Source organism: Zymoseptoria tritici, chromosome 14, assembly GCF_000219625.1.
Source record: "Zymoseptoria tritici IPO323 chromosome 14, whole genome shotgun sequence".
Taxonomy (NCBI): Eukaryota; Fungi; Ascomycota; class Dothideomycetes; order Mycosphaerellales; family Mycosphaerellaceae; genus Zymoseptoria; species Zymoseptoria tritici.
In genome coordinates this window covers 442,254-584,449 of record NC_018205.1, presented here as the reverse complement: position 1 = coordinate 584,449, position 142,196 = coordinate 442,254, and the positions used below count along the sequence as shown (strand labels likewise).

Here is a 142,196-nt window from a genome sequence, read left to right as displayed (position 1 = left end):
CACTATTTCTGTTAACAAGGAGAACAAGGTCACCTTGTAGATCAAACACGACTCCCTCAGCTGTACATGGTTGGCACGCCATGCTTTTGCCGTGGCTGTAGTTTATGAGAGCACAAAGGAGCGCGCGAGATGCCTACGCATTTAAAAACTGATTCTGCCACGACCCCGCACTCGGGGAGAAAGTGCAGTGATCATAATGGTCCTGTACGACATTGTAACATAAGGGCGTCAAAGCAATACGCATGGCAAGGAGCAGATACTCCACTGTAATAACATGCCAAATGGGAACCGGGCGTTGTCTGCCATCGACCATGTTGGCCTTCGGCCCGGCGGCCAGATAGGAGTAAGCCGCATTTATGCAGCTGACTGCATGTTTCGCTGTCCGTGCATTTACATGGTCCACGGAATCAGGTGAGTAGCAACCCGATGACAGAGAGTGTTCCAACACCAAAAAGAGCCCTGAGGGTTCTCGTCGACATGTGCTCGTGTCCGCTTTCGAGGGAGGGCTTCCTGATCTCAAGGAGTGATCCCGTAGTCCGGCATAAGGCGCATGATGTGTCTTTCCTACAGGCACGACCTCTTCGAGACTGCTTATACTGTACGCTCAGATCGGCGCGGTCCGCAGTCTTCTAGAAGTGTCTACAAAACAGAGTCGGCTCATCAACCACTGCTCTTCTAAAACTGCTCTTGTCTAGATATTGCAGAGTTTGGATAAAACGAGCCACTTTCTCCGACAAGGCGTGCCTCCTGGCGTGCTGCGCCGCGCTGTGCTCTCACAGATCATGACAGTGGTGGCGATTGTAATGAGCGTGGAGCTCCTTGTGCTTGTCCATGTCAAGATCTCCAACTGGGAGTTATGGAAGTTTTACTATACCTTTTTGTGTGGAAATTCTGTTGCATCCCAAGGTGGTGAGCGCAGCATCCATATTCCAAAAAGAAGCTCCATGGAAATGGATCACAGAACACGAAGATTGGCGCTTTCAAGGAAAACGATGTAGAATACATAGAGTATTTGCAATGGGCTAGCGATATTTGCGTTTTGGTACCTTGCCGCTTGAGTGGCAACATATCCAGTACAGGCTTCAGCAGGTGAAGGTGTCAACCAGTGGGATGCGTTATGGTAGCGCTGGCGTCTTCGGCTTCGGCAGTCTGCACTGGTGGAGGGTTCACGTCCGATATGGAGATGAGTTCGATTGCGGGAGCGAGCTTTTGCATTCCCCGCCAATTCTGTGGTGAAGCCGCTTGCAATGCCTAATCGAAATGCCATCCCGAAAACACGACCACAGCAGACTTCGCAACCGGCCGAAGGCGTGAGGTTCTTCACGCAAGAGCAGCGTGACAGGATGCACCCGGTCGTCGGCGACTTCAACGACCAGTCGTACTTTATGGCCACCTGGTACGCGTACTTTTCGTGCGGAAGTGTAGCCCATCGCTGGATCAGCGTATCGCGACATCAAGCATTTTTGTGCCAGTGGATGTAGCACGTCGAAGATCTTCTGCGGACATCTTCCAGCGCTCCATGGGCAGGTCAAGACCGAAAACGGCTCTGTATAGATCTGACTCTTCTTCGAAGACCTGCAGCAACCTTGAGCAGTGTGCATCAAAGTTGAAGACACTCGAGACAACCGGCGGCAGATCCATCATGTTGATGACAGTAAGTAAGGCGTGACTGCACACGGCCGAAGCAGTAGTGGTGTCTCGACCTTCGATGTTCAGAATTCCTGCGACACAGCTATGCCAATGTGGTCGACGTTATACAGTGCTGCGGTCGTAACACTGCAAGTTGGAGGCAGGACAAGTAGATTGGAAATAATCATAGCTTTGAATTAATGTTGGGTAGTCGGCCTCTTCTGCCGCTTCGTAGCAGCATCGAGATTAATAGCGAGCTCGTCAGCAGAGGTATCGGATTCAGAGGACTCTCTCGCCATGGTGGATGAGCCTATGTTTTCGCTTGTCCTGCTGAAGGACCTCGTGTCTGTCGACATTCTCTGCGCAGCTGCATTTGCACTAGCGATCAGGCGATCTCTTTCTTGCTGTGTCCAATCTCGGGCATTGCGATATGCTAAGGCACCATTGCGGAAGGTGTCTGGCGCGTGAGTCATTGCGTATGCTCCCAGCTGCGTCATGTAGTACTGCGGCTCGCCTGCAGGTGCCACAGATGGTCGTGGATGTGTGGCGTACATTTGCAAGGTACCAGTCCCTGGATGGTACGTAGAAGTTACGGTATATGCGTTGCCATCGTATATTAGAGTGGGTTGGCCATAATTTTGAAGCTGGAGCATGCCGCGGGCTCCTATAGCGCCATTATACATAGCTTGATTCTGTGTAACGTCTGGCCTCCCCGATGCACTTTTGCCCTCTAGAAAGAAGTTCGGGGCTGCCGGAAGGCTCGAACGACTAGATAGGACGATATAATTGGCGAGGTCGCGGCGTACGCGGCGATTAATCTGGGCTAGCTTAGCACTATAGTAGATGTCGGGCTTAGGAGTAGACAGGTTAGGATCGAACTTCTTTAGACGGGTAAAAGGTATGTCTGTAGCGGATTCTAACTACTTGTCCTTCGATCCGGCGATTGTAGGGATTATATCTGCTATAGCCTTAGCCTCTGTTTTCGCTTAACGATTATCGCGCTTAAACTGCGAAAAAGCGTTTGCGGAAAATTGGGACGGCGAGAGGGAGCCTCGCGTTTAGCTAAGTGCACGCTAAATAGCCTCGATGTTCTAAGGCTCCCGTTAAGAGTCGTTATTTAGCCCTTCGTATCTATCTAGATACACGCCTTAATTAATTAGCTTCTGCTCGAACTCGCTACTATATAGCGTCGTAGTCCTGGTTTTGCCTGAAGCACTACTCTTCGACGAACGTAACGGTAGACCTCTTTTGCGGCTTTGCGAGCTATATTAACTTATAGTGTAGACCTCTATAGCGGGGCTAGAGTACTACTTCCGGTTAGCATATGCTCGATATGCAACTGTTCTAGGCATAGACTCACCCCTCGGAGTGCACTTAAGTCGGGACTACTACTGCTCGCTAGCTGATGTAGGCGACGATAATCCGATCTTAGCAATCGTTCTCGTGTTCTGCCAGCTCTTAGTTGCTCTATAACCAGTGTAAATACGTCCGGCTTGTACCTCCGATCGAACTCTTTAAGCGCTCGTCGCGTTAGACGCACTTTGGACAGTGTATCCTAGAAGCATGGAGGGTAGTGATGTGCTTTTTTCGTCTTGCGCCTCTTCGCAATAGGACTATAATCGTTCTCGACCTACGCGCTCGGGCACTTACGTTTTCGTTTTCGCTGGAGGGCGGACGTAGGAGAAGGCATAGGCAGGTGGAAAGTGCGCTGGTGCGAAGCGCAGACATATCTGGGCTGCAGAAGAGATGCGATACCAGTCGCTTGCCAATGTCTACGGCTCGTGCCCCGTCGATTGTCGATTCGTCCACGTTGCACAGAAGCCAAAGCCACCAAACCAGCTGCGGCTGCCTGGCAGCTTATGCAGGGTCGGCGGGGCGTCCCGCCAGGCGGCGGCTGGCTGCCCAGCAACCGTTGGTTGACTTCAAATCCCACCCATCTCTTCGAACATATCGAACTGCTTTACGTCGAAGATGCGTGACTTTGTTGCAAAGATCCACAGGAGGAGAGTAGCTTCGAAGTACTCGTTAATCTGTAAGCTTGGCGAGGGCGGCTTCGGGGCTGTCTATCTTAGTATAGATACGGCACTTTCGTACGTAAACAGGGACTACTAACTTTTATAGGACAGGACTTCGAGACTGGACAAGAGGTTGCGCTGAAATTAGAACATCGACTGTAGGAGCCCTCTATGCTTATAGAGGAGGCAGAGAGATATACTGCGTTCTAAGGCCTATCTAGGTTTCTACAAATGTATTAGTACAGTTAGCAAGACGACTATAAGGTTATAGTCTTCGAACTTCTCGGACTAAATCTCGAGGACCTGTTTGCCTTCTACGGCAGAAAGCTTTCGCTTAAGACTATTATTATAATTATAGATCAACTAATCCCTAGACTAGAGGCTCTATATCTAAGCGGTCTTCTCTATCGCGACATAAAACCAGAGAATTGCCTGCTTAGGACTAGCCCGCGTAGCAACATCGTATACATAACAGACTTCGGGCTCTTTCGTAAATACGAGACGAATCCTGACGAGAGTAGAAGAGATTATATTAGCTATGCTCGGCTTGTCGGAACCGCGAGGTATACAAGCATTCGGGCGCACTAGGGTGGCCGTAAGAAATCACCTCTATGTTAAGCGACAGTCTACTAATGTTACACATAGCACAAACCCCCGTAGACGATCTCGAGGCTTTAGGGTACATTATAATCTACTTTCTCTGTAGTTACCTGCCCTAGTAAGGATTAAAAGCATATAACAGGAGTAAGAAGGAGCGACTAATTATAGAGAAGAAGAGAGCCTTACTAATAGAGGAATTATGTATAGGACTGCCCCGAGAGTTTGCGGAGTACTTTAGGTGCATTAGGTTAGTGCAACTAAGGCAGCGGCCGCAATATGCGAAGCTGCGCGCACTCTTCCGCACTCTTGCTTAGCAAAGGGGCATAGAGTTCGACAATGTCTTTAATTAGACAGTGCGCTTGTACTTGCAGGGGAACATACAGTAGATGTGGTCCTCTAGATCGTGCTACGACAGACAAAGCTACGCCCACTCGTGTGGTGTCGCTGATTTTCAACACTTGACTATGTTTGCACGATCCAGATATTTCATTCCAGCTTTGGTCGATAGCGCGGTCGAAGTGACACTCAATACTGCGCGGATTGATCGCTCGCAAGTGTTCAGTGGTTATGAGGTTTCTGATTGGTACAGTCAGGATCCACTCGATGAGCGAAGCGCGGCGGAAATTGCCGCCCCTGATGGCAAAGGCCACAGCCCCTCCTTGACAATCATACGGGAGCAATTCGACACTAAATCATCCATTATAACCTAGTAGTGCTTGACTCGTATGCTTGGGCCAAAGTGCCAGGGTTCGGAGCGTGCAGCTCCACCTTGGCCTGTTTCGTCCCTTGCCATGATGCTGTCGTTCAAAGAGAAAGGATTGGAGCCCCTGCATGACGTCATATCACGTGAATCGAGCACAAAATTGTGGTGCCAGCGGTGCGCTGCGTCGGGCACCGATTGTCAATATGTGAGACAGCTATTCACCACCTTGCGAGCCAAACGTGATATACCCTCCTGTGTGTAGGCGAAGTGCCATCAATCTTCACCCACTTGTGGAGTAAGAGTCCCCTCCGTTGCCCTGGAAGTAAGTCTGGCCACGACCCCTACCGACATTTTGCGTGGACTCTTGCTCATACTAGTCGCAGCTCCCTCGAGATTGATCATTCAAAGTCTTGCTCTCCTTCCTTACGAGAACAACTGTCTAGCGGAAACAAATCATGGCGGTTGGGATGTCAGCCAGCGATAATAGAGCAACTGCTTATCCTCTCAATTCAGGTAGGCGACGAAGCTCTCGCAGGCACGGCGGAAATCAACATCACCCATCGCTTCGCTCCAGACAACACAAAGAGCCGTACAGTGTACTTCAAGGGTGTGTTCCTTTCGATATATCACGAGGAAAGAGACGAGTATAAGACACACAAAGATCACGTGAGCCCTACGGTTACGTACGAGCCATACGAAGTCCCGGCTGGATACACTGTGTACGTAAGAGGTGCATGTGTATACTTTCAAATTTAGGAGGACATGGCAAGCTGGAGCCCATATTTACTGCAAAGATGATACCCGTCATTATACCCGCACCAAAAGGTGAACGAAACGTCTTGCTTGTTGTCCTTCGGAAACAATGTCGTCAAGCAGCCGGTTGTTTCGAGCTCACTTTCATTCCGTTCCCATTTCCACAGTTTGCTGTTCTGCACAGCTGTTCTAAATGGCTCTGGTAAGCCTGACACCGTGCTAGCCGGCGCATTTGTACAAATGTGCTTCATTTCTACATTTGATCAGCAGCGGCCACTGGGAAGAACAAACGATATTGACCTCTGATCTCTGTACCTGGCGGAATCGCTTCACCTATCTATTGATTAGCCCAAGTTGGAGGTCAAGCATAGATGACTTGCCAAGCTGGTAAGATTCGTTGTGGACCAAATCTGTACCAAGTGACGGAGAACTTCGTGGCTGCAGGCCTGGCTGGTTAACTTGATCAAGTAATCTTTCGTGCCTGTGTTCTATGCAAATACGCTTCCTGGGATGCTCTAGAGCGACGACCGTTGACGAGTCGTCAATCGCTGAAAATCAGTCAGCTCTGTAACAGAAAGTCGACATGCTTGAGAAGGCCGCTATACCTCCGACCTCTAACGATTCATGTTCGCTATCGTCTCTGCCATGTCTGTCTGCCTCGAACGCACGTTTGCGAGGCTGGCTTTTCAGATGTACAAGTTCTGGGCCTGTTAGCTGTCAGTACTATGTACTTCAACTTGGCAAGATGCACGAACTGCTTGGATCAGGTATTTTATGCTCGTTGGCTAGTTCTTCGAGAGTGGGCGTCTCGAGCAGACGCCGTATGCTCCTCACGTATTCCAGTAAGCTTATGCGACCATGCTTCCCAAGGTCAATGATTTTCTTCCTCCCAAAGCTTGCAGCACAAAGAAGTGTCACGCTTGGCCCACAGTGGTAGAGGATATCGTAAAGAAACTCCTGATAAGGCCTCGATTGCACGTTTGTCCTAGAGGTAAGAAGAATATCCACTGCATCGTTGGCGTGCTTCATTGCTTTGCTGTCCAAGCGTTCCCTTACATCCAGCTCTCTCGCGGTGTTGTGTAGGCGCTTACAGCACTTGCCGACTTCACCAGGGATGGTTGATAGTCTTTCGGGCTGTCTCTTCATCAATTCACCTTCGATGGATGCGGCGGCTTCGTGTATCTGCCGGAGAAAGCTCTGGAGGTCAACTATCGATGCTCCGTCATAGTCATCGGTCCACCGGAACGCGTGTCCACTCTCGGTGTGAAGAGTAATGTAAGTGGATGCCATGGGAGGGCATTGACGCATGGGAAAAAGCGGCTATGAAGATGGAGAAGGATACAAAAGCAGCAGTAGAAGTTATACTAGAGTGGTAAAAGGAAAGCGCGACCGGAAACCCCAGAGATAAGCAGGAAACCTGGGAATTCCTGGGAACTTGAGGCAAACCTCGGCTAGAGTAAACTAGCGGGGTAGGCATATGCTTGTCACGGCATACTCCGTCCCGCCTTTTCTTTCGTGCGGCACAACAACAAATATCAACAAGGTAATTGGAGACAATTCTTCAAACAAAGATCGTGATGACGGATCATGAGCAGGTCAATGGTCTGCTCTCTGCAGCGAAACATCTAAGGTGGGGTCCGCGAAGTGACAAGATCAGTGGTTGCCCTAACAACCGGTTGTGCTTATTGTCTGCAACACGCTTTGGCAAGGGCCACCCTCTGTCCTCTTTGCTAATCTCCAGTGCTGCGCTCCGCGCATTGTCTCTTCCGACCACATCCTCTATCTATTTCATAATCGATAGTACTGCCACTACGTCGACTGTCACGATTGCCAAGAATTAAATCCATCATGCGCGCGTCGATCCGACGCCATGGCACCGACAGAGCGCAGACTGCAACGCCTGCCCCTGATGGCAGAACATCACCATCCGGAACCGTCCTTTTATCGAAGCCCAGGTCCACGAAAAGGAAAAGAGCTCCGGAGCTAGATAGTGCTATGGAGGAAACAAATATCAGAGTTGTGGTCCGATGTCGAGGGCGCAATGAACGTGAAGTTCGCGAGAACAGCGGAGTCGTTGTCTTGACGGAGGGAGTGAAAGGGACCAAAGTTCAGCTCTCTATGGCAACCGGTGCGCTCAGCAGCAAGACCTATCAATTCGATAAAGTTTTCTCGCCTGCTGCAGACCAAGGCATGGTATTCGAAGAAGTGGTCAAGCCAGTACTGGATGAGGTATGCGACCGCACAATGGTGCGAACCGGACCGGTTGCTAATGTGAGGGTATTAGGTACTCTCCGGTTTCAACTGCACGATTTTTGCGTATGGCCAAACTGGGACAGGCAAGACTTACACCATGACTGGCGACATGACAGAGGTTGTTCCCGCTCCGGAGGCAGCTGGCATTATCCCACGCGTCTTCCATTCTTTGTTTGAGCGGCTTGGGGAAGAAAGTGCAGAAGCGTGCGAATACAGCGTTAAGTGTTCCTTTGTTGAGCTATACAATGAGGAACTGCGCGACTTGCTGGCAACAGATGACAATGTCAAGCTCAAGATCTTCGATGAGGCGAACAGGAACGGCCGAACAACTACGCTAGTTCAAGGGATGGAGGAGAGACACATCAAAAATGCCTCGAAAGGTATACAGTTGCTGAGAGCAGGAAGCCACAAGCGCCAGGTGGCTGCAACACAGTGTAACGATCTTTCTTCGCGGTCGCATACTGTTTTCACTATCACGGTGTACGTGAAGCAGGCTTCCGATACAGGGCATGAATTGGTTTCTGCTGGCAAGCTAAACCTGGTCGATTTGGCAGGCTCAGAGAACATTCAGCGGTCTGGAGCGGAAAACAAACGAGCAGCAGAGGCTGGCTTGATCAACAAGTCCTTGCTAACGCTGGGCCGTGTCATTAATGCACTCGTGGAAAAGAGCAGTCACATTCCCTACCGCGAGTCGAAGCTCACACGACTGTTACAAGACTCACTCGGAGGACGGACCAAGACATGCATCATCGCTACACTATCTCCTGCAAAGAGCAACGTCGACGAGACGATCAGCACGCTCGATTACGCTTTCCGCGCGAAGAACATCCGCAATAAACCACAGGTCAGTCAAGTGGTCAGCAAGAAGATTCTCCTTGCAGAATTCACAACCGAAATCGAAAGGCTCAAGTCTGAGCTCATTGCCACGCGCCAACGTAACGGTGTGCATCTGACACCTGAGACGTACGAACAGATCACAACTGAATCCGAGAGTCGTCGCATTTTAGTCGATGAGCAAAGTGATAAGATTGTGACTATGGAGAGCAATCTCCGTAATAAGGTGCAGGAACTGTTCGTCCTTGGTACGAGTTTCAACAGTTTGAAGAAGGACAACGAGCGAACCAGAGAATCGCTCGCGGATGCCAAGACGGTTCTTGAACAGACGGAGATTGTGCTTGCGCACACCAGACAGAATCTTGGGGAAGAGAGTCAGTTGCGGAAGGCCCACCAGCAAAGCGAGGAACGACTAGCCGGTATTGGAGAGGCATTGATTGAGACGCTCAACACCACAAATGATCACACCAATCGACTGCACTCCAAATTGCGTAGGCGCTCAGACTTGCAATCAATCAATCGGGAAAAGTGGAAAGTGTCGCAGGCCCATATCGCGGAGACTACACTCGGAGTGTGTGGCCAGATCGGGACCTTGCGTGACCAACAGGAGAAATTAATAGGCTCGCTCACGAATCGCGTACGGTGCTTCGTCGAAACGGAACTTCATAAGCTACGAGCGTCTCAAGTTTTCGTGCAAACTGAGGAAGTAGCATTCAAAAACTCCGAGTCTGACATGAACGCGCAGACTTGCAGAGTTAGAGAAGACATGAACCACGTCCTGGATGATATCGGGACCCTGCAGAAAGATGTGAAACAGAGGGTCAGACTAAGTTTGAACGACTTGTCGACAGCAGCGCAGCACATGATCAATGGTCTTGTGGCCGGTTTGGACTCCTTTCGCGATCAGATCGAGCACTCTTACAACTCGTTAGAGCAAGAGTCAATTGGTGTCTTTGACGACCTTGTTAACAAAATGAATGAGCAACAAGCCGAGGTCGACAAATTGCGCCAGCAGGTTGCACTGGCGAATGCAAAATATTTGGATTCCAGGAAAGCATTTCACCAGCAGCTTGAGTATGAATTGGAGAATGAGAAGAAAACCGCTGCCTCTGAGCGTGCGGCGCTGCTGGGCAAAATCACGCAAATTGTCAACGAATCTGTCGCCGCCCAGGAGATACGGATGGACCAGTACGTTGGGAATGCTAACAAGCGTATCAAAGCATCCGAGGACCAGTATCACTGCGCTCAGTCGTGCTATGGAAGTGGGATGGACGCTTGGAACAGAGATGCTCGCATCACCATCGATTCCGCTATCGGAGTAAAGGAAAAGGTCGCAAACAAAATTCGTAGCGACTGGACAACTGCGCAGGCTCAAGTTGGAAAACTTGCCCGAGACACGACCGCTATACGCGCAGAGACTACACGCATTGTGAACGACCAAATGCAGCAAATAGAGCACCAGACAAATGGGCTGGATCAAATCTTGTCGCGGGTTCGGGTGCAGCATAACGAGCGTGAAGTCGCGCAAGCTGCGGCGATCGGCCAGCTAGCAAGCAAGGTCCAGGACAGTTACCTAAGCATTGGGCAGCATCTCGAGAATTCATGTGAGCGGCTCAAAGTACTGGACGATGATGTGCGCGAGGGCGCTGGAGCCCTCTCAGAGACATTACCTGTCCTGGACAAAGGGGGGGACCTCTGTCAAGCGCTCGGTCTCCTTCGCGACCATATCCAGTCATCACAGATCTGCGAGTACATCGTAACCGGTGATACGCCAGAGAGATTGCGGTACAGCTTCCCAGCGGTGCTGCCTCGCACTGAAGCACATACGACGCTACTGAATCGCATGCGCAGTCTGGCTGCCCTTCCTTCAGAGGGTCCCTTCCAGCAAGCCTCATTCATCCAGTCCGGCGAATGAACAGACGAGCGTGACTGCTGTTTTCGCCGACACCGACCTTTTGATCAGAAGTCTCATGTAGAATGTGTCGCAGCGGGACGCAGCATCGGGAAGGCGGAGGGACGATCTGCGTTTCTCTCGCACAGATCGGAAGCAAGTTACTACAAGCCAAAGTGCAAGCACAACGGTCGGGGTCCTGGCGGAGGAATGGGAGACCGCTACGATGAAGTGGACTGGACGCGAGCAACCACTGACAGTAGCAAATAGAAGTATGTAAATCAACGGAAATGCTAGAGTAACGAGTGTTTACAAAGCCAAACCAGAGAACTTTGATATCGCGTTTGACATAGCGAAACTTGCCAGACTGTGGACTTCCATGAGTGCTCGCAACCCCGACTGGAATAATGCCTCCACCGAGAAGTTTCGAAACTTTAAACCTTGCATCAAGGAGTCCCGTATCAACCGCAAGTGCTATTTCAACTTGCCACCACAAGCGCAATCAGTGACACCTGAGAAGTATGGTCCACCACCGCATTTGTCCTAAGTGGAAAGAGGTATTAGAGAGATCCATGTGATAGTCTCAATGAAAGAAGACCTTCTTACACAGTACTTTCCCCCACTGCTGTTTGGCACATGATCGACAGTTGCAGCAGCATTCTTCATCGTGATGGTGGAAGCAGTGTGATCTCCAACCATTTTTTCAAGTTATTTCTGAGCTTTCGGTGTATGGTGTCCGGCAAGGTTGGTCTGGAAGGTGTGAAAGAGGAGAGCAGTTCCCTCAGGTACTGCTCCAGACATCTTATACGCAGCTTACAGTGCGCCAGGCAAGGCTCGCCGTGCATTGTTAGGCACTCATGACCACAATCAAGCTGCTCCTAGCATTGTGGAAGGCATGGAGACCAATCACATTGTGCTCTGCACAGCATCCGGCATGCACGTGTATACGAGCACATCGCGTTGCATTTGATTGCGTTGAAGGGTCAGCTTCGTTACGTAGCCGAGCACCTCCACGAAGCAATCATTGTGGTACAGAACTCGGCCTTTTGAACGACGGTGAGTGGTCAATTAGCGCGGAGCCATTCCTATTACCTCGACGCTATCTCTTTGCACTGTCAACATCGTCACTGACTTCAAGGTCGCCACGATATTCTGACTGATGATGCTGCAACATCATGTTTAGGGTGACGAATAGATAGCAGCAGCTTCGAGGCCAAGTGGAGCACAGCATGATCGGGCCAGCAAGAATGCAAGCTGATATCTGCAGAAGTTGTTGCAATGCAGTCCGACGCATGTAGAGATGATGAATGCAAGGAGTGCAGCCAAGGCGGAAGAGCGAGTCTGTCACTGACTAGGCGATGCGTTTGCTTGTACTACTATACCTCCTGCATGCACGTAGCGGGGTGGAAAGCTGTAAGGTAGCCAAAGGTCTAGAGTACCGCAGTCCTCGTTTCATGGTCGGCGTGGGTCGCACAGCAGGACAAAAAGTCTAGTGGCGCTTGCCCCTGTGAGCTTTATCGGAAGTGCAGAGGAGATCATATCTGTATTGTGGCGTCCGGATGCTTGAGCAGATACTGTCATCCTGCTCCGATGCTCGGCTGCCAAACGAAGCAGACCTTTACCGCGTTCAAATGATGTGGAAGTCTTCCTTGCACATCTCTTTGTGCTAGGCTCTGATGGTTCTGCCTATGGATCGAGCCAATTCTTGTGGGTCGTCTCTTAGCATTTCGAGGTCGCGTGGTCGCAACTCGCCACTGGTTTCTCGCAGTGCGTCGAAATTGAACATCACGGTAGATGTGATAAGATCGGTGAACTTGTGGAATTAACTCGATGCGCCACTGGATGACCATGCCTGCCAGCTTTTGAGAGACTCCTTGAAGCCATCTTGCCCAAGGGCCTCCTCCATTCGAATCCTCCATTCCTGACGGGCTTCTTTGGACCCCCCTGGTATCTCAAAGTCCATGCCTCCAGCCAAAATGAATTTCGTCCGTATCCAGCTCGCTGGAACGAACCCGGCGCACTCCCAATCGATGACACCAATCGACACACCTGTGGGCCCGGTTCGTATTAGGATGTTGTTAGGGCCTAGGTCGCAATGATAGAAAGTCAAGGCGGAGCAGTCCATCCCACGGTCAATTGAGCGCTGCTTCATGATTTCAGGATCGAAGTTCCACTCTTTTCCAGATCTCGTACCCAAAAAGTACTCCGCGAGGTGTGAGCCATCGATTCCAGCAATCCGTGCGCTGGAGCCCATCAGCGCCGCAAGATCCTTACAGAGTTTGGTGACTTTCGCGACACAATCGTCACGAGCTATCACACCCATGCTTGGCCAGGCTCGGTCTAGAGTGATACCCGGTACCTCAGTTATGATGAGGTAGTATCTCCCATCCCATTCCCCATGGTAGATGACGCGAGGCACTTCAATGGGGCACCTCCGTTGCTGGAGTGCCTGCAATGTTATATGCTCACGAGTTATGAGGGGAGTTGCTGGAATCATAACTTTCAGATATGCCGTCCCAACCTTCCACACTGCATGAACATCGCCGGCATGATGAACTAGTGGTACCGTATCTTCATCTCTAGGAGTCTTGAAGCCTGGCTCATGATCATCTGAAAGCTGTATGATGCATTAGCCGTGAAGATACGAATGAGAATCACGCTCAGAATATACCTCGTTGATCTTGAAGAAGTTTCCGCTGCCATCACTCCAACACGGGACATCTGGATCCGTAGCATTGTGGCGCGACAATATCATTCTACCGCCTAGAACCCACGACGTATCATTCAGTTGTTGAAGGGCATCTCTTACTGCCGATCGATCTGCCATGTTCTTGGGAGTGCTATGTGATTGTGAGGAGGAGGAAGAATGTTTCAAAGCCAAAACAAACAGACGAGCAAGTGACCCGACCGAAAGCGTCTTAGCGTGCTGCAGCAACGTATGCACATATTCAAGCGGTCAAAAGGGTCGGGACGCCAAGACTTTTTGATTTAACTCCAACTTCCTCTAACATGCGATTTAATAAATCTTCTACCAACTATAGCACTACAACTACTACTATTACTACACTCGCGAGTGCATTAATCGAAAGAACTCATTAAGAGCTTTAATTCTAGCTATCAAACACCGAAATCCGCTAACGCGTTCCGGCGTAATCGCGGTTACCAGTTTCTCTTAATACGCCTGACGAGACAAGACGAGAATTTAATAGAATTATGTCTTCTCGACCGCTGGATCCCCCCAGACATCGTTTAACTGCTCTTAAACGATAATAGAGGCTCTCGCACCGCAATCTACATACGCATCAAACGATTTAACCTTACTAGCACCGCCCGCCCTTGTGTTAATAGCCGGCTACGTATTATCGAGCTACAACATAGGGACTTTATTCTCGACTGTCTTATAGAACGCTCGTAGTTGTAATATAAGGAGTTGCAAGAGCTGGTTTACGAGCGGTTTACGCTCTGGGTAAATATAAGGACTATTGCTCGCTGCCTTGCAGATAAGGACTTTATATATAAACTGCTTGCACGCAGTGCTGCTTAGCGAGACGACATTGTAAGGGCTATGTTCTAAGTACAGATATAAGAGCTGGAGGCTATTTAGCTAGTATACGTTAATAAGACATATGCTAGTAATAAACTAGCGCTAAGGAGAAGGGGCTGGGCTCTAAAAGGATAGCCGGCGAGGGACATTAAACACCTACACTACTCGGAGCGATTTAGCGTCCTGCCGGCATATACAATAGATAGCTATCTTCCGGAGCTATTAATTAAGCAAGGCAGTGTAAAGACTAAGGACTTCCTGTTGTAGCTGTAGACTACAGTAATGCTACGAATAACTCCATTCCCTAGCCCTCGCTTAGTCCTTATTATGGATAACTGTGCAACACACGAGCGTATAAGGATCTAGCAGATGTGCTATAAGCATAGCGTAAGGCTGCTGTTCCTTCTACCTTATTCACTAGACTACAACCCTATTAAGAAGACGTTTAAGCTGATAAAGCACTAGATACGAAGGCATGCATATCTTATGCCGACCTATGGCGAGGATAACTAGAGCTAGCAGTTTATGGACTTTATAGCTATAGCTTGTAAGCATTAGGACTATCGAGTTGACTATATAGCGTTGTTTAAAGCCTATTATATATTGCAGTAGCCCTCGAAGGCTATATCTTAGCCCCTAACGAGCCGATTCCTATTATCGTAGGCTTAATCGAAAGCCCTTATCTTGCTCTTAGAGCCCTTTGTGCTCGCTTATTTTTCACGAGCCTCCGTCGTCGCGATATTAGTGCTTAAAGAGTCGTTGGTAGTTGTAAGAATTTGCTAAGCATATGAACTTTGAGGCTGAAACCCTAAATCCGTTACCTCCGCGGGGAAGCGGGAGTACCCGCTCTTAGCTAGATTCCACACCGCGCAGCCACGCACACCTTAAATGCTCTAAACACAACACTTATCGCATAGCGCGCGCTCTATGCTGTTAAACAAAAAAACAATTAGCGAATTTAGTTGTGTTGTTATAGTGCAACAATTAATGCAAGTTAGTTATGTCGAAATTCGCGGAATTTAAGGTTCTTAGGGTTCTTAAATCCGGCTCGGATTTCTTACCCCTCGATCTGCGAACATTAGGGATGTACATATCTTTACCGTTACGCGGTCGATTCTCTCCGTTTCTTTTTTGACGGCGCCCGCGCTTATAGATCTCGGTGACAGCGTGCCTCTGTTTGGACGCTTAAGGAGTGCGGCTGCGTAGTCGTAGTAGAAAGTATTGGATCTAGTGCTAAGCAGAATTATACGCTAAAACTTAGGGTCCTCGCACTAGCGCCTTACTAGCGGCGGCGAACTTATTTCGACTTTGCACCTACACCTTGCATTAAAGCTATCGCGTAATTATTATAGTAACTACATAGAGCTGTAGCTTATTATCGTCGGTAAAGTATAAAAAAAGAATAGTGTTAATTGCTAGTATAGTTGTAGAGTTATCGCGTACGCAAGAATCTACAGACTAGTAAGTATAACTTCAGCTTGTGCAAGCTCGAATTCGAAAACTCTAAATAACTATGCGCATCGCCGACGACGATAACATTACAACCTAACAGTTAATCGACATAAAAACTAAATGAGCGCCGAGCGAATAAATTAGGCTACAACACATTGCAATATTAAAGCGATCGGAGTAGTGGTTGTTAAGAGCTAGCTCCGGAGGAAACGCACTAACCCTAACAGAATTCGAACAACGACTCTACTACAAACGCCGCTAACTCTACTACTTCTACTGCCTTGTGTATTTATAGATCTACCTCTAGCATAGCCTCTAACAAGTAGACATACTTTAAGATGTTCTCCTTGCTCTGTAGCTGTCTCCGGATACTAGTCTCTTTTACATTAATAGCTAACACCGAGTCCGGCTCTTCCTTAAGCATAGTAATGTACTAGAAGTTAGCAGCAAGGTAACCGCTAATTGTCTTTAGCCGCTCGGCTATAACCGGCTGCCTCTTACTAAGCTATTAACAGTACTTCTTAACGTTAACTGGATTATCTATAGCCTGTTTTATAGTAGCGGCTAGTAGACTACTACGTTGTGAAGTATCTACGGTAGCTACCGGCAAGGTAGGCTGTTAAGGCTACATTTGCGGCATCTGCATTAGCTAGTAAGGTAGTAGAGCATAATGCGGTTGTTGTTGCTGTATTAGCGGCTCTGTTGCTACCTTCTTCTTGCCCCTTGTAGCGTCCTTATTCTGCTAAAGGACTTGCTCTATAATGTGCGTTAGCATAGTATGCTATGTTGCAGTATTAGCTTTAATGTAGTAGCTCTAGTCTTAAAGGTTCTTCGTAAGGAGGCTATAGTGCATACTACGCTATACGAAGCAGGCTATCTACGCAGTCGTCTTGCTAGAGCCGGTGCTATAGAATCTATCTGTGCACTTGTAGAGGTTAATAAGCTTGCGGAACTAGCTCTTAGTCTGTTTATATAACTCCTTGCTCTTGTCGTTGGCGGACTTGCGGCCCTTTAGCACTAGCGTGTCTTAAGAGTCTAGTTCGACTAGCATAAGGTTGTCGGAGTCTATAGCAGTAGTACTAGCGTTCGTAGACGGTAGAAGGTTGTGCTAACGCTCTGTGATATCTAGCTTAATTAAAGGATAGCCCTTAAGGTATGCAATATAGGGAGTTAGCTGCTCTATATAACTAAGGACTATAGTGTCTTTAGGCTACTCTACGGTGAGGTTAACCTTGTCGCCGTGCTTGCGTGCCGTTAACACGCCATCTCGTCTAACAAGCCGCTTCCTTAGGCCCTGTTTATTCGTGTAGTCTACTACCTTTAACCTCGCTAAGTTCAGCAAGCCTTGCAACTGCATGCGTTTACCGGTGTATACGGCATTAAGCAGGTTGATCTCCTAATTATTAAACATAATGTAGTAGAAAACGAGGATCTTGTATCGCTTAGGGCTATTAGTCCTGCGGCGTTTAGTAGCAGAGCTAGAAGTTGTTACGGCTACCGGTGTTAAGGATTAGTAAGTCGGCTAAGACGACTCGTCCTAAGTCGGCTAATTAGCTGCTTCCTTAGACGGCTCCTAGTCCACGCTATAGTCGTCGGACGGCACTAAAAACACGACGAGGTTAGTCAGCTATATTAATAGATAGATCGTAGAACTTACTATTAATATCAGACGATAGTAGTGGTAGTTTTGGAGCCCTCTTCGGCGCCGGCTTAGTAGCTGGTTTAGGCCCTTTATTAGCGGCGACCTCTGCAGCCCTCGCAACGGCTAGTTTAGTAGCTTTATTAGCTGCTTGGGCCTTCCTCTTGTTAGCATTTACAGTAGTACGAGACGTGCCCTTAGGTGCCGTCTAAGGTGCTGTTTTAGGTGGCATTTAGGCTGCTGTGCCGCCTGTTCGAGGCACTGCTGTATCGCTGCTAATGTAGCTAGGAGGAAGTTCAAAGGTTACTAACTTCGAGGCTCTCGTTCGTTTAGCCGGCGTTGTTGTTACCTCTACTACGCCCTTAGCCGACAACGACAATGCTCTTGCACGTCTTCTTGTAAGCATATAGCTAGTGTTGTTGTCGTTGCCGTTACGCTATATAGCCTCCTTAGTAGGATCCCTATTGCTTAGGGTAATAACCTAAGTCTCTGTTAGCAATGCCGGCTCTAGCTCTAGTATATCCGAGCTTAGTAGTAGTTGTATCTGAAACTGCGAGTATGCGTCTTCCGGAGGGCTTAGGGGACGGTCAGAAGATGCTATATCGCGTATATCGTCGCTCGTGTACGTAGAGTCGTGTATAGAGGGTGTTAGCGAGTCTTAGGAGTCTTAGTAGAAGAATGTCGGCTAGGTCTCCTTATATAAGAGGCTGGAAAGTTCGAGGAGCGATTGCGCGCCGAGTCTTAATAGTAACGACAGTATTAATAGCTCAAAATAACGAGAATGCACAGGAGGTAAAGATAGTAACTCAATGTTGTCGCTGTTCATAGTGTTTTAAGGGTGTAGGGCAGGTGTGTAATATCAGTCTACCCGGTGTTAGAGAACTTGAAGTTAAATCAAAAAGTCTTGGCGTCCCGACCCTTTTGACTCTTAGAATAGGCGCCGGACGAAGAACCTGGTAACTTCAACCACTTCATTTCTATTCTGATTCATGCAAAGCATCAAGGAGGCAGGATGAGAGACTTTCGCGTAACAGGCGGCTTGGGAATTGCTTTCGAACTGAATCGCGCGCGGCAACAACGGAAATGACTGGTCTTATGTCTCTCTCTCCCTCAGGTTCGGACCCATGTCTCCCCTCTATACCCCCTAGATAAGACGTGATCAGCAGGTTCAGACTATCTTGTCATAGCAGACATACCATCGCGTGCCTTCTCTCTAACCGCTACTTCTTAGGTCCAGCAGGACTGCCAATGTTCTTGCCACATTTCTCGCAGGTCTGGGCTCCTGAGATGTTGTCGAATTTGCAATCGGGATTGGCACACTGCTGTCCGCAGACAAGCGCGGTGAACACCATATAAGCCATCTTAGAAATGTTACGTGACTGGGAACAGGGGATCTTGGTTGTTATTTCCTCACAGTGCGAAAGAAGGTGTGATTTGAAACAGTAACGAAAGGCATGCGTTGACGCTTATGTACTCGAGTTCATTATAAGCGAGAGTGCTGGGCGATGCGGCACAACGAACCGCCAGCACTCGCGAATGTTCATTCTGATGAGATCTGACACTGGTCTATCTTGTGCGCGCTATGGGCATAATGCCCCTCGAGTTCCTGCAGCTGATTCGCCATGTCGCCTGGTATCACAGCGACTCTGTCTAGGTACGGTAGCGTTGCAGGGATGGACTTCCTGAACGAGGCCGGGGAGCAGACAAAACAGCTAACGAAATCAACGAATGGCCAGCAGCCCATGCTCCATTATATGGCGAGCCTTCCGGCAGTATTGGTTTTGATGCAGCTGGTATCGCGTGGCTAGTACCGCGTAGCATCTGCTCCTCTACTGCCGTAAAGATCAAGAGTCGCACTCCGTGTTCGGCGTTCTGGAAAACTGATCCCGTCGGTTAATGTTACATAGGACGCGGTATCTCCGTCCTTCGTGAATCAAAGCCTTGCGAGGTGAAGCAGAGAGGGGTCACTGAGCTGGAGATTGAGCGAGTCTAGATGTGGTAGTCGTCCGGGACCCAATCCAACCGGGCGACAAGCGAGATATGCGCACGTAGCGCTTATCGGAACTTCTTTTCTTCGCTGGCATTCATAGTTCTCTGCAGCTTCATGCAGTGTTATGCAGATTTTCTCAGCTCTGTGGTTCGGTACACTCGCTCAACAGCAAGGATTTCTGAAGCAGCATCATCCATTGTGTCTGTCGCTCTCGAAACGAGTCCTGACGACCTGGTCCCATCCCTCCTTTCCGCCAATAATATCCGGGAACACTTCGTGGCCTGACATAATGAAGTAGAGAGTAGACCCAAGCGCAAACAGGTCTGTTGCCACACTGGCACTGAACTCATCGTCTCGAGGGCAGAGATATCTGCACCTTTCGCCATTTTATCCTGTTAATATGACCTGCCCGTCCTTCGAAACAGAATTACCCTGGAAGTCGGCGAGCTTCACATCAAGGTTTCCGTCAAGGAGTACATTGGTAGGTCGGATGTCGCAGTGGATAACGCACTTGGAGTGCACATGCTTGATTGCCTGCACCAACTGTAGACACCAGGTCAATCGCTGCTGCAAAGTTGGAGTCGGATGACCAGACTCGGCTAAGTACCAGTATATTGTCCCGTTCGCCGCACGTTCAAGTATAGGCCTTGCTCTAAAAGACCTTTCTGTGCAATAATTCCCGGATGCTTGCCCACCGTAGTGAGAATTTGGTGTTCGATCTCCAGTCGAGTCATATCGCCACTAGGCTCGTGAGTGTACTTAAGTACAGTCGAGTCATCAATGAGTCAGATGAATGCACTGTTTCCTGATGCCAGGATTTGCCGTACTCCTGGAGGGAGAAATTATGATGGTACTCGACTACCTCTCGTTGCAAAGGTACCACGGAGCACCTAGGAGCTAGTGTAAGGCTATCAGCTTTCGAAGACAGCTGACTTTTCAGATATTTGCGAGGCATTCACGCATAGACTTATGGACCAGCCATCCAACTCCGTGGTCGCATAGCACGGAGGGTCAGCAAAATGGAGTGCCATCGCGAATAGCGCTGAAGAATGCGCTGTGGGCGCATAAGTGCTCCGAGGCTGTTGTTGCCAAATACATGCCCCGATGGTCATGTTCACTTTGGTCATGTAACTTTCTCGGATGACAACACGAAGGACAGCACATGTTGTCTTCGTCCGGTAATCTAGTTGTGCCGCTTGTTGATACCTCGCTATTGGCCACTTTCATTAAGCCACTAGCTTTCGCTTGTTTGTTGTGGCTACTCCCATAGCTGATCGCATTTAGACACGTATTGACTAGAAGGAACGCGATAGCGATCCGCCGCCGACGATGGACTTCGTCGCCCGCGAGGCCCACTGTCGCCCGCGAGGAGTTCTGTCGGAGTTCTGTCGCCTCCAAATGACGCAAGGGAAAGGAGATAAGTCGTACAACGTGAATAACGCGTCTAAGCCTGGGAGAGAAGAAGCACGCTGGAAACACGTTCTATACACATTGATAAAGGTCTCTGCCTTTCGTCGCTTGCGCATTCATGCTCAGTCTCGTTTCCGTCGGCCAGTTGCGTGCTTGTGCCTGTCGGAGCAAAGCTGTCCGATAACAGTCGAGAATCTATCCACTGTGGTCTTTGTGTACCCAGTCATGTCATATGTTGCGGCGAGCGCGGGGTGTGTGCTTCTCGATGAGCCCTCCACCACATGTATGTGCCTGGAGAATCCTTTGCGAAGCGGCGGCGATTGCGTAAAAGGTGCATGAGCGTCGCGGCGAGTCCGTTCTTCGGCAATAATGCAGATCGCTGCCGAGAAGCGCGCCAAACGCAATACCTGTATGATCCCTGCTTACTTTACGCATGCAGGGCCGGCGCGCTAAATGTCGGAGGATGTGTGTAATCCCTGCGAGTTTACACGGATGGTAGAAACAGCGCGCTAAATGTCGGGATATCTGTGTGATCCCTGCTTACTTTACGCATTTAGAACCAGCGCGCTAAAAGTCGGAAGATCTGTGTGCTCCCTGCGTATCTACACGTATGGTATTACCAGCGCGCTTAAAGTCGGAATATCTGTGTAATCCCTGCACATCTCACATGTGTTAGAACCAGCGCGCTACTGCACGGATGGTAGTACCAGCGCGCTAAAAATCGGAATATCTGTGTGATCCCTGCACATCTCACATGTGTTAGAGCCAGCACGCAAGGATCGAATGCCGCAAGCCGACAGTCCGCTCGCCTCCTAGGCGTTGATTGGACAATCTTATGATAAGTCAGTCTGCGGACAGAGTTCCGCGACTGCTGCTGCGAGACTTCGGCGCCGCAGCCGGGTCGCAATGGACTTCGGCTCTACCAGTGGGGTGGTGAACCTCAACTCTGCCTCGCTCGTGGCACTCTGCTCTTGCGGCACCACGACCATTTCGCATTTCGCAGACTGCGAATGATCACCTGGGCGTCGGCCGTGTCGCCTTGAGTCTCTCTGTGCGCGCGCCCATCCCTGTGTGCCCGCCGTGAGAGCCGGACACACTGCAGGGCTCGAGAACTTACATTATGGACCCATACAAGAGGGGACCGCCGCCTTACGGCCAACAACCCACTCCTCTTCCCCTACCGACCACGACTCTCGACCTCCGCCGCACTCTGCGCAACCACCTCTTCCGTCCCATCACAATCCCCCAGCAGCACGGGAAAGCCCAGCACCAAGCGCCGCCTCCGCCGCAGCACCATCAGCCATATCAAGCTCCTCCGCCTTAGTTGTATCCGCACCAGCAACAGCAGCAGCGGTAGCAGCAGCTTCCGCCCATATAATCCGCATCCTATGCGCCAGCGGCCTCCCAGCTCCGAACAATCGAACCACGATCCGTTCCCCCAACCGCCCCACAAGCAGCAGCGCGAAGGACACCCGCACTTCCCACATTCGTCGTCTGGGCGCGACGGCGCACAGCCGCGGCTGCAAGGCGCGCCGCCACCTCCAAAGCCTATAGATCATGGTGGACACCCTGGGTACCCGCCGACAAATGGTGTACCACACCATGGCATGTTCCAACCACCACCGGCTCGTCACGAACAGCATCCCCCGTATGCGATAATTCCAATTATGGGTCAACACCACCAGCCATATCCGCCTCCAGGACCACCGATGCACGGAGGCGCGCCCACCTACAGGCCGATTGCAAGCGTGAATTACGGCCCCAGACGGAAATCGACACGTGCAACACAAGTAGGTGTGTCAAATCATGGGAATGTCGACTTGACTCATTCGTTCCAGGCATGTGAGCAATGCAGGCAGCGCAAACAAAAGTGCGATGAAGGATCGCCCTGTACGTTCTGCAAAGAGAACGATTTGTCGTGTCAATACCGCGATACACCTCCTGCTAAGTCAGTGATCCGCTGCGTACTGTAATTTTCACTAACAGGGCTTAGGATCGACAAGAATATGGAAGAAGTCCTCCAATACATGAAGAGACATTCGCAAGGACTGACAGAACTGACTACAAAGATCGATCAATTCGAGGCTCGATTGCGAAATTTCGAGCAGAAAACTCAGACTAATGCTCCGCCTGTCCATTTCAATCATACCGTGAGTGCTGCGGAACCGGAACTGTCCTTGGACGAGGACTTGGCTCCACGGTCATCTCGAAAACCCGATCTGGAAGATCATCGCACCGCTCCACACAAGTTATTGCTCTTATGGCCGAGCGTCCGCCCGCTTCTCAAGCGAGCCGGCGTGAACTGCAACGACGCGTACGTGATGGAAGCAGAGGACCGCGGCGTGGTGCGATTATGGCCTCAAGGAGAGGGCATCGATGCGTATGATGGCACCCAGCCCGGAGGTCACGCAAGTCCTGCTCAGGGCGACGCAAGTGGCGACGCTGCGTACCACAGGACTCTTACTGAAGGTATGCGGGGAATGGGGTCCCCTTCGACATCGAGTGGCAATGCAGGCAGATCTGAGCCGTATGGCGTGGGCGGACTCAATGCCGATGGCCACCTGGACCTCGATGCCCAGACGGTCCTCTCGCTGTACAAGAGCTACATGCGTAACATTCACGTCATGCATCCGTTCCTGGACAAACGGCAACTAGACTCAATGTTCGACAAATTCATCAGGAGATACAGCAGCAGGCGGCCGCAGGCTGCGCGGGCGGTTGGCAACGACGACAACGAGCGTCTTCTGAAAAGGCAACGCTCGAATACATCCGGAGCAGCGCGCAACATTGGCGGCGGTTCAGGCTCTGAACCGGACTTGCCCAGAGAGGCCGTCATGGAGAGATCTCCCTCAAACGCTATCATCTACCTCGTCATGGCATTGGGAAAAATCTGCCAGCATAAGGACGCGTTGCCCTCGATCGTCCCTGACAGTCAGTTGGAAGAAAAGATCGTCGTGCATCAGATATCTGGTAGCCGGGGCTCCGCGGGCAGTTCACCTGTGTCGGCAAATATGGAGCCACCTCCCGTGTCGCCGACATCGACGTCGACATCGCAGACCACTTCCCCCTCAGATGGCACCGTTCTTATGCTAGACCTACGAAGTCCCCGTGCCTCCTTAAAGGGCTTCTCCACTACATTCCGTCCTCGCAATCTGGACGTTATACCCGGCATGGCCTATTACGCAGAAGCCGCGGAAATCATGGGCGACCAGGGCGACGGCAATGATCTTCTCCACGCACAAATGTTCCTCTTGGCGGGACTTTATAAAGGTCAGTTAGCTCGAGTCAAAGAGAGTATGAGCTGGATTACCATGGCAGGCCGTGCTATCCTCATACTCCTCGATCGCTACAAGCTATATAAAGACAATTACTGGGTTATGTACGGAAGCCGGACGCAGTTCTTAAACTCCCAGGCCCGGATCAAGGATACTCGGCAAAGTTTGATCGTGCTTGCATCATGGACATGTTTACAGCTGGAAAGCGACATTCTTGCTGAGTTAAAACTTCCAGCTAGCGGCATTCAGAACATTGAACATCGTCTCCTAATGCCTCACAAGGTGAACGAGAATGAGTCGTACACTGGAATTCACTCCGACGGTAGCCTCAAACACGAAAATGTGCTCATCTTCTATTCTGCACAATTGTTCCTGCGACGGAGGCTGAATCAGGTGCACCGCGAGCTGTTCGGCAACGACTCGCTTGAGAAACCACTGAAAGAGGTGCAAGAAATGCTCAGGAGCCATGATTCCATTCTCGAGCAATGGCGAGAGGCTCTCCCCGACTCCCTGAAATGGCACGACGAAGATGCGGCAGCGAAAGACATATTGGCGGCGCGTCTACGTGCAAAGTACTGGGGAACGCGTTACATTATTAACCGACCTTTCCTGGACTATGCGCTTCACATCATGCCGTATGTGCGCGACAATGCTCAAAATGTGGAAGAGGCTGCTCGAGATGGCTATGGCAACCCTCGCGACAAGGCAGATATTCACATTTTCAGAGCCATCCAGCAGTTTCCAGATCAAGAAATCTGGGCCGCTGCCAAACGTTGCATCGATGCGGCGATGCAAAGCACTGTCGCCTTTGATGGCATTCCTGGTCGGCTAATTGTTACCAACATTCACGGGACGGCGCATGCGTAGGTACTCATCCTTTTCGTCCCTCCATTGTTGACAAGCCTGAAGACTGACACCCGCTCCAGACAATTCGGCAACATGTTGGTGCTATCTGCGGTGCATGACAACAGGTACATGGGGCCTCTCGTAGACGGCGCAAAATTCCGAACACTTTTGGAACGCACCATCGGCTTCTTGCGCCGCCTTTCACCGATCTCACCGACAGCTCACGTCGACTGCGAAATATTGGAAAAGTTCAAACACACGCTGTTTGGCGTCGAACAGGATTCAATGCTCAAGAAAATATACCGAAACGAGGGCATCGAGCCATCAATCAACGAGGGCGGATCCAGCGCCGAGAACTCATTTCAAGAAAGCATTATCAACTCGAGGAGCTATTTCTAGTGGTCTTGTGATGTACAGCTGGACATAAAACAGCAGTAGACAAAACTATTCTCCTTCCAGTTCCGGGACCGGTTTGGCGCTTTGGACTAGGAATTTATCGTCGAATTTCGCGCCAAGATTGGCATGGGAAGCATGCTTGGGGTCTGCCGAGTAACGCAGTATCCTTTTTGTTTCGATTGAGCAAGGGTTCCGTTGAAGATAGGGGATTCTTGGTCGTCGCAAAGCCGGATGCCAAGAGTGCAGCTGAACCCTGAGTCAAGCACGCCTCAGTGCACTACGCAGCGCGAACGTCGACAACGTCCACGCTATGTTGAGCGGCTCAAACAACGCCATAATCGCGTAGTACATTGCGAATTGTGTATATGACCTGCTGCCGTTAGCATCGTCCCGCTCCAACGTCGCGTCGTCGAGAAAAGTCGCGTACTGGGCGAGCGTAACAATTCCGCTTAGCAGCACGACCGACGACGACGACGACGCCACATTGAGCCATCCGTACAACGTTGCAATTGGAGGGCGTCTTATATAGTTTTCATACTATCCTCCGCCATCGAAATATATCGCTCCGACGTCCCGTCGTCGAGGAAAGTCGCATCTAGGGTAAAGCGTGACAATTCGATAGAATGCGGTTTAGCGCCCTTCGAATGGTCCCAAGTAGAAGGTCGACGACGACGAAGCTATATTGAACGCTCTACGGTACGTAACGCCGCAATTGCAGACCGTCTTGCGTCACCTCTATGCTTACCGGAACGAATCGACCCTCCAAACGAATCGACTCGACTTCCGGCGCCGATCCGCACAAACACGGTGCAAAACCTGCGACCGGTCGTCCTCGTCGACTTTGGTGTACACCATATCCCGATATCTTTGGAAATGCGGCCGCTCTTTGTCTCTCCAAGATTTGCGTCCTGTGCCGCGTCTCTGCGTTTTGAAGTTTCCTCCTCCCCTGGTCTCCCGCCCGACGCTGCTCGCCACTCCCGCTCCTTGGGCATCTCTTCCCAGTGTTGAAAATGGAGATGATCACGTACTCAAGGACCTTCAGGGCCTGTCTGGGCTCTCGAAGACATTTTCCGACTGTGACAGTCTTTGTCCTTGGCGTGCTGGTGATACGAGCAGCTGTTGCTTGTCGATGCGGTCGGATCCGGACCTGATGACGAAGCCTTGACCTCAAACAATCCCTGAGCGAGAAGCGTTAAGAAGTCCACATTTTTGTTGCTCACCCAATCCTTGTGACCATGCCGAAGGTACATATCGAGCAGCAATCGGCGTAGCGGAGATGCTTCTGGCGTTTTATCGAATGCAAAGTCCACGGTCATGCCCGTCGGATACCATCGCATACCTTCGACATCCTTCGTACCGGCTGCACAGATGAGGGCATCGATGATAGCATCCTTGTAGTTGCAGTCTTGAATCTTCTCGCCAAATATGTAGGCAGCAATCAAGGTTTTGTTTTCTGTGCTGTCGTGTTCGCAAGGCGGTGTCGCGTCTTGAGTGAACAAAAAACCGCTATACAGCCAATTGACGTACAGCTCCGCTTGCTGGAAGCTGTCGTCTGGTAACAGAATCTCGCCGGTTTGACCCTCGTTCCAATCTTTCTTCATTGCCGCTGCGAAGAACGGAGAGCTGTCCGTCAATCGCTCTTTGTGGACAACAATGACATCTTTGTCGTCTCCGACTTTCAATATCACTGTCTCCCTTCCGAGGCTGATCTACAGTCAGCTTAAGTGTAGTCTAAGTGTGAATACGTACGCTTTGCGGTTCTCCTTCAAATTTCGCGGATCTGCCGGCATCTTTGCACTTGACGGAACTCCAAGAATGGAGGGTGTAGCGTTGTAAATAGAAATTGTGCATTGCTGCTCAAAGGTGTTCCAGACTCTTGTCTTCTTCCATAGCTACCCTTTTCCACTTGTTCGGTTCAAGTGAGACACAAAACTTCAAGTTGTTCAGCTTCTTAAATCAAAAACGTCGGATGCACGGTAAGGCGTACTACAACAAAGCTGGACCATGGATACTAAAGTAGGCTGTGACACACAGAAAGCCTCAGGTGAACCATTCATGCAAATTTTGAGCTCAAAATCGTTGCTCTCCGAGGCCAGAACCAAACAGTTACAATGAGAATTAGATTGCTGTCTCATGCCGACCACAAGACCTTGTCACCAGCATGCACCTCTAACCCCTCGCTTGCTACGCTTTACTTGTGGAAGTCTTCCTCATCAGCATAGCAAGTCAATCGTGAATTCTTGAGTGATGGACGAGACTGACTACTCCCGGGGATCAACCTTCCGGAATCTATGATCGACGGTAATCAGGACGTAATCGCACACAGCTGACGGTTCTCCAGAAACGTGATTGAAACAGGAACAATGCACCAAAGTAGGCCAAGGCATGGCATGCCGCCAGTGTATGGCTTCCGGAAATTCGGCTTTATACACATGACTAGCATAAAGCGCTCCTACCTGCATCACTTTCGAGGATTCCTTGTTCGGCTTTATAAAATCAACATTGATGAAGCCTGGGCCCCTTCGGGCCCCTTCGGAACCCTTCGGGACCCTTCGGGTTGCTCTACAGTCTGTCAGACTACATTAATTGACAGTGTGATGGTTCCTTGGAGAGCTCTCCGCCGAAACGTGAATGTTTCCAGAGGTCTCTTCCACTACATACCTGTCATAACCCAGATCGTACGTTTCTTTTGGTCAGGACAGAGGCATTTCCGTCGATTCGTAAACTCTCTCGTTGTACTCCGAAGAAGGCATAGGCGATGGAAAGTGCGCTGGTGCGAAGCGCGTAGTGCCTGACGCCCGACGCAGGGTCGGCGGTGTTGTGGATCATCAGACTGACCATTAGTAAAGTGCACGTGACTAGTGCTAAGGCATTCCCACACATAGATAGCTAAAGTAAGAATCTTACACTTAAGATTCTCTCTGCATAATAATATATACCTACTAATTAGAGGTCTTCTTCTACTTAGCTTAAGTCTAATTATAACAGGTTATAAGCCCGGCGTAACTACTGCACACTTAAGGAAGAATTGTCTGTTCTAAGCGTAGCTACTAGAACCTTACTATATACTATTTAGACAGTTAACTAGCGAGCCGAGAAAGAGCTAGTTACAACAACAGCCGCAATATAGGCTAATAAGTTTAAGACTGCGAAGGAGAATAAAGTCCTAAGAAAGGGAAGTAACTTCTTAGACTAGTTAAGGATGCTTAAAGCAGCCCTTATAAACAAGGAGGTGTTAGGCTATGTCTTTTATAATATTCCCTAGTGCCCTACCTAACTAAAGCTAGGAATTAAAGTTAGATATCCCTCTCTACTAACTAAGGAGAGTACTGCTTTATCCTCCTAGGCTCTAACTCCTTCCTAAAAAGAAGGAGGGGATACTCTAGTAACAGAACCTATTCTAACTAGTAGACTAAGACTAACTCCTCTCTAAGTCTAGTATAAGTATAACCTAATTATATACAGGATTATTAGCAAAAGGATTAACTAATCTCTAAGGCCTAACTTTAGGGATATAGAGAAGACAGCTAAGGAACTATATAATACTATTGCAGCTACCTACAGGCCTATTATAACTATAAATATTTATAATAGCCTAAGGATTCTTAGAATTAGTAATATTAAGATCTAAGGAACAAATACTTAGAAGTACTATAAGGACTTCTAGAAGTAGCATTATAAGTACATCTCTATAACAGAACAATACTCTAGGTCTAAGAACATTCTAGTCTTAAAGCTTACCTTTAGTAATAAGCAGATTAGGCTATTCTTTATCTAGGGCCTCTACTATCTAAAATACTTAAGAAGCTAGAGACAATCCTATTATATTAAGAACACAATTCTTAAAAAGCTAATTACCTTATTAATTAAGGAACCTCCTCTACAGATATAGAGGACAGCAGGAGGATTTAGGGGTACTATAGTAGATAATAATTAGTATACTAAGTGTACCTATTATATCTACATAAATACAGATTGCTTTAAGAAGCACCCTAATAAGGCCTTAAAGTCCTAGGTATATAGAGGAAAAGGAGGATCTAATAAGGACAAGAAGAAGTCCTAAGACAAGAGCAAGAGATATAATAAGAAGGGAGGAAAGGGTACTATAGCAATTAAGCCTATCTCCTCTTCTAATATAGGCTTAGGCTCTAATTTAGACAGCTTATTTGTAGGAGCAGCAATTGCTACTACTAGAATACAAAGGAGTAACACTATTGTCTAGGATTCTAGTATATTATACTACTTCTTTAATAACAAGTCCTAGTTCTTAGACCTTAAACCCCTAGAAACCCTAATTAGGTTCTCTTAAGCTATTAGATAAAGCATAGTTATATACTTAGGAAGTGTAAGGATTATAATAAAGTATAAGGAGAATAAGTTAAACATTACCTTATAAGATATATTATACTCTCCTAACTCTAATTACAACCTTATCTTAGCAGAGACTCTCTAGCTAAAGTATAAGGTCTACCTAGACAGGCTATCTTTATGCATTTTAAGGAATAATAAGAAGATAGGCAAGGTTTAGTCTACTTATAATGTTCTAATCCTCTAGAATGCAACTATCTCTCTCCCTAAGGGGAGTACTAAAGTTGCTTCTATAACTAACAGGAATATGTCCTATCTAGCCTTTGCTATACCTAAGGCTAATATAATAAGATAGTACTAGAGACTAGGCTATATAGGGAACAAGATTCTTAGTATAACAAAGGCTTAAGTCTAAGGACTTAAGCAGATTAATATATCTATACTTAAGCACTATAAGCTATACAAGCTTGCAAGGTTACAAAGAGTAGTGTTAAGAACTCTAAGACTAATACCTTAATCCTTATTAGATAAGGTCTATATTAATATTATAAGACTAATCTTTCTACTAGACATCTTTAAATACAAGTACATCCTTATAATTACTAATACAAAGTTAAGAAGGAGATAGGCTATCTTCTGCAAGCTTAAATTACAAGCTGCACAAATTATTAAGAAATAGACTACTAAGATATTTAACTAGTACAAAAAGATAGTTAAGATCTAGTTCTTAGATAGAGGAGGAGAGTTTAATAATAATAATCTAATTACATTTGCAGAGAATAAGGGACTAAGATAGGATTTCTTAGCTCCCTATACTCCTAAGCAGAATAGAATCGCAGAATTATCTAATAAGGTTATCCTTAATAAGGCAAGAGCAATAATAATTAACTCTAGCCTACCTCTTCCTCTCTAGAGTTTTGCAGTTACATATATAATCTTCCTTACTAACAGGCTAGTATGCCTATTAACTAATAAGATTCCTCTTTAGGAATTTAATTAAGATCTTAATACTAGAACTCTATATATTAATCTAACAAAGGTTAGGAGATTTAGATGCAGAGCATATTTATATAATTAGGGGAGACCTAATTTATAAAAGTTCTATCTTAGAGTAGAGAAATACTAAAATCTAGGATTCCAGGAGAACACTTTAACTAACTATATAGTTTAGAAGTTTAAACTATCTACCCTTACTAGGTTTTAGCATAAGATTATAACCTCTCCTTATATAACACATAATAAGGATAAGGTATATAGCATAATACCTACTATCCTAGACTTCTAGGGGGAGAGTTTCCTATAACTAATACAACCTATTACTATAGAACAGGAAGTCTATACTATCTATACTAAGGATTAAGATTAGGGCTAGGATGCCTAAGGGCAAGATGCCTAACCTCTTACTACTTCTTATCTTTAAGAAGTAGAGAATATGTTTAATACTATACAGAGAGAGAGAAACTAAGCCTCCCTTTTAATATCTTAAGGGGAGCAAACATTAGGTTAGGATATACAGTCCTAGGATAACTAACACAAGCAGTCTAAGCCTAATTAGCTAGAGGCTACTAAGTATAAAGAAGCCTCCTAGCTAGCTTAGGGGGAGCATATTTCTAAGGAAACAGGAAGTCCTAAGGGATTCTAAGGAAGTCCTAAGGGATTCTAGGAGCAGGCTAATACCTTATTAATACAGCTATAACATTAAGCATTAGCAAAGAATTGCCCTAAAAGGGAAGACCTCTAAGATTATACTATAACTCCCTTCCTAGACATTTATATTATAGGAAAGAGGAAAGTAAGGAGAAGCCCTAAGAGACCTAAGAAATTAGGTAATAAAGCAAGTCCTAAAAGCTTAGGCATATTTAGACTCTTAAGAAGTAGAAGATTAGTTGTAAGAAAAAACTATAGCAAGATCTAGAAGATAAGACTTAAAGCAACAAATCCTAATCTGTCTAATCCTAAGATAGTTAAGGAAGCTCTCTCTAGATCTAACTATAAGGAATAGGAGAAAGCTATTATTAAGGAAGCTAAGTTACTTAAGTCTATAGGATGCCTTAAATAGAAACTTATTAGCACCCTCCCTAAGGGGAGAGTCCCTCTTATAGGGAAATAGGTCTTTAAGATTAAGGTGCTCCTAGATAGAACTATAGAGAAGTATAAGGCTAGATAGATAGCTAGGGGATTTACACAAAGAAAGGGACTTAACTATGTTAATACCTTTGCTCCTACCCTAAGAGCTGCAACAGGGAGAATACTTCTGTCCCTTTTAGTTAACTTTAGCTAAAAGAGGAGATAAGTTAATATTAAGACTACATTCCTAAATCTAAACCTAGATAAGCAGATCTTTATTAAGCTACTAGAGGGAGCTTATCTCTTTAAGAAAGATGCCTATAAGTATATTATATATATTAAGAAAGGACTGTATAGGCTTAAGCAGGCAGCTACTCTCTAGCACTATAATACTATAAACACTCTCTAAAAGCTTAGTCTAATAAGAACTATTAGTAATGCTTACCTCTTTTAAGGGAAAGGCATCCTTATTCTCCTTTATATAGATAACTTCTAGATCTTTAGATAGTTAGACTATAAGATTAACAAGCTAATTAAGGGATTAGAGCAGAAGTACACAATTAAGGTTGTTAATACTAATGTCTTTCTTAGACTTTACCTAAAGGAAAGGAAAGATAGCTCTATGTCTGTCTCTTAGGAATACTATTCTAGAGACAAACTTTAAGGACATAGTCTTAGCAATACAAAGAGTGTTAAGTACCCCCTTAATACCCTCCTTAAACCCCTCTAGGATAAGGGAATAAAGAAGGACTATAATCTCTTTAATAAGATTATTAGGGAACTGCAACATCTGTTAAACTATACTAGACCAGATATTAGTTTTGCCGTTAACTACTATGCAAGGTTCCTTTAGAACCTAGGACCTTTGCATATTTAGGCAGCTAAACATATCTAGAGATATGTTATAGGCATAATTAATAAGTGCCTTATATATAGGAAAACTAAGGAGCAAATTTAGATTAAAGCATTCTTAGACTCTAACTTTGCTAGTAATCCTAGCATATCTAGGTCTACCTTAGAAATGCTCTTTAAAATTGTAGGAGGCCTAGTTATCTAGAGATCTTAACTATAGAAAGAAGTAGTACTATCTAGTACTAAGGCAGAGTACCTCTCTCTTACTAAGGCAATAAGAGAAGTAAATTAGGTAAGGAATCTTATTAATAAGCTCTAGCCCTTTACCTAGGCTAAAAGCATTTCTACTATCCTTATTAAAGTAGACAATTAATTAGCTATTAGCCTTATAGAAAACTATGCTAACTCTAAAAGATTAAGATATGTCTCTCTTAGGAACTATTACTGCAGAGAGCAATATAATAAAGGGAGTATTAAGGTAGAGTTTGTAAGGACAGACATATAGCTTACAGACTGTCTAACAAAACTAAAATCCCTAAACACTATCCTCTAATATATAGATCTATAAATCCAGCAAAAAGATACTTATACGTCTATATTAGGCAGCTAACATAGACATATAAGAAAGGCTAATATAGGAATTAAACCTATAACCTTCTAATTTGTAGTTAGAAATTATACTACTAGACTAACTAGCCCTTAATAAGAAGAGGGAAATTGCTCTTAAATTTATGCCTTAATACCTACATTCCTACCTAAGAAGGATTCCCTCCCTAGAATTATACTATTTTATTTGTTACAAAACTAAGAAGCATAACACTTAGAACATTTATTTTATTCTTATCTATATAAAGGAAAGGAGGTAACTACACACCTCTATAAAAGCATCTAAGAAACTATAAGAAAAACACCTAGCTAAAGGAAAACTTTTCTATAAAAACCTAAAAGCATTAGAGCATATCCTAGAACCTATAGCCTGCCCCCTAAAACTACTACTAAAAGACTAAGCTAATTCCCCTAGAATCTTAACTTAAAGCCTAGGAGAATATTAGTTTCTATTAGGGAAGAAGGGATTTTAAGGAGAACATACATAGGATACTATACTACTAACTACTACTTTATCTCTGCCTTATTAGAGCTTAATATTTAGCTAAGAGGAGTCTAGTTATAGTATAACACAAATCCCTAAGGATTAGGAGTTATTAGACTAGGGTAGTTTTCTACTAGGAAGGCCTACTCCCTTAGGTTATATAGCTCCTTTATTACTATATTAATAAGGTCTGTAGTAAGGAAATCCTTATTAAGCTTAGCTATAAACCTATTAAAGCAAGCTACAAAAGAGAAGGGACCCTAAGCCCTAATATTTACTCTATTATAGTGTCTATTTATCTCTCTTCTAATAAGTTAATATATAGTCTAATATACTACAGAACTATCTTTATAGATCTATAGGAGATCTCTACTACTAATAGCTCTTACTTTATTAATAACTTGCTAGAAGGTTTTCCTAAGGACAGAGAAAGCTACTCTTCTTCTAGAAGCTATAGCTAGTAATATAGATTATGTTATTAATAGCTATAAGGGATAGATAATAGATTAGCTAATAAATTAGCTAAATAGATAAGAGGTGTAGATTATAAAGTAGAGGAATAAAAAAGCTAGAAGAAGATGCTTTTTAATAAGCTAAAGCCGAGTATTAGCTACGTAGTAGGTAAATACCTACTATATTTAGGTAACAGACAGCTCGTAATAATGCAGCTGCTAATAGGGGAGTATTGTAGATTATTAAACTAACTATTAGTAAAGTGCACGTAACTAGTGCTAAGGCATTCCTACACACAGATAGCTAAAGTAAGAATCTCATACTTAAGATTCTCTCTACATAACAATATATACCTGCCAATCAGAGGTCTTCTTCCACTCAGCTTAAGTCCAATCACAACAGGCGGGGCGTCCCGCCAGCCGGCGGCTGCCTAGTAACGGCTGACTTCCAGTCCCGTTCATCTTTTCGAACATATCGGAATGCAGTCGGCCACTCGACTGTACACAATAGACACTACAATGATCTTCAATGTTACAGTTTCGACACTGCGCCGAATCATGGATGTGGACCTTATAAGGGACAATATCATGGCCTAGCTCTTACTAATGGACTCCGTCAATTTTATTATCGGCACTAATATCAGGTTTAGCGCTAAGGACCTGGACAAGTACACCAATCCGTTCAAATATTTCATCCCGGAGAGACGTTGGCTTATACAAAGAATGCAGGCGGGATACTCTTTCACAGTTGTAAGCAAGTCGCTACGCCATATCATCGAGAGCAATCTAGGCTCGGCGGAATACGTGATCAGCTCTGGGGAAGAGATGTGGAGCATGGGATTCGAAGTCTTGCTGTTCGTGACCAAGGACGAGACTTTCGTCTCATGCGACACGGATTTCATGCCGGATGCTCTCTTCTTTGGCTCGGAAGACAGTGGATCAGTGGAGGTGCATAACACAGACGAGCCTCGAGCAAGACGTGTCATGAAGAAGCTGAACGGGGCGCCACTCACGATTGTGTGTCCTCTAGTGACGGCGAGCATCAAGTCCCCAATGGTCCTTAACTCAATCTCCTACTGGAAGCCATTCCATACCAAGAACATCAAGGTCTATACCATTGACAAGGAGTCTTCGTACGCCCACATGACTGTGGGGAGATGCAAAATCAAGAGAACTATTCCGAGGTGTAGTTGGGACGAGGGTATCAAAGCGACCGCGTGGAGTATCCAGCTCGGGAGCGGCGACCGCGACAGGACCTATTACGATATAGACACGGTATGAGTTCACGGCCAAAAGATGTTGATGAATTGGACGGAACCTAAGTCATCCAGCGGTGGAGCTGAGAATAGAAGGACAGAGGACAAGCGAAATACGGTACCTACCAACAATCCGCTGTTCGAAACATGTCTGCCATTGCTTTCGAATTTTCCTGGCCTTTACTATCGGCCATCGAGTTGAGAGGGTTGCTCCGACCCGCCAGTCCAAGGTCGTGACCAAGATGCAGCGAGCACGTCCACCCTAACCGCTACTTGTGCCCCGGTACACAAATTTCATCTTTCCGTCATGCAAGCCTACCAGCTTTTTTTGAAATTGAATGATTGATGAAGTGATTGATTGAAGAACTGACTACCAACTCAGAGGAAGATATCCTAATATACACCATTTGGAGCTAGCCAGCTATTGCCAGCTACCGTATTTCAACACTCCCCCTCGTTAGCTGTTCCATAGCCTCGTCAAACCCTCTGTAAGGGAAGAGTACTATCTTAATCTCACTTAGCGGTGTAGTGTTCCGTTAAGTATTCCATTTCAACAAAGGATTCCCACCGCGGATCCTTAAGGCTATGTTTCTTGTCCTTAGGATCGAAGTAGCTATCCCTTATCTAGCTCATCTTGTGAATCCAACGCATAGTGTGTCCAATACAGTGGTTCTCGTCGATTTCGATGCTGGTGTTATCGTATTAGGCCTATTCTATAGTGTCGCTAATAAAGTCGTCATAGATGTTGCCTATAAACACTTGATTGATGCGCCAGGTAGCCCTGATTTTGTTATAGAACCGGGCGATGCTTCTATAGACTTCGTTCAGCTTAACACTCTTATAGCGGCGTATAAGGCTCCCGCTATTACAGTCGTAGATAAAGAGATTCTTGCTATGCTTACTAGGGCTACTAACGATCGCAAACGCCTACACATGCCAGGGAATTTGGCGCTAGTTGCTGTCGGTAATCTAGTTAGCTTAAGGGCTTTTCACAAGGGCAATCCAGGTCTTGGGAGTGTAGGCGTTAAGCGGCTTCTGTCTGGTTTTGGATATAGTTTGAAAAGCGCTCCAAAGATCCGAGTGTTTAACGTCCTTATAGGCGGTTGCCCAGTTAGTGCGTTCTTAGTCCGACAGGAAGCAGAGTAGTTTAGGGTGAATATATAGCCCTCTTAATCCGTATTTCTCTTTCGATCCACTTTTAAACACTTGGAGCATTCTGGCCATTTCGCGGCAGTCCTTTAATTGCTCGGTAGCTGTGAAGTAGTCGCGGTAGATTCTTTCAATTGCTTCTTTGCTAAGAATACTGAAATCCACAGACGGCCGAACAGACTGCACCTTTACGCGGTGGCCGTCGTAAGTACCTTCCTCGGAAGGGAAACTAAGACAGTCTGGAAGAAACCTCCTCGAAAACCTCTCGAAATCCGCCCGAAATCTATCCTTCTCGAAATCCGCCTCGAAATACAAGCTACAACAGAATAACGGCACGATCCGAACGAACAGCCCTCTACGCTACGAACGAGAACGAGAAGAAGAAAGAAGTAGTCCACTCTGCCCTATACGCGCACCTCCTCGAAATCCGAATCGAAATCGCATGTCCCTTCTCTAAAGACTTCGTCGCCCTCGAAGGAAGTATATATGTACTTTAAAGAGCTAGAACTCGGTAGAATCTACAACTCTACAATTAACCTATGTAGCTATATACGCTAGAAGGCGGCATATAGTTCTACAAAGGCATACTAAGGACAAGAGAAGGCAGCGAGTTAGACAGCTACTTCTTACACTACATCTCTTTCGAATTCGCAGCGTATGTGCGAAGCGGAAGGATCCGCTGAAAATTCTGCAAAAGCTTAGCGCGAAAATTCTGCAGCCTTAGGCTATAGACAAAAGCAGAAGGATCCGCTAAAAATTCTACAAAAGCTTAGCGCGAAAATTCTGCAGCCTTAGGCTACAGACAACGATACTCGTTTGATTTCCTTTGTCTTGCGCTGTTTTAAAGTCCTTCGGCAGATTCTGCTTGTAGGTCCTGCCTTAGGCACGGGGTCTCCCCTAAGGTTAAAGAATACCGAAAAATCTAATTGTAACTAGATCTACTGCTTTGCCTTTATAGCAAAGCCGTCCTACATAGTCTTGGACTCCGAAAGGACGTAAATAGAACAAACAAACAAACAAACAACAACAAACAAACTGAAATCCACACTAGTGAGGTTTTCGGGTAGCAGTAGGCGCCTTTATTTAATCCTTTGGCGAAGGACTCGACTAGGAGCGGTTGCTAGGAAATCAGCTGTATTAGATAGAGGAAGCGACTAGTCTAAGTCGATTCTTCGCAAGGTAGGGCGGCCGAATTCGTTTTCTATAAGCTTAAATCCAGACTCGGTTCTATAGTTATAGTTTTGGTAGAAAGGGAAATCTTCTATAGTTGTTGTCGTTAGCGTTAGTATCGCTGGATGTTCAAGAAAGGAAGCAAGTTTAGTTCTGAAGTCAGAAAATCCTTATACTCCAGCGCTAAGGTCAGCGCCGAGGATTACATAACTCGGAGTTTTGTATAAGGATTTGGGGTCGACGGCGATATCTCGATGAACGACCGGTTAATCCGTCCTTAAACTTCGCATACTTGTCCTAAAGGGTATTAGCTCGGAGCTCGTTGTCGAAGAAAATTAATAGCGACATTGTCGACGTCGCTGTCGTAGCCTTGGCGAAACTCCCCCTAGTCCGCTAACTTATTTTATGTCTTCTAGCTATTTTGGCGTTACAGCAGTAGCAGGGAGCGTTAAACCAACGGCTTTTCGGAAAGCGTAGAACTAGCAATTCGGAAGTAGCTTAGTAAGACCATTAGCGATTATTCTGTCGGTTTTAACCTAGTGTAGTTTAATATCTCCTTCCTAAACTCGCTCGCGAATGAAATGCACATCGACACTAAAGTGCTTAGATCGCGAGTGGAACGCTGGGTTCTTCGCGAGAGCTATAGCGCCTTAGTTGTCGCAGTGTATAATAGTTGCCTATAGACCTTTCTCGGAGTCGGGGAGTATTTAATCGAGAAGAGACTTTAGCCAGATAGCTTCCTTAGCGGCTTGCGTTTCGCCTATGTATTCCGCTTTAACCGTTGACAGCGCTACTCTCGTCTATCGCTTTAACAACCAACTAATAGCTCCGCTACCTAGGCTAAATACCTAGCCGGACATAGAGCGGCGTGTCTCGATATCGCCAGCCCAGTCGGCGTCTGTGTAGCTGCTAAGTAGTTGTAGATCTCCATAGTACACTAGTTCAAATTAAATAGTATAACGCAGGTAAGCTATAATTCTTTCGACTAGTTTCTAGTGTTCTTCGGTAGGATTGGCGCAGAACCGACTAACTACAGACACAGAGTATGCGATGTCTGGTCGAGTGCCGAGCATAGCGTACATTAGTAAGCCCACAGCTGACTGATATTTAGTTCGAAGTTTATTAGGGGCAATGTAGCCTTCCTCCGCAGGTTGGATCTTTGCGGAAGAGTCTATTAGAGTCGTTCTAACCTTTTGTTCCTACATGTTGTATTGTCGGAGGAACTTCTCGATATAGGCCTGTTAGCTAAGGAATATCTTTCGGTTAACGCGGTCTCTACGCACTGTTATACCGAGATAGTAGGCGCACGGCCCAAGATCGGACATTTCGAATCTCTTCGCTAGTTAGCTTTTGATTTCGCTAACTTCCTTCTTCCGTAGTCCGACGATAAGCAGATCGTCTACATACACGGCGATAAACGTATTCCCTCGGATAAAGACACTAGCATCTACGTCTAGCGGCTTAAATCCGATTTCCGCGAGATAAGAGGTTAGAGTCTTATACCAGGTACGAGGTAACTACTTCAATCTATAGAGCGATTTCTTAAGAAGACAGACATCGTCCCCTTCCTCGAATTCGTAGGGCTGTTTAACGTATACAGTTTCCTTAATAAGGCCGTAAAGAAAGGCGGTCTTAACGTCCATTTGTTCGATCTCGTAGTCCAGTGCTACGGCGATTGCGAAGATAGCCTTGTAGCTCATTAGTTTAACGACGGACGCGAAGGTCTCGGTATAGTCCGAGCCCTCTTCCTGTTAGTATCCCTTAACTACCTATCGCGCCTTATATTTAAGGATCTTACCGTTTGGCCCTCGTTTAAGCTTAAACACCTACCTACCTAGCAGGATATTCGCCTTTGAAGAGATCTGTAAGCGCTTCTTAAGTTGCTACGTTTTGTTCTTCCGAAGTAACTTTACTTCCTCACTTATCGCGTCCTTCTACTCGGTCCAGACGGTAGTCCTGTGAGGGGGGAACTTCCAAAGGTTCCGATCTCCCGCGGATAGTAGCAGTGCGGACGTATGGAGTAGCATAGGGGGCAAAAAGGGCGGTAAACTGTACAATTAGAGTGAAAGGTAGGGGGGGCAAAAGAGGTAGTAGTGAGCGCTCTGTACTGTTGGGCCTCATGTGCGTGTCGAAGGTCCTTCCGGAGGTCGATGTCTCCATCATCCTCCGACCTGCACACGAAGCTGAAGCTAGATACAGACCGCACGTGACAGTGCGATATTCCCCACTACAGTCCTTTTAGCGTCTTATACCGTACGTAGCTCGTATAGTTCGAAAGCTGCTACGGCAGTCGCGAGGAAGGCATACATTATCGTTTGCTATAACACTAGGTAACAGTCGAGCGTCTTAGTAAGTAGATTCGTATGCGCGTAGAGGAGTGCGTAATCGCTTTCGGGGAAGAGGGAGTTCTTCTTGCGAACTCGTTTAAGTCCGTCCGGTACAGTGTCCTATATAATCTCTACGGGAGGCGGAGGTATTAGTTCTCGCGGAGGCGTTAGCTCTCGCGGAGGCGTTGCCGGCGTTAGTTCTCGAGACAGGGTATGTAACGATAGCGTTAGCGGCGTTAGCGACTCGGGTAGAGTAGTTAGTTCCGAGTCGGTGCTTTTAGTGTCTGTCGATTCGTCATCTGCTTTCTCGCCCCCTAGAGCGGCAGACAATAAAATAGGCCCCGAACTTTAAACCGGACCAAAGAGTCTAACAGAGCGTTGCTTTCGCACACGCTTTAATAGCAGAGCTTCATCTTCGGAGTCCGAGCCTAATTCGACCTTAATGTGTTTCCGATGCTCCTTAAAGATTACATTATAGACCTATCTTAGTTCCTTCTAGCCTAGGCAGATAACCAGATATTAATAGTTCCCTTTAAAACTAAGGAGTTGTCCTTCCTCTGCCCTGTCTATATAGCCCGCGCGGTTCTTAGGTTCTTTTACTAAACAATAGGCCTTTAAACTAATCTTGCGAATGTTAGACAAATCCGGCCTTTCTCCGTAGAACGCTTCGTGTCCTGTAATTGCGTGTCTTAAGTTTGGTAATCTGTTGCGTAGGTATGCTATTGCCGACACTACCGCAGGCTACCATTTTAAAGAGAGATTACCAGCGATCAGCGTTAGTTCGAGCTTTTTAAGGATTACTCGATTGACGACTTTAGCGACGCCGTTTAATTAACTTTGTTCGGTAGATATAAATTCGAGTTCAATTCCTTAATCGAAGTAGAAGTCTTTAAAGGCGTTATTAATAAATTCGCTCCCTTAGTCAAGTCGTATTCGTCTGCACTTGTAGACGGGCGTTTGATGTCGTTTTAAATACTATTGCAGGCATAGAAGGACATCGAGAATATGCCTATACGGGAAGCAATCCGTGTTCGTTGTATAGTTATCGACTAACGTAAGCCAAAAACTGGATTTATCGTAGCCTACTATATCCTTTAGGCTATATTTGGAGTCTATATAAAGGAGTTCGAGCTTCGAGGTCGCAGGTTTAATATAACCATAGTGTGGTTTAGCGCGAAAACGACTGTGTATGCAGCTTTCGCAGATGCATTAACCCGACGGATTTAATGCTTCCATTCCGGTAACTATGTCCTTAAGACGGTGAACGCTTTGTTGGCCGAGATGTCCTATCCTCTCGTGCTAGAGCTATGCCTATTGTCCGTCGACTTTATACGCAGCTATACAGAAGTCTATCTTAACCTCCGTCGGCATTGTATCGAGAAGGAGCAAGCCGTCTTAAAAGCGCGTAACGAAACTGCGGCTGCCCTTAACGAGAGTAAGGCTAGTTGGCGAGGCAGTAATTTCGTCGAAGGAAGGCTACATTTGTTCGAGAGACAGAAGATTAACTCTAGCTTGCGCCGAGTACTTAACATTAGTAATGTTCAGCTAGTGGAGTTTGTTGTTAATCTTCGCGGGTATTCGGATAGTTCTAATGTAAGTAGGAGCGATAGCGTTACTACCGATTCCTCGGGAGCTATACCCTTTAATTAGGGTTATCGAGGTAAAGACGTCTCTCCTTCCGACGAGGTGTAATGTACAACCGGAGTCGACGATCTAGGTGTCGAAGAGATTAGAGCCCTTATACAAGGCAAAGGATTCGCCGCTAGCGTTCGATGCACTGAAGGCGCAGTCGTTAGTTAGAACGACTAGGCCCTTAGTCTTCTTTAGAGCGGACTCGCAGACGAGAGTCGTCTCCTCGTTGTCGTCGACCTTATGCTTTCTATCCCTTCGTTCGGCTTCCTTCTTCTTCTACTATTCTGGCGCCTTGCTTAGGTTAAGCATAAAGCATTCTCCCTTATAACGACGATCGTAGTACTTACACTGATCTCGGGGGATGCCGCGGCCTTTTGGCTTGCGGTTGTATCTACTATAAAGACCGAGTTCGTTAGTGCTTAACGCGTTACGTCGCGTCTCGAAGTCCTTAGCGCTAGAGATAACTTCTCCTAAGGTAACGGCGGTTTTCTCGACTGTGTTGTTAACTGTCTTTAGGATAAGCTAACGGGTTTGGTTGAAGGAGGTAACGAATAGCTCGAAGGATTCTAGCAATCCGGCAATAAACTTTTAGACAGCGTAAGGCTCTAGGATCTTAAGTCCTAGATCGATCTCTACGAAACGATTCTAGAGACGACGAACTTTAGAACCGTAGAGGCTAATGCCGCCCTTAGAATTGTCTATAGTAATTAAGTTCTAGAGATTAGATATTCTCGCGAATTCTCCAGCGCCTCCTTTAGCGAAGTTCTCGGAAAGAGTACTTAGCGCGTTAAAGGGATTAGCGTGCCTAAAGATAAGTTGTTTGGCATTGTAACCGCATCTGTCTCTAATAATTCTAAGGGCTCGCTTCTGTTTCTCCTTAAAATCGCGCTAGTATTTAGTCTAGTTAGCTCCCTCGTAGGGAAGATCGGTGTCCTGTTAAGGTTCGGCTGTCTTAATTACTAAGCTGTATCCGAGCGCGACGAGTTAGTTGCGAATTTTATCGTTCCACGTGCTCTAGTTATCCTTTTCTTCGAGAACAGGGACTGATAGGGTTAGTAGTTTCTCGGCAGCTTGCATAGTCGACATAGTTAAATAATCGAGAAAGAGGGTGCGAGTTCGGAAGCTCTGCGCAATATTTTCCTAGTTTCTCGTTATAGAATGTCGTATCCTGCGCAGGGAGGAGCTAATTCGGCGCAAGAGAAACAGAGGTGTTGTTCGTCGCTGTCTCTGTCCTTATCGACTTAGAGACAAAGAGGCGGTAGTATTAACGGCGCGAGGCTAAAGAAGTCTCGAAGAGCGGGAGAAGGAGGATCCGGTATGTCTAATACTACTGCTCTTAGGGAAGGAGATCCGTATTCTTTCCAAGGACGTTTGCGAGGGACAAAGTCCGATTCGTATCTAAAAGGGATTAGATTAATGTTAAGCTTGGGGAGCTTGCCGGTCTTAACTTCTTAACGTATCGTTTCGACGATGTATAGGAAAGAGAGCTTGTCGAGGTATCGGCCTAGCGAAGGCTTCTTAAGGTAAAATCGGCTCCTAAGTAGGTAGCGGTAATTGCGACGGTAAGGTTGTTTATTAACGTAAAGGGAATCGAAGAAGGATGCGAGTTGTGCGTTATATCTCTTTCTCGATGATAGGAGAACGCCCTTTGTATTAGTCCTAACATCTATGTTAGCGTTCGATTCTGTCGTAGACAATAAGGAGGTTAGTGTGTTTAATTAAAGTAGCTAGCAATCTAGCGTAAAAGGTTTTTTTATGCTAGCTATTGAGTTTCTAGCCTTCGAATTTTCTAGCTATATAGCGGGTAAACCCGTAACCGAGGTTAATAGCTAGTACATTAATCTTGGGGTTTTGAAAAGGTGTTATCTTAAAAGGTTGTATGTTCGCGTATCCGAGTACGCAGCAGAGTGCACAAAGAAGATAACAGGTATAGCGCAAAACCCGGGCTTATAACCTTTTGAAATTAAATAATTGATAAAGTGATTAATTAAAGAACTAACTACTAACTTAGAGGAAGATATCCTAATATACACTATTTAGAGCTAGCTAGCTATTACTAGCTACTATATTTTAACAGCTTTCCCTTTAGAATAGGTTCTTCTAATAAGAGGAAGGTGCTTCCTAGTCGCAAACCGGCGAGCTGCAAAGGAGATAGTATCGTAACTACGGTAATCGTGCCTACTCTACTTATATAGAGTAAAAACAAAATCGATACACCCTTTACATATTTGCTCTATAACGTCGGACCTTTCGAGCGATTGTAGCATCGCGCATTTAAAGTATCTATAAGACTAAAAAAAAATCGTGAAATAACACTAGTTCGTTTATTAACATCTACGGCCTTAGACTTTATATAATGTAATTTTTTATTCCTTAAGTAGTAAGCTAAGCGACTATCGGGCTAAATTAGTATCTATACTCGATGTAAGCGACAATTTATGCACACATCTAATTAGCACTAACGGTACCGAAGGATGAATTGCCGGCGCCTTTAATTGCACATCTCGCTAGTAAATAGTAACATTCTATACCCGCCTTCGATTCTCTTAAATTTGTGCTTTCCACGATAATTGCACTCGTCTGTATCGCGCAGCTAGTCTTACACCCGAGCGATGCGTAGTTAGCGCTTAGCGGAAGGGATATCGGGAGGGGCGGCGCAATTAACAACTTGTTCCGCGCGGCGGAGCAAGTTTTCTTCTATCTAAAAGGCGCACACGCATCGCCTAGGTTTTGCCTATCGCATATGTAACAAAATTCTACACCGTAGCGACAGCTATCGAGAATTAGTTACGACGCAATCTTTTAAGGCGAGGGCACTTCCCTTACGTAGTTGCACCCTATCTCGATAGATACTATCGCATAGCACGAGAAGCATCGTCGCTAGCGGAGCTTATTAGGCAGGTCTAGTGTAGCTTGAAAGAGCTAAGTCCGAAGGACACTTGTCTTCGTAGAACGCCTGTTTGTACGTTACGTAGCTCTGCGTCCCGCAGTACCTACAAGTAGCCTTTCCCGCGATAATAAATGCTAGAAGTATAAATCTCCTACACTCTACCTTGCTACAGTACGTCTTATCTTTTGCTATGCGCTTAATTTCGCATTCCTATAACAGCTCCATCTATAATGCCGGAGGTAGGCAACGAAGACGGCAGTCGGTCCCCGAGCATAGGCGCATTAACGCTGCTAGACAATATTAGCAAGGATCGAATTCCTGCATAACGTAATTAAGGAGGCTATAGGTGCGCCTGCTAGAGTACTATACCTAAATAGTACCTACATATGCACATATTATTACATTTAACAGTATACGAGGGGTGTAGATGCTCGGAAAGTGGATCCTTTATTATCCACTTTTATAGCAATAGATAGCCTAGCATATTACCTTTAGTGTAATCTTAACCTAATCCCGCGAGCCTATTTTAGCCGCCCGGTATATATAGAGCTCCGGATATTCCCCGCATCTTGGCATTCTGCGGACCGATAACAGAACAAACTGTCGTCCCTTAGATAAGTACAAACATTTACACGTAGCGCAACAGGCCTAAGGATACTCGATAGAGCATTCTATACCCTCCCGGACACTGCTTATACCAAATCTAAAGCAGTCCGCTTGTCTAGATATAGATCTGTCGCTTAAGTTAGCAGCGTTGCCTACTATCCCTCGAGCAGCTGCTATAACGATTTACGCACACGTACTACTAAATAAAACATGCATTAGATGTTAGGTCTAAAAGAAGAAGGTTTTCGTCCCGGAATCTTACTAGACTTTATATGCTAACCTAAATAGTGTAGCAACAGTATGCCCTGTTCGCAATGTGAAAAATTCAAGTTACTACTATTTATATGCTCTCCGGACCGAGTTACAACTATTCGGCCTTTCGAAAAATGTATATCCGCTGCTATTTAGCTTTTTACTTACGAAGTAACAATTTTGTTTTAGGGAAAGACATAACTTATAAATGTCTGTTTATAGGAGTAATGTAGACTGCGTCGACGCCTCGAACTGTCTAGTTACGACACTACGATAACAGTCCTTTTCTCGAAGTCGACTGTACCTAATTTAATCTAATAGACAAATACTAAATTAATGTACTAACGAAGAACTCGTCCGGCTAGCATATAGCTAAAACAAGTGCATACTGCCTAACAGATACATTAATCGATGTGTCGGAATATACTAAAGAGTGCATTAAGTATGCCCTACGCGAAGCTTGCAAGAGCTTACAGCTCGAGTCTAGCTTCTTCCAAATAACGAGTTATTATAGAGATATAAGTGCTACCCGTATTAAAAGACATTATAGCGCTAACATAGTTAGGTCGCGGTTGTACAAGACTGTCTTTATCTGTACACGACACTACGCCTCCTTTGCCTTAGATGGCGTTTTACTAGCGAGGAAACTCTGGAGATAGCTGCTATCGAAGACGAATTATCCGCATAGTATAAGATCAAACCTGTGCCTCGTATAGTTCAGAATTAACTGAACTATCTTCTAGAGATTCAGATAATTAAGTTAGATAAAAAGATCCTAACGACTATCTACAAGGCAATGCAAGACAGACAACGGCATACTTAGGTAGTAACAACCTTAACTACCTTTCTCCTACTACACATTAGAGAATTGGATGCTAATAGGAACATATATTAGAAGCGATATAAAGATATCGTATGTAAAAATGACTTAATAAACAAGTAGTAGTTTACTAACCTTTGTAGTGTGGATTCTAGATACACCCTTCGAAACCGGCTGCTCTTATTAACGAAGCGGTCGCATCCTGTAATTCCTTGCTGTAGCATTACTACCTTTCCTTCGGGAAGAAGGCGCTTACCTTAGACTAGGACAAGCAAAGTTCTAAGGACATGCTTAAGAACAACGGATTTTTGATAACATTAATAAAAGCGATTTAGCTCTACGTATTATATCTCCGTAAGTAGGCAAGAGCTCTATTTGGCCTACACCTTCTAATTATTACTTAGGAGCTAAGGGCAAGCTCGGCCGGAAGGCGTCCGACTTGTACGTTAATAGAAACCTAGGCAGTGTTGCATTTACGTTTAGCTTAATGCTATTCGTTCATACGAACGAGTGTTAAGTGTCTAACGTCGAGTAAGGAGACTATTAGTGTTCCGCGTGCACAACAAACTCCTATATCGCTCGCTTTAAGGATTCGCAAAGCTTAGCAGCAGAACCCTATAACTCTACCTAGAACTCGAGATTAGCATATTCTAAGCCTAGGGCAAACTGTTGTTTACCTACCTTCTCGTAATACCTATATATGCTTTTTAAATAGTTATCGAGGTCTATGTTTCTTACTTAGTAAACTTCGTTAATCGTTTTATTAGATTGTCTTATACTTATGTTTACAGGTTGCGATAGGAGTACGGTGTAGTTGCGATATTAGTTCTAGCAAGATTAGTTGAGTTTTGTTCGGTACGTAAGTCTTACTTACCTTTCTTTTAAACTCGAGTAGCTGTTCCTTGCTTAACAGAAAACTACTTACTAGCACCTATTCCTTCTCTTCTGTAGAGACCTCTTAGATTTTCTTCTTAAGCAAGCTAACTACTAGAACCGCTAGAACTTCGATATTCTCTTAAAAGTAGTCTCTTACAAATTAGGTATATAAATCGTTCTGTCTACGAGAAAAATTATACAAGACGTTACTTAAAGAGATGTGTTTAAAGCTAAGTTTAGCGCAAAGGCGTGTATAATACTTCTTAAGCATGTCCTCCCTGCCTACTCTTGTTAGCCTCGATATAGGTTAGATATTATAAAACTTACTTATAACAAAAACGATTAGCAATCGGTGTAGTCGTTTTAATATATAAGCGCTCCTTTCCCCTCGCAACAACTCTAACTAGGCCGTTCTATCTGTAGAGCTAATTTTGGATGTAAGTCCTTAGAATTCCTCTAGATCCTTCTTAGCAAACGTTACTTGCTTGTATTCGTGCGCCTATATTAAGCATTTAAGCTTATCTATCTCTTTTATCTATCGACCCTCTTTAGTCCTGCCCTCTTTATAGTCTAGCTAGGCGCTTATAATCTTATCGGCAAATGCTACGTTGTAGGGCTTTACTAAGTCCGCGATAAAGCGAAATATAAGGCTTTCGCGCTTATGCTTCTCCTCTAATACGTCTTAGCTTAACAGGCAGCAACGATTAATAAAGTTATTAGCCTACCTTTAGGTACGCCGGCGTATGTTAGTATATCGCCTACTACCGACTCTACTAGGTCGTAGCACAGTCCGATAAACATACACTTTATCCAATCTAAGGGGGGCTAACTTTGTTAATAATTATTTACTCGACGTGCGTATAACTAACTAGTGCAAATCCTCCTATAAGTGCTAGTCGAAAGCTGTAACTTCCTATACTTTCGGGGGCTTCGACCGTCCTTAGCTAACCAGTTCGTGGCAAATGCTTTAGGTTTGACATAAGGAAAAGGAATAGAAGCGGAGATTCGTCTAGGGGCGACAGGGCAGATATTGTCAGAGAGTATTAGCTTCTACGTTCGCATTAAATAATAGAATGTAATTTTGCAAGTAATAAGGCTCTCTAACATACTGCCGCGGGGTTGTCCTAGGTTATATAACTAGAGCTCTTCCTAAAGCTTGCTTCTGTCGCAATTAGACCTGCCTCCTTGCTACGTACACCTACGTTCGCAATCTTAGAAGAATGGCCGATAATAAAAAAGTAATTTACAGAGAGGGCACGCCTAGAGGTACGCTTGTATTAGGCAATACTAGCGTTCTGGCTATACTAACTTAATAGATAGCTCGATAGATATTAGACGAAGCCTTAAAAACTTTACCGACAAGTCGACCGTTAGAGCACTTAGCTTCGCCCTTACTATTCTTTTACTTAGTTAGACAACTTAAAGTTATAAAGCGTGCTAGATAGATACGCTTTCCGGTCGATAGGTAGGACTTTGTAGCTCGGCAATACTAGATGCTATACTAATACACTGCTTTAGGGTCGAATCGGTTGCTAATTATAGCTATCGAATAGCTATTATATGCATATTCCCTCTAGCAACCCTTGCTCTATGCCTTAATACAGTTAAATGCCTAAAAATAAGCCTATTCTACGACCTAGTAGAGTCGGTAGTTAGCGACATAACACCTACGGACAATGTTGTAAAAGATAAGAAGTATTAACGGGAAGTGTAGAGCATAGAATATATTAAGTATAAGCTATTAGATCGCATTAAAGGTTCGAAGCTGTCTAACAAGATCGAAAGCATTTTGGTTCTATAGCGTAAGTTCGAAAAGGGCGAGACACTAGAAAGTCGATTTGTCTAGGACATAGACAAGTTAGAAATGCTACTCTAGATGCTAGAGTACGAGAAACGTAATAAAGATAGGGTAAATCTAAGAGAGTTCGCCTACGCGGCAACTAAGATCTACCTAGACGAGATAAAGAAGTTAGCCGAAGATATTCTAAAGGAGCGGAAAGAATTCTGAATACGCCTAGGACTTACCGAGGAGGAATACGTTAAAGGCGACAATATAATAAAAGAGCGATAGGACAGGTACTATAGCAAGTAGACGGCGGCCTATAAGATTTATAGTACTTTAGCAGTCGCCGGCGTTACGGCCTGCTAACATTATGTGTGCTATTGTGTAACCGATATCTTAAGCTCCTATATATAATATTTTAATTACGGCGTCGTATACGTAAGGAATTAAAAAATTGTAGGGAGAGTAGCCCTAGCTTTTTTTTTTTTTTTTTTTTTTTTTTTTTTTTCTTCTATTTACGTCCTTTTAGAGTCTATAACTATGTAGGACAGCCTTGCCCTAAAGGCAAGGCAGCAGATCTATTTACAATTAAAATCTTTTATGTTCTTTAACCTTAGGGGAAAACCCCGTACCTAAGGTAGGACCTATAAGCAGAATCTGCCGAAGGACTTTAAAACAGCGTAAGACAGAGGAAATTAAACGAGTATCGTTATCTATAGCTAGGGCTACAGAATTTTCGTTATCTGCAGCTAGGGCTACAGAATTTTTGCGCTAAGCTTTTTATAGAATTTTTAGCGGATCCTTCCGCTTCGTACGTACGCTACAAATTCGAAATGTAGTACAAAAGCAGTACAAAATGCTATATAAAAGCACTACAAAAGCAGCTGTCTAACTCGCTGTCTTCTCTTGTCCTTAATATGCCTTTGTAGAACTATATACCGCTTCTAAACGTATATAGCTATATAGGTTAATCGTAGAGTTGTAGATTCTACTAAGTTCCAGCTCTTTAAAGTGCATATATGCTTCCTTTCGAGGGCAACGACGTCTCTACTAGAGAAGGGATATACGATTTCGATTCGGATTTCGAGGAGGTACGCGTATAGGATAGAGTAGACTGCTTCTTCTCGTTCGTAACGTAGGACGGTTTGTTCGAATCGTACTGTTGTTCTATAGCTTATATTTCGAGGCGGATTTCGAGAAGGATTTCGGGCGGATTTCGAGAGGTTTTCGAGGAGGTTTCTTCTAGACTGTCTTAGTTTCCCTTCCGAGGAAGGTACTTACAACAGCTACCGCGTGAAGGTGCAGTCTGTTCGGCCGTCGCAGCCCTAGCTTAGATCGCGGCCTAAACAGCAGTTTAGGTTACTACCTCAATTTTCACTTCTTACAATAACAACTACTACTACTACTACTGTTACTATTGTCGCTAATTGCTTACATTGTCGCTATACAGCTGCGCTAGTTACTCTAATTATTAACAATCATATGTAAGTGCGCGCTAATACGCCGTTTAGTCAGATAAGTGTCATTTTCTTCGACTCTTAAACCTCTTATTAACACTACTACTTCTACCACTCTACTACGCGCGCTCGCAGCTCGCTCGTTACACAATACATACCGCTCGCAATATCGCACCCTCGCGCGTACGTAAAAATAGCTAGTTAGATCCTACTTAATACAGAACTTAGTAAGGCTCGCGACCCTAATTGCCTACGCGGACTCTCTCTCTCCGACGACAACGACGATAAGCTAGCGACTATATCTACTGCAGCTATCGCTCCTGCTCCTTAGCTACCTGCCGACCTTCTCGTCTACGATAAGCCTACTACGGCCACCTCTAAAGACTTCTGGTACATCTCCGACCTCTAATAGAACGATGCCCTCGTTAGAGTACAAAGCAGCAATAAAAACACTAAGAAGAGCGGACGTTAGATGCTTATAAGATACGATTATATATGCAGAGTTATAGAGACGGACGAAGGTAATATAGCTCGCACGGCTCTTAGTAAGGCTCGTAGGCTAATAATAAATAACAGGTATTCCGGCGGTTACTAAGTGCGGCTAGTGCAAGGATCGCGGACTCGACTGTAAGACTTCTAAGACTCTCGCTGCCTACGCTTACTACTACTATAAGGGCAAGCCTCCGTGTTTTGCTAGAGAGTAGGTAAAGATTAAGGAGGAGCCGGTAGAAAAGAAGTCTGTATTAAAGGAGGCTGTTGTTTGTTGTTTGTTTGTTTGTTTGTTCCATTTACGTCCTTTTGGAGTCTATGACTATGTAGGACGGCCTTGCAAGCAAGGCAGTAGATCTATTTACAATCAAATTCTCTTGGTATTCTTTGACCTTAGGGGAAACCCCGTGCCTAAGGCAGGACCTGTAAGCAGAATCTGCCAAAGGACTTTAAAACAGCGCAAGATAAAGGAAATTAAACGAGTGTTGTTGTCTGCAGCTGGGGCTGCAGAATTTTTTTTTTTTTTTTGCGCTAAGCTTTTTGCAGAATTTTTAGCGGATCCTTCCGCTTCGCACGTACGCTGCAAATTCGAAATGCAGTGCAAAAGCAGATGCCGTGCAAAAGCACTACAAAAGCAGCACTGCAAAAGCAGCTGTCCAACTCGCTGCCCTCTCTTGTCCTTAATATGCCTTTGTAGTATCGTAGTAGCAGTTCTATCTACGACAACGTAGGTTAATCGTAGAGTTGTGGATTCTACCGAGTTCCAGCTCTTTGAAGTGCACTTTTCCATAGAGGCGACGAATCTCTAGAGGGAAAGAGGTGCGATTTCGGTTCGGATTTCGAGGAGGTGCGCGTATAGGATAGAGTGGACTGCTTCTTCTTGTTTGTAGCGTAGAGGGCGTTCGAATCGTGCTGTTGTTCTGTAGCTTGTGTTTCGAGGTAGATTTCGAGGAGGATTTCGAGAAGGATTTCGAGAAAGATTTCGAGGCGGATTTCGAGAAGGATTTCGGGCGGATTTCGAGAGGTTTTCGAGGAGGTTTCTTCCAGACTGTCTTGGTTTCCCTTCCGAGGAAGGTACTTACGACGGCCACCGCGTGAAGGTGCAGTCTGTTCGGCCGTCAAAGGAGGCTGTTAGTAGCATGCGAGGTAAGATAAATAAGGCGTAGGACAAGATCGCTACGTTAGAGTCGGAGGTGTCGGATTTGAAGCGTAAGATTGGCGGTTTGAAGCATAAGATTAGCGGTTTGAAGGGCATAAAAGGTCAGCTAAAGGAAGAGCTAATTAAGGAGATTATAGACGAGGTTAATGACGTGCGGAGCAAGTTAAAGGCTGCTATTACTGAGATTAAGCAGTCGGTGTTGCAGTATTAGCGTGCTGTTAACGAGAAGTTCGGTAGACTAGGCGTAATAGATTAATAGATAGATCGATTTAGCCTACGAGCTCTCTACGAGCCTTGCGAGCCTCTATATTGATACCTAAATGAATGCGTTAGTTGCTGTATATCTCCTTAAATCCCTCGTTTTTACGCTTACGAGCCAGCCGTTTTGGCCTACGAGCACGCCGCGAGCCGTTTTTAAGGAAGAGAATTAAGATATTAAGCTATTAAGATATGAGATAAACGTTTATTGCTCCTTCCAGCTGCGAGCCAGTCCGTTTAGTCCGCGAGCACGTAACGAGCAAGTCGTCGGTAGCATGTATTTATTAGATTCGTGTATATTAGTCCTTCTGGTTAGCCCTGCCCTTCTCGGTAAGCTTAATAGTCCGCTCGCTCCGTCTCGTGCTAACAGCCACCGGCTCGTTAACCTTCTTCTTCTTCTTTATCTTCTGCTACTGAACGATCGGCTTGACTACCTACTCGACGACCGGCTCGGCGACCTCCTCTAGCATCTCTAAACCCCCTTAATTAGCAGTGCTGGTAGTAGTGCTAGGGGCCTTCGACTTTAACTAAGGCGTTAGCATCGTCGTTGTCGCTAACGAAGAGGGCATCGTCGAGTCCGAAGGGATTACTAGCGTACTAGCTGCTGCAGAGGTAATCGTCGAAGAAGTACTGTTCTCCTTAGCTCGGTTCGCGATGGCTTCCTTAGCCTTTGCTATATCGTCTAAGCTGTCCGTATTAGGGTCGAGTAGAATATAGTCGTTAGGCTGGCTTACCGGCGAGGATTAGAGGTCGCGGCTAGTAGGGCGTTTGGAGCTAGAGCGCTGCTAATGCTAAGGGCTAGAACGCTCCGCCTGCGAGGAGCTAAGGGCAGTGCGAGCTACACGAGAACAGCTTGCGAGCCCTGTAGACTGATCTGCGAGCGCCTTGATGTTGCTGCCGGACGGGCCTGCGTCTATTGTAAGGTGGCGTGCTTCCGGTGCGAGCTGGCTTACGAGTAGGTAACTCTAGCCTGCGAGGACTTTCTTGCCGTCGACGCTGGTGTAGCTGTTAGTCTATATAAACGGATAGTGAATAACGCCGTCCTTGTCCTTAAATATACGCCCGTTAGGGTGTAGGATAGTGCTATCGGTCTGTACGTCGTGGCTAATTACATACTAGAATGTAGGCTCGCCGTCCTTCTTTACGGAGCGTTTTAAGTCTATATACACCCAGCTATCGTCGTAATTCTTCTAGCCGCTAGAGTAGATAACGTAAGTAATCCGAATAGTCGCTAAGGGGGCCTTGCCGGTTGTCTTTAGATTAAACAGCTGTATTATCCTGATCGTAGTATTCGCAGCGGCTACGTTGTTAGCGCCGAGCTTAATAGGCTAATTCCTGCTATACTCCTTTGTTAAATAGATGTCGTAGTAGGGCCTCTTATCTCGCCGCTGCTTCGTAGCTACGCTCTCGTTTATTAGATACTCTAAGAAGAGCCGTCTACAGTTATGCCTCTAAGCGTTTTGGAGAATAGTGTCTATCTCGGCAACAACGCCTTGTGCTTGCTATAAGATCTTATTGCGTTTGTCGGAGTAGACTGGCGTTGCATTATCGTTAGCGTCCTCGCCGTCTACAGGAGGCTCCGGATCTGTAAGGGTAACGGTATAAAGGAAGCACTTAGTAGTAAATAGCAGTAGTAGCTTGTCCTTATCGTCCTAGGCACTACCTCTCCTCGCACCCTTACTGTTAGCTAACACCTCCCTCAAACGCTTAGCCCTCTTAGCCTCCTTTAATAAGTTGGCGGTAGCGTTAGGTGACTTACGGGCCTTCGTCTTAGCTGCCTTCTTTATCTTAGCGTTCGTATAGCTCTGCAGAATAAAGAAGCCTTCGCGAGTACCGGAGCTAGGAGGGGTAGGCTGGCGCTCGTAGTCGCTCGCAGGCTCGCCGTCGTTGCTCGCTGGAGCCGCTCGCGAGGGTAGAGGGCAGCCGTAGAAGCTATAGTTCTTATCGCCGAGGGAAGCATAAGAGGTGTAGGGTAGAGCCGCAGGATTACGGCAGAATTAAGAGGTAGCTATAATAAGCAAGAGGAAGAGGAAGAGGAAGAGTAGGAGGGCTAGCCCTTATATATCGTTCAGTCGAATGCAAAGCTATTAGTACGGAAGAAGTCCCTTATACAGTTACGCGGCTGTAACTTAGCGCCCTTCGGAGGGGTCTAAAACTCTACGAGGTTATTGCTAGCAGTAAGGTAACGAGCGGTAGCATCGCGGAGGTACAGATATACTTCTATATAGATCTTATCCTCGTTAGCGTCCAGCTCGCGACTATCTAGCGTCTCCGGATAGCTACTAGCTACTAGCATCTCGGAAGCCTATAGTAGAGTCGGCGGAGGAAGGTATATAACAAGATCTGTAAATAGTTAGCGCTTACTACTACTCGTAAAACGCTCGTAACGCTAGTAGGGCGAGAAGCTGGCCTGCAAGCTTATAATCCCTACACCGCTCCTTAACCCTAGTCGTCTCGCAACCGCTCGCAGCCGCTCGCAGCCGCTCGTACGTAGGGGATACTAACCGAATTAAGTATGCTGATCCGCCATCCGCTAGATACGCGGATGCTCTGTGTTAAGGTAGATTCTACAATCCTCTACGCTATTAGGAGGGTACTTATAGTTCTTAGTAGGGATTCCCTTTAAGTGCCCTTCGACTTCAGCCTGCTTCCGAATAGCGTAGTCGTTATAGCTGTTAATAAACAGCTCGACCGTAAACCGGAGGATTGGAACATAGATAGCAAGGAACGCTATACGGTTAGCCCTGTTATCCTCGCTATAGAAGCCTCTATCGCGAAGCCGGTAGAAGAGATTACACTATCGATTCTATACTGCGGTTGTACTAAGACCCTAGAAGCGCTCGATTGTTTAATTGCCCTTGCTCGTTGTATACTAGAAGCTATTACGGAACTTAATACTCTAACCCTCCTAAAGTTTACGGCAGAAGAGGTGTATATTAGCTATTATAGGAGTCTCCACGCTGTAATCCGCCTACATAATCTGTATATAAATAGAGTTAGCAGAGCTAGCTACAGAGCTGCGAGCATAGCACAACCGGTTGCGAGCCTACCTTTAGTATAAAGCTAAGTTCTCGGACTGTATCTAAATACTGCTTAGAGACCGAGAAGACTGTCTTAGCTATAGTGCCTACGTAGATCCAAATAATCTTCCGTATATATACATCGATATAGGCGTAGAAGCAGATGCTAAAGATCTCGAACTTGTAGTAGGCATCTACCGACTATATATAATTAGGGCCCTTAGCCTTTGGACGACCGCGCTTAACATCCTCCTTACTACCCTTCCGGCGGCGTGCATTATAACCTGCAGGATTAAGGGAATACGCGATGTGAGATATACGATTCCTGCGAGCAGACGAGCGTTAGCGTGCGAGCCAGGCGGGGGAGTTTACGAGCAAGGGAAGCAGCGTAAATTAGGGTTTACGAGCAGACGAATCTAGCCTGCGAGCGTGCTTGCGAGCAGACGAATCTAGCCTGCGAGCGTGCTTGCGAGCGTGTATACAGACCTTCCTATTAGGTAGAATTCCTTCCGTAGGTGCCTTGCCAACCGCTTGTATCTATAGTTATCTAGAGCACCGCCTGCAATCGTCCCCTCTAACGCTATCCGTATAATCTTATCGTGCTCCAGCTAATCGGCCCTTAGAGTTGATCGATATAAGCCTAGCTCCTTCCGGATCGTTCTTAACTGCCTTAATAAGAGCTTAAAGCCGTCCTTCTTTAAGTTCCTTAGCAGCCTCTTATCCTTCGAGTCCTATTTCTAGAAGAGCTCCTTAATCCTTGTATATAGCAGTGCTCTATATTCTACATCTTTGTAGACCTTTGGCCGTGTTAATATGCCCTATGCCTGGAGCTTCTCGCGGAATGTTCGTAGGCTAATTAACACGCCCTTCTCGTCCTTTAGCTATTAGATAACGGCGTCCTGCGTCTACTTAGAAACTCTGAGAAGGAGCTCGATCTCCTCTCGAAGGTGGTCGATATCGATGCGAGGGCGTAGCATGTCGAGGGTGGTGAGGGCGAGGGTTACGGCGACGGCGACGGCGACGGCGACGGCGACGGCGACGGCGAGGGTGGTGAGGGTTTAAAGAAGAAGAACGCTATTGCGAGCAAGAGAGGTAGACGTTGCGAGCGCTTAGTAAGCCTTAACATCGATAAACGAGGTTTTTCAGAATCGATGAATCCGCCTAAATGTCACTATGGGCCGCCATCCTAATGCTGGAGTGTTCAAACATATACGCCGGGAATGCCGAAATGTATCGCGCTACCTAACGAACATCGAAGTCCAGGCTTTGATCTAGGACGAATTCCCGGAAAGCGAGGCAGCCGATGCAGGAAGCAAGCAAGACACGAATTCCATTATGGACAATGACGGTCGGCTTCCCGAAAACCAACTGCTTCTGGCGTCGCGCCAACGACTGTCCAAGGTGCAGCTTTACTACCGCCAGTGATTTCCGGCTCATAGTTGTGGACGGGCTTTTGTGTATCAGCTGTTAAATGGCACGAACGAAATGAATCCTTTTAGATGTGGATATCAGTGCCTCAGGCCCCCATAGAAAGGTTGTGCATGCCATAAGCTTCCTCAACCAAGAACTACAGCCTAATTCATTCCTTCCCGCTCCAACTACCTGGTCGTTCTCATGAAGACAATATACCAACCAACACTTCTCTATTCGTAACTTGCCCCGTTAGTTCTTTTCTATCGGTGATAGTATGCAGCAGGCTGATACTCTTCTCTTGGCGTCAACTAGCCTACACTTTGGCCCCAAGTTCATTTACGCCAACCTCGTCTCAGTTCCTCCCTAAGGGTCATTCCGGCTTCTACCTGTTTTTGAGACCTGGGTAGCCTTCTAACCAGGTTGACGTTGGGTATGTTCATCTCCCAGGACGCCAGCGCTCTTGCAATCTTCATCAGTCACTACTTCAGTTCCGCACTTGCCTTAATCGAGATTCAGTAAGGCGAAACGTAATCCAAAAAGCCAGGAGTACGTAACTGGCAAAAGACTGCCTCGGTTAGGCTTGGCCTGAGTTGTACTGTGGAAATCATGCTTACGACAAGGGGAATCATCGTTATGTCTTTTGCAGTACTCAATATAGACTTGTGGGCAGAACTGCTCTTTAGGCTGGCAGTGTTTCCCTCCTCATCATTAGTATCGGCACCATGAATGCGGGGATATGTGCTTACATCGATTGTCAACCCTTAGGGCATGCTCCTTGCAACACTTTACGACACGCTCTATCTCTGAGGTCTGACACTACATTGTAGGTAGGCCTCCATGGCCCTCCTTCTATACAACTGTGCATCGCTATGCTACATAAGCCGACATGCAGTGGAGAGTAGAGAACAAGTGGTATCCGAGTGTATAGTGCACTACTGCCGCAAAGAAGATGGGACAGTAAGCAGTCGGCAACAAGTAATACTGTCTGCCGCGCGCTTGATAGAGTAATTCTGCAAGCTGCGAGCACGCGACAGACTGAACAACTTTCTTGCCGTAAGCGCGAGGGAGGGCATCAGCGAGCAAACAATCGGCAAAGATGAGCAAGGCTTATAGCAAGACTTCAATCGTGATGATCTCAGCCATTCTGTTGCAGGCTGCAGCTGAGTGAGGAGAACATCGAAGCGTTCGAGTAGGCCTGCAAGGATCGCGGCCTAAACAGCAGTTTAGGTCACTACCTCAATTCTCATTTTCTCAAAACCTCGTTTTATCGATATTGCGCTTAGTAAGCGCTAAACGCTCGCAACGTCTACCTCTCTTGCTCGCAACATCGTTCTTCTTCTTTTTAACACCCTCAACACCCTCTCGCCATGCTACGCGCCGCCCTTAACATCGACTACCTTCAAACCGAGATCGAGCTCCTTCTTAGGGTCTCCGAATAGACCTACGACGACGTCGTTCAATAGCTAAGGGAAGAGCAGCAAGTAGCTATTAAGCCTCGAACGTTCAGACGGATACTGGCTCGGTAGCAGCTGTCTACGCATCCGAGGATCTATTAAGATAAGGACTATTAGGCACTGCTGTATGCAAGGATTAAGGAGCTCTTCTAGAAGTAGGACACAAAGGACGAGTTGCTGTTAAGATGCCTAAAGAAGGACGGCTTCGAGATTAGCCTATAGTAATTAGTAGATATCCGGAAGAAGCTAGGCTTGTATCGAAGGATCCTAAGAGATGGCCAGCCTAAACACAATAAGGTTATACAGATAGTGTTAGAGGGGACAATTGCAGGTAGTGCATTAGATAACTATAGATACAAACGATTAGCAAGGCACCTGCGCAAGGAATACAACATTATTAGAAGGTCTGTATATACGCTCGCAGGCTGGCTGCGTCCGCTCGCAGGCTGGCTACGTCCGCTCGTAGGCTTAATTCGTCCGCTCGCAGGCTTAATTCGTCCGCTCGTAAACTCCAGTTTACGCTGCTTCCCTTGCTCGTAAACTCCTTTGCCTAGCTCGTACGCTAACGCCTGTCTGCTCGTAGGGATCGCATAGCCGACATCTCGTATTCCCTTAATCCTACAGGTCGTAATGCTCGCCGCTGCCGGAAGGGTGGTCGTAAGGATGTTAAGCGTAGTCGTCTAAAGGCCAAGGGTCCTAATTATATATGGTCGGTAGATGCCTACTACAAGTTCGAGATCTTCGGCATCTGCTTTTACGCCTGTATCGATATATATACACAGAAGATTATATAGATTTACGTAGGCACTATAGCCAAGACGGTCTTCTCGGTCTCTAAGCAGTATTTAGATACAGTCCGAGAACTTAGCTTTACGCTAAAGGTAGGCTCGCAACCGGTTGTACTATGCTTGCAGCTCTGCAGCTCTGCTAACTCTATTTACACACAGATTATGCGGGCGGATCACGGCGTAGAGACTCCTTTAATAGCTGATATACACCTCTTCTGCCGTGAACTTTAGGAGGGTTAGAGCATTAAGTTCCGCGATAGCTTCTAGTACACAACGAGCAAGGGCAATTAAACGATAGAGCGCTTCTAGGGTCTTAGTGCAGCTGTAGGGTGGAATCGATGGCGTGATTTCTTTAACCGGCTTCGCGATAAAGGCCTCTACAGCGAGGATAGTAGGGCTAACCGTGTAGCGTTCCTTGCAGTCTACGTTCCAATCCTCCGGTTTACAGTCGAGCTGTTTATTAACAGCTATAACAACTACGCTATTCGAAAGCAGCCTGAAGTCGAAGGGCACTTGCCTAGTATTCCTACTTACAACTACGACTATCCTCCTAATAGCGTAGAGGATCGCGGAATATACCTTGACGCAGAGCATCCGCGTATCCAGCGGATAGTAGATCAGCATGCTCAATTCGGTTAGTATCCCCTACGTACGAGCGGCTCGCGAGCGGTTGCGAGCGGTTGCGAGACGACTAAGGTTATAGAGCGGTGTAGGGTTGTAAGCTTGTAGGCCAGCTTCTTAGCCTACTAGCGTTACGAGCGTTCTGCGAGTAGTAGCGAGCGCTAACTATTAACAGATCTTCTTGCATACCTTCCCCCGCCGACTCTGTAGTAGGCTTCTGATATCCTAGTAGCTAGTAGCTATCCGGCGACGCTCGATGGTCGCGAGCTGGACGCTAACAATAATAAGATCCATGTAGATGCATATCTCTACCTCCGCGATACTGCCGCTCGTTACCTTGCGGCCGGCAACGAGCTCGCGGAGTTTTAGACCCCTCCGAAGGGCGCTAAGTTACAGCCGCGTGACCGTATAAGGGACTTCTTCCGCGCTAATAGCTTTGCATTCGATTGAACAATATACAAGGCTATGCCCTCCTGCCCTCCTAGCCTTCCTCTTCCTCCTGCTTACCTCCGTTCCTTATATACAGCCGTCTTATAGCTACCTCTTAGTTCTGCCGCAACCCTGCGGCACTACCCTACACCTCTTATGCTAATCTCGGCGATAAGAACTGTGGTTTCTGCGGCTGCCCTCTACCCTCGCAAGCAGCTCCGGCGAGCAACGACGACGAGCCTGCGAGCGACTACGAGCGCTAGCCTACCCCTCCTAGCTCCGGTGCTCGCGAGGGCATGTACATTCCGCAGAGCCGTGCGAACACTAAGATAAAGAAGGCGGCTAAGACGAAGGCCCGTAAGTTACCTAACGCTGCCGCCAACTTATTAAAGGAGGCTAAGAAGGCCAAGCGTTTGAGGGAGCTGTTAGCTAACAACAAGAGTGCGAGGGGCGGTGCCTAGGACAATAAGGACAAGCTACTGCTACTATTTACTACTAAGTGCTTCCTTCACACCGTTACCCTTATAGATCCGGAGCCTGTAGATAGTAAGGACGCCGACGATAATGCGACGCCGGTATACTCCGACAAACGTAATAAGATCTTATAGTAAGCTTAGGGCGTTGTTGCCGAGATAGACACTATTCTTAAGGCCGCTAAGAAACATAACCGTAGAAGGCTCTTCTTAGAGTATCTGCTAAACGAGAGCGTAGCTACGAAGTAGCAGCGAGACAAGAAGCCCTACTACGACATCTATTTAACAAGGGAGTATAGCAGGAATTAGCCTATTAAGCTCGGCGCTAACAACGTAGCTGCTGCGAATACTACGATTAGGATAATACAGCTGTTTAATCTAAGGACAACCGGCAGGGCTCCCTCGGCGACTATTCGGATTACTTACGTTATCTACTCTAGCGGCTAGAAGAATTACGACGATAGCTAGGTATATATAGACCTAAAACGCTCCGTAAAGAAGAACGGCGAGCCTACATTCTAGTATATAATTAGTTACGATGTGCAGACCGATAGCACTGTCCTACACCCTAATAGGCGTATATTTAAGGACAAGGACGGCGTTATTCACTATCCGTTTATATAGACTAATAGCTACACTAGCGTCGACGGCAGGGAGATCCCCGCAGGCAAGAGTTACCTACTTGCAAGCTAGCTCGCACCGGAGGCTCGCTACCTTACAATAGCTATAGTAGGTCCGTCCGGCAGCAACAGCAAGACACTCGCAGGTCCGTCCGGCAGCAACAGCAAGACGCTCGCAGGCTAGTCCGCAGCGCTCGCAAGCCGTTCGCGTTCCGCTCGCACTGCCCTTAGCTCCTCGTAGCAGGACTCTAGCCCTTAGCCTTAGCAACGCTCTAGCTCCAAACGCCCTACTAGCCGCGACCTTTAATTATCGCCGGTAAGCCAGCCTAACGACTACATTCTGCTCGACCCTAACACGGACAGCTTAGACGATATAGCAAGGGCTAAGGAAGCTACCGCGAACCGAGCTAAGGAGAACAGTGCATCTTCGACGATTACCTCCGCAGCAGCCAGTGCGCTAGCGCTAGCGCCAGCGATCCGTTCGGACTCGACGGTGCCCTCTTCGTCAGCGACAACGACGATGACAACGCCTCAGTCAAAGTCGAAGGCGAAGGAGCCTAGCAGTGCTGCCACTACTGCTGCTACCACTGCTGCCACCACTGCCGCTACCACTGTTAATTAAGGGGGTTTGGAGATGCTAGAGGAGGTCGCCGAGCCGGTCGTTTAGCAGCAGAAGATGAAGAAGAAGAAGAAGGTTAACGAGCCGGTAGCTGTTAGCACCAGACGGAGCGAGCGGACTATTAAGCTTACCGAGAAGGGCAGGGCTAACTAGAAGGACTAATATACACAAATCTAATAAATACACGCTACCGACGACTCGCTCGTTGCGTGCTCGCGGACTAAACGGACTGGCTCGCAGCTAGAAGGAGCAATAAACGTATATCTCATATCTTAATAGCTTAATATCTTAATTCTCTTCCTTAAAAACGGCTCGCGGCGTGCTTGTAGGCCAAAACGGCTGGCTCGTAAGCGTAAAAACGAGGGATTTAAGGAGATATACAGCAACTAACGCATTTATTTAGGTATTAATATAGAGGCTCGCAAGGCTCGTAGAGAGCTCGTAGGCTAAATCGATCTATCTATTAATCTATTACGCCTAGTCTACCGAACTTCTCGTTAACAGCACGCTAATACTGCAACACCGACTGCTTAATCTTAGTAATAGCAGCCTTTGACTTGCTCCGCACGTTATTAACCTCGTCTATAATCTCCTTAATTAGCTCTTCCTTTAGCTGACCTTTTATGCCCTTCAAACCGCTAATCTTATGCTTCAAACCGCCAATCTTACGCTTCAAATCCGACACCTCCGACTCTAACGTAGCGATCTTGTCCTACGCCTTATTTATCTCACCTCGCATGCTACTAACAGCCTCCTTTAATACAGACTTCTTTTCTACCGGCTCCTCCTTAATCTTTACCTACTCTCTAGCAAAACACGGAGGCTTGCCCTTATAGTAGTAGTAAGCGTAGGCAGCGAGAGTCTTAGAAGTCTTGCAGTCGAGTCCGCGATCCTCGCACTAGCCGCACTTAGTAACCGCCGGAATACCTGTTATTTATTATTAGCCTACGAGCCTTACTAAGAGCCGTACGAGCTATATTACCTTCGTCCGTCTCTATAACTCTGCATACATAATCGTATCTTATAAGCATCTAACGTCCGCTCTTCTTAGTGTTTTTATTACTGCTTTGTACTCTAATAAGGGCATCGTTCTATTAGAGGTCGGAGATGTACTAGAAGTCTTTAGAGGTGGCCGTAGTAGGCTTATCGTAGACGAGAAGGTCGGCAGGTAGCTAAGGAGCAGGAGCGATAGCTGCAGTAGATATAGTCGCTAGCTTATCGTCGTTATCGTCGGAGAGAGAGAGTCCGCGTAGGCGATTAGGGTCGCGAGCCTTACCAAGTTCTGTATTAAGTAGGATCTAACTAGCTATTTTTACGTGCGCGCGAGGGTGCGATATTGCGAGCGGTGTGTATTGTGTAACGAGCGAGCTGCGAGCGCGCGCAGTAGAGTAGTAGAAGTAGTAGTGTTAATAAGAGGTTTAAGAGTCGAAGAAAATAACACTTATCTGACTAAACGGCGTATTAGCGCGCACTTACATATAATTGTTAATAATTAGAGTAACTAGCGCAGCTGTATAGCGACAATGTAAGCAATTAGCGACAATGGTAACAGTAGTAGTAGTAGTAGTAGTTGTTATTGTAAGAAGTGAAAATTAAGGTAGTAACCTAAACTGCTGTTTAGGCCGCGATCTAAGCTAGGGCTGCGACGGCCGAACAGACTGCACCTTTACGCAGTGGCCGTCGTAAGTACCTTCCTCGGAAGGGAAACTAAGACAGTCTAGAAGAAACCTCCTCGAAAACCTCTCGAAATCCGCCCGAAATCCTTCTCGAAATCCGCCTCGAAATATAAGCTACAGAACAACGGTACGATTCGAACGAACCGCCCTACGTTACGAACGAGAAGAAGCAGTCTACTCTATCCTATACGCGTACCTCCTTAAAATCCGAATCGAAATCGTATATCCCTTCTCTAGTAGAGACGTCGTTACCCTCGAAAGGAAGCATATATGTACTTTAAAGAGCTGGAACTCGGTAGAATCTACAACTCTACGATTAACCTATATAGCTGTATACGTTTAGAAGCGGTATATAGTTCTACAAAGGCATATTAAGGATAAGAGAAGATAGCGAGTTAGATAGCTGCTTTTGTAGTGCTTTTGCATAGCATTTTGTACTACTTTTGTACTACATTTCGAATTTGTAGCGTACGTACGAAGCGGAAGGATCCGCTAAAAATTCTACAAAAAGCTTAGCGCAAAAATTCTACAGCCCTAGCTGCAGACAACGAAAATTCTGCAGCCCTAGCTACAGATAACGATACTTGTTTAATTTCCTCTGTCTTACGCTATTTTAAAGTCCTTTAGCAGATTCTGCTTATAGGTCCTGCCTTAGGTACAGGGTTTTCCCCTAAGGTTAAAGAACATAAAAGATTTTAATTGTAAATAGATCTGCTGCCTTACCTTTAGGGCAAGGCCGTCCTATATAGTTATAGACTCTAAAAGGACGTAAATAGAAGAAAAAAAAAAAAAAAAAAAAAAAAAAAAAAAAAGCTAGGGCTACTCTCCCCGCAATTTTTTAATTCCTTGCGTATACGACGCCGCAATTAAAATATTATATGTAGGAGCTTAAGATATCGGTTATACAATAGTATATATAATGTTAGTAGGCCGTAACGCCGGCGACTGCTAAAGTACTATAAATCTTATAGGCCGCCGTCTACTTGCTATAGTACCTGTCCTATCGCTCTTTTATTATATTGTCGCCTTTAACGTATTCCTCCTCGGTAAGTCCTAGGCGTATTCAGAATTCTTTCCGCTCCTTTAGAATATCTTCGGCTAACTTCTTTATCTCGTCTAGGTAGATCTTAGTTGCCGCGTAGGCGAACTCTCTTAGATTCACCCTACCTTTATTACGTTTCTTGTACTCTAGCATCTAGAGTAGCATTTCTAACTTATCTATGTCCTAGACAAATTAACTTTCTAGTATCTCGCCCTTTTCGAACTTACACTATAGAACTAAAATGCTTTCGATCTCGTTAGACAGCTTCGAACCTTTAATGCGATCTAATAGCTTGTACTTAATATATTCTATGCTCTACACTTCCCGTTAATACTTCTTATCTTTTGCAACATTATCCGCAGGTGTTATGTCGCTAACTACCGACTCTGCTAGGTCGTAGAACAGGCTTATTTTTAGGCATTTAACTATGTTAAGGTATAGAGCAAGGGTTGCTAGAGGGAACATGCATATAATAGCTATTCGATAGCTATAATTAGCAACCGATTCGACCCTAAAGCAGTGTATTAGTATAGCATCTAGTATTGCCGAGCTATAAAGTCCCACCTATCGACTAGAAAGCGTGTCTATCTAGTACGCTTTATAACTTTAAGTTGTCTAACTAAGTGAAAGAATAGTAAGGGCGAAGCTAAGTGCTTTAACGGTCGACCTGTCGGTAAAGTTTTTAAGGCTTCGTCTAATGTCTATCGAGCTGTCTATTAAGTTAGTACAGCTAGAACACTAGTATTGCCTAATGTAAGCGTACCTCTAGGCGTGCCCTCTCCGTAAATTACTTTTTTATTATCGGCTATTCTTCTAAGATTGCGAACGTAGGTGTACGTAGCAAGGAGGCAGGTCTAATTGCGACAGAAGCAAGCTTTAGGAAGAGCTCTAGTTACATAACCTAGGACAACCCCGCGGCAGTATATTAGAGAGCCTTATTACTTGCAAAATTACATTCTATTATTTAACGCGAACGTAGAAGCTAATACTCTCTGATAATGTCTGCCCCGTCGCCCCTAGACGAATCTCCGCTTCTATTCCTTTTCCTTATGTCAAACCTAAAGCATTTGCCACGAACTAGTTAGCTAAGGACGGTCGAAGCCCCCGAAAGCGTAGGAAGTTACAGCTTTCGACTAGCACTTATAGGAGGATTTGCACTAGTTAGTTATGCGCACGTCGAGTAAATAATTATTAACAAAGTTAGCCCCCCTTAGATCGGATAAAGTGTATATTTATCGGACTATACTACGACCTAGCAGAGTCGGTAGTAGGCGATATACCAACATACGCCGGCGTACCTAAAGGTAGGCTGATAACTTTATTAATTGTTGCTGCCTGTTAAGCTAAGACGTATTAGAGGAGAAGCATAAGCGCGAAAGCCTTGCATTTCGCTTTATCGCGGACTTAGTAAAGCCCTATAACGCAGCATTTGCCGATAAGATTACAAGCGCCTAGCTAGACTATAAAGAGGGCAGGACTAAAGAGGGTCGATAGATAAAAGAGATAGATAAGCTTAAATGCTTAATACAGGCGTACGAATACGAGCAAGCAACGTTTGCTAAGAAGGATCTGGAGGAATTCTAAGGACTTACGTCCAAAATTAGCTCTACAGATAGAACAGCCTAGTTAGAGTTGTTGCGAGGGGAAAGGAGCGCTTACATATTAAAACGACTACACCGATTGCTAATCGTTTTTGTTACAGGTAAGTTTTATAGTATCTAACCTATGTCGAGGCTAATAAGAGTAGGCAGGGAGGACATGCTTAAGAAGCATTATGCGCGCCTTTGCGCTAAACTTAGCTTTAAACATATCTCTTTAAGTAACGTCTTGTATAATTTTTCTCGTAGACAGAACGATTTACATACCTAATTTATAAGAGACTACCTTCGAGAGAATATCGAAGTTCTAGCGGTTCTAGTAGTTAGCTTGCTTAAGAAGAAAATCTAAGAGGTCTCTATAGAAGAGAAGGAATAGGTGCTAATAAGTAGTTTTCCGTTAAGCAAGGAACAGCTACTCGAGTTTAAAAGAAAGGTAAGTAAGACTTACGTACCGAACAAAACTTAACTAATCTTGCTAGAACTAATATCGCAACTATACTGTGCTCCTGTCGCAACCTGTAAACATAAGTATAAGACAATCTAATAAAACGATTAACGAAGTTTACTAAGCGAGAAACATAGACCTCGATAACTATTTAAAAAGCATATATAGGTATTACGAGAAGGTAGGTAAACAATAGTTTGCCCTAGGCTTAGAACATACTAATCTCGAGTTCTAGGTAGAGTTATAGGGTTCTGCTGCTAAGCTTTGCGAATCCTTAAAGCGAGCGATATAGGAGTTTGTTATGTACGCGGAATACTAATAGTCTCCTTACTCGACGTTAGACACTTAACACTCGTTCGTGTGAACGAATAGCATTAAGCTAAACGTAAATGCAACACTACCTAGGTTTCTATTAACGTACAAGTCGGACGCCTTCCGGCCGAGCTTGCCCTTAGCTCCTAAGTAATAATTAGAAGGTGTAGGCTAAATAGAGCTCTTGCCTACTTACGGAGATATAATACGTAGAGCTAAATCGCTTTTATTAATGTTATTAAAAATCCGTTGTTCTTAAGCATGTCCTTAGAACTTTGCTTATCCTAGTCTAAGGTAAGCGCCTTCTTCCTAAAGGAAAGGTGGTAATGCTACAGCAAGGAATTGCAGGATGCGACCGCTTCGTTAATAAGAGCAGCCGGTTTCGAAGGGTGTATCTAGAATCTATACTGCAAAGGTTAGTAAACTACTACTCGTTTATTAAGTCATTTTTACATACGATATCTTTATATCGCTTCTAATATATGTTCCTACTAGCATCTAATTCTCTAATGTGCAGTAGGAGAAAGGTAGTTAAGGTTATTACTACCTAAGTATGCCGTTGTCTGTCTTGCATTGCCTTATAGATAGTTGTTAGGATCTTTTTATCCAACTTAATTATCTAAATCTCTAGAAGATAGTTTAGTTAATTCTAAACCATACGAGGCACAGGTTTAATCTTATACTATGCGGATAATTCGTCTTCGATAGCAGCTATCTCTAGAGTTTCCTCGCTAGTAAAACGCTATCTAAGGCAAAGGAGGCGTAGTGTCGTGTACAGATAAAAACAGTCTTGTACGACCGCGACCTAACTATGTTAGCGCCATAATGTCTTTTAATACGGGTGGCACTTACATCTCTATAATAACTCGTTATTTAGAAGAAGCCAGACTCGAGCTATAAGCTCTCGTAAGCTTCGCGTAGGGCATACTTAATACACTCTTTAGTATATTCCGACATATCAATTGATATATCTGTTAGGCAGTATGCACTTGTTTCAGCTATATGCCAGCCAGACGAGTTCTTCGTTAGTACATTAATTTAGTATTTGTCCGTTAGATTAAATTAGGTACAGTCGACTTCGAGAAAAGGACCGTTATCGTAGTGTCGTAACCGGACAGTTCGAGGCGTCGACGCAGTCTGCATTACTCCTGTAAACAGACATTTATAAGTTATGTCTTTCCCTAAAACAAAATTGTTACTTTGTAAGTAGAAAGCTAAATAGCAGCGGACATGCATTTTTCGAAAGGCCGAATAGTTGTAACTCGGTCCGGAGAGTATATAAATAGTAGTAACTTGAATTTTTTACATTGCGAACAGGGCATACTGTTGCTACACTGTTTAGGTTAGTATATAAAGTCTAGTAAGATTCCGGGACGAAAACCTTCTTCTTTTAGACCTAACATCTAATGCACGTTTTATTTAGTAGTACATGTGCGTAAATCGTTATAGCAGCTGCTCGAGGGATAGTAGGCAACGCTGCTAACTTAAGCGACAGATCTATATCTAGACAAGCGGACTGCTTCAGATTTAGTATAAGCAGTGTCCGGGAGGGTATAGAATGCTCTATCGAGTATCCTTAGGCCTATTGCGCTGCGTGTAAATGTTTGTACTTATCTAAGGGACGACGGTTTGTTCTGTTATCAGTCCGCAGAATGCTAAGATGTAGGGAATATCCGGAGCTCTATATGTACCGGGCGGCCAAAATAGGCTCGCGGGATTAGGTTAAGATTACACTAAAGGTAATATGCTAGGCTATCTATTGCTGTAAAAGTGGATAATAAAGGATCCACTTTCCGAGCATCTACACCCCTCGTACACTGTTAAATGTAATAATATGTGCATATATAGGTACTATTTAGGTATAGTACTCTAGCAGGCGCACCTATAGCCTCCTTAATTACGTTATGCAGGAATTCGATCCTTGCTAACATTGTCTAGCAGCGTTAATGCGCCTATGCTCGGGGACCGACTGCTGTCTTCGTTGCCCACCTCCGGCATTACAGATAGAGCTGTTACAGGAATGCGAAATTAAGCGCATAGCAAAAGATAAGACGTACTACAGCAAGGTAGAGTGCGGGAGATTTATACTTCTAGCATTTATTATCGCGGGAAAGGCTACTTGCAGGTACTGCGGGACGCAGAGCTGCGTAACGTGCAAACAGGCGTTCTACGAAGACGAGTGTCCTTTAGACTTAGCTCTTTCAAGCTACACTAGACCTGCCTAATAAGCTCCGCTAGCGACGATGCTTCTTGTACTATGCGATAGTATCTATCGAGATAGGGTGCAACTACGTAAGGGAAGTGCCCTCGCCTTAAAAGATTACGTCGCAACTAATTCTCGATAGCTGTCGCTATAGTACAGAATTTTGTTACATATGCGATAGGCAAAACCCAGGCGATGCGTGTACGCCTTTTAGATAGAAGAAAACTTGCTCCGCCGCGCGGAACAAGTTGTTAATCGCGCCGCCCCTCCCGATATCCCTTCCGCTAAGCGCTAACTACGCATCGCTCGGGTGTAAGACCAGCTGCGCAATACAGACGAGTGCAATTATCGTAGAAAGCACAAATTTAAGAGAATCGAAGGCGGGTATAGAATGTCACTATTCACTAGCGAGATATGCAATTAAAGGCGCCGGCAATTCATCCTTCGGTGCCGTTAGTGCTAATTAGATGTGTGCATAAATTGTCGCTTATATCGAGTATAGATACTAATTTAGCCCGATAGTCGCTTAGCTTACTACTTAAGGAATAAAAAATTACATTACATAAAGTCTAAGGCTGTAGACGTTAATAAACGAACTAGTGTCATTTCACGATTTTTTTTTAGTCTTATAGACACTTCGAATACGCGATGCTACAATCGCTCGAAAGGTCCGACGTTATAGAGCAAATATGTAAAGGGTGTATCGATTTTGTTTTTACTCTATATAAGTAGAGTAGGCACGATTACTGTAGTTACGATACTATCTCCTTTGCAGCTCGCCGGTTTGCGACTAGGAAGCACCTTCCTCTTATTAGAAGAACCTATTCTAAAGGGAAAGCTGTTAAAATACAGTAGCTAGCAATAGCTAGCTAGCTCCAAATAGTGTATATTAGGATATCTTCCTCTGAGTTAGTAGTTAGTTCTTTAATTAATCACTTTATTAATTATTTAATTTCAAAAGGTTATAAGCCCGGGTTTTGCGCCATACCTGTTATCTTCTTTGTGCACTCTGCTGCGTACTCGGATACGCGAACATACAACCTTTTAAGATAACACCTTTTTAAAACCCCAAGATTAATGTACTAGCTATTAACCTCGGTTACGGGTTTACCCGCTACATAGCTGGAAAATTCGAAGGCTGGAAACTTAATAGCTAGCATGAAAAAACCTTTTACGCTAGATTGCTAGCTACTTTAATTAAACACACTAACCTCCTTATTGTCTACGACAGAATCGAACGCTAACATAGATGTTAGGACTAATACAAAGGGCGTTCTCCTATTATCGAGAAAGAGATATAACGCACAACTCGCATCCTTCTTCGATTCCCTTTACGTTAATAAACAACCTTACTGTCGCAATTACCGCTACCTACTTAGGAGCCGATTTTACCTTAAGAAGCCTTCGCCAGGCCGATACCTCGACAAGCTCTCTTTCCTATACATCGTCGAAACGATACGTTAAGAAGTCGAGACTAGCAAGCTCCCCAAGCTTAACATCGATCTAATCCCTTTTAGATACGAATCGGACTTTGTCCCTCGCAAACGTCCTCGGAAAGAATACGGATCTCCTTCCCTAAGAGCAGTAGTATTAGACATACCGGATCCTCCTTCTCCCGCTCTTCGAGACTTCTTTAGCCTCGCGCTGTTAATACTACCGCCTCTTTGTCTCCGAGTCGATAAGGACAGAGACAGCGACGAACAACACCTCTATTTCTCTCGCGCCGAATTAGCTCCTCCCTACGTAGGATACGACATTCTATAACGAGAAACTAGGAAAATATTGCGCAGAGCTTCCGAACTCGCACCCTCTTTCTCGATTATTTAACTATGTCGACTATGCAAGCTACTAAGAAACTACTAACCCTGTTAGTCCCTGTTCTCGAAGAAAAGGATAACTGGAGCACGTAGAACGATAAAATTCGCAACTAACTCGTCGCGCTCGGATACAGCTTAGTAATTAAGACAGCCGAACCTTAACAGGACACCGATCTTCCCTACGAGGGAGCTAACTAGACTAAATACTAGCGCGATTTTAAGGAGAAACAGAAGCGAGCCCTTAGAATTATTAGAGACAGATACGGTTACAATGCCAAACAACTTATCCTTGGGCACGCTAATCCCTTTAACGCGCTAAGCACTCTTTCCGAGAACTTCGCTAAAGGAGGCGCTAGAGAATTCGCGAGAATATCCAATCTCTAGAACTTAATTACTATAGACAATTCTAAGGGCGGCATTAGCCTCTACGGTTCTAAAGTTCGTCGTCTCTAGAATCGTTTCGCAGAGATCGATCTAGGACTTAAGATCCTAGAGCCTTACGCTGTCCAAAAGTTTATTGCCGGATTGCTAGAATCCTTCGAGCTATTCGTCACCTCCTTTAACTAAACCCGTTAGCTTATCCTAAAGACGGTTAACAACACAGTCGAGAAAACCGCCGTTACCTTAGGAGAAGTTATCTCTAGCGCTAAGGACTTCGAGACGCGACGTAACGCGTTAAGCACTAACGAACTCGGTCTTTACAGTAGATACAACCGCAAGCCAAAAGGCCGCGGCATCCCCCGAGATTAGTGCAAGCACTACGATCGTCGTTACAAGGGAGAATGCTTTATGCTCAACCCGAGCAAAGCGCCAGAATAGTAGAAGAAGAAGGAAGCCGAACGAAGGGATAGAAAGTGCAAGGTCGACGACAACGAGGAGACGACTCTCGTCTGCGAGTCCGCTCTAAAGAAGACTAAGGGCCTAGTCGTTCTAACTAACGACTGCGCCTTTAGTGCATCGAACGCTAGCGGCGAATCCTTCGCCTTGTATAAGGGCTCTAATCTCTTCGATACCTAGATCGTCGACTCCGGTTGTACATTACACCTCGTCGGAAGGAGAGACGTCTTTACCTCGATAACCCTAATTGAAGGGCATAGCTCCTGAGGAATTAGTAGTAACGCTATCGCTCCTACTTACATTAGAACTATCCGAATACCCGCGAAGATTAACAACAAACTCTACTAGCTAAACATTACTAATGTTAAGTACTCGGCGCAAGCTAGAGTTAATCTTCTGTCTCTCGAACAAATGTGGCCTTCCTTCGACGAAATTACTGCCTCGCCAACTGGCCTTACTCTCGTTAAGGGCAGCCGCAGTTTCGTTACGCGCTTTTAAGACGGCTTGCTCCTTCTCGATACAATGCCGACGGAGGTTAAGATAGACTTCTGTATAGCTGCGTATAAAGTCGACGGACAATAGGCATAGCTCTAGCACGAGAGGATAGGACATCTCGGCTAACAAAGCGTTCACCGTCTTAAGGACATAGTTACCGGAATGGAAGCATCAAATCCGTCGGGTTAATGCATCTGCGAAAGCTGCGTACACAGTCGTTTTCGCGCTAAACCACACTATGGTTATATTAAACCTGCGACCTCGAAGCTCGAACTCCTTTATATAGACTCCAAATATAGCCCAAAGGATACAGTAGGCTACGATAAATCCAGTTTTTGGCTTACGTTAGTCGATAACTACACAACGAACACGGATTGCTTCCTGTACAGGCATATTCTCGATGTCCTTCTATGCCTACAATAGTATTTGAAACGACATCAAACGCCCGTCTACAAGTGCAGACGAATACGACTCGACCAAGGGAGCGAATTTATTAACAACGCCTTTAAAGACTTCTGCTTCGATCAAGGAATTAAACTCGAATTTATATCTACCGAACAAAGTTAATTAAACGGCGTCGCTAAAGTTGTTAATCGAGTAATCCTTAAAAAGCTCGAACTAACGCTGATCGCTGGTAATCTCTCTTTAAAATAGTAGCCTACGGTAGTGTCGGCAATAGCATACCTACGCAACAGATTACTAAACTCAAGACACGCAATTACAGGACACGAAGCGTTCTACGGAGAAAGGCCGGATTTGTCCAACATTCGCAAGATTAGTTTAAAGGCCTATTGTTTAGTAAAAGAACCTAAGAACCGCGCGGGCTATACAGACAGGGCAGAGGAAGGACAACTCCTTAGTTTTAAAGGGAACTATTAATATCTGGTTATCTGCCTAGGCTAGAAGGAACTAAGATAGGTCTATAATGTAATCTTTAAGGAGCATTGGAAACACATTAAGGTCGAATTAGGCTCGGACTCCGAAGATAAAGCTCCGCTATTAAAGCGTGTGCGAAAGCAACGCTCTGTTAGACTCTTTGGTCCGGTTTAAAGTTCGGGGCCTATTTTATTATCTACCGCTCTAGGGGGCGAGAAAGCAGATGACGAATCGACAGACACTAAAAGCACCGACTCGGAACTAACTACTCTACCCGAGTCGCTAACGCCGCTAACGCTATCGTTACACACCCTGTCTCGAGAACTAACGCCGGCAACGCCTCCGCGAGAGCTAACGCCTCCGCGAGAACTAACACCTCCGCCTCCCGCAGAGATTATACAGGACACTGTACCGGACGGACTTAAACAAGTTCGCAAGAAGAACTCCCTCTTCCCCGAAAGCGATTACGTACTCCTCTACGCGCATACGAATCTACTTACTAAGACGCTCGACTATTACCTAGTGTTATAGCAAACAATAATATATGCCTTCCTCGCGACTGCCGCAGCAGCTTTCGAACTATACGAGCTACGCACGGTACAAGACGCTAAAAGGACTACCGTCTGGACCGAGTAGAAGGACGCGATAAGTAAGGAAGTAAAGTTACTTCGGAAGAACAAAACATAGCAACTTAAGAAGCGCTTACAGATCTCTTCAAAGGCGAATATCCTGCTAGGTAGGTGGGTGTTTAAGCTTAAACGAGGGCCAAACGGTAAGATCCTTAAATACAAGGCGCGATAGGTAGTTAAGGGATACCAACAGGAAGAGGGCTCGGACTATACCGAGACCTTCGCGTCCGTCGTTAAACTAATAAGCTACAAGGCCATCTTCGCAATCGCCGTAGCACTAGACTACGAGATCGAACAAATAGACGTTAAGACCGCCTTTCTTTACGGCCTTATTAAGGAAACCGTATACGTTAAACAGCCCCACGAATTCGAGGAAGGGGACGATGTCTGTCTTCTTAAGAAATCGCTCTATAGATTGAAGTAGTTACCTCGTACCTGGTATAAGACTCTAACCTCTTATCTCGCGGAAATCGGATTTAAGCCGCTAGACGCAGATGCTAGTGTCTTTATCCGAGGGAATACGTTCATCGCCGTGTATGTAGACGATCTGCTTATCGTCGGACTACGGAAGAAGGAAGTTAGCGAAATCAAAAGCTAACTAGCGAAGAGATTCGAAATGTCCGATCTTAGGCCGTGCGCCTACTATCTCGGTATAACAGTGCGTAGAGACCGCGTTAACCGAAAGATATTCCTTAGCTAACAGGCCTATATCGAGAAGTTCCTCCGACAACATAACATGTAGGAACAAAAGGTTAGAACGACTCTAATAGACTCTTCCGCAAAGATCCAACCTGCGGAGGAAGGCTACATTGCCCCTAATGAACTTCGAACCAAATATTAGTCAGCTGTGGGCTTACTAATGTACGCTATGCTCGGCACTCGACCAGACATTGCATACTCTGTGTCTGTAGTTAGTCGGTTCTGCGCCAATCCTACCAAAGAACACTAGAAACTAGTCGAAAGAATTATAGCTTACCTACGTTACACTATTCAATTTGAACTAGTGTACTATAGAGATCTACAACTACTTAGCGGCTACACAGACGCCGACTAGGCTAGCGATATCGAGATACGCCGCTCTACGTCCGGCTAGGTATTTAGCCTAGGTAGCGGAGCTATTAGTTAGTCGTTAAAGCGACAGACGAGAGTAGCGCTGTCAACGGTTAAAGCGGAATACATAGGCGAAACGCAAGCCGCTAAGGAAGCTATCTGGCTAAAGTCTCTTCTCGATCAAATACTCCCCGACTCCGAGAAAGGTCTATAGGCAACTATTATACACTACGACAACTAAGGCGCTATAGCTCTCGCGAAGAACCCAGCGTTCCACTCGCGATCTAAGCACTTTAGTGTCGATGTGCATTTCATTCGCGAGCGAGTTTAGGAAGGAGACATTAAACTACACTAGGTTGAAACCGACAGAATGATCGCTAATAGTCTTACTAAGCTACTTCCGAATCGCTAGTTCTACGCTTTCCGAAAAGCCGTTAGTTTGACGCTCCCTGCTACCGCTGTAACGCCAAAATGGCTGGAAGACATGAAATAAGTCAGCGGACTAAGGGGAGTTTCGCCAAGGCTACGACAGCGACGTCGACAATGTCGCTATTGATTTTCTTCGACAACGAGCTCCGAGCTAACACCCTTTAGGACAAGCATGCGAAGTTTAAGGACGGATTAACCAGTCGTTTATCGAGATATCGCCGTCGACCCCAAATCCTTATACAAAACTCCGAGTTATGTGATCCTCGGCGCTAACCTCAGCGCTAGAGTATAAGGATTTTCTGACTTCAGAACTAAACTTGCTTCCTTTCTCGAACATCCAGCGATACTAACGCTAACGACAACAACTATAGAAGATTTCCCTTTCCACTAAAACCACAACTATAGAACCGAGTCTAGATTTAAGCTTATAGAAAACGAATTCGGCCGCCCTACCTTGCGAAGAATCGACTTAGACTAGTCGCTTCCTCTATCTAATACAGCTAATTTCCTAGCAACCGCTCCTAGTCGAGTCCTTCGCCAAAGGATTAAACAAAGGCGCCTACTGCTACCCGAAAACCTCACTAGTGTGGATTTTAGTTTGTTTGTTGTTGTTTGTTTGTTTGTTTGTTCTATTTACGTCCTTTCGGAGTCTAAGACTATGTAGGACGGCTTTGCTATAAAGGCAAAGCAGTAGATCTAGTTATAATTAGATTTTTCGGTATTCTTTAACCTTAGGGGAGACCCCGTGCCTAAGGCAGGACCTACAAGCAGAATCTGCCGAAGGACTTCAAAACAGCGCAAGACAAAGGAAATCAAACGAGTGTCGTTGTCTATAGCCTAAGGCTACAGAATTTTCGCGCTAAGCTTTTGTAGAATTTTTAGCGGATCCTTCTGCTTTTGTCTGTAGCCCAAGGCTGCAGAATTTTCGCGCTAAGCTTTTGCAGAATTTTCAGCGGATCCTTCCGCTTCGTACATACGCTACGAATTCGAAAGAGATATAGCGCAAGAAGCAGCTGTCTAACTCGCTGCCTTCTCTTGTCCTTAGTATGCCTTTGTAGAACTATATGCCGCCTTCTAGCGTATATAGCTACGTAGGTTAATTGTAGAGTTATAGATTCTACCGAGTTCTAGCTCTTTAAAGTATATATATACTTCCTTCAAAGGCGACGAAGTCTCTAGAGAAGGGACATACGATTTCGATTCGGATTTCGAGGAGGTGCGCGTATAGGGCAGAGTAGACTGCTTCTTTCTTCTTCTCGTTCTCGTTCGTAGCGTAGAGGGCTGTTCGTTCGGATCGTGCCGTTATTCTGTTGTAGCTTGTATTTCGAGGCGGATTTCGAGAAGGATAGATTTTAGGCGGATTTTAAGAGGTTTTCGAGGAGGTTTCTTCTAGACTGTCTTAGTTTCCCTTCCGAGGAAGGTACTTACGACGGCCACCGCGTAAAGGTGCAGTCTGTTCGGCCGTCTATAGATTTCAGTATTCTTAGCAAAGAAGCAATTAAAAGAATCTACCGCGACTACTTTACAGCTACCGAGCAATTAAAGGACTGCCGCGAAATGGCCAGAATGCTCCAAGGGTTAGGGTTAGGGTTAAACCCTAATCCTGCAGGTTATAATGCACGCCGCCGGAAGGGTAGTAAGGAGGATGTTAAGCGCGGTCGTCCAAAGGCTAAGGGCCCTAATTATATATGGTCGGTAGATGCCTACTACAAGTTCGAGATCTTTAGCATCTGCTTCTACGCCTATATCGATGTATATACACGGAAGATTATTTGGATCTACGTAGGCACTATAGCTAAGACAGTCTTCTCGGTCTCTAAGCAGTATTTGGATATAGTCCGAGAACTTAGCTTTACACTAAAGGTAGGCTCGCAACCGGTTGTGCTATGCTCGCAGCTCTGCAGCTAGCTCTGCTAACTCCATTTATATACAGATTATGTAGGCGGATTACGGCGTGGAGACTCCTATAATAGCTGATATACACCTCTTCTGCTGTAAACTTTAGGAGGGTTAGAGCATTAAGTTCCGTAATAGCTTCTGGTATATAACGAGCAAGGGCAATTAAACAATCGAGCGCTTCTAGGGTCTTAGTGCAACCGCAGCATAGAATCGATAGTGTAATCTCTTCTACCGGCTTCGCGATAGAGGCTTCTATAGCGAGGATAACAGGGCTAACCGTATAGCGTTCCTTGCTATCTATATTCCAATCCTCCGGTTTACAGTCGAGCTGTTTATTAATAGCTATAACGACTACGCTATTCGGAAGCAGGCTGAAGTCGAAGGGCACTTAAAGGGAATCCCTACTAAGAACTATAAGTACCCTCCTAATAGCGTAGAGGATCGTAGAATCTACCTTAACACAGAGCATCCGCGTATCTAGCAGATGGCGGATTAGCATACTCAATTCGGTTAGTATCCCCTACGTACGAGCGGCTGCGAGCGGCTGCAAGCGGTTGCGAGACGACTAGGGTTAAGGAGCGGTGTAGGGATTATAAGCTTGCAGGCCAGCTTCTCGCCCTACTAGCGTTACGAGCGTTTTACGAGTAGTAGCAAGCGCTAACTATTTACAGATCTTATTATATACCTTCCTCCGCCGACTCTACTATAGGCTTCCGAGATGCTAGTAGCTAGTAGCTATCCGGAAACGCTAGATAGTCGCGAGCTGGACGCTAACGAGGATAAGATCTATATAGAAGCATATCTGTACCTCCGCGATGCTACCGCTCGTTACCTTGCTGCTAGCAATAACCTCGTAGAGTTTTAGACCCCTCCGAAGGGCGCTAAGTTACAGCCGCGTAACCGCATAAGGGACTTCTTCCGTACTAATAGCTTTGCATTCGACTGAACGATATACAAGGGCTAGCCCTCCTACTCTTCCTCTTCCTCTTCCTCTTGCTTATTATAGCTACCTCTTAATTCTGCCGCAATCCTACGGCTCTACCCTACACCTCTTATACTTCCCTCGGCGATAAGAACTATAGCTTCTACGGCTGCCCTCTACCCTCGCGAGCGGCTCCAGCGAGCAACGACGGCGAGCCTGCGAGCGACTACGAGCGCCAGCCTACCCCTCCTAGCTCCGGTACTCGCGAAGGCTTCTTTATTCCGCAGAGCTATACGAACGCTAAGATAAAGAAGGCAGCTAAGACGAAGGCCCGTAAGTCACCTAACGCTACCGCCAACTTATTAAAGGAGGCTAAGAGGGCTAAGCGTTTAAGGGAGGTGTTAGCCAACAGTAAGGGTGCGAGGAGAGGTAGTGCCTAGGACGATAAGGACAAGCTACTACTGCTGTTTACTACTAAGTGCTTCCTTTATACTGTTACCCTTACAGATCCGGAGCCTCCTGTAGACGGCGAGGACGCTAACGATAATGCAACGCTAGTCTACTCCGACAAACGTAATAAGATCTTATAGCAAGCACAAGGCGTTGTTGCCGAGATAGACACTATTCTCCAAAACGCTTAGAGGCATAACTATAGACGGCTCTTCTTAGAGTATCTAATAAACGAGAGCGTAGCTACGAAGCAGCGGCGAGATAAGAGGCCCTACTACGACATCTATTTAACAAAGGAGTATAGCAGGAATTAGCCTATTAAGCTCGGCGCTAACAACGTAGCCGCTGCGAATACTACGATCAGGATAATACAGCTGTTTAATCTAAAGACAACCGGCAAGGCCCCCTTAGCGACCGTTCGGATTACTTACGTTATCTACTCTAGCGGCTAGAAGAATTACGACGATAGCTGGGTGTATATAGACTTAAAACGCTCCGTAAAGAAGGACGGCGAGCCTACATTCTAGTATGTAATTAGCCACGACGTACAGACCGATAGCACTGTCCTACACCCTAACGGGCGTATATTTAAGGACAAGGACGGCGTTATTTACCATCCGTTTATATAGACTAACAGCTACACCAGCGTCGACGGCAAGAAAGTCCTCGCAGGCTAGAGTTACCTGCTCGCAAGCTAGCTCGCACCGGAAGCACGCTACCTTACAATAGACGCAGGCCCGTCCGGCAGCAACATTAAGGCGCTCGCAGATCAGTCTACAGGGCTCGCAAGCCGTTCTCGTGTGGCTCGCACTGCCCTTAGCTCCTCGCAGGCGGAGCGTTCTAGCCCTTAGCATTAGCAGCGCTCTAGCTCCAAACGCCCTACTAGCCGCGACCTCTAATCCTCGCCGGTAAGCTAGCCTAACGACTATATTCTACTCGACCCTAATACGGACAGCTTAGACGATATAGCAAAGGCCAAGGAAGCCATCGCGAACCGAGCTAAGGAGAACAGTGCTTCTTCGACGATTACCTCCGTAGCAGCTAGTACGCTAGTAATCCCTTCGGACTCGACGATGCCCTCTTCGTTAGCGACAACGACGATGCTAACGCCTTAGTTAAAGTCGAAGGCCCCTAGCACTGCTACTAGCACTGCCAATTAAGGGGGTTTAGAGATGCTAGAGGAGGTCGCCGAGCCGGTCGTCGAGCAGGTAGTCAAGCCGATCGTTCAGCAGCAGAAGATGAAGAAGAAGAAGAAGGTTAACGAGCCGGTAGCTGTTAGCACGAGACGGAGCGAGCGGACTATTAAGCTTACCGAGAAGGGCAGGGCTAACCAGAAGGACTGATATACACGAATCTAATAAATACACGCCACCGACGACTTGCTCGTTACGTGCTCGCGGACTAAACGGACTGGCTCGCAGCTGGAAGGAGCAATAAACGTTTATCTCATATCTTAATAGCTTAATATCTTAATATCTCAATTCTCTTCCTTAAAAACGGCTCGCGGCGTGCTCGCAGGCCAAAACGGCTCGCTCGTAAGCATGAAAACGAGGGATTCAAGCGTAAAAACGAGGGATTTAAGGAGATATACAGCAACCAACGCATTTATTTGGGTATCAACGTATAGGCTCGCAAGGCTCGCGGAGAGCTCGCAGGCCAAATCGATCTATCTATTAATCTATTACGCCTAGTCTGCCGAACTTCTTGTTAACAGCACGCTAATACTGCAACACCGACTGCTCAATCTTAGCAATAGCAGCCTTTAACTTGCTCCGCACGTCATCAACCTCGTCCATAATCTCCTTAATCAGCTCCTCCTTTAGCTGACCTTTTAAGCCCCTTAAACCGCTAATCTTACGCTTCAAATCCGACACCTCCGACTCTAACGCAGCGATCTTGTCCTGCGCCTTATTCATCTTACCTCGCATACTACCAACTACCTCCTTTAATACAGACTTCTTTTCTACCAGCTCCTCCTTAATCTTAACCTAATCTCTAGCAAAACACGGAGGCTTGCCCTTATAGTAGTAGTAGGCGTAGGCAGGGAGAGTCGTAGAAGTCTTGCACTCGAGTCCGCGATCCTTATACCAGCCGCACTCGGTAACCGCCGGAATGCCTGTTTTTTTTTATTAGCCTACGAGCCTTACTAAGAGCCGTACGAGCTACATTACCTTCGTCCGTCTCTATAACTCTACGTACATAATCGTATCTTATAAGCATCTGACGTCCGCTCTTCTTAGTGTTTTTATTGCTGCTCTATGCTCTAACGAGGGTATCGTTCTATTAGAGGTCGGAGATGTACCAGAAGTCTTTAGAGGTAGCCGTAGTAGGCTTATCGTAGACGAGAAGGTCGGCAGGCAGCTAAGGAGCAGGAGCGATAGCTACAGTAGATGTAGTCGCTAGCTTATCGTCGTTGTCGTCGGAGAGAGAGAGTCCGCGTAGGCGATTAGGGTCGCGAGCCTTACTAAGTTCCGTATTAAGTAGTATCTAACCAGCTATTTTCACGTACGCGCGCGGTGCGATGTTGCGAGATGTGTATATTATATAGCGAGCGCGCTACGAGCGACGACGAGAGGTAGTAGAAGTAGTAGTGTTAATAAGAGGTTTAAGAGTCGAAGAAAATGACACTTATCTAACCAAACGGCGTATTAGCGCGCACTTACATATAATTGTTAATAATTAGAGTAACTGGCGCAGTAACTAGCGCAGCTGTATGGCGACAATACAAGCAATTAGCGACAATAGTGGTGGTAGTAGTGTTATTGTAAAGTTGAAAATTGATGAATCCGCCTAAATGTCACTATGGGCCGCCATCCTAGTTGGAGTTGTGAATCCGCAAAGCGCGCACTTCTTCCCAATTCCGTGCTCCTGCAGCCGATGTTTTGCCAGGGCACCTGTGGTTGCGAACGTCGAAACGCATTGTGCTGCGCCGCTAACATTCTCTCTGCAAGTGAATGTGCTTATCTGGACAGACATATCTTGCGGTTGAAAGCGCTTCTGGCAACCTAGCGCACTGCCATTGCAGCATTGGTGGCGAATCCTACAGGTATCGCAGGGGGCTATGTATCTGTTCCTGTATTGTCTTGATGTCTCAGGTCGTTCGTACCGCTGGCATCCCAGTCCACTGCCGTCACATCGTTGATGGGTGGTCCTGCAGCTCTCGCAGGCATCTGGCCGTCTGGTTTTCGGTCGCCGGCAGCCATGGACTGAACCGTTGCACTGATGGCCCAATTGGCTACAGAAGGAGCATTGCACTGAAAGATCCATGTGGTAGACGACGGGTGCTGATAGCTCTTGGGAGGAGGTTTGGCTCCTAGAAGTGCGTAATGGCCGTACACGTTGGCTTGAGTGAAGGATGTTGGACTATATAGTAGCAAGGTGATTCTTGTGCTGTATTAGGCACGCTTGGTGTGCGAGGCGATGTTCGGACATGTCAACTCACGGGGAAGTTGATTCACTCTTATATGGCCGTTGGAGAAGGAACGTACTTTGTGACTCCTGATTAGGCCCAGAAACTGTGAGTGAGATTGAGTCTAAGCCAACTGCCCCTCCCCGAGTGTCTACACAATACACGTCGTAGACACCAGATGACCGCTGGGAGTCAAAATTCAACTCTTCGTCGTGTTAATCGAAGCAATTGATAGCCTATTGCTCGCGATGTCGAAGGGCTGGCGCAAATTGAACCACGTCAGCAGCACAGTCATGCCGTCCGGACTATAGTGACCGCTATTGAAAGCTTCATTAACGCACGCTCTGGCACCTCCAGCGAAGGAGTCCAGTTCCTCAAGTCTTGACCGAGTGGTGGCTCGATAATGGTCTCCATCGCGCTAGCTCGCGGCAAAAACGTTGTTCGCCCGCAGCTTGCAGAACCATTCAGGTTGAGCGTGCGGCAGAGAGTCTTCCTAGCTGCCGACTGGTCATAGACAATAGAAGCGTAGCTGGTGCCTGATCGCTTGCTTCCTAGAATGATATCAAGTACTAATAACGCCCCCTATCTTCCCTGGATTTCCCTCCATTTTCCCCTCTTCTACATACCTCTCCTACTCTTTCCTGCATTTCCCAAATTTCCTACTGTAATAAGGCTTTCTTCCCTCTGTCCCGCAATGTCCACTTCAGCTCAGTTGCACGTATACTGTACCCATGTTCGCTCCCAATGGTCGCGCTCTGGTGGCTTGGACTTGGCAAAGTTTTTGGGGACAACGAGAATTCTACACGAATCGCGCTCCGCAACTGGGTAGAGCGTATTATTGTTCCCACAGCACAGCGCACGTTAATGAAAAGCAGATCCCACTGTGTTTACATCAATGGGAAAGATGGAAAGAGGTTCTGCACGGCAAGGAACGGCAGCCGCTTCGGTCGGACTCTTCGACATCGATATCGTCGCGTGAGTTGAGCGTTGCAAGATCCAATCTGGCCTTATCGAGGTCTACTTCGGGCTCTGACAGGTCGTCTTCGGTGGTTTCGCCTACTCAATGTCCATGCGCGGCCTGTTGGAGGCGTGGTAGTGACATTGAGCCCGTGCTTGAGGCCGCTGCTGATGAGGACGTGATGGCGAAAAGCGATGCCTTGCTGCTCTCGCAATCGGCGGCCAAGGTTTCACGTCGCTGCACCCGCGTATTGATGAAGTGGAGAGTTTGGGCACAACCGCCTCAAACGGAGCGGAGGAACAATTTACCAGGCATGTCATCAACTCAATGAATGATTTTATAACCCAATAATTGTTCTATCTACTGTATGTGATCCAATTTTACATTATGTTTTACAAGTTGGAGCAGTGAACCCGGTCGTCCATCTCAAAGACCCCATAATAGCAGTGATGAAACCGACGCCGATGAAAAGGCTGCAAGCCCCATAGAAGTATGCGTGTCTTAGCCTCAATGTGTCCAACTCCAGGACCCATGTAGAAACCGTTGTCAAAGCACCGCAAAAGCCATCCATAATTCCTTGCAGCACTTGACAGCTGACAATACTGGACGCAGCCGAAGACATCTGCAGGTCATAGGCCATACCCAACACGCAAGTCCCGAAGACATTGGCCGCGAACGTTCCAAGTGGGAAGCTTCGTACCAGCTTGTTCATACGAACTGAGAGCTGGAATCGCAGTAGACATCCAAGCGGCGCAAAGACGAGGGAGAAGAGCACTTGTCCCCTCCAGGCGTCGCGAATCGGCCAGATCGTCAGGAGAATTGCTCCAAGCCAGCATCCAAACCCAAGGAAGACGACCAGAGGATTCATTATCCGGCTAAGTTTCAACGCCGGTATGTGCTCTGCCGGACGCGCGAGTGCAGCCCCCAGGTGTGCTCCGCAAGTGAGGGCCACAGTGCTCAGTCCCACCTCAAGGATCAGGAGAGCCAAGACAGCCATCACACTGTCACCAGTTGGCCTTGCCCGCGGTAGACTGATCGTGTCTTGTGTGGAGACCACCGCTGTGTTGAGATTATTCGAGATCGCAAGAAATGCATCTCTACAAATCGACGCAAAGGAAGTGAAAGATCCGCAGAATCCGACAGTCAGGCCAACGTACGCGGGTATCCCTCCTTTGGTCGAGGTGAAAGATTTCCGGGCGGTGTCCTCCAAATCTTTGTCGTTCTTCTCTGCCACCGGGTCATCAGACGAAGAGCTCGCTTCGCGCCGGGCCTTCTCCATTTCTTGTTTCCAGTGGCGGCGGAACAACATGCGGTCTTCTCGAAGCATACCCATGGTGAAACTTCCCCCAATGTTCGCCCATAAGTCCGTATTGGCGATGAGCGCGCCTGGATAGACTGTGAGGGCCTGGAGTCCTGTGCGAGCAAGGACGCCAAAGATGGAGAAGAAGATGAGATACGAGAAGATGTAGAGTTGAGTAAGCCACTGCGATGTCCGTGATGGGGCTGGTTGTTGTTCCTGTTCGGTCTCGATTTGCTCCTTTGTTTGCCTTCGATGGGACTCCAGACTTTCATGTTGGTAGAAACCCTGCTCATTCGGGTTCTCGTCTGGCGCAGGTGCTGCGAGCTCGTCGAGACCACTCTCCTCCCGAGCGAGTTCACTTTCGTGATCAGGCATTGTGCTCGAGTTGCACAAGTCAAGTTGCAGTACACAGAGGTAGCGGCAAGGCGGAACTGTCGCACATGTTTGAGGAACAACATGAACGTGTGAACGTGATGTGTTCCCTGAGGGCCTACAGATGTCGCGGCTCGGCTAAAGTGGTGGCGCTGCAGCTGTGGAACCGTTTTAGCTCTCCCGCCCTCTCCGCGCCAACTTCCGGTCATTGTTCTCGCTGCTAGCGTTTCCGTCTCATCCAACACATTGCGTCACAGCATAATAAACGTTCTGTCAGTCCCGAATTTCAAGCGACTGCCGACATTAATCCCAGCATCGCACTCCACTCAAATGGATCGTGCGCGTGAGCGTTTCTATGAGGAGTTGACCGCCTCTAAGCCGGTCTACGATGTCCCATCCCAGACTCCAAAATCACCGGCTCCAAAATCCAACCCGAAGCTGCCGTTGCCGTACTGATCGTTGTGGAGGAAGTGTTCAAGGCTAGCATCCCAGTCCACCAGATCCATAAAGGGCACCATTTGTGGGTGAAATTCGAACGCCGAGCTGTCCCCAGGCCCAGGCAATGGCATGTTTGGAGGATTTGAGGCAGGTAATGATTGAGACGGCTGCATTCCAGCATTCTCTGGCATCAGCATGTCTCCTGTTGACTCTGGATTGATATTGCTGTTGTGCTGTTGTACTGACGCGAAGAATCTCTCGATGGACCGATAGTCCTTTTCATCTTTCGCCACGAGTGGGGTGTCACCCATTGCAACGTCCATGTCGTGATCAGACTCCGTGGATACTTGGAGCTTCCGTTTCTTCGCCGGCAGCGCAGTCTCGTTCGCCGGAGAGCTGCTTTGCTCGGCGGCATCGTCAGGGGCGAACCGTTGTAGAAGATCTGCCATGTCGAGGGTAGAGAGTTCTGAGTCGGTGGCACTGGCGCTATCTTCTACAAAACCTCGCGACTCAGCCTGCTTGATGACAGTGGCCATTCTTGAGATCGCTCGTGCGAGCCGTCTTTGCTGCTCTTGAAGAGTGGCGACGTGATCTTCTGTGATCGGGCCAGAAGCCTTCGGGTGCCTACGAGAAGAGGTACAGACGAGATGCCTTGCCTTACAACGACCACAGGGTACTTGGCCATCACACTACAGCAAGTACGTTAGCGATCTGAGTAGCAAGGGACGCGTATTTGGTCCGGTGGCGAGGGGTGCAACTGCTCACCTTCGACTTTCGGAGTCGGCATGCGTCGCAAGCATTCTGCGTCCGGGCTGACGACTGCGCTGCTGGAGCTGTCGGCGGTGGCACCTTCGCCGCGGCTTTCTTGGACATGAGGACGAACATGGCTTTCGGCGTTGTGGTTGCAGTGGGCAATCAACGATTCAATCATCTAGTCTTGCTCGGACGAGCTGCTGTACGCGTTTGGGGCTGATACCGTATGTCAAACTTACCCGCAGCCTTGGAAATACTAACGAACGAGTGTGGAGCGTGGTGAGGTGCGCAATGGTGGCACAGTGGAATGAAGATGTCACTCGCCCTTGCTGAGTGGAGGATTCGTCATCGGCGGAGCTCCGGATCTGGCAAGCGGCCAAAACCTCGGCGCCTGAAATCATGAAATCACAAAATCCTGAAATCCTGAAATCCTAAAATCCTGAAATCCTGAAATCCCGTAATCGTAGTAGCGTTCGCGCGCGTATTCGAGGATTCTAAGATATCTAGTTTCGTAACTAGATCTACACGTAGTTGCAACCGCTATATCTACGCTACCGCGTAATAGAAGAGGATTATATGCGATTTGGCGGCGATATATACTTAGTATACATCGGCAGTAGCATTCACTACACGTTCGCGGTAGCGTTTATACGTAAGGGCATATTACGTAAATATAGCGCTAGTAGATAAGAATACCGTATATTTCTTTCTCCTATCGTCTCGGTCGTAGTTCTATAATTAAAACGAGCTATTAAATAGCTATTTCTAACGGTTGTATTAGGAGATATAGACAAAACTTACTAGCGGTAGTATTTACTATACGTTTACGGTAACGTTCGTGCCTATTAATATATTCCGAAGTATAGACTTTTAATTACCTATATCTAATAAGTTAAAACACGTAGACAAGTAGCTAATAGCGTTCTATAACTACTCCGCTTAATAGTTCCTCCTTAAGTTTATATAAAGTAGAGGGGGTATAGCCCTTTTCTACTTCTTCCGAGCCGGCGATTAGGGCGACGTAGGTATAGTATTATTTACGCCCTCGTTCGCGCCTATATCCGCGCCTATATTCGAGGCCTCCTCCGTATTATTCCCTACTATGCCCGTAATAACCGCGTAAGTAGCGCTAGTCGTACCGGTATTATTAGTCTTACTTATAGTTTTACTAGAACTCTTCTTAGTAATATCGTTCGTAGCTATAGTAGCGCTCGGCTATCCGACTAGTATATTATTAGTTAGGTCGATTGTTAGCTTATACGCTAGCGGTAGCGTTCGTAGTATGTTCTCGGCGTTAGTTATACTTATACTAGTAGAGACTCCTATCTTATTATTATCTACTACGGCTCTAGCTAGCCTATCTCTCTAAACCTTAGACGTAACGGCCTTAGAGATAATCTCTTAGGCCGACGGCAATATTAGCGACGATAGTAGTTCCTTCGGTAACTCTATATATAGATACCTTTATATTAACGTGTTCCTTATAGTAATTCTCTCCGGTAACGTCTTAGTTAAATAGTACTAGTTATCTTTATTAGTAGCTAGGCTAGGGTTAGCAATTAGTTTATCGTTAATAACCTAGTCGTAGATTAATTAATAGTCGAAGTCTATTTGTAGTACTATAACCTCGAACTTAAATATATTAGGCTAGCCCTTAATACGAGTAAATGGAAATAGTAGTAGTATCTTAGCGAGAGTTACTAACCTTAGGGCCTCGGTAGCTATCTCTAAAGGCTAGTAAGTAGTCTTATAGAATCTATTAATAAACATATGTTTCTAGTAGGCCTTATATGTCTAGATAAACCTAACTATATAGTTACTACTACGGTTAAGTAGGAAGTCCGTAAGTAAGTTAAAGCTTCTCTTATACGCATTAAACTTCTCTTCGGTAAACCTATCCTTCTACGTTCTAAGGAACTATAGCTTCTCGTACCTAATCCGAGTATACTTTATACGATAACGCTAAGTCTATATATTAGTACTACACCGGATAACTAACGGTAAGGCCGCTCGTTCCTTACTCTTTATCTTAGTCGGAGGCGGAGGGGACGAGTTAAGCGCTAGCTCCGACTCCTTATAGCTATTCGCGGCGGCGATAGCTCGATTCGCGGGGGTGTTCGAAGGCATCCTATAGGAATAGGACTTGCCACCTATACTATATATATATATTAGGGGTAGCTTCTTACCGAAGCCTTTGCGTCTCTATACTTCTACTTCGTTTAACAATAACGAGAATACTATATAACCTTTAGGCTAGATAGCGGGCTTCGTATTCTTTATAGTATCGTTTATAGTAGCGTTTACGCTATCGTTCGTATCGTAGGAAATACCGAACCCGTCTAGCCTAGGGTTTACCTTATTATAATTAGGGTACTCTCTAAAATCGCCGTAGTTAGTATAGGCCTTACTAGTTACGCTATAGGTTATGTTCTATTCTTCGTAGACCGACGACATCGTTTGTACTAAGAGAAGAGTATATATGTATATAGGAGCTATAGGAGGAAGGAGAAGAAAAATCGGATAGGGGATGCCCGCCTCTTTACCTATTCTAAGCTACCCTAGCCGTAAATAGGGCTACGAAAATTATCGAACGGTATATAGATAGAGACATGCATTTTAATATAGCTATAAAGCGGCTAATAGTTATAAGATTTGTCTATATGCGGCTAATAGTTAGGTCTAACCCCTAAATATTGCTACGAACCTAGTACGAATAAGCTTAAATATAGGGTTTAATAAGGGTTTGTCGGCCGAATTCCGATATTACCGCGTTAATCTACCTAACTATTACGATTTTGCATATATACGACACTATAATACGCTTCGCCGTTTACGCCGTTTGCTACTAAATTCGCGCTATATTCTCTAATATAATAGAAAGGAACGGTAACTACCCGCGGATTCCGCTTAATAACTTTAGGGATTAGATTACGTAGCGGATTAGAGCCGGGTATATATAAGGCGCAATCCGCGATAAACTCCTATAGGTATATAGAGTTAACGTAGTACTAAGAACTCTCCGGCGCCGACTACAAATATAGAACGTTATAGCTCGAAGAGCCTATATCGACTTACTACTACTACGGTAGCGTATTGCGTATTACTTCTTTATCCTTCGCCTTATAGACATTAAGGTATGTCGACTTCTCTATCGCGATGGTTTTATTATTAGGCTAGACACTATAGCGCGTATACGGAAGGAGATAGGGCTCTATAAGCGTATCGCCTCGGAATAACGAGAGGAAGCCGAGTTAGCTATTATAGAAGTACTACGGAAGGAGCTTAAGGATAGCAATATTAAGGACTATAGCCGACGTATACTCTATAAGTATATGCGAACGAGATATAATATCGTAAGTAGGGACAGATTATATAGTGTTCTCTAATAGTTAAACCCCGAAGGTATAGAGAGGAGGAGGGTATTTGCTAGACAATAGCGTAGAGCTAGAACTATCCTACCTAGGCCAAACTATATATAGTTAATAGACGCCTACTATAAGCTAGACCACTTTGGCTTCGAAATATATACTTATATAGACGCGTTCTTACGCTATATTACCTAGATATACGTCGGCATTACTAGCAAGATATAGGTGTCTATTTAGGCGTAGTATATAGAGGCTACTAGAGCTAGTAGCATAATATAAGGAAATGACCATACTATAAACGCCGTAAGAATGCTTATTAATATATAGATTAGTCCTACAATCCTATAAACTAATCGTAGCCCTAAGACGCTATACGTCGTAGACTATTACTTAACTTTAAGGCGTTAGCTATACTAGGGCCCTAGACGGCCGAACAGACTGCACCTTCACGTGGTGGCCGTTGTAAGTACCTTCCTCGAAGGGAAACCAAGACAGTCTAGAAGAAACCTCCTCGAAAACCTCTCGAAATCCGCCTGAAATCCTTCTCGAAATCCGCCTCGAAATCCTTCTCGAAATCCGCCTCGAAATACAAGCTACAGCAGAACAACAGCACGATTCGAACGAATAGCCCTCTACGCTGCAAACAAGAAGAAGAAGAAGAAGAAGAAGCAGTCCACTCTGCCCTATACGCGCACCTCCTCGAAATCCGAACCGAAATCGCACCTCTTTCCCTCTAGAGATTCGGGTCCTCTACGGAAAAGTGCACTTCAAAGAGCTGGAACTCGGTGGAATCCACAACTCTACGATCAACCTGCGTTGTCGTAGATAGAACTGCTACTACGATACCACAAAGGCATATTAAGGACAAGAGAAGACAGCGAGTTGGACAGCTGCTTTGCATTCGAATTTTGCATTCGAATTTGCAGCGTGTGTGTGTATACGAAGCGGAAGGATCCGCTGAAAATTCTGTAAAAAGCTTGGCGCGAAAATTCTGCAGCCCTGGCTGCAGACAACAGACAACGACACTCGTTCGATTTCCTTTGTCTTGCATTTGGTTAAAGTCCTTTGGCATTGCCTTAGGCACGGGGTTTCCCCTAAGGTTAAAGAATACTGAAAGAATTTGATTGTAAATAGATCTACTGCCTTGCTTGCAAGGCCGTCCTACATAGTCATAGACTCCAAAAGGACGTAAATGGAACAAACAAACAAACAAACAAACAATATACTAGGGCCCTAAGGTACGAATGCTACACGAATAGTACGCGAATTCTACTAACTGCCTAGCCTCTAACGTTCGACGACTACTTCCGGTATAGTATAAGCAAACTTTAATACCGGATCGAGGGATAGTAGCGACATTAGAGGCCTAGTACTACGCGCTAGCGCGAGTTCTTCTACGAACTATAGGGCTAGGGGCTATACCTAAGGAGGAATAAGTATAACCGTATTACAATGCTCGCGGTATATATACCGATTATTCGCGGTATAGTTCTCGACTTCGTATATCTCTAGAATACGTACCGGATACGAAAGTAGTATAATAGGCTATACGTACTCTCCGGTATCCTATACGTCTTATACTACTATCTAGAGGAAGCTGGCGACTTTAAACAGTATAGGCTAGAGGTACCGCTAGAGACACTTAAGCCTATATAGGAAGATCTTTAAGGTTTATTACTCCTACGTTCGTAGAGCATTTATATAACAATTCGTAGGATTTGATATTAAGGAGTATCTTCTAGAGGCTATATTATAGTAGTATTATACGACGCTATAGCGCCGTGGATTTACGATACCTATAAGCGGTAAGGCTATTAATATAGATAGTAACCGCATATATATATAAGTATACATAGCACTACGTAATAAGCTACGTAGATACCTCCTTACTAATAGTTAGGGTATACTAGATAAGACACTAAAGCTACTTATAGCTTATTAGCGTACTAATCTAGTAAACTAGGCTATCCTTAACGAGGCAAACGAGAACCTATTTAATAGCCTACTACCTACGGACGATAAACTTAATTGGTAGGCCGATAAGGAGGACGACCCTACGTAGTTTAGGCCTATAGTACTACGCTATAGAGTAATTCAAGACGACATTAATATAGCTTTATAGTTCGAGTAAGGAGATTAAGTATAGAATAAGGTAGAATACGACGATTAATACTATAAACGCTACCGCGAACTTATTTAAATACTATAAGAACCTATTTATCGCCCTTCTCGAGGGCGGCAAAGCGACCGCGCATTTCTACCTTTAAGGTAGAGAAGGCCTCGCGGCTCTTCTCCGCGTTCTTCTACTCGCGCTCGAGGCGGCGCTCGAGGGTCGCTACCCTCTCCTCCGCCCCGCGGAGGTTAGTCTCTAACTCGGAGACCCTCTCCTCTAGGAAGGAAATAGTAGCGGCGGCGGCGGAGATAGAGGAGGTGGCGGCGGCCTCGGCGACCGTAGAAAGGTCGATACCGGAGCCCGAGGTAGCGGTAGGCAGTAGTAGTAGTAGTAGCGGGTAGGCGGCCCTATAATCCTAGGAACGTAGTTAGCGAATTACTATATAAATAGCGTATAAATAGATACTTACGCCCTTGGCCTTAGCCTTATAATAGGCGTAAGACTCTATCTTATTCTACTAGACGTAGTAGATAGCGCCTAAGGCGCTAGGACGAGAATACCTAAATCAATATTAGTATACGATACGACGAACTATAATAAGTATTTACTTACTAACTATATAGCGAAGGCGTAGCCTTACCCTTATCGGTCTCTATAATAAGGCCGGCGGCCTCGTAGTAGCGAAGATTTTAACTAAATAATATAAATTAGTACTACGAATTGTACTACGAATCGCCGCGAATCGCCGCAATAGAATATATAGCGTAATCTTCTTCTTCTAGGCGTCGTCGCCCTTAGCCTAGTCGACCTAGGACTTCTATTTTACTAGCGTAACGAACTAGAAGTCGGTCGTATTAGTAGTAGTAGGTTTAGTAAATCTATATAGAGGTTAGTACGCCGAACGTAGGCGCGAATGCCGCGCGAATATAGTAGTAGGTAACCTACTATAATATATTTGCTTTCTCTAAAGGAAGAAGAAGAAGAAGAAGACGAAGTCGTAGAAGCGGAGGAAGATATATCGTAAGCCTAATAATAAGAGGCATAATAATAAGAGGCATAATAGTTACGGTCGATAATAGTAGTCCGAAAGCGGCTATAGCGATAATAGGATATAATAATAGGAAGTAAGTAGAATAATACGCTTCGGAAGTAAGGTTTAAATATCGAATATACTACGAACGCTACGCGAATAGGATAGACGTTATATTAACTAAGCCTATAGTTCTATTTAAAGATTAATCGAACGCCTACTAGTAGCTACGATAGAGCGGAATAGTATATATATTAGTTACTAAAGTAAACGTCGCTATAAACAGTACGCGAACGTAGGTTAGTATTATAAACTATAGATTAGAAGAACAATTATAGTATAGATAGCGCTATTAGCGATCTATAAAGTGTAGTCGCTATTAAACCCGAAAGAGCGATCTATAAAGTGAAGTTATATCTAGTGTAACCCCGAATATACGCGCGAACGCTACTACGATTACAGGATTTCAGGATTTTAGGATTTTAGGATTTTGTGATTTCAGGATTTTGTGATTTCATGATTTCAGGCGCCGAGGTTTTGGCCGCTTGCCAGATCCGGAGCTCCGCCGTCATCGGACTTGGCAATGAAAAAGTAACAAGTATACGCTGTCGTGCTCAAATCTTGCAGCAGCGGGCCACCACGCTGGACATGAACTCGGGACGATCAGGTTTCACGCTGCATTGCTTCCACAATCGCCTGAGCCATTGCCAAGACCTGTTCCTCTTGCAATCGACGGCCTAGTACCTGCAATCCTACTGGCATATTCTGTACATCTTGCGGTCGGTCTGCCAGGATAACGCATCAGCCCATGAACCCAAAAAACGAAGGAATTACCCACAATTATTTTGAACCCTTTCATCCTCTTCGCCCCTTATCGGCTCATCGGACTCCTTTTCGGCTGCCATCTCGCCGAGAGAGAAACCCGACGAGACCGGGAAAGTGGCGGCGGAGATGTCCAAAACGTTCGCGATTGCTGAGTAGGCATAATACTGAAAGTCGTTCTGATGACCGGCAACGTAGGGAGCAACTGGTTGAATAACGCCGTCGACCCGCCTTCCTGAATTGGTCTGCTCGTCCATATGCCGCCAGTATCTGGCGTGGGCCCTTCGATACTGGTCTCGAGCTTCGCAAAGTTGCCAGAATTCGGACGTTGAGATGTTTTCGCCGCCTTGTTGGTCATACCATGGGCGCATTTGAGCAACGGGAGGCTCTCCACTGGCATCAAGGGCACGCCGTATTTCTTCTGCGCCAGTTGATCCAAGGATTTTGAACTGCACACACAATCAGCGAAGTCTCTCTGGTGGTCCAGGTGATAGTTGACGGCGCACAAGTGTCTCGACTGCTTCATTCTGCGGAGGCGGTCTCCATTCAACGACCTGCCGATGCATTAGCTCTGTCGGGTGGGGGTGTTTTTTTTTCTGGCTCACGTGCGACTGACCTCATGTCCGCACGCTACTAAAGCTTGCTTGACTGCCTGAAGAGCGAGCCGGATGGGTGGGTGTGGGGTGACATTCTCGTCTGAAGCCATTACTCCAAACACCAGTCGACCATTTGCCTCTGTCGATGCTGGGCTACAGCTGCGTGCCATGATACTCTCGTACTTGTCTTGCCGCCAAGGCATCTCCAGATTCTCAGAGTCGTAAGTCCATGGACTCGAGTCCAATATAGCCCTAAACATTAGCTTGATCCCGTCGAGATCGTAAGAGAGCAAGCCAATAGAGCCGGAGGCTGTAGGTAGGCCGGGAAGCTTGTGCGAGCATCAGCATTGTTCACGACATACATCGAACATGGTCGAACACTGACTATTGCAGCAATACCACTTTGGGGGAGTCTCTGTTCGGAAGTCTTCAAGGAGAAAAGATTATTGAAGGCTGCCGGGATGCGAGTAGAGCCGGCTGCACGGCCGTAAGCATTGATCTACGTTGAGCGATTGATGCAACATACCAATGTCCGTTCCAAAACCCATCGGTGATCCTCGCAAAGCTATTAAAGCACCTTCGCCTGTCGTGCAAATTCGAGTATAAGTCCATGTAGCATTTGAAGACGAGTCGTGACTCACCACCACAAGCGCCTCCGGCCGACAACATCCTATTGTATGGATTCATGGTGAACCCCATGATGTTATTATCAGTCTCACCCATCTATAGATTTTGCACACAATAAGTATGCGTCTCCGCCACCTGGTGCAAGATACGAGAGCTTACCATTGAACTCATAGGTACGTTGGTCTTGCAAAAGACGACCGCACCAAGGCTGCGAAGCTGCTTGATCAGCACGCCCTCATCATTTTCTGTCTTGATTTGTCCAAGCCAGCTGGTATAGCCACATGCGCTGTCTAAGCCGGCGACATTGAACCGATCCATCAGGCTGACTGGCAGTCCATGAAGTGGACCTAACGGTCTTTGATGCATGCGCCAGTATTCGTCCAGTTGAGTCGCTCGACTTCGTGCATCCTGATAATTGAATTCGCTCAAGCAATGGGTCTAGGGAGATGTGAGTGGCAAGCAAGAGATTGAGCCAGGTTAAACCCCACCAGCTGATGTGCGAGTGCAGCACGATGGGCAAAGGCAGCCTATGGTTATTCAGTACTTCTTCACGACCGGCGTAGACGAGCACGACCGCATCAGCTACGTAATGCTCGAGACACTTTCAGGAACCCTTTGGAGGTGACACGTACCAGGACCTCACGAGCAGTGACATCGCCATGCTGAAGCTTTTGAACCAGCTGCAGGACTGAGATTTCCGTGATTTCGCGTTCTGTGGCAGAAACGTGTTTGGAAACCAAGTCGATCACTTTTGGCCGTTTGTTCCTGCCTCCGGTCTCTTCAGACGCCAATCTCCATTCGGGAGGAAAGAGAGACAGGACCTGCTCGCGTTTGGCCGCAGTGGTCTGTTTCCAGGACATGGCGCACTTCACAATAGGTCCGCCCAGCGTGCCAAAATTCAGAGGGTGCCACTAGCTGCCGTATTGTACCAACAACGAATTCTCAATAAGTCATGTTAGACGTAGATTGGGGCCGAATGCGATCCTGGGAAGAGACTGAAGTTGAGGTTCGAAGACCACCTGCCCGGCGAAGCACGGATCACAGCTGTCGAAACGGATAGAGCTCCGTCTCCTCGTGATTGGAGCGCTTCCGCGAGCTTCGTATCGCCCCACGCAAGAATCGCAGCGTCGTCGATATATCTAGTAATGGCGGTGCCACCGTCTGCATTATCTGGCTCGATAAGGCTGGAGTTGTAGAAGATATATAGGATAGGCGAGAGTAGTAAGCCTTATAGTATACCTATTAAGACGGAGTATAGAGGTAACTCGAAGCTATCTACGATAATCCTCGTCGATCGGTTACTTAAGAAGCTAGCGATCTATTAGACTAGTCTTTCGTCGACTCGGCGAGCTCGTAGATCGTATAGTAGCCGTTTATATAATATATTATCGAAAGCTCCCGAGACGTCTAGTAGTAGTAGGCTAGCGACTTTCCCCTAACCCGTCTTCTACGCTTCGTAAATGTCTTATAATTTCTTACTACTCGATAGGCCTCCTAGTCGTCCTCTATATACTCTCGTCCGTATCTACGTTTTAGTCGCTTAGCCTCTACGAGTACCTTAGCGTATTCCTTATTCCGCCCCTCTCTCGTTTTAACCGACGGCCTCGTCTTTAGTAGTACCTAATTCGCGGCCTTACTAATCCCTAATACTACTTCTAAAACGTATATATCGAGATTTTCCTTCGTCCTAGGGCGGCGTACTTACGGGAGCGCGGTCTTTAGCGCTTTATAGAATCCCTTACTATCGAGATACTTCTAGTTTCTTCGTACTTTTACTACCCGGCTTAGTAGGTATAGATCTATTACTATAGCGATCGGTAGATAGTCTAAGTCGTAATTAAGCTCTTAGTCTACCTAGCTACGTATTATCCTATCTACGAGACCTACGGAGACGAGATATAGGTCGATCGTAGATCGGGAGTTACCTTCTTTATACGTAATAGTCCCCGGTCGTAGCGTATTCTATAGTACGTAGTATTCTATAAGCTCGATAAGCTCTAGTACCTCTACGTCTAGGTATTTAACCCGCTCTCCTCCCTATATATAGTAGTAGAGGTTAAAGTCCCCTACGACGATATTCTCGTTAGCGTAAGAAGTTATAAGTAGTACGCCTAGAGAGGGAAGCGTACTCGTTCGATCTTCTACGCCCTTCAGTAGATTATAGATATTAAAGATAGTAAGGCTCTACGTTACGTCTACGTCCCCGAATCTAAAAGTAAGCGAGTATATATCCCGGCTATACTAGTCGAATCGCTACTTCGTATAATCTAGACGTTTATATACGAAGATATATACTCGTATCGGTCTACTATCGGTATCGTTTAGTATATAGTAGAGGTAGAAGATGTCCTTCGCTAGGTAATATATTATTTCTATAAATAGGTTCCGCTATAGCTCCTATATAGCTATAATATCGAAGTCTACTACTTTCTCGTCGCGTAGTAGGGTTGCTATTACGGTATCCCGTAACTTCCGAACGTTATACTATAGTATACTTAGGGTTCGGCGTTCCTTTATTAGTCGCTCTCTATATCGATTTCTATATATTAACTACTATTACGTAAGGCCGAGTTTATATATAGAGACTCTAGTACCTTTCTCGTTAAGTAGTAAGCCCGTTACGGCCTTTAACTACCCTAGTTAGCTAGAGGCTTATTCTCCTTATCCGTAGGACCGGTAGGGATTCCGGTATTCGTCCTTTTATATCTAGTTATAGTAGTCGCGGTTCTAGGTATCCTATCCTCGTCTTATTATCCGAGATTACGCGCGGAGGGCTTCCTACGTAATAGTACGGTAGTACTTCTAGGTACTATCCTAGTAGTCGGTACTATCGGTACGGGGTAGAACGGCGCTCTAGTAGTATAGGTCGCCTTCGCGCGAGCTACCTCGTCTTATCGTATCGTATACTACCGGCTTTATACCTCGTACTCGCCGTAGTACGTAGCGTACTTCCTCGGTCTATCTCGTTAGCCCTTCGATAGGTAATCCCGAGACTAGTATTCCTAAGTATAATAGCTATATATTATTATTATCTTATATTAGGTTCCTATATAGCTATAGTTTTAGTAGTTAAAGTACTACTTAAGCCGATATTGCCTCTTGTATCTCTCGTACTAGTAGAGCTCGCTATACTATACTAGGCTCTCGCTAATAATCTTATTAGCGTCCTCCGGCTGTGCGAATTCGATAATTATAGACGTTATAGATTTCTTCGTACCGTTCCTCGTTAGCTATCCTATATATTTAATTTCCGCCTTAGGGATAAATAGCCTATTCTCGAGTAGGATTTTATCTCGATTCTCCTCGAATCTATTTATGTCTATAGAGTACGTACGAATACTATATACGATTACGCCGTACGTCGGAACGCGGACGGTAGCGCCATTCCCGATTTGACGCGCCTAGTCCTCGCCGTACTATCGTAGTGTCTACGTCTCGCTAATATTCGCCGTTCTGATTATAAGGTCGCCGCTTTTTAGCTAATTAGCTAACATAACTCTTACCTGTCTAATCTATTCATCGGGGCTCTGTTCGATAGCGCGATCGACGTAAGACTTCAGGTTCCGCGGATTCATCGCCCGTAGGCGTTTAGTAGTCATAGGGTTTCTAATGTTCACTATGATCTCGCGCTAACTCTATATGGATACGGTCTACGGGTTGTAAGGGCTGTGAATGCTGCTGGCTAAGCTACCGCTCGCTAATGCTGCTACGTAGCTCATCGGTGCGCTCTTGTTTTTCTGAAGATGCCGGACATAGCGGACTCCATCTCATGCAGCACGAGCGACTTCGAGCGTAGACGGAACTGGCGTAGACGGAACTGGCGCAGTGCGGTCTCGACTTGGCGAGCGTCCAGGGGACATGCGTGCTCTGTGAATATTGTATAAAGACTCTTCGCCTCTTTTGCACGTAGGTTCCTACGACTATCCCTCTACGTCTTTCTCCCGTCCCTTTGCCTCTTTCTCCTCAGCTTCCTTCAAACAAGGTGCGACGAGTAGAGCTCCCGCGTACGCCTTGTAGATAGTGCCGCAAGCAACGACGATCCACAACAATGTTACCACAATAGAGAAGATCGTCCCCAGTACGCGAAAGAAAGCCGATGGCATCTCCTTCGCGAACGTCGTTGTACAGACTGTGTAAACCCCGAGCGGGAAAGTGAAGCCCCACCAACCCATGTTGAAAGGGAAACTCCTTGCGCGAATTATCGTCGACACAGCAAAGGTTAGCCAGACCAGACCGAAGCCCCACATAATGAGTGCCATGAAGAATCCCAGGATGTAGAGGATCTCTCCCGGGTGAATTGCTAACGGAATCGTGTGCGTTTGCGGGAAGACTTGCATAGCCACTTTACCGAGCTGCATGATGCCAAAGCCGCCCTGGCCGAGCGGTCCAAGAGGCAGGAAGGTCGATACCACGGCGGCGTTTGGAGGATGGCTGTACGTTGTGAGGCGGAGGAAGTAGATGACGAGCACACACATGGCCAGAGGCACACCGGTTCCCCAGAGCACATAAGCTAAGATGATCGTTATCAGGGCCAGATGAGGGTCGGGAATGACTTCGGCCACGATGCCTCCTGTAGCGGCGGCGCTAAAACAGAAGGATAGAAGGGTCAGCGATGGTGCGGATGAGAAAGGTGTAAAGGTAGGATAAGACCAGCAGACATAGCGCGAGAGAAAGTCTCGGACTAAGCTGCAGGCCTTCTGCCCTTTGGATTTCTTACACGATGGTGGAGACGATCGGCAGAAGCCATGCTGCTGTCATGGTTTCCATGGTGGCTTTCCGATGCGACATTCTTTTCGTTCCGACGTCAGCGAAATAAGACAAGCAAGAACAGGATGAAGAAAGGATGTCACTCACAGGACGAACGGCAGGTACAGACAGCATGAGAGGGAGATTGCAGCATCAATCCACCACAATGCCCATGCCAGCTTCCACCAATTCCCCTGCCAGGCCGGTACGCACACGAATACGATCATGTTGATGATAGTTGCCAGGCCCATCGGGAAGGTGCCGAGGAAGAGACTCTGTGCCGGGTGGCGCACCATCGCTGTCCATATCTTGGGATATATCGTATATCTCAAGATGGAGATGGTCAAGAAGATGATGAACAGAGCAACATTCAAGGCGAAAATGGTATATGAGATGTACTGCAGCCAGCGTCCGTTGTAGGGTAGGTTGTTGAGCAGGATGGACGTTATGCCAGTGCCCATATTGACCTACCTCAAGTCAGCCCCGCGAAGAGGATCTAGCTGCCCAGCTGTATGTTCTGGCTGACTTGGGAGGTAGATACTCACCGAGAACCACGACGGCGTAAAGTTGCGGACGATGCGTCGCCATCCATGTTGTCGCTTGGTCGTCAGTGCACAGACTCGCGCGTCTTCAGTCTCGAGTCCCGGGGAGTCGCCGGTTTGAGCCATTGGGATTGACCGGATGTTCCAACTGCGTGGATTTCGCTTAGGACAATGTCTTGGCTTGAGATGGGAAGGCGCATTGAGTACACATGTACAGCGCCTTTATTCCCTTCGACTGCTGGCTATGTGATGGTGGTTCTCCCCCGCAGGCGTCGCGAGTCGCAACAGTCCGTCCAATGGCGCTGTCGCAGTGACAGACCGCGGATAGGGCGGGAGGGGAGAGTTCGAGCGGCGAAGGGCGGTTACACGGTTCTCCCCCGCAGGCGTCGCGAGTCGCAACAGTCCGTCCAATGGCGCTGTCGCAGTGACAGACCGCGGATAGGGCGGGAGGGGAGAGTTCGAGCGGCGAAGGGCGGTTACACGGTTCTCCCCCGCAGGCGTCGCGAGTCGCAACAGTCCGTCCAATGGCGCTGTCGTAGTGACAGACCGCGGATAGGGCGGGAGGGGAGAGTTCGAGCGGCGAAGGGCGGTTACACGTACTCACGTGACACACTTACACTCTCTCTCCATTCGACCGAGACCACCACGTCCGACCGCCGGAAAACATTAACATAGCGAGTACCGTACTTATTGGAATTTAGTTGTACTATAGTGCGCTATACCCGCCTTTGAAGGTTATACGAAGCTATGAAATTAGACGCGTCGCCCGCGCGCCTACTACTTATAGCCGAAATATAGCCTCCGGGGGTTACCTAGGCTATAGAATACCGAGAGTACGCTCTATAACTTATAAAGTACCTACTTAAGATACGCGGCTATATTAATCGTACTAGTAGCTATATTATACCGGTAGAGGTCGTAAAGATAATTATCTAGGGTATAATATTATTTATCGCTAAAGTATAAAATACCCCCGATATAACCGCCGTCTAGGATACGCTACGTATAATACGTAGCGACGCGAAGGCCGCTAAAGAGGAAACGTTATAGAGACTAGAGGTACTAAAGAAAGAGCTACGTAATACTAATATATAGTTAGAAAAGATTAGTAAGGTCGGCGAAGAGACTAAAGAAGTAGCGAAAGAGGTAGTAGAGGTAGGAAAGGTAGGAGTAGGAATTATAAGAGAAATAAAGAATAACGGCTTATAGAATAATAAGAGCGTACCGATAAGCTATATAGTAGTATTAGCGAGCGGTAGCTTAGCTAGTAGTATTTATAGCCCCTATAATACGTAGACTATATCTATATAGAGCTAGCGCGAGATTATAGTAAATATTAGAAACCCTATAACTATTAAACGCCTACGAGCGATAAACCTACGTAACCTAAAGTCTTACGTCGATCGCGCTATTAAATAAAGCTCGAATAAATAATTTAGGTAGGTAAGAGTTATATTAGCTAATTAACTTAAGAGCGGCGACCTTATTATTAGAACGGCGAGTATTAGCGAAATATAGATACTACGATAGGGCGGCGATAAGTAGGCGCGCTATATCGGGAACGGAGCTACTATCCGCGTACCTACGTACGGCGTAATCGTATACGGTATCCATACGTACTCGATAGATATAGACAAATTCGAGTAGAATCGAGATAGAATCCTACTCGAGAATAGGCTATTTATCCTAAACGCGGAAATTAAATATATAGGATAGCTTACGAGGAACGGTACGAAGAAATCTACGACCTCTATAATTATCGAGTTCGCGCGGCCGGAGGATATAAACAAGATTATTAGCGAGGGTCTAGTATAGTACGGCGAGCTCTACTAGTACGAGAGATATAAGAGGTAATATCGGCTTAAGTAGTACTTTAACTACTAAAAATATAGCTATATAGGAACCTAATATAAGATAATAATAATATATAGCTATTATACTTAGGAATACTAGTCTCGGGATTGCCTATCGAAGGGCTAACGGGATAGACCGAGGAAGTACGCTACGTACTACGGCGAGCACGAGGTATAGAGCCGGTAGTATACGATACGATAAGACGAGGTAGCTTACGCGAAGGCGGCCTATACTACTAGAGCGCCGTTCTACCCCGTACCGATAGTACCGACTACTAGGATAGTACCTAGAAGTACTACCGTACTATTACGTAGGAAGCGCTCCGCGCGTAATCTCGGTTAATAAGACGAGGACGGGATACCTAGAACCGCGACTACCGTAACTAGATATAAAAGGACGAATACCGGAATCCCTACCGTTCCTACGGAAAAGGAGAACGAGCCTCTAGCTAACTAGGGTAGTTAAAGGCTATAACGGGCTTACTACCCGACGAGAAAGGTACTAGAGTCTCTATATATAAACTCGGCCTTACGTAATAATAGTTAATATATAGAAATCGATATAGAGAGCGACTAATAAAGGAACGCCTAACCCTAAGTATACTATAGTATAACGTTTAGAAGTTACGGGATACTATAATAGTAACCCTACTACGCGACGAGAAAGTAGTAGACTTCGATATTATAGCTATATAGAAGCTATAGCGGAACCTATTTATAGAAATAATATATTACCTAGCGAAGGATACCTTCTACCTCTACTATATACTAAACGATACCAATAGTAGACCGATACGAGTATATATCTTCGTATATAAACGTCTAGATTATACGAGGTAGCGATTCGACTAGTATAGCCGGGATATATACTCGCTTACTTTTAGGTTCGGGGACGTAGACGAAGCGTAGAGCCTTACTATCTTTAATATCTATAATCTACCGAAGGGCGTAGAAGATCGAACGAGTACGCTCCCCTCCCTAGGCGTACTACTTATAACTTCTTACGCTAGCGAGAATATCGTCGTAGGGGACTTTAACCTCTACTACTATATATAGGGAGGAGAGCGGGTAACGTACGTAGACGTAGAGGTACTAGAGCTTATCGAGCTTATAGAATACTACGTACTATAGAATACGCTACGACCGGGGACTATTACGTATAAAGAAGGCAACTCCTAATCTACGATCGACCTATATCTCGTCTCTATAGGTCTCGTAGATAGGATAATACGTAGCTAGGTAGACTAAGAGCTTAATTACGACTTAGACTATCTACCGATCGCTATAGTAATAGATCTATACCTACTACGCCGGGTAGTAAAAGTACGAAGAAACTAGAAGTATCTCGATAGTAAGGGATTCTATAAAGCGCTAAAGACCGCGCTCCCGTAAGTACGCCGCCCTAGGACGAAGGAGAATCTCGATATTTACGTTTTAGAAGTAGTATTAGCGATTAGTAAGGCCGCGAATTAGGTACTACTAAAGACGAGGCCGTCGGTTAAAACGAGAGAGGGGTAGAATAAGGAATACGCCGAGGTACTCGTAGAAGCTAAGCGACTAAAGCGTAGATACGGACGAGAGTATATAGAGGACGACTAGAAGGCCTATCGAGTAGTAAGAAATTATAAGATAAGAACAATTCGCAAAGCGCTAAGGTAAGCTTACCGCGATAAGGTAGAGGAAGTATTATAGTTACCGGAGTCGCTCTAGAAATTAGCTAAGTAGGTAAGGAACCGCGGTAACTATATACCGAGTATTATACCTCCGATTAGGAACGTAGAGACGGGAGAAGAAGTCGTAGATACTAGTAGGAAGGCAGCCCTATTTCGGGATATCTTCTTTCCGGAACCCCCGTAGGCAAACTTAGACGATATAGGCTCGACGTAGTACCCGGAGCCGATTAAACTACCCGATATTACGGAGAAGGAGGTCGTAGACGTAGTTACGGCTACTAAAGCGCTTAAAGTACTAGGGCCGGACGAGATCGCTAATAAAGCTCTATAGGCCGGTAGTACGGTCCTTATAAAACACCTAACTAATATGTTTAATAGTAGTATCGCCTTAGCGTACTATCCTAAGTACTTTCGTTACTCGACTACGGTAGTTCTACGGAAACCTAGGAAAGATAACTATACGATACCTAAGGTATACCGCCTAATCGCTCTACTAAATATAATTGGAAAAGTTATAGATACGGTACTAGCAAGGAAGCTAAGCTACGTAGTAGAAATATATAACCTTCTCCTAAAGGCGTATATAGGCGGTAGACGATAGAAGTCGATAGAGTATGCCCTCTACTATATTACGGATAAGATTTACGAAGCGTAGAATACGGGTTAGAGGAAAGTCGCTAGCCTACTACTACTAGATATCTCGGGAGCTTTCGATAATATATTATATAAACGGCTACTATACGATCTACGAGCTCGCCGAGTCGACGAAAGATTAGTCCGATAGATCGCTAGCTTCTTAAGTAACCGATCGACGAGGATTATTATAGATAGCTTCGAGTTACCTCTATACTCCGTCTTAATAGGTATACTATAAGGCTTACTACTCTCGCCTATCTTATATATCTTCTATAACTCTAGCCTTATCGAGCTAGATAATATAGATAGTAGTACCGCTACTACTAGATATATCGATAACGCTACGATTCTTACGTAGGGCGATACGATATCGGATATATATACGAAGCTCGCGGAAGCGCTACGTAAAGCTTAGAACTAGGCTACTACCTACGTATCGAAATTTACTCCCGAGAAATTCTAGCTAATATACTTTACGAGAGTACGAATACGCTTCGACCTAATAAAAGGCATTAATACGATATAGTATAATATTACCCCTTAAGCGACCTATAAGTATCTCGGCGTAACTATAGACACTAAGCTATAATAGAAGCTATATATCGAAGATATCTAAAGGAAAGTAACTAGGACAATTAACGCTCTCTATTCTCTCGGAAGCTTAATATAGGGAGCCGGGATACTTAAGATACGAAAACTATACCGCGGAGTAGTAATACTATAGATAATATACGTATACTCGGTATAGTTATAGGGGCGAGTAGGAGGTAGTAGTTATACGAAATAAATACTCCGTATACTCGAGTTACTATAGGTAAGAGCGGCTAGAGCTATATACGGCGTATACCGAGTAACCTCTATAGCTATACTAGATATAGAGACATTTCTTCTCCCGGTCGAACGATAAATCGAGAAATATAATACGGAAGCTATATTCCGGATACTAGCGAGTACGAACGATACTAAGGTACGACTAGGCGCGGCCCGTACTAAGGTATAGAAATATATTAGCCCTCTCTACAATATAAGACGTTCGGCGGCGACCTAAGCGGCGGTAAATATCGATATACTAGAGTATATACCGCCCTTTATCTTATAACCGTAGCGGATAGGGCCGGAAATCTATATTAATAATACGGAAGACGCGAGAAGTAGATACGATACTAAATTAGTTAAGCCGGATACTATCTATATCTATACCGACGGTAGCGGTATTAGTAGTTATATTAGAGTAGTAGCCGTCTACCTATTAGTAGACCGGACGGAAAGTATATATATAGGGACGGAGGCCGTCTCTACGGTATACGCCGTAGAGCTATAAGGAATTACCCTCGTACTAAAGATCGCGTAGGATATCGTAGATAATAGAACTAATAGTCGACGACGTATTACTATCTAGATAGATAACTAGGTAGTAATCCGGTCGCTTATCCGTACCGAGGGTCGATCCGGAGTATATATACTAAAATATATTACCCGCTAGATAGATATGCTTTAAAGTTAAGGCTATATAGTTACGATCCGCTAGATACCTTCCTATAAAGGTATCGAGGGAAACGAGGCTACTAATATAGCCGCTAAAGAAGCGACGGGCTAGAGAAAAGGGCAAGATAGGAGTAGCGAGAGTAATAGAGGATAGTAACTAGACGAACTATATTCTATAAAGCTGGTCGCGGCAAACCTGTATCCGGAAGTGAGCGTACCTCGATCGGGCGGACGCGAACCCCCACGCCGTCTATAAGACCTCAGCTCCTCTGCCCATCCGTCCATTTTGCTCGCAATTCCCTTTCCTAACGACGTTTGTCTTTGTCATCGCGAGCGATGAGCACTTTCACGGTGTTAAGGTTACTGAGGAGTACGCCCGTCTTATCCATATTATATACGTTCTCTTACAAGACCCCGCGTTCGTTAAGTTGCGTATTTATAATGTCGAACTAGCGCTCTACTTTAGCACGAATGTTCCTCGTATGCCTCTGCTAATTAATAGCCTTTAGCCTTACGGCTTGCACTTCTGGGTGACGCTTGTAAAACGCCTATAGCCAGTCCTTACTAGGCAGGCATGGACTGCGCTAGCTATCGGTTCTGACGCGCTACCGAAGTAGTATTCTCGCGAAGTCCCGAAGATGTTTAACGCGGGCCGGATAGCCGTTCCGGTATAGGCGTAGTATATGTTCTATAAGGGCCTTCTCTTCAGGTTATATAAGCAACTGCTATTGTACAGCTCGTTAGCGCCGAGTCTGGCGCCTGTAGGCTTAGTGCTATCGAGTAGAGATAGGGATATCGACTTCGTCGTTAGTAATATACGTATCGAGAGCAAGGTATATGTTTATAAGTAACACGTATGTATACCGTCGAGGAGCGAGGAGGAGAGCTAAGGAAGGTCGGAGAGTTCGAGAGATAGGGGTGCTCTCACTCCCTGGTCGCAGGCTGTTTCTATTCCTAGAGCGTTCCTAAAACGCGTAACGGGGCGTGCCGCCTAACCTCCTAGCTATAAGTTATAGTACACCGTAGCATAGCTATCGCTTGCCGTTCGTAACTCTAGAGAGCGCGGAAGCTAGCCTATCTCGACTATTAACAATAGCTTTGCATCCCTACAAGTCTATTAACATCTACCCTAGACCTACTAATAAGGATACGAATCGATTACTAAGCCGGTCCAAGGTTATTATACCGATTTAAAGTACGACTAACTCTCGACATAATTGTAGGAACGAGCGCGAATAGGCGGAGCGAAAATGTAGGCTTTAAGACTAGCATACTAAGTAGCACGCGTATCCGCGCATACTACTACAAACATTTTCGAAACATTAAGACAAAGGAGAGGACGACGAACCGACCCTTTAGATAATTTCTTAATAGATTTAACTATATATATAGCTTAATACACAAAGATCTCTAGCGTTAGTTACCGAGAGATTTCCCTATACCCGGCTATTCGCTATAGCAGGATGTACGTTACCTCGAATCTTTCTTATCGATATGTCTTAGGGTTACCGGTCCTATCCTAGGTTATTTTGTATATTTTAAAGCAAGATAGCGGGCAGGATCGCTATAGGACTTAGGTCGCACCCGTCTAGCCAATTTTAGCCTACTATAGTTGCAGCGATCTATAGATCCTTTTGTCGATTTAATTATACTTATAATCTGCTAGTATGTGCCTTATAGGTCTTATCCTAGGACTGTATATAGTATGTCCGTATTAGGCCTAGGAATAAACAAGTTGTAGGGGTACAAAGCAAGAGAATAGTAATTGTAAGTTGCAGTAGAAGAAGGTCCCGGCTAAGAGTACGGCGCGGTATATCTTAGTCTAGGCAGCCGTTAACGGCAAGCGCCGTGCCGTGTACTAGGAACTAGCTCCCTGTTTAGACTAGCGACCACACTAGCGTGTAATTAAGGAGTAATTAGCGAGACGCTAGTAGTTCAGAACCGATTCTATAACGCGCCTATTAAGAGGCAGAGGGGGGTAGGTACCTACCTCTCTATCTACTACAGAATGCCAAGGAATAAAACTCTTCCTTGCCATAAACCCTATAAGTTGATTACAAGCCACCCATGTCATATGGTCGCAACAACCCGCGCAGCACTTTTCGCGTTCATTCGAACCTTCTGTACTACGCAAGGATATGATTGGCCCACATTCATGTCACGGCATATATCAACTGCAATGCGGGACCTATACAGATTCGAATCAAGGAGACAGTTCCGAGACGAGTGGAAAAGCTGCAGCTGACCGCCCTCGGCGCAGCGGCATTATCTGGACGCAAAGTAGGTAAGCACTCGGCTTCCACAGATGACAGCAGTGGGAGTATCGGCTGCAAGTGATGGAGAGTGCTGATGCTCTTCACAGTCGAAGTACACAGCTTGAGCTTGATCATTCCGCCTGGCGATAGAGCTAGCCGCGCTTTTTGCGCCATTCATCAGGATCATGAGCAAAGACATGGCAGTGTTAGCTGGTTGATTGCATGAAGAGTGCTTTTCTTTCGCAATTCTCCCTTTCTTCAATTTGTTGGCTAATTCATCGATCATGGGTCAGATTGTGCAAGTGAGTGCGTGCAAGCGGTGAGACCGGACTTTGGCTCTGCAAACGGTGCACGGAGTGAGACGGATCAGAAGGCTCAGCGTAGCTTGCATAATGCTCTGCAGGTTTTTACGCGCCTTGGCTCGTGTTTGGTCATGGCTCGCATAGAGCTAGAAGTGCATCATGTGTCTCGTTTGAGCCACGGCGCTACATCAAGCGTCGTGGACTCGAGTACCTCGCCACGCCCCACGCCATTCGAGTAGCGACTACTAGTCTTAGAGCCTGTTCGTTAAATTTTCAAACACGTATTGAGACGATTCAGTCAGTCGAATGATGTTTATCGAACGCTCGAATTTATCTTAGAATTGCCTAGAGGGTTGCCGGAGGGTTACCGGAGGGTGCTGTGGCTGGTATTATTCATCTGAGCGTTGTCGAACGCTCGAGATTTTCAACACAGTAACGAATCTGACAGCATCTCATGATTCGCAAATCTCAGTCAAATCTTGGTCCGGGTTTCCTATCTAGGTATCCCAGCAGCTATCTGAGGCTCGAATTCTGTCTGCTGCCTCGACCCTCGAGACAACTCATGTTCATATCATTCGGCAGCTACCGCTCAACTTCAGCCACCGTCATTCGTCTCATCCTGTCTGAGAGCCATATCACGACTACTTTGAGAGTCTCAATTATTCGCTGAAAAGTTTAACGAACAGGCTCTTAACTTGCAGACTTGGGGCTTCAGCAACTGCGCAACAGGACTCGGCACTACACTGATACCGTAGCTACCTGGCAGCACCACTGCTACTGCAACTACTACTATCATTTCTCGAAGTCCAGTCATATCATTTTGAGCTGCCTTGCTTCTCCCTACACACTAATACAGCAATGTCGCTAGTTGCTGCGGACTATGCACTACGCGAAGATATAATTCTGCTTGTTGGATTTGATCGAGTGCAGATTTCGGTTTGTCCTGACATCCTCTGCGCCATATCGAGACCTTTCAAGAAAATGTTAGGGCCCAACTTCCTAGAAGGACAAGAACAAGATGATCATGACAGCAAACAAGTCATGCTTCCTGACGATAAACCTGTAGCCATGGAGATGATGTGTAACATCATCCAACATCGCAATGGCAACCTTCCTCCACGTCCAACAGCGATGGAGATCTATGATCTCGCCATAGCAGCGGATAAATACGACTGCGTCATGGCGACAAGCTTGGCGGCTAGGGCATGGATGCAACTGGACTCTGTTTCGAACGCGCATGATCTTGGACTATTCATGCTTGCTGCATACATATATGCCTTTCCAGAGATCTTTTTCCAGGTGACGGCACGGCTCGTCCTCTCCTACAACGGCTCCTACCAGACGCTCGACAACATACCAGGTTTTATGGAGCATTTCGGCTGGGAGGTGATGCGTAAGTTCGCGTTACTGGAGGATTCAAGGAACAACAAGCTAATCATAAGTGCACAGTATGCCTGGAAGAGAAACGAAGTCTTGTCCGCTTCGAGTTCAACCAAATTCTGGCCCAAGCTACTTATCTCTTAGCATGCTCCCATGGTTGTGACTGGTCAGCTCAACAGGTGACGAAATATATCACGCTCTTGGAGAAATCAAGCCTCTTCCCTATCGACCCTTTAGAGAAGCTCTCAGATGGGATCGAAATAGCGAAACATCTGGCTATACCTGCGGCTACCATACGTTCAAACTGTCCACGGGCTCGGTGGCATAAAGACTTTGACCTAAGTACACGAAAGCACGAACTGAGCAAACTCTCGGCGATGAGTGGCTTATGCTATAAATGTCTCAGGTCAAGGACCGGAGGTCCTGGAGACCATTGCCAGATACACAGCTAAGCTAACGCAACGCGTTTCTACAGCGAACATGGACTCGGGATCTATAGACGAAGCATTATGCGAAGATTCGTACTGCCAAAAGCACCGAGGACATCTCGGTCTGCGTGCCACCGCAATGGATAATACCGTGCGTATGTAGTTCTCCATATACACCATTGTTGGGTTCGAGTCGCTTGGATCAAACGAGAGAAGGTCGGCGACGAGGAACACCTGTACGTGGTGCCGGCTACGAACCTGCGACGATACCGTCGTTGTAGAGCTAAGTTTCCTCCGGAGGATTGGAGAGGCCGTTAATCCCTCTTCCCTTACAACAACAACAATACGACCTAGAAGTACGCCTCCTATCGAAATACAAGCTACAACAGAACAACGGCACGATTCGAACGAATAGCCCTCTACGCTACGAACGAGAAGAAGAAGAAGAAGAAGTAGTCCACTCTGCCCTATACGCGCACCTCCTCGAAATCCGAACCGAAATCGCATGTCCCTTCTCTAGAGACTTCGTCGCCCTTAAAGGAAGCATACATGCACTTCAAAGAGCTAGAACTCGGTGGAATCTACAACTCTGCGATTAACCTACGTAGCTGTATACGTTTAGAAGCGGTATACAGTTCTACAAAGGCATATTAAGGATAAGAGGGGGCAGCGAGTTAGACAGCTGCTTTTGCACTGCTTTTGCACTACATTCTGCACTGCTTTTGCACTGCATTCTACGCTCCTTTTTTTCGAATTTGCAGCGTGCGTACGAAGCGGAAGGATCCGCTGAAAATTCTGCAAAAAGCTTGGCGCGAAAATTCTGCAGCCCCGGCTGCAGACAACGACACTCGTTTGATTTCCTTTGTCTTGCGCTGTTTTAAAGTCCTTCGGCAGATTCTGCTTGCAGGTCCTGCCTTAGGCACGGGGTTTCCCCTAAGGTTAAAGAATACCAAAAGAATTTGATTGTAAATAGATCTACTGCCTTGTTCGCAAGGCCGTCCTACATAGTCTTGGACTCCAAAAGGACGTAAATGGAACAAACAAACAAAAACAAACAAACAAACAAACAATCAAACGAGAGAAGTCGGAGGTATTTTCTTAATGTGGTCTGCTCTTGCAAGATGCTTCTGAAGTCGCAGATGTTAGAGACAACGATACATGAGGCCTTGAATTAGATTTGTCGTGGCCTCAAATGCGCAATCATCAACTAGTACCCGCTAGTTTAACGCCGCCTCTACGGACATTCTTCACTGCTTCATTAGCACGATGGTCAAGCTACTATAGTGAGAGTGAAATGATTTTATGAGGCATCTGTGCGCAAATTGGTTTCTAGCGCATTCAAATTGACGGAGCTTCAAATGGCCCACACCGCCAAAATCTGGAAATTTCGGAATTAGCCGAATTTCTTCAAATCCTCACTTCAGGACTTCACTGCGTCCTTTAAAGATTATCACGGACGCGAACGCACCACAAATAGGTGCGAGTGTGTCCATCTCAGTCTCAATTAAATGTTCAAAATCCTACCGACAGAAAACTATAAAAACTCGGTAGGAATAGTGTTGCTAGCTCGGCCAGCGCACGCATTATAAGTGAATGACGCCCTTTAACCATATTACGACCCTAACAATATAACAGCTTCATTCCTATTGTTAGCTCTTACTCGCAGTGCGCTCGTGCGGTGCTCGCGAGTAAATCGCGGGCTGAATGCACCGTTTGCTTGTTATTGTTAACATTTTAACCTTACGTCCTTTAAAAACTTCTCTCGAATCGGTCTCTTTAATCACTACTACTACTGTTACGCACGCGCTGCCCGCACGATTACGCTGCTTAATAGCACTTATTTAATCTTGTTATATTACTATTACGACCGCCGTCTCCGACCTTACTATCACCGCCGCCGAACTCCTTATCACCGCCGTCGTTACTACTACCATATCGGCCGCAGACTCGTAAGCGATCCCTTCCTTCTCCTTTACAACTTTAGACACATGCTAGTGCTAACACCCTTTTAGTCTTCTTACTGCTGTCGATTCTGAGATAAGCGATGCGTAGGTTCTTCTCCTGCCGTTCGCTATACATTCGTGGTGCTAATCGTTAATTTTAGTCCTCTACTACTACCTCCGCCCTTATTACTACTACGCGTGCCGCCTTCTCCTCTACCGGCCAAGCTCCGAGGGTAAGTTGTTAGGCCGTTCGCTACTTGTTTGTGTACTAATCGCTCGTAGACTCCGCTGCCCTCAACTCGTAGAGTACTACTATAGCTACTCCCCCCTTAAATAGAACGATCTTCTCTACACCGCGAGCGAGACCTACGATAGAGCCGCTTACCCTAGCTTGTTACGTTCGCAGCATGCTGTCTAGGAGGAGCTTGTAAATAAGGCTGCGTCGGCTGCACTGTATGTCCATCTTGCTGCTGTTTATGTGTTAAAGCTAACTTACGTAGTGCGAAACTTAGGAAGCATAATTCCGCTAGACGTATAGCCGAGACGAATAAAGGCATCAATGCTTCGCCAGCCTGCACTATATAAGTCTTGCTGTCCCGTTCGCTGCTCGTTCGCTGAATAATCGCTAATGTTTACTCTTAGCTATACTCGCGGTAGAAACCTCGGTTACGCCTACTACGTCTAGAGGGACGCGAGGAAAGAGGCTTGCGCCTATTGCCGCTTCAGCGGCAAGACCGTAAGTCGTTCGCAGTCTGATCGTAGTATGTTCGCACTTACTAACGTCCTTAAGGGCTGCGATATCCACTCGATAACCGCTCCTACCCCTCCCTCCCTCGAAGACCGCATAGCGGCAGCCGAAGTCTGCATAGCGGCATACGAAGACTGTATAGCGGCAGTCGACGGCTGCATAGCGGCATTAGATAAGCGTGCTACTGCCGCCGAGCAGACTGCTACTACGCTCTAGTCTAAACTCGAAGCCGTCGAGAGGATGGCTAATAAGGGCGATTCGAACATGCAGAAGGTATTCAAATCCCTTACGGCGTTTAAGAAGGAGACGCGCGAGACGCTTACGCTGTATAAGAAATGGCTGTTGTAGACTGCCTGCGTAGCGGACGATCTTAAGCGCTGGACCTTTACGTTAGTCTTTAGCTAGAACTATCCGGATTAACTACCTTAAGAAACAGACCTAAGTAAGCTCGCCGCCTCCGGCAAAGAGCCTGTTCTACTTATTCGCGGACCGCTGTATAAGGGCGTGACTAACCCTATTAAACACATAGAGGAGGAGCGGCTAGAGAAGCAGAAGCAGCAGTAGTAGATAGCGACAGCAGTAGTAGACAGCAGTAGCAGTAGTAGATAGCAGTAGCAGCAATAAGAGAAGCCTTTACGTGTATTCGTGCCTCGTTCGCTGTGAATTCGTACATTAAGACTCTCTAAATAATGCATTGTTAGACTCCTTAGTCCGTATTATATATATATACAGGGCCTTTAAACATGCTCGCCGCGCTGCTGGCGATATCGATTCAGCGCTGCTATTAAGTCTGTAACAAAGCCATTATCTCGAGGGCCTAGAAACTGCTCTAGCATATTATTATCAAACTCCTCCTTATCGCCTTGCTCTATCGTGTTAACGCCGGTAGGCTCCTCGTAACCTTCTAGCTCTAGGCCGTCGAACACTCGCTTATTGGCCTCTCGATATATAAAGTCGTTATTTAGATCAGGCCTCTAGTGCTCGGAAGCATATAGCTTTAGGCATTCGGCTAAGGCATCGTTACTATGCACGCGAAACAGCTTACGAATAGTACTCCGGAGAGTTATGTATGCCTACGGATAGATGCGAAACTTCTCTCGGTCTGTAGCTTTGCTAGAAACCGGCACTGCAAAGCCCTGCCCTTATAAAACCTACTCGCACTACTCTATTGTCGCTACTAGAAGGTGCTTATTAAGCGCAAAACCTATGTTAATATTGTTAGTGTTAGGCTCGGAGTATAAGCTAGGACAGTAAATAAGCAGGAGGTGCGAATAGGGTACGAACGAGCAACGAACGTCCTCGCCGAGTACCCTTAGGCCCGCTCCTTGCTCCTAGTCTGTCTAGCTTAGGGAGGTTCTCGTTGTTAATAGCGGATGTAGAGCAAACGGCGAGGTAGAACAATAAGCGAACATCGTACGAACGCACTACGAACGCACCTTTAAGGTCCCTCTTTATTAGCTCTAGAAGTTCTCCTAGAACGTAAACGCCTATCTGCTCGGTATTAAACAACCTTAGGTTAAAGTATATAGAATGCGGCATACTACTAACGACCTATAGACGTTTCTTATCTAACCGGATGTGATAAGTGTTCCAGAAGTGCACAAAGTCAAGGACGGTAGACCTTATTATTAGCATATATACGAACAGTATAGCAATCCGGTCGTATTTGTTCTTCTTTAAGTAAAGCCCTTGCAGGTGTAGCTCTATAAAGAACTAACGCTAACGAGCAGTACTAGCGGTCTGCTAACGCTACTAGCTCTCGATGCGTTAGTTTATCTTGCTAGTGCCGTACCGGAAGTACTTATCGAAGGTAAGCGGCTAGGGCTCTAGTGTTAGTTCGTTGCTCACTCGCGGTCTGCTCGGTAGACGTCTACCTACCTCGGGTCCGTCGTAGAGTTGCCGCCGGAGGGAGAGGTAAGCATCGGCTATATAACAAGTCTCGCTACCGCAATCGCTTTGGAGCATATAAGGGCTCGAAGTTGTTAGCTCGCTAACCACGGCGCTTTATTCGAGAACTAATCGCATACATTACCTTCCCCTCGTTAGCCGTTTTAACGTACTGCTTCTACACCGACACCTAGGTCCTTCTAGTAATCCTAATGTAGATCTAAGTAATGTAACAGGCAAATATATCTGTGCAGCTATATATCTAGAAGCCGAAGTACTCTATCTTGTAGTAGGCGTCTATCGACTAAGCATAATTCGGTCCTAGAAGGATTACAGCTCTACGGTGCTGCTTTGCAGTATATGTTCGCTAGTAAACGGCGTCTAGATTTAGCTCCCTTAGGATGTTATACACTCTCTTCTGGCCGACGATAGTCCATTTGTTCCTTATATGCTCGTATAGTAGTCGTCGACCAAAACCCTCGATATCGCCATTATCTAGCTCCTCGCGAAGGACCGTACGAATTACCTCTTTAGCAGCTTCGCGGTTAACCGCGGCAACCTTCTTTAATAGGCCTATCTTCTTACAGATCTTCTTTACACGTTTCGGCCTAATAACGAATCTATTGTCTTCTAGGAGATAAGAGGTATGTTCGTCGCTATACCGAAGAACGTAAAACGTATAAGCGATCTAATATCGTAGCATAACTATATCCTTTACCGCTAGACGTTTAGATAGATGCTTAACTCCCTACTCCTTCAGCTTCCTTTAGAATATCCGCTTAGGCATGTCGATGTTATGTAGACTAAACAGATCTCTACGAACCGTTGCCTATAAGGAGCCGTCGGCGATGCGTACTATAATCTATTCGCGGAAGTCTTCTACCTCTGCTACTCTTGCTAATAGGGCCTAGTAGTCTATAGCGCGAGCGTAGCAACCTAGATCGTGTGCAGAAGAGACGTTAAGGGAGGTGTTAAGTACGATAGAAGCAAGGTAAGCGCTTTGCTACCGCTATAGAAAAGAAACGGGCCTAATACAAAGAACCGGACTAAGGAGTCTAACAAGGAGTCTATAAGGGATCGATAGTAGATTCGATTGGGAATACGTAACCGCGAACGCTAGTCGAGTAGCCGCGAGCGGGGCAGGGGTCCCCCATCGATCTAATCCTACGATCCTCGATCGACTCGCCGGATGTGTTTGCTAACTAAGCTGTTAGGCTCCGGTAGATTCGGTTTAATCGAAGGCAATGTGTAATAGCTGCAGTCGGCATCGAGTTTGGCGACTCTAGGCGGCAGAGAGGCAGTCTCCTTATATAGCCCGGCGATCGTAGTCATTCGCGGCTATTCGACAAGCGTTCGCCCCGCCTAATTAGGCTATAACAGTTTGTTATTAAGGTTTATAGGGCGACCGGAACTAATAGCAGAGCCGGCAATCCCCTCGTGTCCCGCGCAGACCCTACGTTCGCAGCTATTCGTTAAGCGTTCGAGACCCTCCCCTAGGCATAAGGAGTCTTACCGCCTCTAGACTCGTACCGAGGGATGTTATATGCTCTTATTCTGCACATATTCCTTATCCCCTTGCTAACTCCTTTGCCTTACGACCTCCATATTTGCTACGGTCTCTTATACTATAGCAGTACGTAAAGAACGCCGCCTATAGGGCACTAATTGCACCGTTGTCGGACGGCCGTATACATAGTAGCAACTCGACGAGGACGACTTCTGCGAGGATTGCAACCGGCCGAATCTAAGACGTTCCCTACTACTACCTCCGAACGCCGCTGCGAGTAGCAGCTACACCTCCTTTACATCTTTGCCAAACGAATCCGAGGGGTATAGACAGACGAGCACCTTTAGAACCTAACTACGACCGCAATAATACAGTTTCGCCGGGTTCCCTATGCAGGCTAGCAGTGCCGGCGCCGTAGCGATCTTAGCACGGTAACTAAGAGCTTCCGACGACCTAGGAACTCTAGCATTACTATCGCCGTTACTACGCAAGCCGCTAGGTAGTCGCAGAGGGAAGGCTCTAGTGCCGAGGAGTGTCCTGCCCGAGTTCTTCTACGTCCGCGTTATCGTCTACGAGCTTTGGCACTATGTATCTAAGAAGTCGTTAACTAAGATGCATACTCTACTCGAATGCGTATATAATAGGGCTAACAGTTTTACCTAACAAATGCTAGACGATTATATAAATCTAGCAGACTTCCTCGGATTCCTACTTTCTCGCACGACACGGAGCGACATTCGGCTACTAAGTCTTCGAGAGGGCTTCTTCGAATATAGCGCCGTTACCGGCATTGCTATCGACGACGGCCTCGCGGATATATTAAAGCAAGCGATTTTAACTAGCGATGCGGCTACTAACCTATAGCCGTTCGATGTTGCGATATATAGCAAAGGCAAACTGTAGAAGTAAGTCTATACTATTACTATCCTCTTACATATGCATATAGACAGGATGAAGAAGTATACGCATATAGAGGTTAATGCTAAAGTCAAAAAGAATCTGCAAATGATAGCCGTTCGTAGGGAGATAGCAGCTCGAGACAAGGCGAGGGCGGAGAATAGGGAGTATAACGAGGGAGAGGGTGTTAATCCTGCCCTTATTATAGAGATCGCCGGCTAAGTTACGGATCACTAGGCGAAGATGGTAGAAATCTAGAGAAGAGAGAAGCGCGCCGTCCGTGTTAGAAGCACCTCGAGAGGGAGTGTAGGCTTGCACCGAAAACAAATGGTTGTAGAATGTAACGAGTCGATTCGATAAGGAAGGGAATGGACAAGAGCGTCCCCCGAGGCTATGTACCCGCCCTTCGTGTTGCCAAATGCGTCCCTCCGCCTAGACCTAGCACCGGTCGCAGTCCGACGTCCGCTCGGGGGCTATCGTGCGCCCGTAAGGTTCGTCCCTCTACAGGATGTCCTAGTCTAGGCCAGATAAGATGGCACCGGTAATCTGTAGTGCCAGGATGGTCCAGGTTGGGACAGGTAGGGGGCGTTATCGTGAGGGTGTCCTTACATTGCCCCCCTCCCCTCTCTGCAACTAACCTTAGTTGCGGTAGAAAATTCACAAGCTGTTAGCTGCCAGATGTCCTAATCTGGAAGGATTTGCGGGTCCGTAGCGTCGCCATATTAATTTAATTCTTCTTCCAAACTTTCTCTCTTCTTTACTAACTACCAAAAAGTAAGTAATCTGGGGTGGTGCTAGTATAGTCCAGTTTGGGTCTAGCAAGGCTAACATTGGCGCAGACACACTATGTCTTCCGCCGCCGCGGCCCTCGTGCGCAACGATTACGCCAAAAAGGTCCGCAACGGGGCTTTTAACTATAATCCGTGCTTTAATTGCATCAAAGACGTTAAGCTGAACAAAGACTTAACTAAACTATGCCAGTTAGGGCCAGAGAAACCTATTAAGGGCATTACTGCTAAATGCGCCGGCTATCTAGACGACAGAAATGCCGATTGCTTCTAGGTAGGATATTTCTAGACTGTTCTGGAGTCTTCTAGATCTAGGCTGACCCTAAATAGCTCCCTCCGGCCCGTAAGGGCGAGTAGGACACTATTAATGCCCAGATTTAAGCAGAGTACGCTAATCCAGTGGTAAACGCGGACAACAGGAAGAAGTTAAGGAGCAAGGTGCTCCTGTTTGCTAGTTCGATTAAGTTGTATGTGCCTTTCTGGCTTATTTTAGGCTAGTATGCTAACAGTTGGCGCCTTAGGGAGCTAGGAAACAGCGTTCGCGGCCCGGAGGGTCTTACTTTGCACCAGGGTACCCGCGAGTAGGACACGACGGGTTAAAAGGTCAAGAAGCGGGACAGGTCGGCCGCTACTTATATAGAGAAGGCCGTAAGTGTACCGTTCTAGCGCATTTTGGGCTATGCTAACGCTAGGATGTAGGAGCAGGCTGCTGCCGGGACCCCGAGGGCTAAGAGAAGCCGCCTAATTAATCTAAAGGGCGCTATTACGGTCTAGTTGTTAACAGACAAGCTTAACAAGTACAAGACTGCCTTGCATCGCAATAGCAAGGCCCTAGAGAGGTTTAATTCGTACGCTAGGGGTACGGGAAAGACTAACAGGGAGGCGTTGAAGGCTTTAGTAAGCACCACGGCCGCTTAGGAGCGTAGAGAGGACGCTTCGGACGAGGATAGCGATAATTAAGCCGGTTTGGTCCAGTTAGCTCTAGCAGTATGCAGGGTATAACAGATAACGCTATTACGCAGAGTGATAGGGCCCTTTTGAGTTATAATAGCGCAGAATAGCTTGACGTGGACCAGAATAGTCCAGAATGGAAAGCCTTGACACCCAAATGAAATCCCTAGAATTATTAAAAATGTTAAAGTCCAATGTTATAAAGCAAAAAAGGATTGAAAAATTAACCAAGGGGGTTAGCGTTTTTTCTAGAATTTACCGCGCGCAGTCGGTCCTTTCTAGCCTATTCTACGCCGGTAGGCCTGCATTGCTGCCGGGCTAATGTTAACTGCTACTTCCCAGGAGTTCTCGGACTAGTCGTAGTCTTTCTACTTAATAAGGTACTCCCGATTGTTTAGTTTGTCTACACGTTTAGCCAGAATAGCCTCGACTTCGTATTTATTGTCCTCTCCTGCGTCGTATCGCATCATCCTGTCCTATTTGCGACCAAACTAGTCCGGGATAGATAGTTCTAGCAGAGAAACATGGAAGGTTAGGTAGATCTTTAGTAAGTCTGGTAGATCGAGCGTATATGCGACGCGGTTAATGACCGCTTTTACCTTATAAGGCCCAATGTATTTGTAATCGAGCTTCGCCGAAGGTCTTAATAACCTAATGTTGCGTATGTTAAGGTAGACTTCGTCTCCGACGTTAAAGGAGATGTCCTTCCTATGCTCGTTCGCCCACTTAGCCATTTGCTTCTTTGTTTTAGCTAGTCTGACCCGCAGTTTCTTCTAGTTGGAGATAACGCGGTCGGCAAGTTGTACAGCGAACGGGGCTTCTCGTCCATTCTGGCGTAGTCTAGGCTAGTAGCACCGCCGAGGGTCCCGTGTCGTGTACGCCTAGAATGGCGTGACCCCTATTGCGGAGTGTACGCTGTTATTATACGAGAATTCCGTAGTAGAGAGTAGGGAGGCCTAGTTGTCCTGTTTATAGTTGTAGTATGTACGAAGATACTGCTCTAGCGTCTGGTTTTGGCGCTCTATTTGCCCGTCTATTTAAGGGTAGAACGCTATACTCAGCTTCCGGCGTATGCTAAGGCAGAAACAGAACGTGCTCTAGAATTTTAAGGTTAGGATAGGTCCTCGATCCGACGTAATCGTAGCCGGTGCGCTATAGAGTCGTACGACTTCCCTTATAAACACCTCTACGAGCTCTGCTGCGGTAATCGTCTTCTTACATAGCGCATAATAGACCATTTTGGTGCATCTGTCTACGATTACCAGGATTAAGTTGTAAGCCTGGCCTAGAAGCATGCTAGGTAGCAGGTCCGTTATGAAGTCTAGCGTCACATCCTCCTATAGTGTGAGCGATAGTAGCTCTGCGTACAGCAATCCGTAAGGTTTGTGCCGCCGTGGCTTTGCCCTACTACACGCTTAACACGTTCGTATGTAGTCCTTAACGTATTTCCTCATTTTGGGCCAGTAGAAACTCCTTTGTAGAAGTTCGAGCGTTCGAGAGAAGCCGAAGTGCCCTGCTATAGGATCGTCGTAGTATTCCTAAAGCAGTTGGAGTCTTATGCTTCCTTTAGGTACGTAGGCCTTGCCGTCTATATACGCGACTCTATCCTCGTTAGTCTATCGATCTGCCTAGAAAGCAGGTTCCGCTTAGTCCTTCTCCTCGTTAATCCTGTTAAAGGTCGGATCTTTTAAGAGGGCGCATTTCAGGCGCGTTTTTAGGTCTGGGGCGTCCTCTACTACCCCTACGTGCCTTACTAGTCTATTATAGTCTAGATGCGGTTGGAATGCCGTCTAGAGGAGCCGCAAGCTTATAGACGACTCTTCGTCTGTAGCCTACCGTCCAGAGTAGTCCTTGTCCGTAAGGTCGGGCCTTCTACTTAGTACATCCGCCGCCCTATTAGCCTTGCCGGGTCTGTAAATAGTCCTAAAGTCGATCTGCGATAACTACTCGGCCTATCTAACCTACCGCCTAGACAAGGTCTTAGTCGTTATAAGAGTTTGCAGGTTTGCATAATCCGTTAGTAGTTCGACCTAGTGTCGAGCCCCCTCCAGGTATTGTCTAAAGTACTTAAAGGAGTCCACGACTACTAACAGCTTAGCGTCTTCCGTAACGTAGTTCCGTTCTGCCGCGATCATCTTTCGTAAGAAGTATAATACAGGGAACTACTACGTCTTGCCGTAGTCTTCGTATAGTTAGCTCAGGATGCCCGAGATCGCCTCGCCTAAGGCGTCGGTTTCTACCCTACAGGGCAGTTCTAGGTTAAAATGGCGCAGGATAGGAGCTTCCGAGAACCTTTTCCGCAACTCGTCGAAGGAAAGCACAGCTTGCTCGTCGAGCTCTAAGTATGCTCGTTCCTTCTTACGTTAGTTTACTGCCTTTTTCCCCTCCGTGTAGCGGTTAAGTGCCGCAGCGAGGCGTAAGAAGCCCTTAATAAAGCGCCTATAGTAGTTCGCGAAGCCGATAAAGACCCTAATGTTATGTATTAACCAGGGAAGTGGCCACTCCTGGACCGATCTGACCCGTTCTGGGTCGATCTCTAGCCTATCACGTGTAATAACGTACCCGAGGTAGTCGACGCGGTCCTTGTGGAAATCGCACTTAGACAGGTTAGCGTACAACTTGTGTTTCCGGAGGCGCTCTAGCACCTCCCGGACGTAGCCCTCGTGCTCCTCTACCGTTTTGGAGTATATAAGGATGTCGTCGAGGTAAACGACGCAGAACACGTCGATTAGCCCTACTAACACGCTGTTAATGAAGTTTTGGAACACCGCGGGGGCATTATAGAGCCCAAAGGGCATTACGGTGTATTCGAAATGGCCGTATCTGGTCCGGAAGGCTGTCTTCTACTCGTCGCCTTCCCGGATACGGACACGGTAGTACGCGTAGCGGAGGTCTATCTTCGTAAAGTACCTGGCGCTAGCCAGCTAGTCTATTAACTCGGAAATCAAGGGAAGACCCCCCCTATTCTTTACCGTAACTGCATTTAGGCCGCGGTAGTCGACATAGAGGCGGAGTGTGTTGTCCTTTTTCCTTACGAAGAGGATTGGCGCGCCCGCCGAGGACGTCGAGCGGCGAATAAAGCCACTTTTTAGATGTTTAGGGAGCTGCTTGCGCATCGCATCTATCTCTGCCTCCGACAGAGCGTACATAGGGCTAAATAGGACCCTTGCTCCTTTAACTAGGTCGATCCTGAGATCGTGCGGTCTATACGGTGCTAACTCGCTAGCCAACTCCTCCGAAAAGACGTCGGAGAAGTTAGAATACGCCGTTAGGACGCTATTCTGGTCTAGTTCGAATCTATCCTCGACCTCTTAGATCGACATAACGTAAAGAGCTGCCTCGACTTTACCGAGACACTCCCGGTAGAACCTGTCCAGGGACACTACCGCCATTGCTTAACGCTTTCGAGGTTTCTGCCTCTAGAAGACCTCCTTTAGAGCGAAGTTAACACCCGGGTTGTACTTCTCGAGCTAGGGCATGCCGAGCACGACTTCGAAACTGTGGATACGTCCCACCTTAAACGTGTCCACGCACCCCTGCGCCTTGCTAGAGGTGTCTATAGCCTTGTAGGAGTTTCTCGTTTCTCTAAAGACCTACAGGCTCTGGCTATTTAGAGTTAGGTACTTTGTCTAGGTAGATAGCTCGGAAACCGTCCACCCTATTTCCTTTGCTAGCATAGAGTCGCAGAAGTTGTCTTGGGCGCCGCTATCAATTAGGCCCCGGACCTTTCTGGACTCCCCTAGGCCGTTTAGCGTCAACTCGACGCTAATTAGGCGCCCTTGCTAGGCGCGGCGCTTTCCTAGCTTAGCCGAGCGCCGCTAATCCTCATTGTAGAGGACTTAGCCCACCTAAGCAACAGCATCTACTTAGGGGGCGTCTCTTTCCCCGAATCCTTCTACAGGTGCTAGTTAGTGCAGTCGCGGCGGATATACCCGACCTGTTAGCATCCGTAGTACGTAGCCTTAGAGGGGGCCTTCGGGTTCTGTTCGCTATCGCTAGTCCTTGCCTTCTTGCCATCCGGAGCAGCAGAGCCGTCGCTAGGGCGCTTCTTCGCCTACTTAGCGGACCTTTTAGCAGCCTGCCTCTTACGAGCCTCCTATTTGGAGCCCTCGTTGGCACGGTAGGCCTTTTTGGCCCTCTCCTCGGCGTCTACTAGGTTTAGTAGGGCGGTAGGGTAGTTCGAGAGGCGGTTGCGAAGGGTCTATAGAAGGGCGCTGTAGAACCTAAGGATCTTCTTGCTATCGTCCCTTTTATCGAGCTCCTTCTAGAGTGTCTTTAGCTCCTCGAGGAGTTCTTCCGGCGTGCGGTCACCTAGGGTAACCTTTTTCAGCTTCTCGTAGGCCTTCTCGCGCCGTTCGGTCTCTGTGCCTATCGAGTTAAGCATAACCTCCTTTATTATAGACTAGGTTGGCTTAGACTAGTCGTTAAGGCTGTCGACGTAGCGTTCCTAGTAGTCTTGCTAGAGCTTTCCTATATAGTCGGCAGCAAAGTCGACCTTGCGGTCTTCGCGTTCGGCGAATCCTTCGTATCGTCTAAAGGCTCTTTCGAGGGCTCGGACCTAGTCGTCGTAGCTCGTACGCGACTTGCCCTCGAAGACTAGTAGCTCCTTTAACTTGGGGAGGTTATCCCTCGTTTTAGTGTGCTAGTTAGGTTCGGAGAAAAGGTAGCGGAGGGTAGCCGTCCTTAGGTTCCCTTCTAGCGTAGGATGGTCTAGTTCGGCACAGAGTTCCTTAATCTTCTGCTAAAGGGTTAAGAACTCGAAGGTAGCGCGGGCGACTTCGTTGTCGTGCTCCCGGGTGGCCCTTTCTTCTACGGTCTCTCCCGAGCTAGGCTGGTTGAGAAGGTTAACGTCCTACAGTTAACTAGCAGGCGTAGCCGATAGCTCCGTAGAGGAAGCGCTTGCCTACTGTCGGGCGGAGGTGTTAGGAAGGGAATCGTCCTAACGACAGGTAACCTTTAGAGCTATGTCGGTAGTTTTCGGTATAGTTGTACGGTTGTTTTTAATCGAATCGAATGTTAGAAGCACCTTAAGAGGGAGTGTAGGCTTGCACCGAAAACAAATAGTTGTAGAATGTAACGAGTCGATTCGATAAGGAAGGGAATGGATAAGAGCGTCCCCCGAGGCTATGTACCCGCCCTTCGTGTTGCCAAATGCGTCCCTCTGCCCAGACCCGGCACCGGTCGCAGTCCGACGTCCGCTCGGGGGCTATCGTGCGCCCGTAAGGTTCGTCCCTCTACAGGATGTCCTAGTCTAGGCCAGATAAGATAGCACCGGTAATCTGTAGTGCCAGGATAGTCCAGGTTGGGACAGGTAGGGGGCGTCATCGTGAGGGTGTCCTCACAGTCCGAGTGTTCTCGACAGAGGGTAAACGTAATAAGCTAGATCCAGCTAGTTAGGGCGTTGCACGTAGTAAGCTTTTAGACAACTCCGATTTAGCCGATAGCGATAAGAGGTAGGCCGGCTGCGGCGCCTCTAAAAAGAGTTCGAATATAGGCGATAGAGTCGACTAGGGCGCAGGCCCTGCCGACGAACGCATCGACGAGCGCACTACGACTAGCTATAACAATAGCCCGGTCGATAACTACGACTTTGCCTTTAACCTTATAGGCGAGGGCGGTCTTATAGGCAAAGGTCTATCGATAAATGAATATACGCAGAGACCAACGCCAACGCTAACTCCGACGGAGCCGACTGTTAGTAGTCTTAATAGGGATAACGAGGACGCTGCACTACCGCCAGAGTCGCCGCAACAACCACAACGCAAGAAGCAGCGTGTTAAGAAGACTGGTGCGAAGAAGACTAGTGCGAAGAACGCTAGTGCAAAGAACGCTAGTGCGAAGAAGCCGACCAAGCCGCCTAGTAATCCGTTGACAATAGAGCTTCGAAATAAGTTATTATAGGTCGATCGCGGTAGGTTTGTAGTAGGTTCGTGCCGATATCTCCTATATAGTAGTTAGAAACATATAAATCATTCTAGCTTCTATCTCTCTCTAGCTTTACCGTTAACACACCACCCCCCTCGCCCTTCCTCTATATCATCGTCCTCGTTAACCGCTATAGCATTAGCTAGTCTACCGCCACCGCCGCTGGAGAGCTAAGGCTAGAGCCGGAGCTAGAGCTAGAGCTAGTTAGTGCGTTGCTGCGGTAGTAGCTTCTTTATAAGAGGGAGAGAGCTTAAGGCGGCGTTAGTAGTATAAATATCGAACGCGCTACGAACGCGCCGCTACGTCCGCGCGAGCGAACTCCACCGATTTACTCCTCCTCTATCTCCACCCCTTCCTTCCTCTGCAACACCCTACTTTTACGCTGCTCCGCTGCCCCTACTAGGTAGGGCTAGTCGTCCGTAGAAGGAAGGGTAGCCGAGGTAGGAGCAGCATCGTCGCCGTTAGCAGAAGCGCTAGCGTCGCCGGAAGCGGTGTTATCGAAGTCTGATGCTTTAGACGGACGAGAGAGAATAGTAGGGAGGCGTCGGCTGTATATATATATCGAACGCGGCGCGAACGCGCTACTGCGTCTACGCGAGCGAACTCTACTAGTCCACTAATCTACTCCTTAACTCTACCTCTACTCCTTCCTTCCCCTACAACGCCTTATCCGCACGTTACCCTCCTACTAGGCTTGGCCGGTCGGTGTAGTGTCGGATGTTAACAGAGTCTTGCTAGTGGATTAGCTTATCGTCGCTCTCGTCGGAATCGCTACGCACGTCGATATAGCTATTATTGTATAGCTGTAGAGTTTCATCGAGGTCCGATGCTGCGGCGGTAGTCGATATAGCTATTGTTGTATAGCTATGGAGTGTTATCGAGGTCCAATGCTGCGGCGGTAGTCGATATAGCTATTGTTATATAGCTGTAGAGTGTTATCGAGGTCCGATACTGCAGCGGTAGTCGATATAGCTATTGTTGTATAGCTATAGAGTATCATCGAGGTCCGATGCTGCGGCGGTAGTCGATGTAGCTATTGTTATATGGCCGAGGAGTGTTATTAAAGTCTGATACTTTGGACGGAGAGTTCTCGGTACTACGAAGGCGGTAACTAGCGGTCTCACGATCTATTTTCCGAATTAATGTAGGCGACTAATAAGCACCGAATTAGGCGAGCAAGTCGGAGGTGTTGGCCGTATATATATATCGAGCGTCGGCCGTGTATATATATAGAACGCGGCGCGAACGCGCTACTGCGTCGGCGCGAGCGAACTCTACCGCTAATCTGCTCCTCCAAACGTTCCTTCTTTGCCACACCTTAAACCTAGCAATGCATCCCCCCGCTGCTAGGCTAGGCTAGTCGTTCGTTAGAGGAAGGAGGAGCGGAGGAGCGGAGGGAGCGGCCCAATACGTCCGTCTTCCACCTAGCTATTGTCCTCGTCGTTATAGCTACCCTTCCACACTAGCGGACCAGGAGGGGGGTATTTGACTAGGAGGGGGGGTATATATAGATGGGGACGCTAAGGGGGACGCTAAGGGCGTCGCCGAGGGCGGAAGCCGATGGCGGAGCCGACTAGCGGAGCCGACTAGCGCGCCGACTAGCACCGTCCGACTAGCACCGCCGTCTGCGACGCCGTTAGCGTCGCAGCAGCGTCGTAGTGTATATATACACCGCCTACGCCACTCCGCCGTAATGCTCCTACTTAGGGAAGTGCGCCTACTTAGGGGACGCCTTAGCATCCGTAACAGCAATAGACTCCGCCTTTCCGCGGTAAAATTCCACACCGCGCGTACGTAGCGCGTTCGAGGTTAACATCGCCTCTACCGTCCTTCTTATTGCGAACGACTAGCTAAGCCTAGTAAGGGGAGGGAACAGCGCGAGGTTAAGGTGTCGTAGGGGAAGGAAGGGGTAGAGGTAGAGGTAGAGGTAGGGCCTAATAAGTAAACATATAGCGGAACGAGGGCGTCGGACGTAGGCACTCGAATTCCGGTAGCTGAGACGGTGTCGCGATTTTAACGAGGCTAGTCGTAGTGCGTTCGCGGTGCATTCGCGCTCGAGGGGATGCTGCGATAGTTAGCTCTTAATATTTTTAGCTCCTAACTATCGACTTTTAACTTTCAACTTTTATACTCTAGAGCTTAGTTAGTAACTGCTTAAGTGCGATTACTTCGCGAATGCTCTACGAACGTACTCGTCTATATTACAGGGCTTACTCCGTACTTATCCCTCCGATTATTCGGCACAGATACCTAGTTATACTATAGGTCATTCTGCACGGCTATGTAATTATGCCGCCGGTTATTCTGCAATACTCCGTTGCCTACTAATGTTTGCCTGTTCGTCTAACTACTATATACAGCTTTCTAGTTATTTAACAGGTTATCCTGCGCCGTTCGTGTGTAGAATTATAGCCTGCTGATGTTTGTTAGTTACGGTTATTCTATGCTCGGTTATTCTATAGTGCTCCTGTCCTTCCCTTATATATATACCGGCCAACCTCCCTATCCTTTATTCCTTCTTCTCTTACACCGCATCTAACATACTAATCTTCTTACATCTTAACTAACAAACCAATCCTTACACAGCTCCTTTACTAAATTATTAACACCCTTTACACTATCGCCAACATATAGGCTCCTTCGCAGCCCTACCTCGTCCCCTCGGCCGATCCTCGCCGCAGCACCTCCGTCCGTCGCGGTAACGGTTAGTATTTATAAATGCTATATCTCGGCCGCAACAGCTACACCGACTTCTATTATACCTAACGCCTTAATGCCGAAGGCAGCACTAAGGGATACATCCTCTTCGACCTTCAGAATCCAGGCACTAACTTCAGGGTCGGGGTAGCCTGGTTCTAGCGACTAAACGTCGGAGACAAGTATTATCCGCTAAACGAGGTTAAGCTAGAGCTTAAATACTAATACTGCGAGAACCGCGACTACACTATTACGAAGGATATTAATAGGCTGGAGCGTTACTACACGCGGCTCGGACTTCAGCTACAGCTAGCTAACGTAGCGTTAGCACTAGCTATTAGCCTGCCGCTAGATGATAGCATATCGACGTAGGCAAACTAGATTGCGTCGAAGAGAGACGGTTAATCGAAGGGGCGGTTCGGAGGGAGGTTCGGAGGGGCGTTCGAAGGGAGTAGTAGCAATAAGCTTTAGTTAAGGGATTGCATGTCGTCTGCGAGTGCGGAGGCAATAGTCGCAATAAGCTTTGCTTAGGGGATCGGCTGTCGTCTGCGAGTGGTCTACAAGTCTTCTGTCGTCTACGAGTAGTCTACGAGTCTTCTATCGTCTGCAAGTAGTCTACGAGTCTTCTGTCGTCTGCGAGTGCGAAGGGAGCGGAGCAATGCTTAATATAGCGAATCTAATCGACGTTCGTTGCCTACAGTCTCTGTCTCGCGGTCTATGTTATCTAACAGCAATAGAACAGGAGTCGCATATATAGTAGGGAAATAGGAGAGGCGTTAGGGGCGTTCGCTGTTCGTTCGCGGTGCGTTCGTACGCTAGGTTGCTCCGTAAGGACTCCTAGAGGGTTCGAATTCGAGGGTCGAATAGAAGACTGGTCGAGATAGAGATATCCGTACGACCTGCTCGAGTGCGATCACTCCGCGAACGTAGTACGAACGTGCTCGTCCAGATCACTATTCAATTTAGGCAATTAGCTAACCTTCGCCCCCTTTTTTCGCTTCGTATTGTCCGTCGTTCTTACTTAATTGTCACCGGCTTCTTTAATAAGGCTATTCCCGTACTATTGTTACTTTATCGCTATGCCCTCTTTAAAAGCTACGTCTTCGGCTTTCAAAATCCTTCCTTAAACAATATTACTACCTCTACTACCTCTACTAGCATAGCGACCTCTGCGCGTGTCCAGCAGGTGATTAATACGTACGATGCTTCGTCTCAGTCGCGCAGCGATCGTGTGCTAATCGTGCTTAGCCTACACCGTCCACAACAGTCCGGCAATAGCGTTTAGTGGGATTACTCGCTCTAGAAATAGCAGACCTAGGTAACTAAGGCGCTTAACGTCGACGGCGACAAGACGCAGGCGAAGAATGCGCTGTACGTTCGCCGCTACTCGCTATGTAATCGTGAAGCTAACAGTTTAGTGCCAACCTCCGCTACATTAACTATAGCAGGCTGTTAATAGAAGCCGGTTAAGGACGTCCTACTCCCTCTCCCTACGATCCGTATATATATCTAAGCTCTTCTGTGTCTTTAGATGCTAATTAATCGCAGATGTGTTAACGCTAATATCGACTACACTGTCTACTTAACCGAAGATGCGTAGTACGCTCGCTACTATGTAAAGGGCTTCTTAGTACGTTCGCCGCCTATTCGATGTACACTCGTGCTCTTGCTAACTCCTTAAAGGGCTGTCGCGCCTTCGAGCCTCCGGCTAATGTTAACATCCCTCCGCCAATACCTCCGGCTAATGTCGACGTCTCTACTTTAGCCTAGTAGGTCGCTATGCTGCAGAGGCAGCTAGGCATATTAATTAGCAAGTTCGAGCAGTTTAAGGACTGCGAGGTGCGTCTATAGTTAGCACTCTATAAGACGTAGCTACAGTAGTTCGGTAGGCGTATTACCGGTCGCGAGAGACAGACTGTTAATATGTCGGACTTAGAGGCAGGACGCGCTAGCATTCTACGCCGCAATCTACACCGCTAAGGGTTCGAATCGAGGATAGTAGAGGCCCTAGCGAGTGCGAATATATAGCGAATAGTATACAAACGCGCTCGTTGTCTCCCTTGATGCCTCTAAGTTGTCTGAAGTCGTAAGGTCGTGTTATTGTTGTTGTTGTTGCTCGGCGCTATTATAGGGTTAGGGTTTAGGTTGTTCCTTCTACTATACAACGACGGCGACGGCGACAACCTAGTAATGCCGGTGCTATGTAGTACTCGCAGAGGGCTCGTAGTGTTAGTTGTTAATTATTGTAGACTTTGTAGGACGTATAAGTGTATATTCGGCGAGTTCTGTGTATATCTGCTTCTTATGTTTGTTTAACCGTTAAAATTATATATAAACATACATAATTGCACCGTTCGTACTCTATTCGCGCAGTGTTCGGAGCAATTAAGGTAGTTTTGAACGATTTAATCGAAGAATATCAACTTAGGATGTATCTACTTATATAATTTCTTTCTAGTCCATGTTTACCACGTTCGTAGTATGGTCGCTCACCAAAACGCTCGACTTCTCGGATTTCAGAGAAATTCGGAAAATTCAGAATCCCGAATTTGGCGGGGTGGGCCATTTGAGCCGCCGTACATTAAAGCAGCTCAAACTACTAGCTTTGTATCAGGTGGAGCTGGGGCATGGGAGTGCCAGCTTCACAAGCTTGCCTCACAAGACAGATGTTGCCCAATCGCAAGCATTAGAGCTACGAGCTCTCCCATACACGCGCCGCGCTCTCATGTACTCGCAAGGTTGACTGCGATAATTCCTGCGATCAGCTTATTCCTGCTGCTTCGGCTTCGGCTCGTTCGACTCCAACTCGCCTCCTGCTGCTGATGCCATTATTGCAGCGCATACCTGACAACTTGTGAACAGGCTCTTCCAAGACGTATGATCCATGATTAAGAGTCGATTCAGTCTTAGGAGTATCATATTCTCCTTTATTATCCCAACTTACGGGTTTTGCACTTTTGCAGAAGAGTCGCTTGGGCCCACTTAGCCTCGCTGTTGTTGCTGGATCGTCAATGCAGCTTAAGACAATTCCTGGAATACACATTACGTTCACGCTCAAACGCTTATATCGAGTAATGGGGATGTTAGACATCAGATGCTCGCGGGCCACAATGTCACCTTCTACCCTGCAGGGCATTGCGTCACGGTTCATGTCCGAGGCTGCCTGCATGCGGTCGTGTACATGGAACGCATCACGATATAACAATGGCGAAAATGCACAGCGAAGGCTCTTTGCCATGTGATTTGCAAGTCTTCCTACCCTAATTGTTTGTTTGAATGGATCGGACGGCTATGTTTGTTTAGGTTTTGGTAAACAAACGGTTCAATCCTTGGCAACCCGTTTTGTTTGCTGGCCACTTTGCGCCAGGCGTACGGTGTGACAAAGACGGCGACGGCGAAGCTACCGAAGTGTCGCTGGTGCTGATAGAGCACGACGCTTTGAGTTGCTGAACGTCCTTCTCGGTTGTTTCGCGATACACTGCAGGACTCGTATGCGAAACTGATCTTATGCTGCACTTACACATATGCATCTTGTAGCCACTCAGCGACATACACGTGTACTGCATGTTCTGATACAAGCGGCTACAAGCTTGGCGTCAGCTCTTTAGCATCATCTGCTTATCGCTCAAGCTGTTTCCCTCTCCAAAATCCAGCTGATGAAGATCTCGTTCTCGATCTTGGTACGTGCCGACGCTGCTTATATTTGCTCTCATCTGTGAAACTCTTTCCACCTCCAAGCGAACTATCATGGCCCAGAGCTCCGGCGATCGCGGTATGCCAGCGCTCGCAGATCTAACAAACTTGATCAATTTGCTTGCTTTACGCGCTGGTAGCCCCATTCGACCTGCTGTCCCTGACACTCTTGAGCAGGGACTTAGTGCTGAATCTGGATCTGGAGACGAACTTGGTCTCATTGATGACGAAGACTTCGCACACACCACTGATCAAGACCAGCTACGCCAACCACAAGCACGTGACAAATTACGAGAGCGGTTTCTTGACCGATTTGCGGAGCTATTTGCCGCGGAGAGAAATGGACATTTTGTGGCTGCAGCGGTCCTTAGGGAAGCTGAATGTGAAGATCGTGTCGACATTTGGCTTGCACGAAACAATGGCCTTTCCACGTCCAGAGACAAGGAGATGATCAAGGCAATAGAAGACGAGTTGAACCAGCTGTCCAGGGACACAGATCAAGGCACGGCAAACCTCCTGAGTCACATGATACGATATTCGGAACAACGGCTGAGCAGCTACGATGGTGAGCTTGAGATAATCTTGGATCCTCACAAAGCGGAGCTACTCTCCCTTTCGTCCTCCATGAGCGGGAGCTTAGAGTTCAGGAAAAGAGTTTACAGCCACTTCTTCAGCCCAAAGACTCCGCTGAAAACTGATATACAGCGCCTCGGCCACCTTGTCAGCTTGGGAGCCGATGCAAGAAGAGCTGTCCATGCTGACAGTGATCGATCAAATGCTGTAGACGGACCCGCTTGGGCACGCAAAGCTATCACTCTACTATGCTTGGCCGGGAAGGTCAGCTCTGCGTGTCACACTTTCGCCAAAGTTACCGCCAAATTGTGGCGAGGCTATACTTTCAAGATCAATAGTTTGCGAGTGCCCTCGCCAGCTCATGTCCCAGAAGAAAGACTTACTGTCCTGTCTGCTTTGGAAAGAGCTGGTGTACCAGATGGCCATCTCGTCATTCAAGACATCAAGAACAGACCAGGAAGTGAGGCAAAGTTCGCAAAGGCCCAAACACAATACCCGCACGTCCATGCAGAGATCCAGGTGCTTTTTCATCTTGCTACAAACAAGATCATGGGCGCATTCACTTACGTTGGAGCTAGCAGGCTTCCATGCGTCCTCTGCGCTACAATGCTGAAAATCGAAGGAATGCTGACTTGTCGCATGTCTCATGACCATTTATACCCGCGATGGATGGTTCCCGACATAAAAACCCTGCCTCGAGACGTCCGGAGTCGATTTTGGACAGTCATCGCAAAGTTGAGAGAGACTCTGAGAGCGACCCTGCTCTTTGTACCAGGCAAAGGGAGAGACTTCCGTCCTGAGTCGACTGTCGACATGACCCTCGCATCCGGTATTACGACTGTGACGTCGGAAACGATGAGTCTTGAATATCGATTGGCTAGGAAGCAGCAACAGCAAGCGGAAGAGCAAGGCATGTTGTCCCGCTATTTCGATCTACAGAAGCCTGAGACGCCCGAGTACACTACCGAGCCGGATCAAATCAACGACAGCTTGGATTCAACAGTGTTGCAGCAAGCTCAGTCCGAAACAGCGCATTATCAGGACGAATGTGGCGGGTGTTCACGGCTCACTTATCGACAGTGTAGCCGTTGCGGGCTCGATCGATTTTGCTCTCATGCCTGTGAGGAGCGGATGAGTCCAATTCACAAGTTCACATGCTCGAATGGCGCTTTGACAACTGCCGACTACCTCATGTCGGACTGCATTGGTGACAAGATCCCGAAAGACCCAGATGTTCTAGCAGATTTCGGTTTCCAACGACTTTTGACATTTCCAGATCAGTCCAAGCTGCTTGGGTTGTACAAAGGTCTGATGTACCTCGATGTTCAAGCAGAAGAGTTGCATAAGTGGCGAATCTCTGGAAGATTGGCCGATCGCATTATTGAGACCTTCGAACGCTTACCACCTCGTTCTCGTGGAGGATATTTTCCATGGTTCGTCGAGAACAGACCTCTCATCTTCCCGCCTGTCCCACAAATCCACGCAGTAACGGACAATGACATCTCAGAACATTATTACAAACCAGCAAAATTCTTGCTGGAGCCCAGAGATCGCCTCAAGCCTGTGAAGTCTCTAGAGCCGAGTACCAAGCGCGACTGCTTCATATTTGCTGCCCTTATCATTCAGTCGCAACATCCGTCTCCTGAACTCCATGGTCCGTACTACGACTTTGGCTTCTGTGCATGTAGGAACGAGGCGGAGGAATCGACTCTTGGAGTCTTGTATCAGCAATTGATCGTTGGCGACATCCACCAGCCACAACGATGGTACTGGGGAGACATGCCCACTTCCGATGCTTACGCTGCCCGCTTCTCAGACTTCTGTCAGGCTTTTGAAAACCAGGACCTGATCCAGTTCATGGACAACAATGGGATGAAGCAGCAGAGGTCATCAATACGGCATCTCGAAACATACCTGAATGCTCCGAAAGAGACACGACACTCTCCTGTCTGGAAGCTGTTGACTTTCCTCAAGAGCGGGGATGCAGAGTGTCCGCCAACAGAGATCTTCGTTTCTTTCGGCTTCGTTCGATGTGCTGACCTACGAGTGAGAAGCCGATTAAAGCAGCTCTATGCTTCCATACTTGCGCTTGCAGACGCTGTAGCCCTACAAGAAGCTCAGGCTACTGGTCGACTGCTGCAGTTCGCCGAGCAGTACGTGGAAATCAGCCCAGATCTGGCAGAGATCCTCAAGTGGAACCATTGGCTACGACGTTCACTTGCTAACTTGTATGTATCTTCAGATCGAAAGGACCTATGATGCCCCAGTCCGTAGTTTAGAATAACAGAGCCTTGATTGGAAAGGTCTATTCGAATTTGATTGATTAACTTATGCCGACCACTGACTTTCCCTTCGGCTCTCGTATTCCTCAAGTCTTGCGTGGCTCCCAAACTCAACGCTGATTCGTCCGCTCCCAGTTTCAAGAGCCGGTCAATTCCAGCCCAGCGTTCACCTGCGATAGCAGCTTTTTGGCGCAGCCGAACTCGCCACCCAGGACATTGATGTCTGCGCCCGCGAGCCATTCAAAGGCGCATTCATGCTCTGCTCGCGTAGAGTGCGCTAGAGAAATGCATGCTACATACAATCAACTAGCTTGTGGTATGAGTAAGACATGCCTGTGCAACTTGGACCACAGCTGCGTGCAGGTCTACAGGGCCCCATCGCTCCGCAATGATTCGCATCACGATGGGGTCGTTGTCCAGTATATTCTGCCAAGTGAGCACCGGGTCTTCGCGAGGGTCCCAATGCCATTCCTCACAGGCATTATGATAGGGCTGATAAGGAGTCCAGTCTCCGCCGATGGAGCGGAATCGGAAGTGGGGGATGCCGTCGACGTTCTCTGAGCCAGCAAGTAGACTTGATGCTTCAGCAGTAATGGCGTGTCCTTCTACCGCAAGTCCTTCAAGCGCTTTGAGATCGTCGAAAAATGCCCGCCACTTCGGGGTCGTCCTTGCGGACAGGATGCATTCCAGGTACGGACGCTGTTCGCACTCAACACTTACGTCCTCTGCGACGACTTCCAGCTCATATGGACTGCTGTTATAGGTGAAAACGCCAAGTCTGTTCAAACGCAGAAGGTCGGGCACCAGAGGCCATGTTTCAGCGAGCGGTGGTCCAGAGTGATAGGGCGTGAAGTGCAATTGACCCTGGAGAAACATGCAATTCAGATGACACAATACCATGAAATCGGATGCGACATGCCACAACTGCTCCGCGACGACCTCCTGTAAGGACTTTATCCCAAAATCGCGGGCGAATCGATAAACGTCCTCGAGCTCTTCGAAGGGAGCACCGTGAAGATAATGTTGTCGAAAGCGTGGGTCATCCCAACCTTCGATTAGTGCAGGCCATGTTCGCCAGTCTCCAGAATTCAGAGTATTCTCGCTCCATACTTGGACGAGTCTTATCGTGCTGATCCCGTACTAGTCATTTACTATGAGCGTAGTCCTCGCAAGTAATGTATAGACTGACCTTGACCTGTGCAACTATGCTTTGCGGCGCGATACTTGCGGGTTCGGCGCCGACTGTCGACTTGAGAGCACAATGCATCAGCAAGTCAGAAGAACGCATAAATGCCTCGCCTGACACTTGTCAGCTTTCCGTGTCATGAAAAGGCCAGAATGGTAAGTAAGTTCTACCAACGTGAATTACTTCCCCCTCGCGACATTTGATCTTCACATCAATGCTATGGGTGCTTGGAGATGGCTTCGCAGCAGCGCAGATCGCTACAGGCTGGACTCGCATCGCTAGGTGCAGTTTGAACTCGGTCTTGTGGAAGAGGGTAGTGTAGTATAGAATATTGAGTGAGGCTGGTAGCTGGTGATGTTGCTGTTCAGACGATTCTGGACACCATCCGGCTCAAACCGGCCGGACAGGCCATTTCCAGCCTACTGAGGATGCGACCCAGATTCTCCAAATAGTGCTCTTCGTACTTCGTCAGACTGCGAACGTGGCGGTCCTGCTATTGCACAGCTCGAAATCATGTTGGCAATCTTCCTTCTCGGTCTCTCTGGATTTACGTAGGTGCTCGAATATGACCTTCCAAAGCTGGTGCACAACTCATCATATAGCAGAAGTGCGATTGCCATTCCATCAACGAGCAGAGAAGTCAAGCTACTCGTACAGGATCTCGATGTGCATACGCCGAGTGGTGTAGCTCAAATGGTCCCGCTGATAGTAGTGGACATACACCCGGGACGACTCACTTTCCATCCCGAAGCACTGAGCATCAGCAGAGATGCGACTCTTGAGTTTAGACTGCCACGTACAGACCTGTCATTGTTCGTGGACTCTACTAGGACAGACCCTAGCGAACTTCAAGAGTTCACGTGGTCCGGGAAAGAATACGCCTCGGTGCAAGTTCGTGCTAATCTTGCAGAGCCCAGGGTATTCTGGGTTGTTGACAAGAATTGTGGAAGTGTCTGCCCCTCTATAGCAAGTTATTACGGCTTCTTGGGCGGGCGGTTTCGCATCAATGCCCCAAATGATACGTACGCCATGATAGTTGACTGAAAATCCAGTGTGCATCTTCTATGTCTTGCAATAGACTGCTACTCTGAAATACATTGCTACTCTGACAGACTCCGCTGCACGTGATCTTCAACAGGAGTCTGTCGCTTTGGCAAGGTTACCTAACATCAGACAACGATGAACAATTAACACCCACAGTAAGAATTGCAAGTGCCATTCGCCTCAGCAGAGGTCCGTAGTGCTAACTAGTGTAGGACAGGACCTCCGATTAGAACGTGAGTTCCGTGCTGCTTTTGCCGATCTTTCCAATGCCTCGCATACATCGAGAGCCTCATCCCGATGCTCCACTTCGTTGTTCAGATCATCCGAGCCCTCTGCACAGCGAAGATGTTCGAGTGCAAGTGTGAGATACCTTTTCCCCATTCGAAGCTTGTCCGACTTCTCCTAGTGCTGTGAGAAGAGATTACGACTATGCTATAGCATGTTTTCGTACTTACTAGAGCAAGGCCATCATTGCTCATTGAGGCACATGAGTCAGGCTCAGAGCCACAAGGTCGACTTCTGTTGCAGATGATTGTGAAGTGGAACACGGGCCGTGAACACGGAGTCGCTGCTGATTGATGCGCAACAGTAGGCAGAGATGGTCCAAACTCGTTGACGCTTGTATGATTTGTCGTGTTCAGACCGTGGCATTGAGGCGGCGGAGAAGGGCGAGCCGAGTCGGTTCCTCTTCTCGGAGCGCCGAGAGGTTCGCTGCCATATGCGCCGGTAGCAGGGCCTGGAAAGGCACGATACATTGGGCGAGTTGTAGAGGTATCGGAGGCGTTGTCCCACTGGTAAGGCATAATGTTAACGTCGGTCGATGATCTGATCGTATCCGGCTTTTGCGGTCGCTGTTCTTAACACGACTCGCGCTGCCTACTGTTCACTTGATGGGAAGTCCAATTCGGGCTCTCGCGCGGCTGAAACGGGACTTGACAAGCAGTGAAGTCCGCACCGAATCTGAGCCAGTGCGGACCACACTGCAGCACCGACTGCTTTCCACACCTCTATTGAGTCCGCAGCAGGCCCTACCCAGCACAGCACTGTTTCTGCAGGAGCCTACAGCCAGCACAGACCTATCTCACTGTCTGCTCCAGTTCCACTCTGCAGTGTTTCCACAGGAAGCTACAGTCGACACAGACTTATCTCCCTATCGCATCGCCTCCCCAGGCAGCGAGGTTCAGTACAGATCCGTTTCCCCGCTGCGCTGTTTCCGCAGCAAGCCACAATCGGCACATACATATCTCACTCCCGAGCGTGTTCCGCAAGGACATCTCACCTACACGGACATCTCACCTACACGGACATCTCACCCACACGGACATCTCACCTACACGGACATACCACCCTGCCGCACTGGGTTCGCAAGGAGCACATTCGGCACGGCTTCATATCCCGCAGGGGCCCGCACTCAACGCAGCTCTATCGCCGAAATGCAAACTGTATACTTTGCGAACCAGGATCAATTCGAGCCATCGACATCAACACTAAAGCAGAGCTTTCATGAAATAGATGGCAGTCCTGCATATTCAGCACTTCTTCCCAAGAACGCGATCAATCTTGAGCGGAGCACATTATTTCTGCAGACCGAACTGGCTAATGCTCAAAGGAAAATCTGGTCTGTACAGGAAGACAAGATGCGAGAAGTCGATGCCGTACAGTCCAGACTTGAGGTATTGCAGATGAAGTATCAAGAGAAAGAAGACGAAGTCGTTCGTCTGCGCCAGGTGCTCGACCTTCAAACACTCCAGAATACTCAAGCCGAGGAGATCTGTCATTCGGTGTGCATGGCATTGTTGCAATTGCGATCTATCCTCATGATGGCGCCAATGCAGATAGTGCCTGAGGTAATGGATATCCACCTCTAGAGTGCTTCACCCCGCAACGAAACGCCCGGTGTGGGGAAACTAGTAAGTCCCTCCTTACAGAAATCAATATCTGCTCTGCTATACTCCATCGAATTACCTTGAGTCTTCGTTATTAATATGTCCTAGGGTTACTCGTTCCATTCTGGGTTATTTTGTATGTCTTAGAGAAAGAGGGCGGATAGGATCGCTATAAGACTTGTGTCGCACTTAACTAGCTAATTTCAACCTACGGCGATTGCAGCGATCTGAAGATTCCTTTGTCGCTTCAATTATGCTTATAATCTGTCGCGTATGTTCCTTACAGGTCTTGCTCCAGAAATATATGCAGTGCATCTGTGTTGGGCCCAGGTATAACCAAGTTGTAGGGGTGCAAAGTAAGAGAATAGTAGTTGTGAATCGCAGTGCAAGAGAGTCCCGGCCACGAGTACGGCGCACTATAACTTAGCGTTGACTAGTGCTACGGGAGTCGACAGCGCGCCCCTTGCCGTATTCAAGATACTAGCTCCTGCTTCCATGAATAGAACAAGTGTATCAGTTCTAACGGGGTTAGAGGTCATGAAGGAGAGGACCCCGCCTGCCTCCCACCTTTTCCCCTCCTTCTCGCTATTTGGCTGTCTCTGCGTGAACGTATGTTCTGATGTGCACCTTGTCCCTGGAATATCTGTCGTTAATGAGACTGATGACATCCCTGCATCCACTCGATGGCATCGCGAACACGGCCGGCAGTCTCGCCGTTAGCGAGCTGTCAAATAGCAGCTGCTTACACCGCAAGAGGAGAAGTCGCTTGTAGATCACACACTACAACTTGATTGCAATGGATATGCAGCCCATGTGAATTACTTCCGCCACTCCGCAGGGGTGCTACTGCGGCCGCTTGATTGATTGATTCCTACACGGTTACAGCCGCCTTGTATACGCAGCTATACTCGGATGCCGAGGGTTGGCAAACAGTCGACGCAGCGCTGACAGAGTTAACGCGCCCCACTTCGCAATACCAAAAGTATAGCCAGCTGTTCCTTCGCCCCTGCCTGCTATTTCCTATGCCTAATTCGTTGTCCTCTCTGTGTGCCTGTGCGTAAATGTGTGTGTGTGTATATGTTGACATGTATAACTCTACTATTGTGTCCATCTGCTATGGCTCCTCTGTCTATGGTCTATGTACCCGTCTGAAACATCCACGTATCACTACTCTTTGGAATGGGCACGTAGGCCTAGGCTACCAGATCCTCAGGCTCGACAGGCGGTCTGCGTAAAGTGATACGGTGCTTTTGTACGAGCGCGGCAGTACGACTCCCGCGCGGCCATCTATGCAAGATCGCTTTGCTCCTTGTCTTCGTCCCTGCCATGCCTAACAAAGCGTAGGGATCGCTTCGTCGTAGAGGTGGAGGTATTCGCAAGAATCGCGATATTGCGATGTTCGGCAGTGGTGCCCGTGCCGGCATCACATCGTCGCGTGTCGAAAGGCGCCTGTAGACCTCCTTTCCACTTCCTTGGGTTCAATTGGTGTTGTTTCTGTACATGCAGATCTGTGCCCTTGCTCTTTCCGGCCTACTTGCTCTGTTTGTTCGTATCGCTTTGCTAGAATCTAATAGTGCCGTCGCAACGCGATGCGATGTTGCTGTAAATTGTGCGTTATCCGTCATCGATAACTGCTGTGGTATCTCTGCTAGCATCTGGTATACGGACACGATGCTCCACTTCGACTAGTTTTCGAATTACTAGGCATGAGAGCTCTCACGCGACCTCCTCGGGCTTTGTCGGGTGGTTAAAGGTGACCAGGCCTTCGCTAAGGGCTGGGGGGCGACAGTGGGCGAGGCTGTTTGTGTATCTGCGTATCGTGTGACACCATTCGGTAGCGTGTCGAGTGCCCGGTGTTCGATTCGCGTGAGAGATGATCCCGTTCTGCCCAGAGATTTAGAGACGTGGAACGTCGCAGATGTTGGCAGATGTGTAGATAGGCTAACAGACTATCGGGGCCGTATGTTTAAGGCCTCTTGGCTCTGCCAACTGCTGAGCAGTGGCAGGTTCTTAGCTGGCACCACGTACAGGTCGACCTCGTCGCCGACCTAACGAGACCATGGAAAGTGAAGTCCTATGCAAGGCCTTCTTCGAGCTCTCTACTGAATGCGCCGATGAGGTCCCAGCCTCGTGCAAACGATGTCAAGTCCGGCCTCGTAGCCTGAGTCGCGATGACGGAGAAGATTGCAATTAGTGTCTATAGGTGCGTACTGTTTCGCTCGTCGATCTGCTTACTATAGTACTTTCGCTAACAGCGGTGGACATCGAGGCATACTTGCCCGAAGACACCCTAGAATGGTGTCTGCAAGCCCTCGGGCCGTATTGACTTGTGGTGCCTACAAATAGTAATGCCTATGATGAAGTGAACGGCGAGCGCGTTCAGGGCCTCGCGTAACGCCAGCTGGTTTCTAAGCATATGGAATGTAAGCGATACCCAATCCCATCTAAGTCTAGTAAGCCACTGGCACCGCACGGTTGGATCGACGGCGACAGACAAAGGACGCGTTCGCAGCAGCAGATGGCAAGCCAATTGTAGACGACGACAACGGTCTAATGCACATTGATATTGATTTATAGTTTGCAGGATTTATTGCATCTTCGAGTTCTTAGAGGAACGTGAAAGCAGGGATTATGTTAAACGAAGTCGGTTCGCGATATATTCGTTAGGAGAAAGCACGAGCGGTATAGACGACGTCCGGAGAACAAACCGCCGAATGTCCTCCTTATAATTATTATACCAGACCTCCGGGACTGTCGAAGATAACCACGCCGGTCCGCGAGGATCGAGGAGAATCCGTAGTTGGCCTTACACGATGTCTTCAAGAACGATTAGCTCTACCAAATCCAACGTTAAGTGGTTCGTAATCTATACGAGGATGTCGTTAGAGGAGCCTAAGAGGAGTGCCATATAGGAGAGTCGGAGTAAGGTAAGTTGGGAAATAATACGGAAGACCCCGAGAAGATAAGGAGTAATAGTAAGTAAGGAGAGGTGGAGATGTCGTACGTGCCGGAGACTGGCTATCGCACTGAGCAAATGTCGCGAGATCGGCGCCGTGTACGCCACGTCTGGACGACGATACTCGCTGAAATAGTGTGCGGGGTCACCCTTAACATGTACATCTTCGCCGAAGGCGAGGCTTAGCTACTCGAGTCGTCTTGCCTTTCGGATGCACCGCGCTACTTTGAGCGCGAGGGCCTGTTCCCCTTGGTACCCTCCAACATCCTATAGGGTGTCAATCCGGCACTCGAGGCAGACTAGCGACACGAAATGGTTTTCAGTGGCGAAGAGAGCCCGCGTTAGGTGTTCGACCTGTTCAACTATAAACTCCCGGCTACCCGCTATAACAGCGCCTTGGAGATATAGATAATTAGAGGGCACCGAGACGGCCCGATTCTCTAGAGACCCATACATCCAATAGAGAAGTCGAATTAGGTACGGGAGCGTCCAAAACGCGCCTCCCTATGTTATAAGCGTTAGTGACCGGATAGCGAGCGGTCCTGCGGGAAATCGGGAGAAGGCAAGCGCAGCGAAGAGCTGAACCGTATCGTAGTATAGGTCGTTTCCCCAGCCGAGCTCCACTAATGCGAAGACGTGGAAGGCAATATTGCGCTAGGTCGCTCCCTAGCCGAGCTCGTCGACCCGGTAGGTAGGAACATACGAGAAGGTACGGACATTCTATAGAAGTGTCGAGAACATTCGATAGCAGCAGAGGAGCTGCGCAGCGTCGGAGTCGGTAGGGCGAGGGCTAAGAGGCGTTTGTTTGTTTGTTTGTTGTTTGTTTGTTCCATTTACGTCCTGTAGGAGTCTATAACTATGTAGGACGGCTGTCTCGCGACAGCAGTCTATCTATGTACAATCGTTGTTCTCTCGTATCTCTTAACCTTAGGGAAAGACCCGTGCCTAGGATAGTAGCTAGCTAGTATCGAAGGACTTTAAAGAAAGACAAATAAGGAAAAGTAAAAGGAGTGTAGGCTAGACGGTCTCGTCTTCGCCTCTTGCTAGGTGCCAGGACCTAGAAGCAATCTTTGTATCCGAGAGAAAGGTAGTAAGGTGTTTCCGGAGTTCCTTGTCTTCTACTATTTCTAGCAGAGATTGTGCTTATCGTAGCGGTAGTAGCCTAAATACATCGTAGATAGGGCAGCTACATACGAGGTGTTCTGCTGTTTCTCGTCGTCCGCAAGGGCAGTCTGGCGTCGTTGCGTGTCCAAAGCGACAGAGATAGGACTTTAGGTATCCGTGTCCTAATAGGATAGTATAGAAGGCACTAGTTAAAGCGCGTCTTCCTCCTATTCTATGTTTTCCTGGCGAGCTCTATAGAAATCGACTAAGGTAGCTATTTGTATTCCTAGGTACCTTATTAATCTCCCGTTGTCTTGCTATTTCGTATCGGGTTTTCCAGACGCTAAAGAGATCGTCTTTTGCGTAGTTAGCCCTCTCGTGTTCTACGAAATGCTTGTATTGTCGGAGTCGATAACAGAGTAGTTGTATCTGTGTTCTCTGTCGTTTTTGCGGAAGTATCTCTCTCGAGTCCTCGTATTAGACTTCTCGCGTATCCGAAGGCGCGCTTTGGATAGCGAGTCTTACGGGGTAGTTTTCGGGTAGCTTTGCTACGCGTAGAGAGTATAAAATTGACTGTCTCTCTAGGCGTAGATCCGGGGGGAAGAGATTTGACTCTACTTCGGACGGGACGTTTGGGGCGGTACGGAAAACGCCTAGGATCTTTCTACAAGCTTTACTTTGTAGAGATACTAGAGGTTTTATGCTCTTTTTCGACCGCTACCAAACCGGGGCCCCGTAGTCTGCTATTGTAGTAACGCAGGCTAGGTAGATCTTTCTTAACAATATAGAAGATAGACCGCGTT

General features: G+C 46.8%; 19 protein-coding genes across 19 annotated transcripts; 9 read left to right on the top strand and 10 right to left on the bottom strand.

Annotated features, from left to right (window-relative positions):
- Positions 1-394: 394 nt before the first annotated feature.
- On the top strand, positions 395-1,802 carry MYCGRDRAFT_97599 (uncharacterized protein; the record flags this gene model as incomplete). Its single annotated transcript, XM_003847410.1, has 5 exons — positions 395-411; positions 571-598; positions 696-909; positions 1,595-1,654; positions 1,717-1,802. The coding sequence occupies 5 exons, from the start codon at positions 395-397 to the stop codon at positions 1,800-1,802; spliced, it is 405 nt and encodes a 134-aa protein (XP_003847458.1).
- A 24-nt stretch (positions 1,803-1,826) lies between these two features.
- On the bottom strand, positions 1,827-2,504 carry MYCGRDRAFT_51600 (uncharacterized protein; the record flags this gene model as incomplete). The annotated part of the gene is made up of 1 exon (XM_003847384.1): positions 1,827-2,504. A coding segment is annotated over one exon (678 nt), but the record flags the coding sequence as incomplete, so codon positions are not given.
- A 2,959-nt stretch (positions 2,505-5,463) lies between these two features.
- Positions 5,464-5,703, top strand: MYCGRDRAFT_51621 (uncharacterized protein; the record flags this gene model as incomplete). The annotated part of the gene is made up of 1 exon (XM_003847411.1): positions 5,464-5,703. A coding segment is annotated over one exon (240 nt), but the record flags the coding sequence as incomplete, so codon positions are not given.
- A 729-nt stretch (positions 5,704-6,432) lies between these two features.
- On the bottom strand, positions 6,433-6,990 carry MYCGRDRAFT_51599 (uncharacterized protein; the record flags this gene model as incomplete). The annotated part of the gene is made up of 1 exon (XM_003847383.1): positions 6,433-6,990. One exon carries the CDS (start codon positions 6,988-6,990, stop codon positions 6,433-6,435), a length of 558 nt encoding a protein of 185 aa, XP_003847431.1.
- A 558-nt stretch (positions 6,991-7,548) lies between these two features.
- Positions 7,549-10,702, top strand: MYCGRDRAFT_51580 (uncharacterized protein; the record flags this gene model as incomplete). Its single annotated transcript, XM_003847412.1, has 2 exons — positions 7,549-7,929; positions 7,985-10,702. The coding sequence occupies 2 exons, from the start codon at positions 7,549-7,551 to the stop codon at positions 10,700-10,702; spliced, it is 3,099 nt and encodes a 1,032-aa protein (XP_003847460.1).
- Positions 10,703-12,515: 1,813 nt separating this feature from the next.
- Positions 12,516-13,487, bottom strand: MYCGRDRAFT_16974 (uncharacterized protein; the record flags this gene model as incomplete). Its single annotated transcript, XM_003847382.1, has 2 exons — positions 12,516-13,288; positions 13,337-13,487. Coding segments are annotated over 2 exons (924 nt in total), but the record flags the coding sequence as incomplete, so codon positions are not given.
- Positions 13,488-22,740: 9,253 nt separating this feature from the next.
- Positions 22,741-25,233, top strand: MYCGRDRAFT_51651 (uncharacterized protein; the record flags this gene model as incomplete). The annotated part of the gene is made up of 3 exons (XM_003847413.1): positions 22,741-24,092; positions 24,153-24,851; positions 24,915-25,233. The coding sequence occupies 3 exons, from the start codon at positions 22,741-22,743 to the stop codon at positions 25,231-25,233; spliced, it is 2,370 nt and encodes a 789-aa protein (XP_003847461.1).
- A 1,025-nt stretch (positions 25,234-26,258) lies between these two features.
- On the bottom strand, positions 26,259-26,879 carry MYCGRDRAFT_51613 (uncharacterized protein; the record flags this gene model as incomplete). Its single annotated transcript, XM_003847381.1, has 1 exon — positions 26,259-26,879. A coding segment is annotated over one exon (621 nt), but the record flags the coding sequence as incomplete, so codon positions are not given.
- Positions 26,880-34,605: 7,726 nt separating this feature from the next.
- On the top strand, positions 34,606-35,280 carry MYCGRDRAFT_97594 (uncharacterized protein; the record flags this gene model as incomplete). Its single annotated transcript, XM_003847414.1, has 1 exon — positions 34,606-35,280. One exon carries the CDS (start codon positions 34,606-34,608, stop codon positions 35,278-35,280), a length of 675 nt encoding a protein of 224 aa, XP_003847462.1.
- Positions 35,281-47,551: 12,271 nt separating this feature from the next.
- MYCGRDRAFT_51654 (uncharacterized protein) lies at positions 47,552-47,784 on the bottom strand (the record flags this gene model as incomplete). Its single annotated transcript, XM_003847380.1, has 2 exons — positions 47,552-47,649; positions 47,703-47,784. Coding segments are annotated over 2 exons (180 nt in total), but the record flags the coding sequence as incomplete, so codon positions are not given.
- Positions 47,785-64,605: 16,821 nt separating this feature from the next.
- MYCGRDRAFT_51582 (uncharacterized protein) lies at positions 64,606-64,979 on the bottom strand (the record flags this gene model as incomplete). Its single annotated transcript, XM_003847379.1, has 2 exons — positions 64,606-64,814; positions 64,874-64,979. Coding segments are annotated over 2 exons (315 nt in total), but the record flags the coding sequence as incomplete, so codon positions are not given.
- A 509-nt stretch (positions 64,980-65,488) lies between these two features.
- MYCGRDRAFT_51590 (uncharacterized protein) lies at positions 65,489-65,733 on the top strand (the record flags this gene model as incomplete). The annotated part of the gene is made up of 2 exons (XM_003847415.1): positions 65,489-65,582; positions 65,636-65,733. Coding segments are annotated over 2 exons (192 nt in total), but the record flags the coding sequence as incomplete, so codon positions are not given.
- A 17,259-nt stretch (positions 65,734-82,992) lies between these two features.
- MYCGRDRAFT_101931 (uncharacterized protein) lies at positions 82,993-84,327 on the bottom strand (the record flags this gene model as incomplete). Its single annotated transcript, XM_003847378.1, has 1 exon — positions 82,993-84,327. The coding sequence occupies one exon, from the start codon at positions 84,280-84,282 to the stop codon at positions 82,993-82,995; it is 1,290 nt and encodes a 429-aa protein (XP_003847426.1).
- Positions 84,328-84,662: 335 nt separating this feature from the next.
- MYCGRDRAFT_97592 (uncharacterized protein) lies at positions 84,663-85,602 on the bottom strand (the record flags this gene model as incomplete). The annotated part of the gene is made up of 2 exons (XM_003847377.1): positions 84,663-85,406; positions 85,483-85,602. The coding sequence occupies 2 exons, from the start codon at positions 85,600-85,602 to the stop codon at positions 84,663-84,665; spliced, it is 864 nt and encodes a 287-aa protein (XP_003847425.1).
- Positions 85,603-92,644: 7,042 nt separating this feature from the next.
- MYCGRDRAFT_51638 (uncharacterized protein) lies at positions 92,645-94,886 on the bottom strand (the record flags this gene model as incomplete). Its single annotated transcript, XM_003847376.1, has 10 exons — positions 92,645-92,766; positions 92,820-93,252; positions 93,310-93,357; positions 93,420-93,728; positions 93,785-93,876; positions 93,926-93,982; positions 94,041-94,122; positions 94,186-94,464; positions 94,515-94,553; positions 94,659-94,886. The coding sequence occupies 10 exons, from the start codon at positions 94,884-94,886 to the stop codon at positions 92,645-92,647; spliced, it is 1,689 nt and encodes a 562-aa protein (XP_003847424.1).
- Positions 94,887-97,946: 3,060 nt separating this feature from the next.
- On the bottom strand, positions 97,947-99,460 carry MYCGRDRAFT_78038 (uncharacterized protein; the record flags this gene model as incomplete). Its single annotated transcript, XM_003847375.1, has 4 exons — positions 97,947-98,610; positions 98,744-98,815; positions 98,881-99,239; positions 99,318-99,460. 4 exons carry the CDS (start codon positions 99,438-99,440, stop codon positions 97,947-97,949), a joined length of 1,218 nt encoding a protein of 405 aa, XP_003847423.1.
- A 9,090-nt stretch (positions 99,461-108,550) lies between these two features.
- On the top strand, positions 108,551-108,856 carry MYCGRDRAFT_18496 (uncharacterized protein; the record flags this gene model as incomplete). Its single annotated transcript, XM_003847416.1, has 1 exon — positions 108,551-108,856. A coding segment is annotated over one exon (306 nt), but the record flags the coding sequence as incomplete, so codon positions are not given.
- A 23,228-nt stretch (positions 108,857-132,084) lies between these two features.
- MYCGRDRAFT_27363 (uncharacterized protein) lies at positions 132,085-132,936 on the top strand (the record flags this gene model as incomplete). The annotated part of the gene is made up of 2 exons (XM_003847417.1): positions 132,085-132,184; positions 132,356-132,936. Coding segments are annotated over 2 exons (681 nt in total), but the record flags the coding sequence as incomplete, so codon positions are not given.
- A 1,619-nt stretch (positions 132,937-134,555) lies between these two features.
- MYCGRDRAFT_97588 (uncharacterized protein) lies at positions 134,556-137,564 on the top strand (the record flags this gene model as incomplete). The annotated part of the gene is made up of 9 exons (XM_003847418.1): positions 134,556-134,562; positions 134,843-134,954; positions 135,006-135,294; positions 135,665-135,680; positions 136,089-136,153; positions 136,434-137,228; positions 137,316-137,357; positions 137,442-137,469; positions 137,557-137,564. 9 exons carry the CDS (start codon positions 134,556-134,558, stop codon positions 137,562-137,564), a joined length of 1,362 nt encoding a protein of 453 aa, XP_003847466.1.
- Between the last annotated feature and the right edge of the window lie 4,632 nt (positions 137,565-142,196).